The following is a 144,179-nucleotide window of genomic DNA, read 5'->3' as shown; positions in this document are numbered from 1 at the left end:
ACATTGAGGTAAAACAAATCATTCTGGTTACAGAGAAAGTGCAGTGCAGGTAGATATGTGGTGCAAGGTCTCATCGATTTAGACTGTGAGGTCAGGAGTCCACTCATCACGCTGTTCGCTTCTAACAGCAGAATGGACACCGTCCTTGAGCCCGGTGGAATGTTTCTGTTTTGTTTTATCTTCGCCCCGATGGAGCATTAGAAGTGAGAATGTTCAGTGTTGTGGGGATCTTTCATTATGTTGTTTGCCTTACTGAGGCAGTGGGAAGTGTAGACAGAGTCCATGGAGGGGAGGTTGGTTTCTATGATGTACTCAGCTGTGTCCACAGTTCTCCGCTATTTCATTCAATTAAAGGAAGAGCAGTAGCCGTATGAAGATGTGAAGTATCGGGATGGGATACTTTCTACGGTGCATTGATAAAGTGTGTAGAGTAGAAAAGGGCATATACCAAAGTTCTTATTGTTAGTTCTGGTTTGTTAAATTGCAATCTGTTATCTACTATCTATTTTCTATCATCTGAGGATCTGTGCATTGCGGGAGGATCATCAGAGATTGTCCTCGATCCCCTTATCTCATCTGGCTCCATCTGCTCATCCCCTGCCCACTTGGTTCAATCTCTGTCGAGCCTGTATCCCACCACCTGAAAGATATATATCAACCATCTTGTTCAACCTCTGTCCAGTCTGTATCCCACCACTTCAATGATACATATCAACCATCTTGTTCAACCTCTGTCCAGTCTGGATCCCACCACCTCAATGATATATATCAACCATCTTGTTCAATCTCTGTCCAGTCTGTATCCCACCACCTCAGTGATATATATCAACCATCTTGTTCAACCTCTGTCCAGTCTGAATCCCACCACCTCAATGATACATATCAACCATCTTGTTCAACCTCTGTCCAGTCTGGATCCCACCAACTCAATGATATATATCAACCATCTTGTTCAATCTCTGTTCAGTCTGTATCCCACCACCTGAAAGATATATATCAACCATCTTGTTCAACCTCTGCCCAGCCTGTATCCCACCAACTCAATGATATATATCAACCACCTTGTTCAATCTCTGTCCAGTCTGTATCCCAAAGCCGCAATGATATATTTCAGCAATCTCTCTTTCAAACCTCGTCTTCTTTGTGAAATTTTGTTTTGCATCTTTTCCAGGATATTTTTATATAGACAGGACTACTAGAGGTTTAATTGAACACAGCACGTGGCAAGGTAAAAGCAGACATTTCAATTTTAGTTTCACCGTTACAAAATGACTGCAGTATTAATCTTTGTCATTATGGAGCTCATAGCATCTGAAGTTGAGTTTGTTATTTCCTTTTTCGGTTATTTTGGGTGAGCCATTTCCTCCGTTTCCAGGGTAACAGCCTGTCAGAGCTGCAAGAAGAGTTGCACTTCTTTATCGCTCTGTGGTCACCGCCTCTCAGCGTAGAGTGGCCTAGGGAGCAAATGTAACAGAGTGATAGTGGGAGGAAAGGATGCTGTGAGCATTGACTGTATGGAATGCAATACACCAGGGGCGGAATGAACTGAGAACTAGCAAATTGTTTGGTGTGGGGTGGCATTTACAGTTTAGGGTGACCATCAGTTACTGTCTATGCATCGAATTGAAGAGGGAGAAAATACTACAGTTGCAGGAAATTTAAAGTAAAGAGGAGGAAATGCTGGAGACTCTAAGCAGATCGGCAGCATCTTGGACAGTCTCAGTTCTGGAACTGGGTCTTCTACCTTTTGTCCTTTCAGTCTGATGTACTGATTTCCCAGCATTTTCTAGTGAATGGCAGGGCACCAAATGTTGTGGAACAGAGCGATCTGGGAGTACAAGAGTACAGTCACTGAAAGTGGACGGGCAAGTATAGAGAGCGGAAAAGAAGGCTTTAATCATGCTGGCTTTCATCAGTTAGGGCATTGAGTTCTGGATTATGGGCATTATATTGTTGGTGTCGCTACACAGAGTATTATGTACAGTTGTGTTCACCCTACTGTAGTAAATATATTATCAAGCTGGAGAGGGTGCAGAAGAGATTGCTGAAGATGTTGCCTGGACTACAGGGCCGAGTCGTAGGAAACATTTGGCGGAGCTGGGTCTTTAGTCCAGATGAGAATGAGGGTGACATTGTAGGAGTCGATGAAATCAAGATGGAATATAAATAATGAGGTTGGATGTGGTATTTTCCCCAGGATTCAAGATTCAAAATTGTTTGATGTCATTCCAGTACACAAGTGTAAAAGAGAACAATATAATTCTTAATCTGGATCCAAAGCAAGACAGAAAAAAAATAATGAAAGGGACCACAATAATAACAAAACACAATACATAAAGTATGATAGCTTAAAACGATTGATTGTGCGTCCATAAAGTGACGTTAATCACTGGAGTGTCTGGACATATGAGACTGACATTGATAATTCTTCTGCATGTGCCTTGCGCGTTACACACTTGGGCGATCATGGGTCTCCAGATCCAATGACTCCTCACAGAGTCAATGATATCTCGCACACTTAGATCTGTTAGTTCTTTCACAGTGTCCATATATTTTCTTCTTTGTCTTCCTCTTCCCCGTTTCCCAGGCATACGGCCTTGCAACGTAAGGCATTCTATTTCTCCCTTTGTGATGACATGGTGCAGGAATTTAAGTTTTCTCTCATTTAATGTTCTCATTAAAGAACTTTTTGTATCTGCACGTTGGAGTACCGTCTCATTAGTTACCCTATCTCTGTATGATATTTTCAGCATTCTTCTAAAAAACACATTTCTGTTGCTTCTCAGTTTCTTTGGAGTTCAGGTGTTATAGTCCATGTTTCGGAAACATACAGCAAGATTGACCAGATGCAACATTTCAGTAGCCTAAGCCTTGTTGTCATAGAAATGTGTCTGTTGGGAAAAATGGGTTTCATTTTTTGGAAACACGAGTGAATCTGCAGATGCTGGAAATAAACAAAAACACAAAATGCTGGCAGAACTCAGCAGGTCAGACAGCATCTATGGGAGGAGGTAGTGACGACATTTCGGGCCATAGATGCTTTCTGGCCTGCTGAGTTCTGGTAGCATTTTGTGTTTTTATTCATTTTTTGGAAGTTGGTTTTGGCAATGGCAATTCTTCTTTTTATTTCTACTTTACTTCTAGCATCTTTTGATACAAAGCTACCAAGGTAATTAAAGCCGATCTTTTCTTTAATCTCTTGGTTACCAATGGACAATTGGTAGTTGGGAGTATCCTGCCCATTTTATATTTCCATATATGTGTTTTTTTTTACCGTTGATGGTTAGACCAAAATCTGCACTTGTTTGTATTGCTTTGTCTAGGAGGATTTGTAAGCATTCTGCAGCAATTGCTATTAGGGTGGTATCATCTGCATATCTTATATTGTTGATGTAAACATCTCCAATTTTTATCCCATCTAGGTCTTCTATTTCTCTGAGAATCATTTCAGCATAGATATTAAATAATTCCGGTGAGGCAACGCATCTCTAACTCCCCTTTGAATATTAGTCCAACTGCTTATATTATCAACAATTTGTACAGCCACTGTTTGATTCCAATATAAATTTTGAATAAGTTGTTGGTCCCTTCCGTCAATGTTTAGTTAAGTGAGAATTTGAAATAGTTTTTCATGTTACACTTTGTCGAATGCTTTAGTGAAATCAATAAAAAATAAAAAGACATCATTTTGACATCAATTGCCCATTCTGAAAGCGTTCGTGGTATGAAAGTTGCGTTCCTGGTTCCTCTATCCTCCTTAAGCCCATATTGCAGTTCAGAAGTTTCTGGCCTTAACTTGTTTTTAATTCGACTCAGAACAATTATCAACAAAATCTTTATTAGGTGACTCATCAGACTGATTGTTCTATAATTTTCGCAGTCAATAGTTCCAGGAATTTTAGGCAGAGTTATAAATACTGATTTCAAGAGATCGTCAGGCAATACAGCAGACTCATATATGCCATTAAGCTCTTCAAAATAAATATCTACTCCCAGATCTTCTGGGGCTTGTATCATTTCCACTGAAATCCCATCAGGTCCAGAGACTTTACCATGCTTCATGCCTTTCATTGTTTTAGTTCTTTCTTCTTTGGTAATAGGTGGGCCAGGATTAGGATGTTTATTTTATGGGGTTCCCCTCTATTATCTTCAAAAATCTGATCTATATACTGAATTCAACTCTCACATACTTTATCTGGGTCTGTTAGGATGGATCCGTCTGCTGATCCTGTGCATCCTGTAGAGGAGGTTTTCTAAATTGCTGTAACTTCCTTAATTTTCCTGTGCATTTATTTGCTGTTGTTAATATGACCTTCTACTTCATTGCATTTTTGATTCAGCCATTCTTCCTTTCCAATATTGCACAATCGTCTGGTCTGTGACGTTGATTATCTGTCTATAAAGTGACATTAGGCACAGGAGTGTATAGAACTGTCAGGGAATGTTAACCTAGTAGTGGGTGGGGTGTGGAGGGTGTAGTTACTGAGCAGAGGTGTTGATCAGGCTTACTGCCTGTGGAAAATAACCGTTTTGAGACTGCTTGTCCTGGCGTGGATGTTACAGATCCACAATTCCTTTGAGGATTGAAAGTTGCGTTCCTGGTAATACCAGATTTGTAAAGAGATTTTTGGGCTTATTGACCATTAGGAAGAAGTGACGGGATATTAACGCTAAAGTTGTAAAAGTCACAGTGATTCCAAAATATGCAGAATTGTGTGCAGCTGTTGTCCGAACTTGGAGGAAAGATATCGATGAGAGTGGAAGTGTGCAGGGAAAATTACACGGACATTGCTGGTGTTTCAGGAAATAATTATAGTGATAGTTTGAACAGGTTAGGGCTTGATTACCTGGAATACAGGGGAATGAGGGGGTATCCGAGCAGGGTTCCAACTTTTCTACGCCATTTTCCCCTACAATTAAAGAAAGGGTCCATGGGCCCGAGGTTCCAAACCCCCGCTAGAAACATAGAAATCGATGATGGTATAAAAAGGGTGAATGCAGGTATGCATTTTCCCCTCATGTTGGGTAAGATAGTGAACTTAATTGAGAACGTGACACATTTAAAGGGGTTCTGAGGGGGAAGTAAGAGATGAAGTTTCAATTGTAGTATTTGAGAGATGGCTGGGTAGTTACATGGATGAGGGAGGTTTGGAGGGCTATGGTCTAGGTGCAGGGGGCGAACATGACACGGACTGGATGGGCTAATAGTCCCGTGTCTGCGCTCTGAGGGCTCTGTGAATTTAATTTGATCGTTCGACACATATTCGACATTTGTTGCCGACAGATGGTATCCAACAATGTGTTTTTATTTTGGACCAGCGTCTGCAGTGCCGAGAGTTCTGTAGAGCCGGAACCACCATGAGATTTGCTGAATGCCCCTCGTCAGGGTAAAAACAACCAGTGGAATTTTAGGATCACCATCACAAAATGGTTGAATGTTCAGTTCATCTTTGCCGTAATGTCACACTGAGTTTGTTATTTCCCCTCTCGGTTATCTTTGCGAGCCACCTCCTCTGTCACCAGGGCAACAGCTCGCTGGAGCTGCAGAGAGTGTTGAACATGTTACTGACTCTCAGCGGAGAGACAGGGGCCTCAGCAGCCGCGGTTGATACGAGGATGCTTTGAGCTTTCACTGGGCGGGATGGATGATGTCTGTGTTGGAATGAAGAAAGAACTAATGATTGTAGAGATTGCATTTATGCAATTTTGTTCACTGTGTCAAACATCTTGCAGGCTGTCAGTGTTTTGTGCATGAAAAGAACAAAAATATCTCCTATACTTATTATTTTGAAATTTATATTTACAACATTTTGTTCCTGTTACGTAATGGGAAAGTGGCTGCTAATTGACCCGGGCTACAGCGCACTCAACAATAAAAAAAGTAATGAACAAGTGTGCTCAGAGTAACAGTGGAGACAAGTTGAAATGTATCAGCACCCTCTTCGTGACCCAATGCCCATGTTTCCCGGCTGATCCCCGTCCAGAACAAGGATCAACAGGCTCCAGTTCTGTCACGGGTTGGTGTGGGAGGGTAAGTTTTTGAATTGGGATTAGCTGAGACGCTGCCGCATATTACCGGCAGCAAAGAGCTCTGGGAGAGTTGGTGCTTCAGATACAATCTTGGGATGTGGTTTCCAGGAATATGGGACTGTCAGTGTTTGGGCTTCGGTCTACGTTGGTGCTTTTACAGAAGCGGCTGGATGTCCCTCCTTCCGCAACGAAGCAGACGTCTCCGGGGGCTGGATATTGGAAGCGGCTTCTCTCAGTGTGAAACGTGGGAACACCCACCTTGAGATGTGGAAAAGATGTGCGAGGCGGGAGTCAAAGAGAAACTCGAGATGCTGAAGATGGAACAGAACATAGAACAGTACATCACAGGAACAGGCCCTTCGGCCACAGTGGTGTGCCAGACAAGCTGAAAAGTAAATCACCCCCCGCCCCTCAAAAAATCTAATGACTCCTACCTACACAATGTCCATATCCGCTCAATCTTCCTCACACCCACGTGCCTATCTAAACATCTCTTAAAAGCCTCCGATGTATTTGCTTCCACCACCATAACAGACAGCGCATTCCAGGCATCCACACCTCTCTGAGTAAAACAACTTACCCTCACATTTCCATTGCATCTACTCCCTCACACGTTCATTGCATGTCCTCTGGTATTAGACATTTCAAAAACAGCGAAAAGATACTCCCTGCCTATTCTATCAATGTCTTTCACAATCTTATAAACCTCTATCAGATCTTCCCTCAATCCCGACCGCTTCGTGGAGAACAACCCGAGATTTTACACAGAAGAAATGGATGACGTTTGAAACCATTCTGACGAATGGTCAGGAAACCGAATCGGTAACTTTTTCCCTCTCCCCGCAGCTGCTCCTTACCTGCTGAGCGTTTCTAGTGATTCCCGTTTCTCTTTATTACATTCACCCTGGAACATTTTAAATCTCCTGCCAATGGATCAGCGCACCAGCGCTCGTTTTGTGACAGTTGATAGAAAAGCGAAGAAACCACCGCTTTTCCCAGTACATTATCCTGGTCCCAATTGTCCTGTTTTCTCCCCTGAAAATGCATTCAGTATTGTTGTTGATAACAAGGTTCAGAGAATAATCCGAGGAATGATAAGCATTATGCATGTGGAGCATTTGATGGCCCTGGGCCTGTGTTCAGTGGAGTTCAAATGGTTGGCGGGTTAAGACAGGGGTGATTATTTACACCGACTGAATGACAAGAAGTTTGGTTGCAGTGAGAATAGAGAGGGTGTCTGGATTAGACGGAGAGTCTGGGATCTGCGAATAAAGAATCTCAGAATAAAGAAGCTTCACTTTAAAACTGAGATGAGAGCAATTACTTTAGCCAAATGTTGGTTGATCTGTGGAATTTGATGCCACAGAGGGTGGTGGAGGGTGTCGTTGGGTACATTCATGTTATGGATTGCTAAATACGTTGCGTGCTATAGTAGGGAAGCAAGAATACGGTGTTGGGAAAAAATCATCCATGATTGATTATGCAGCAGACTAGAATGACCGAGTCACCTAATTCTGCCTCTATGCATAATGATTTTTTATCTTATACCATGACTGAGTGATGACTTCTTTTTATCCCATCACAGACAAAGGAAGATCTTCAGATGCTACCAAGCAACACACACAAAATGCTGGAGGAAATCAGCAGGCCAGGCAGCATCTGTGGAAGAGAGTAGAGTCGACATACAGATGCTGCCTGATCTGATGAGTTCCTGCAGCAATTTTATGTGTGTTTCTTTGTATCCCATGTCAGGTTTTGTAAAGTCGAGGGGCAGTTACAGATTTCTTCACTCGCATCATTATATATGAGTTCAAGATTAAGTTCCAATAAGCTTAATCCTCTGTTCTACTTTGTATGAGTAACATGCTTCATTATCTCTCTGGTTAAAGGTTGACCTGACCTGCGAGATTTATTGGAGGAAAAGCCCACGACTGGAAGAAAATCACAACTGAAGACGAGGGAACAGCAACAATGAACCAGCCCGAAGACGGAGAGCACCAAATGGAGAGAACCCATCTGACTTGGCGTTTCCATTGATTCAGTCAGGGGAAAGATTGGAGAGTCTTATTTACCCGAACACCGGTCCTTTTGGTATTACATTTTTGTACCAAGGAAGGTAGGAAATAGCTGGAGTGGGACTGAATCAGCCTAGGAATACCAATATGCGTCTGTCAGACCCAGCTGCACTCACTGCAGATTTGCTAATTACTCTGTGAAGCCACGCACATTCCCTCATATTGTTTGCTCATTTCAAACTCTTATCAGTTCTGCTTGTTTATTTGCTTGCCTGTGTTACATCACATTAATCTGAAAATGCGTTGAGAATTTCCTCCCTTTATAAGAGGCCAGTTTTTTTCCTGTTCTGTTGATTGCGGAAATGTGGAATTACCGTGAACTGCAGCAACATGTCATTGACTCCTCTGTCTATTGCAAGCTGCAATGATACACTTGCCCTCGAGTATATCGTCGAGCAAGCCTCTGCTAAGAGCAAACCCTCTTGAAGCCAAATGTCCCAGCACCATATTTCAGTCTTAACTAGCAAATGCCAAACAATAATTTACATTTGTATACCCTGTCGCCATCAAGTGCTTTTCTACTAATAAATTGTCAGAACGTACGAACCTGTGATTAAGCATATTTAGGTTTTATAATGAAGTTATGTTCCCATTTGGCCCTGTACCAAAGGCATGGGTTATATCTGTACTTGGGATGAATAAATGTCCCTGCAGCCAGGACTGCTGGAGCTGCCGAGGTCGGATTAAACTCAGTGGTTGCGGGTTGGGAAACAGAGCGTTTGGTCAGGTAATAGAAGAGTTGATATAAAGGTAGATGCAAAGTTCACAGAGACTGGTGGAAAGGTCGGATGTGGACAGGACATCATGTAGTCAGCTGGAAACGTGTTTAATTCCATACAATAAGTATTAAGAATAAGAGTAACTTAGAACATGGATGGTGCATATTATCACCATTACACAGACCTGACTGTTATAAGGGTAGGATTGGTGTTTGATGCTTCAGTTTTTAGTTGTTTCAGAATACATATGGAGGATTGTCTTTACTAATTAGGAATGGTATCACAGCTACATAAACAGAGAACATCAACGTAGGTGAAAGTCAGAAACGGGAAGGAGGCTATCAATCTGGGAGCATTCTGTCAGCCTTCCCGAAAGCCACTGGGATAATGAGAGCAGATAACTCGGCAGTTTTGGGAAAGGTGCAAAAGCAACAAGGTTGTTGTCATTGTTGACCTCAACGTTCCTGATGTTGATTCCATCTCCTTGTTCCAAAATGTGTCAAAGGGCCAGAATGCGTTATGTGTCCTGGATGAATTCTTGACATAGTATGTGGCTGGGCGAACTGGAGGAGCTGCCATACTCGATCTAGTATGAGACAATGATGCTGGTCAGGTGACAGATATTACGATGCGTGACACTTTTGAGATAATGACCACAACACCTCAACTTCTATCATGGTCATGGACACGGATGGTAGCGGACGATACGAGGCAGTATTTAATAGTTGCAATGGTATTCGAAGCATCTTGGGAGTGTAAATTGGGAAAAACAGTTTCAAAGGGAAATGCACAATGGAACTCTGAAGTTTGTTTCAGGAACACTTAAATGCGGTTCGGGGAAGATTTGTTACAGACACCGTGAAAGAATGTTTATATAAACGAACCGTGGTTCACAAGAGATGAGAGCATTTAAGCAAGAAGGAAGCATTATTTAGGTTTAGGAAGCAACATTCAAGCAAGGCTCTAGAGAATTATAAGGTCGCCTGGATGGAACTTAAGAAGTGATTTAGAAGTCGAAGGGAACTTGAGAAGTCCTTGGGAAGTAGGATGAAGGAAAGCCCAAGGCGTTCTACATGTGGGTGAAGAAGAGGAGGGTGAATCGATTGAGTGTAGGACTACGCAGGAGCAAAGGTGGAAACGTGCCGGAGGATACGGTGACAGGTGAGGTGCTTAACGAATGCTTTATTTTAGTGTTACCAATGAGATGGACAGTGATGGTGACGATAGCATAACATTGTCATTCTGCTAAGAAAGAGATGTTGTTCATTCTGCCAATAAACACCACGTTACTACAGGAAGTGACGGGGGTGGTTACGGGGCACTGATAATGGTCATTGCATCCTCTCTGGCCACAAGGGTAGCAACACATGATTGGAGGCTGTCAAATGTTGTTCTGTAATTCAATAAACACAATGGGCTTAATCCAGGGGATTATAGACCAGTGTGTGTTACATCGGGGGTTGGAAAACCCTTGGAACGGATACTTGAGGACAGGAATTTTGAGCATTTGGAGAAGCATAATCTTACTACGGGTTATCATTTTGGATTTTTGATGGTGAGTAGAGAAAATGGAAGGGGATGTGCCCGAGACAATTTTCCACAGTACGGACCAGTCACACACAGAATATCTACCAACATTTGTGTCGGCAGAGACTGAGTAGGAGTCACCATGGCATGGTGCATGGAAAGTTGTGTTCAACAATACTTTTTAAGGTTTTTGAAGATGATTGTCAGTGAGGATGGGCGAGTGGATGTTGTACATTTAACTTCAGTAAAGCCTTTAACAAGGTGCCTCATGACAGCTTGGTCTGGAAGACAAGGTCCCATGCGGTACAGAGAGAGAAAGTTAGATGGATTCAAAAATTGCCTTGAAATTAGTAAGCAAAGAGTGATGGATGAAGGTTTCTCCTCAGAATGGAGGCGCGTAAGTAGTGTTTTCCCGCAAAGCTACAAGTTGCAATATTTGATATTTGTTATTTGATAGCAATGAATTGAATGCAGGTGCACAAGGCTTGACTGGTAAGTTCGTGGATGACGCAAAATTAGTAGATGGTACCCACGGTGAAGAATATCGTAGCTTGTAGGGGATCTAAATGGGCAGATGAGTGGTATATAGATTGCAAAACCAACATGAGCAGCAACGGTTTCATGCAGCGGCTGGTGATTATGTGCAGGGACCTGCCAGAGGAAGTGGATGAGGCAGGCACAATTGTATAATTCCAGAAGCAGTTGGGATGTGAAGATGGAATAAAGAGGCCAGGAGGGAAATGGGCTCAACACAGGAAATTGGGACCAGCTCTGTGGGCACTGTGGTCGGCATACTTCATCAGTAGGATGAGCCAGATATCACTGGACAGACGTACAGGCATGGTGTGGGAAGTGATGTTAACAGGGAATGTTTGGTTCCTAAACGAACTGCTGCTCAGATGCAGAGGATGCAGATACTGTCACATTTGCACATTTGCACATTTGCTCTCTGACACACTGCTTGTTTTGTGTAATTCAGGGCATCACCAGCGGGTGGAGCTGTCGTGCATCGCGATCAAAGTGTAAACAAGACGACGAAAATCGACAATCATCAGTCAGAATAAGAATGGCTACAGGTATGATCACCGGGATCTTTATAATTAAACTTCTGCCCTGTTGGTGCACAGTAGTTCAGATGAAGAAACTTACACAGGCGCTAACATGGCAGAGAAGTTTTATCAAACATTGATCCCACTGGTAAAACGGCTTTGTGTTCCAGTTCCAGCGCAGGGACCTGACACCAGTAATGGTCGAATGACTCCGCTCACCAGGCCAAGCTTCACCTGAGTGAAAGGAGCTGGAGACCCTGAATCAGCAGGTTGAGAGTGAAACACATACAGGAATGAGACAGCGGTGTTGCTTGTTACGTAAAAGTCCAGGTTCAGGGTTTGTTGTACATCAGGGCCTGTTTAGAGGTGAAAGACATCTCCAATTTTCATTTATAAAATTCAGAGACAGGTGATAAGTGCATTTCCGGGATTTCAGAGATTCTGTGATAACAAAACATTTCAGGATTCGGCAGGGCAGCTATCAACACCCCTCTTGTTGACAAAGTAGATGAGGGGAATTTTCCAAACTCTGTTTTCTGTAGCCGAGCCGAGAACTTTGCCAGACTTGGAAATGGCTGAGGATCAGGAGACCCTTCATTTTAGATAGACTTGTGGTCAGCTTCGGAGCATCACTGTCTGGTTTGGAGGGGCTACTGCACAGGACCGAAAGAAGCTGCAGAAATTTGTAAATCTACTCAGCTCCATCTTGGGTACTAGCCTACAAAGTTCCCAAGACATCTTTGGGAACCAGGGTCTCAGAAAGGCAGCGTCAAATTATTAAGGACCTCCAGCACCCCAGGCATGCCCTTTCCTCACTGTTAGCGTCAGAAAGCAGATACAGAAGCCTAAAGGTACACACTCAGCGATTCAGGAACAGATTCGTCCCTTCTGCCATCTGATTCCGAAATGGACATCCCATCTTTGGACACTTGCTTACTTTTTTTTGATATAGAGTCTTTCTGTTTTTGCATGATTTTAAAGATCTACTCAATATACGCAATTGGTTTATTTGTCGTCTTCTTCTTCTTCTTCTTCTTCTTCTTCTTCTTCTTCTTCTTCTTCTTCTTCTTCTTCTTCTTCTTCTTCTTCTTCTTCTTCTTCTTCTTCTTCTTCTTCTTCTTCTTCTTCTTCTTCTTCTTCTTCTTCTTCTTCTTCTTCTTCTTCTTCTTCTTCTTCTTCTTCTTCTTCTTCTTCTTCTTCTTCTTCTTCTTCTATATTTTTTTATTTTTTTAATATTTCTTTTCCCTGCTAGATTATGTATTGCATTGAACTGCTGTTGCTAAGTTAGCAAATTTCACGTTACATGCCGGTGATAGTAAACTTGATTCTGATACTGTTTTAATACCCCAATCCATATCTGGTCTGTGACCAAATGGGGAACCTGAGGTCTCATAGTCCCTCATGAGATGATCTGCTACTTGAATTTAAATTCCAAGTATCTCTGATAGGAGACCCGGTATAACCTGTGACCAATTGTCTCTGTCTCCTGTAAGCATTGTGATTGTGCTCAGCTCTGTGATTCCAGGTGGAATAAAATAGAGATTACAGCCTTGAAACAGGTCCTTCTGCCCAAATAAATGCTGTTCTAAATGTCTCTGAGCTTGTCCGATTTCACAGCAGCTTTTCCCATGTTTCCCTTGCAGACTTATTCTATCTTTTTTCCTGCCCACATCTTTTCTCAACTTTGTAATTTTATTTGTTTTTACTACCTCATCTGGCTGCATGGGTAATTTATACCCATCACCTACCACGTGAAAAAGTGTATATACCACCTTCGGTCCATTTTAAATTTCTGCCCTCTGGTCTCAGACTCCCTTACCCTGGGAAAAACACTGTCTACACCCTGATTATTTTATGTACGTGTGTAAGGTTTCCCTTCAAGCTCCCGTGATATAACCAGACAACCATATAACAATTACAGCACGGAAACAGGCCATCTCGGCCCTTCTAGTCCGTGCCGAACGCCCACTCTCACCTAGTCCCACCGACCCATATAACCATATAACAATTACAGCACGGAAACAGGCCATCTCGGCCCTTCTAGTCCGTGCCGATCACTTACTCACACCTATCCAAACTGACCTGCACTCAGCCTATAACGCTCCATTCATTTCCTGTCCATATACCTGTCAATCTTTACTTTAAATGACAATACCGAACCTGCCTTTACCACTTCTACTGGAAGCTCAATCCACACAACTACCACTCTCTGAGTAAAGAAAATACCCCTCGTGCTACACTTAACCGTTTGACCCTTAACTCTCAAATCATGTCCTCTTGTTTGAATCTCTCCAATTCTCAATAAAAAATACTATCCACGTCAACTTGATCTATCCCCCTCATTATTCCCTATCAAGTCCCCTCTCAACCTTCTAAGCTCCAAAGAATAAAGAACTAACTTGTTCAAACTTTCCCTGTAACTTAGGAGGTGAAACCCAGGTAACATTCTAGTAAATATTCTCTGCCTCTCTATTTTGTTGACTTCTTTTCTATAATTCAGTGACCAGAACTGTACACAATACTGCAAATTTGGCCTCACCAATGACTTGAGCAATTTTACCATTACATCCCAACCCCCATACTCAATGCTCGGATTTATAAAGGCCAACATACCAAAAGCTTTCTTCACCAGCCTATCCACATGAGATTCGAAAAAAAAAATATTGAGGCTCCAGTCGGTCTTGAACTCACAAACTCGTGGTATAACAAAACCAGTGCTCTAATTCACAAAAAAAAACAAACAGCCCCATCCAGTAACGTACTTGTCAATCTCCTCCTCACTCTTTCGAGCTGAATACCATCCATCCTCTAGATTAACAATTGCAACTGTATGTAAAGCTCTCTCAGCGTGTCTTTAAGTTTAGCTACTAGAAATGCACCCAAGACTCTTCAATTGCCAATGACTTGTATAGTTGTTCCATGACGATCATCATCCAGGAGACGGGACGGGACCCAGGGGACCAGGCTTCAGGGGCTCAATGTTATGGTCAGTCTGTAACCCAGGGGAATGGACATTGTTCATCACAAGGCAATGGTCAATCTTTGACCTAGGGGACTGGACATTGTTCGTCTCAAGGCAATGGTCAGTCTGTGACCCAGGGGACTGGACATTGTTCGTCTCAAGGCAGTGGTCAGTCTGTGACCCAGGGGACAAGACAGTGTGTGACAAAGCAAACAGAGAACGTGTTACCTACAGGATCGGACCATGAGTAATGCAATGGCGTGTCTGTGTGTGACACAGGTGACTGGACAGTTTGTGATCCAAGAGATTTATGTTTATTTATGCTTGATGATCCCAGTGATAATTCCCGGTATCACCTGATGCCGTTCCATTAATAACCGTTGGTTATCAGGGCATTCAACTAATGCGTATTCCGATAACAGTATTACTGTGTCTATACACTTCTTTTTCTGGGAGTGGATGTGTCCAGACACTGGTTTGTCGTGATGGTCACCTAGCAGGAAGTGTGGTTCACATTCACCAGCACAGTCCCACTCCAAATCTAGTCAGTCAGAGTCTCGGCTTCATTGCAGACACCCATTGTGAAACCTTGTTCGAGTATAAATCACTCCGAACCTGCTATTCATCATTCACTTCCGATGGGAAATTAAAGCGGGTACGAAAAGTAGTCAAGAGGTTTTTACTAGGCAACTCACCGAGGGAAGATCATCGGGACGCGGGAAGCAAGGTACCAAAACAGGGTCAGATTGAGAGCAATGTCACAATGGAATGTGACAGCCGCAGCGGAGGAGGAGCAAAGTCAGCCCGTAGACAGTTACGTCAGAGACACCGAGCAGGACCTTGGAAATGGCACAAGCGAGGCGACTGCCTGTCAGCTCGGAAGCTCACTGAACACGGAGTTGTCAACTCCCAAACAAGAAGCGGGTGAGTGAAATATGAGGGTGATGTGTTTGCAGATTGAATCAGGAAGCAGGTAAATGTGATTCCTTGTTGGAGGGTTGTTCAGAGAGGGGAAATGTGTTGGTGTGGTGTATGTGGTGTAGTGAGGCACCCGTTACCCCACAACATGAAATGCAGCTATCTGGATAAGTGATTAGTTCCAGGATTTGAGTTATGGGAAATGTATCCGCCAGGATAGAGAGAGTATATCTCTGGGAAGCGACTATTATGGACAGTCCCAACATTTATTGCCCATCTTAAACTGAAATCAGTGAGTGGGTGGGACGGTAGGAGAGACAGGTTACTACTGAATGTGGTCTTTCTGGTAACGTCATGCCCAGCGCATTGATGGATCGGTTTTAAGGGCGATACGTGTTTTCAGCTGAAAGCAGGTCAACACTGAGATTCAAGACGTGACTGGTTTGTTGAGCAGGGCCAGAGCGGTGGAGACAAGCGATATTTGAGTTTGTGACTACATTCTCTTTTTATATTCACAGAGCCAGAGTTTACAATCTCCGACCTCCTGGCAGAGGGGGGCGAGTATCGACTGTACCAGCTGACAAAATTCTACAGGGACAGACTCAAACAAGCGATTGAAGAAAAGGTTGAAAGACTCGGTTGGATGTTGACAAAGGAGGGACATTTCAGTAGAGAAGAAAATGAGGTGAGTGTATTTAGTGTATTGTCACTGAACTGCTGGTATCAGAGGGAATAGTAATCGATATTAATCTCCTGCACATTCTAGTTCTACATGGTAATGGAAAATTTGATCTCTGACTTGTCTTCAGCAGATCTGTTTTCAGCTGCTAAGGTGGGGAGCACTGGGAACAACAGGTTCAGCGTCACATTTTCCTCTCACACCTGCTGCATTTATCAGTGTGAAATAAGAGCAGTGGCTGCATATCTGGACTGTTGAACAGACATTCAGTCTAAATTTAATATTGCATCTTATCAGGACCATTGGTCAAATTCGCCTCAGCTTATTAATCCAGGATGAATATTAAACTGTCAGATTGTAAATTGGACCAACCGGCTTCACTGTGGTACTTGAGGGAGGGAAACCTGCTAACCACAGCTGATCTGGTCTCCATCTGAGTTCCCAACGAGTGGCCGACTTGTTATAGAAATAGAAAAGTACAGCACAGAAACAGGACCTTTCGCCCATCTATTCCATGCCACACTACTGAAACTGCCTATTCCTATTGACTGCACCGTGTCCTGGCGCTCTATACCCTTATCATTCTTGTATCTATCCAGTTCTCTCTTAACCGCTTGTACCATTTGCACTGCTACCTCGTTCCACACTGTCACCACCCCCTGAGTGAAGAAGTTTCCGTTCATTTAACCTATCTATAACGCTCATAATTTAGTGAACCTCTATCAAATCGCCCTTTAATCTTCTGCGTTCCAAGGCTTAAAGCCCTAAACTGTTCAATATTTTCTTATACCTCAGATCCACCAGTCCTGGCAACATTCTTGTAGATTTGCTCTGTACTCTTCCAACATTCTTTGCATCTGTGCTCTAAGTAGATGATTGGATCTGCACACAATGCTGAAAACTAGACCTCACCAACGTTTTATACACGTTCAACATCACATCTCATCTCCTGTACTCAATACCTTCATTTCTGAAGGCTCATGTGCCAAATACTTCCTTTCCGATCTATCTACCTTTGCTGCCACTTTTAATGATTATGGACCTGCATTCCCAGATCACTTTGTTATACCACACACCTCAGTGCCCTACTGTCACTGTATAAGATCGATCCTGCTTGGTCATTCCAAAGTGCAACACGTCTCACTTGTCTGCATTATATTGCATCCGTCATTTTCCAGCCGATATCTCAGCTGGTTTAAACACCACTGCAAGCTTTGGCCGTCTTCTTCACTCTCCACCACACATTCCCACTCTTGGTACCAGCTGCAAATTTGCTGATCCAGTTAACCACATTTTCATTCAGATCGGTGATGCAGATGACAAACAACAAGGGACCCAGCACAGATCCCTGTGGCACCGCATGAGTTACAAACTCCCAGTCAGAGATTCAACAGTCTCTAACCACTTTCTGTCTTCTTCCAAATAGCCAATGTCAAATTCAAATTACCATTTTACCTTGAAACCTGAGCAACTGAACATTCTTGCCCACCCTCCTATGCAGTAGCTTGTCAAAGGTCATGCTAAATTACATGGAGACAACACCCACTTCCTTGAATCCGTGAATCCATGCACTTTCCTGGTCACTTCCTGGAAGAACTTTAAGATTGGTTAGACATGAACTACCGCACGTAAAGCTGATATCTTATTGCCCCAAAAATCAATAGGTTGTCCTAAAAGAGTATATATATCAGACAAACCTTTTGATGAACCATTTTACGTTATTAGCTAGCCTACCTTCACATTTCATATTCTGTCCACTTATGGCTTTTTTGTTGTTTTCTGCTGGTTAGTAAAAGCTTCCCAGTCCTCCAGCTTTCGACTATATTTTGCAATATTCTCTGCCCTCTCCTTTGCTTTTGTGCTGCATTGACTTCCTCGTCAGCCACGTTTGATCATCCTCCCTTTGGAATAATTTTTCATCTTTGTGATTATCTACCTCTACCGACGCCTTCCGAATCGCTACGAGAATCTTCATCTACTCCTCACCTACTTTGGTGTTTCCTCTGCTAGTGTCATCTTCCAATTTATTTTTGCCCAGACTGTAATTCCTTTATTCCACTGTAACACAGATGCATCTAAATTTACCTTCTCCCTCCCTTTCTGTTATTTTATGATCAATGCTTCTTATGGGTTTATTTACCTTAAGCTTCCTAACAAATCTGCTGCAATACACAACACCGGATCCAGATCCGCTTTTCCTATAGTGGGCTCAACCACAGGCTTCTCTCAAAAGCCATCTCATAGGCATTCTATAAATTCCCTCACTTGGGATTCAGCACCGACCTGATTTTCCAAAGCTATCTGCATATCGAAATACCCCATGACTATTTTAACACTGAGCTCTTTATTTGCCTCTTCTCTTTCCCACTGGAATTTGTAGCCCACATCCTGGTTACTGTTCCGTCAGGGTCATTTTTCCTGTGCAGTTTCTTAACATCTACATCATCCAATCCAATATCACCTCTTTAGAAGGACTTCTATTTTTCTACGAGAACGGAGTCAAGCCAACCGTTTCACCTACCCGCTTGTCCTTTTGATTAAGTATGTATCCATCTTCTTTTCGCCACAATTCAGTGATGCCTGCCATCCTCTCACTCTCCCACTCTTCCGTTCTTGTTGTCGCATCTTTTTTGATGTAATGTTGCACACTTATGTAAGTTAATCACGTTGAATATACAGCAGGGTGTCAGTAAAATCTTATACTTACAGAATATTGATGTAGAATTTCCTTCAGTTACTGTTTCTCTGTTAATGACTGAACCCAGGGAGGATGAGACAGCAGCCCAGTGACTGCATCTGTTCTGAAACTACCGGGACCATGAACAGATATTTTCCTCCACATTCCCCATGTCTGTCTGTCTGCTCCACAATATATTCATTGTTTTCTTTTATAGAAAGTCACTGAGCTGACAGAGAAGGGAAACCGGGCAGAGAGTTCCAGACTCTTCCTCAGTTTGGTGATGGGCAAAGGCTCCCGGGCCCGGAGGGCGATGTGGGAATCCTTTGTGACATGGAGGACTGAGTTACCGAAGTTGGACAGAATACTGAGGGAAGTACAGGAGCTCGGTATGTTAAAACCACGCACTGAACACAAAGGCACATTGAAATAAACAGTTTTTATTATTCTAGCTCTGTTTTCATGGACATTGTTTTGATTCAAACAGGTCCTGATCCACAAGAATACATGGACATCGGCCAAGTGTTATCTGAGTTACCCTCTCATCTGATAGGTGAGTGATGAAATGCAGAGTTCAAACCAGATCTCAAATGTTTGACTGTGAATTGCTGGAACCTGGGAATCAAAATTCACCATTAATCATTCGCTGATCTCTGGTTCGGTGTACAATTCAGAGAATATCTCGCTGCAGCCTGAATATCCTACATTGCATTTTTCTATTAATCCAGCTGTTGGGTGGGTGTGCTGAACCCTTCACTCCTGTTTCTAATGCTCAAGGAATGCCCACACACCTCAGGCGGGCTCCTGATATACTTTATCGTCCAGCTGAGGTGTCTTTTCTACATTCAGACCTTTCAGATTCCGAAGCCCCTTGCCCTTCGTAACAACAGCTACACTCAATTATGTCTGCTGATGCTCTTTACATTTTGTAATTCCCCTAATGACTTCTACAGAGTGTGTCTGCCATTTCCTTTTCACCCATTACGACATCTACAACATCATTTTTCAGCGCTCCGATATCGACCCTCTCACTGTCTTTTACTCTTTATATATCTGGGAAAGAAAAAAAATACTTTGGTATCCTCTGTTTTTTTATTGACCATACCCTTGCATTTACTGCGCATTTCATGTGTAGACCTCGGAGAATCTATATCATAGTTGCATCCGACATGACGCAGGCAATAAATTCCAGGCACCCACCACCATGTGAAAACTCGACCAATGTGCTGTAACTTTACCCAGTCTAACCCTCACCAAATGCCCTCTGGTACTAGACACCAGTCACATGTGAAAAAAAAACAACAAAATACAGGCTGTGTACCTAAACTCTCATCTCTCAAAATTGTACTCCTCAGTCAGATCTCTATTCTAACTCCAGAGTAAACAAACCAAGTTTTTCAAACCTCTACTTGTAGCACATGTCACCGAATCCAGACAACACCCTGATGAACCTGTTCAGCACCCTTTCCAATCCTTCCAAGAGCTGGACAATCAGAAGTGAATACAATACTGCAGATGCTCCCTAAAACCGTAAGATCCAGGGGCAGAATTAAGCCATTCGGTGCAGTAAATTTGCTCTTCAATTTCTCCCTACTCCATTATCCCAGTAAACATTGACACTCTTCCTAATCAGGAACATATTGACCTGCATTTTACATATACCCAATGACTTGTCTTCCTCAGCTGTCTATTGCAATGATTTCACAGATTCACTACCCGCCAGCGAAATAAATTTCTCCCAATGTGGGTCCCCGGCAGCCAGGACAGTTCACACAGTACTCAAGCATGTTAATTTTCTGTATGAGCCTCCCATGTGGGATCTTGTCAAACATCCGACTAATATTCAAGCAGAAAATATCCATGTGTAACTTCATCCATCGCCTTTGTCACCTCCTGGAGGAACTCAATCAAGTTAGCAAGAAACTACACCCCCCTTCCCCAAAGCCTCACTGCTGAACCCTAACCCACCTCAAACATTCTCTCTTTCATACTCCCATGGGGCAGAAAATATAAAAGGCTGAAGGTATGAACCGACAGCCTCAAGGACAGCTTTAATTCTGCATTTATAAGACTGTTGAATGGTCATCTACTATGTTATTATTGGCTTCTTAATAATAAATCCAATATGTATGTATGTATGCATGTATAATTGTAACATCGTTCATCTCGTCACTAATTACCACTCACATGATAACCACAATAGACATAGAGAAGTGCAGTAAGAATACAGTGTTGGTATGAACGGATTTAAGGAACAACTGCTAATAGATTATGTAATTCGATAGCAAGCCCTGGGGTAAGCAGAAATCTTTCAACATTATATTGTTTATCAAACACCGGTTGATTCTGAGACAATCCTGACGGAAGTACTCGGCCCGAAACGTCGACAGTGCCTGTTCCTGTAGATGCTGCCTGGCCTGCTGCGTTCCACCAACATTTTGTCTGTGTTGCCTGATTCTGTCCCTCGTGTGTTTAAGAGAAGTTCCTAATATATATAAAATGCAACAAATCTTTGTGAAATTTCCACAACGTCTGATGAAGCATCGGCATGAAATAATCGCCCTATTAACATCCACAGAGGAACAGCCACTGTTATAAAAATAAATGGAGGTGTATTCCAGAGCGACTTCCACAGCTCTCTGTGGTTTTGTCTAGTTGTAAACCTGCTTTCTAATTTACTGAAACGGACAAAAATCAGGTATCAAATCTGAAGAAAAAATAATAAACGAATTATACTTTGACACAGCTGTACAGGGATGATTGGAAATTAGTTGTTCTTGCATCAGTAAAGCTAAAACTATTAATTCAAATACTGGAACTAATTTCCAAAGAAACCTTATATAGTATATATAGCTATGCATGTCTGTGTGGTTCTATAAAATATTAAACTACTTGTGTAGAAATAGAAATATAAAAGAGATTAGTGAGTCACTATCGACGGGTTCAATGTCCATTCAGAGACTGGATGGCAGAGAAGTTATCCCTGAATCGTTGAGTGTGCGCCTTACTCCGATCCTGTACAGTAGTCCCCATGAACCAGACGGTGATGCAGCCAGTTACAATGCTCTGCAAGTTACACCTGTAGAAATATTCGAGTGATGTTGGAAAGTCCTGATGAAATATAGCCGCTGTTGTGCCTTCTTTTAGCTGCATCGATATATTAGGCCCAGGTTAGATACTCATAGAACATAGAACAGTACAGCACATTACAGACCCTTCGGCCCACAATGTTGTTCCGACCCTCAAACTCTGCCTCCCACATAACCCACCACATTAAATTCCTCCATATACCTGTCTAGTACTCTATTAAACTTCACCTGTGTATCTGCCTCCACCAGTGACTCAGGCCGTGCATTCCATGCACCAACCACTCACTGAGTAAAAAAACTTCCTCTAATATCCCCTTTGAACTTCCCTCCCCTTAAAGCCATGTCCTCTTGTACTGAGCAGTGGTGCCCTGGGGAAGTGGCGCTGGCTGTCCTCTCTACCTATTCGTCTTAATATCTTGTACACCTCTATCATGTCTCCTCTCATTCTCCTTCTCTCCAAAGAATAAAGCCCTAGCTCCTTTAATCTCTGATCATGATCCATACTCTCTAAACCAGGCAGTATCCTGGTGAATCTCCTCTGTACCCTTTTCAATGCTTCCATATCCTTCCTATAGTGAGGCGACCAGAAATCAGTGTGGCCTAACTGAGATCCACAATTAGCTCTAAGGTTATATTTTCATCAACGCAAGGAGGATTCAGCACTCCGGACAAGCATATGCAGTTCTGATAAAGGGTACGCATCACTGAACGGAAATAAAAGCAGAATCCATAAAAATGAAGAAATTATCATAGGAGAAGGATGTTAACCAATGGCAGAGTGTCCTGGCTTGCGTATCTAGTCATCCGGGCCGCAACGTCCATGGTCGACTCTGATAGGCGGAGGCATCATAATACAGTGCCCCACACTCCACCTGCCAGACTGATCAGTAGCAGTTGCCAAGACTTCACCACCTTCTCCACACACACGATGTACACCACTGATACGCTTATGGTCTCTGCCATTCACGGAGATTCCTTTCCATCTTTCCTCCGCTCCTCCATCACTCCATCCTCCTCCATCCATTTTCATTCTTGTCGTTCTGATGGGTTATCGATCCGGAACTTCACTGTCATTCTTCTCCAGATGCTACCCGACTTGAGTATTTCCTACATATTCTGTTCCTGTTTAGATGCAAGAGCAGTGGGCACCTCTGACGCCCCAGTGTGCAGCTTTGTCAAAATGCACAGTGTCCTGCTCTCCATATTTCCGCACCAGATCACCATTAACATCGACTGTTAATGATGCAAACAATGCTTTAAATATAGTGAAATGTTGTTGTAACATAAGTACAGTCAGGATTGAATTAGGATATCGGGGGAATGATTACCTTCACAAGTCATTAGTACCAGAATTTAAGGATTGGACATTTTCTCTCAGTTCTAGTGTCTGTGAAAATAATTTTGCTTTCTGTCCTAATTTCCATGGAAGCATTGAATTAATTCATGTAATCTCAAACACTGAATGTTGAAATGCAGTTATGATATTCTTTGTCAGTTGAACAATTTGATATATTGACAATGTTCTCTGTTCCCATGGAAGATGTTCAGCAGAAACACAAGGAGACTCTGAGGGCACAAACTGAAACACTGAGAGTGAACACGATCCTGATGAGGGAGAAGGTGAAGGTTTTCAAGCTGGTTGATCAATACGCTGAGCTCACGGTCATTTCTACTGTTCGAGATCGGACACTGGTGGAACATGAGCTGCTGGCAAGAGGCAGAGACCATGAGGAATTGAGAGAGAACCATCTCCGCCGAAAGCTGGAAAAAATCCGGACTGATCAGTTGTTCCAGAGTAGCTTTTCCCGGAGTAAATCCAAATCTGGGAGCTCGGCAGCAGTGGCTGGAGTCCCGGGGATTGGGAAAACAACAATGATACAAAAGATTGTTTATGACTGGGCCACGGGGAAAATATACCAACAGTTCCAGTTTGTATTCAGTTTCAAATTCCGGGATTTAAACACCATTAACTGCAGAATAAACCTGAAGGAACTGATTCTGGATCAGTATCCTTACTTTGGGAATATCCTGAGAGAGGTCTGGAAGAACCCAGAGGGATTGCTGTTTATATTCGACGGTTTGGATACATTCAATGACAGAATTGATTTTTCTGACAGTCGCAGAGACACAGAAACTCAGTCCACATGCACAGATCCTGAATTCAAGTGCAAGGTGTCTGACATTGTGTACAGTTTAATCCAGGGCAAGCTGCTCCCAGGGTGTTCAGTGCTGGTGACCACCCGTCCCGCTGCGTTACATTTATTGAAAAAGGCTCGGATTAGTGTCTGGGCCGAAATTCTCGGATTTGTTAGTGAGGAACGGAAGGAATATTTCATCAGGTATTTTGAAGAACATACGATGGCAGCAGCTGTTATCAAACACGTGGAAGAGAACGAGATCCTGTACACCATGAGCTACAACCCCTCCTACTGCTGGATCCTTGCTCTGGCACTGGGCCCCTTCTTCACACAAAGAGTCAGGGACCCGCAGCGAGTACCCAAGACCATCACCCAACTGTACTCCTACTATATTTACAACATCCTGAAAAACCACGGCCGTGAGATTGAGAACTCCCGCGATGTGTTTCTCAGGGTTGGTCAGATGGCCTTCAGAGGAGTGTCCGAGAAGAAGATTGTGTTTACAGATGGAGATTTGATCAAGTACAATCTGCAGTCTTCCCAGTTCCTGTCCGGGTTCCTGATGGAGCTTTTGGAGAGAGAGGATTCTGCCCGGGGCATAGTGTACACATTCCCACACCTCACCATCCAAGAGTTTGTAGCTGCAGTCGCACAATTCCTGAATCCACATCCCGGGGATATCCTGATATTCCTTACTGAAGCCCACAACACGACAGATGGGCGATTTGAAGTATTTCTCCGTTTTGTTGCTGGTCTTTCCTCCCCAATGATAGCTCGGGGCCTGGAGGAGTTTCTGGGTCCATTTACTCATGAAACAACCTGCCGGGTGATTGACTGGGTGAAGGAGGAGGTTAAACGCCAGAGTGGAAACACGAGGAGTGAATCTGGTAAAAGGAGCCTCCTGAACATATTGCACTACCTGTTTGAGTCTCAGAATCGTGGACTGGCTCAGGCCGCACTGCGATCTGTGGAAACACTTTCATTCAGTGGAATCACACTAACCCCGATTGACTGCGCGGTCCTGTCTCATGTCATCGGACTCTGTGATACAATAAAATACCTCAACCTAGAGTACTGCCACATTCAGTGTGAAGGAACCCAGCGGCTGGGACCCGGGTTGTACAAGTGCCGGGAGTTGAGGTAACTTGATTTATCTCTCACTCTGAACTGCGAAACTGTTCCATTGTGTTGTTTCAATGTAAAGTTTTTTGGGTAAAACTGTAGTAATTCAGATTGCCAAGACTTCTGACAAATGCCCAACGATGGGAGGGTTCCTTGTGAAGGGATGCTGGAGACTTCATCAGATCAGTGAACAACGGACATTAGTTTAATGGTAGTAAATCACAGGAATGGCCGTGTTTCTCCCTGCCTGTGACACGTCCATTGACAATATTCCTTCTCACTGTTACTGACACCCAGACCGACACTGACTGCAGCAGGTGGGTCAGAGATTCACACCCCCTTCCCGGTGAGGGACAAGAGACCGTCTGCAGACTGTCCCAGTGAGAAGGAAAGAAATACCATTATGAGATTGTCCTTGCCTGCCCTTCCCCGTGTGTGACTATCACCATCAGTCCACCTGTGTGACTGTGCTCACTACCAGATACCCAGACCCCACGGGCGCATCTCCTCTCCCGATTGTGGACATCAGTTCAGACCCACCCATCTCCTGCAGGATCTGTCTTCCTATCCCTTTCTCTCAGGTGGGATCACTTCCAACATCTCCCATTAATACTTACCCATTTACAAATCTTCCTCACTGTGGGAGTAAATTACTGGCATTCCGTAAATACCCTGGAGTTGGGCAGTGAGGGACATTGACAGTGACGGGAACTCCGATTAGCGATTTATTGAAGGGTTTAATGTTTCCTCAAATATCCGAGTGAGAGAAATTCCCTCAGAAACATGGCTTGAATCACTTTGATCATCAATTTGTCTGTTTCTGTTTAGACTTGGGGGGAATCAGCTGGGAGATTCAGGACTGAAACTGGTGTCTGCGGCTCTGAGGAACCCCGAGTGTAAAATACAGAAACTGCGGTAAGTACCAGACTGTGGGAGATTGTGTTTACAGTCACAGGGTGTCTGACACTGAACATTATTGTGATCAGTGAAACAAAGAAGCATAGAAAACAGACAGCGCAATACAGGCCCTTCGGCCCACAAAGCTGTGCCGAACATGTTCCTACCATAGAAATACCTAAGCATTACCCTTAGCCCTCTATTTTTCTGAGCTCCATGTAGCCATCCATGAGTCTCTTAAAGACTCTATGGTTTCCATCTCCACCAGCGATGCCGTCAGCCCATTCCACGTACTAAATAGTCTCCGTGTAAAAGAAAACTTACCCCTGACATCTCCCCTGTACCTACATCCAAGCACCTAAAAATATACCCTCTCATGCTAGCCATTTCAGCCCTGGGGAAAAGCCTCTGACTATCCACACATTCGATGCCACTGATGATCTTGTACACCTCTGTCAGGTCACTTCTCATCATCGGTTCCTCCAAGAGAAAAGGCCGAGTTCACTCAAGGTATTCTCATAAGGCATGCTCCCCAAACCAGGCAACATCCTTGTAAATCTCCTCTGCACCCTTTCTATGGTTTCCATGTCCCTCCTCTAGTGAGGCGACCAGAACTGAGCACAGCATTCCAATTGCGGTCCGAGCAAGGTCCTATATAGCAATACATTATCTCTCGGCTCTTAAACTCAATCCCACGATTAATGAAGGCCAATACACCGTATGCCTTCTTAACTACAGAGTCAATATGCGCTGCAGCTTTGGGTGTCCAATGGACTCGGACCCCAAGATCCATCTGATCCTCCACGCTGCCAAGTCTTACCATTAATACTACATTCTGCCATCACATTTAACCTACCAAAAGTAACCAACTCACATTTATCTGGGTTGAACTCCATCTGCCACTTCTCAGCCCGATTATGCATTCTATCAATGTCCCATTGTAACCTCTAACAACCTTCCACACGATCCACAACCTTTGTGGATAACCTTTGTGTCACAAGCAAACTTACTAACCCATCCCTCCACTGCCTCATCTAGGTCATTAATAATAATCACAAAGACGACGGGTCTCCCACATCTGACACTAAGCAGAGACAACTAGCCTCACACACATACTCTCTGTCTGTATTGTAAACAGATAACCTACCTCGCCTCGACCCTTTATCGCCGAAGCCCCGTTGAGCCAAAGCCTTCCTACTCTGTCTCCCGCTCCTCTGACGCTCGCTCTGTAAATCGGTCTTCCTTTTAAACTCTTCTCGCTATTCTCACTGGCCGACCTGCACAGTCGTGCTGAAGAAAAAAACATCAGTAATTGTGTTACTGATAAACAGTGGGGATTTGTACCGTCTCCTGTCTCTCTGTGTCCTTCACCCTCACTCTCTCTCATCTCCAGGCTGGACAATGTCGGTCTCACAGATTCTGGTGCCGAGGAACTCGCCTCAGCTCTCAGTACAAACCCATTACTGTCGGAGCTGGACCTGAGTTTTAATAAACTGGGAGATTCAGGAGTGAAACTGGTGTCTGTGGCTCTGAGGAATCCGGAGTGTAAAATACAGACACTGTGGTAAGTACCAGACTGTGGCAGATTGTGTTTATAGTCACTGAGTGTCTGACACTGAACATTAATGTGATCAGTAGAATCAAAGAAACATGGAAAACATACAGCACAATACAGGCCCTTCGGCCCACAAAACTGTGCCGAACATGTTCCTACCTTAGAACTACCGAAGCTTTACCTATAGCTCTCTATTTTTCTGAGCTCCATGTAGCCATCCAGGAGTCTGTTAAAGACCCTATGGTTTCTGCCTCCGCCATTCCACGCACTCGCCACTCTCTGTGTTAAAGTCTTACCCCCGACACCTCCACTGTACCTACTTAAAAATATGGTGTCTGCGGCTCTGAAGTACCGCGAGTGTAAAATACCGAAACTGGAGTAAATGCTGGACTGTGGGAGATTGTGTTTACAGTTACTGGGTGTCTGAACTGAACATTAATGTGATCAGTAATTGTGTTACTGATAAACAACGGGGATTTGTACCGTCTCCTGTCTCTCTGTGTCCTTCACCCTCACTCTCTCTCATCTCCAGGCTGACCCATGTCGGTCTCACCGATACGAGTGCCAAGGATCTCGTCTCCGCTCTCAGTACAAACCCATCACTGACGGAGCTGTACCTTAGTGATAATAAACTGGGAGATTCAGGAGTGAAACTGGTGTCTATGGCTCTGAGGAACCCGGAGTGTAAAATACAGGCTCTGCGGTAAGTACCAGACTGAGGGAGATTGCGTTTACAGTCACTGGGTGTCTGACACTGAACATTAATGTGATCAGTAATTGTGTTACTGATAAACACTGGGGATTTGTACCGTCTCCTGTCTCTCTGTGTCCTTCACCCTCACTCTCTCTCAACTCTAGTCTGGGGAGTGTCGGTCTCACAGATTCTGGTGTCGAGGATCTCGTCTCCGCTCTCAGTACAAAACCATCACTGACGTGGCTGAACTTGGGATCAAACTCGCTGACAGACCGATCTGTCCCCGCTCTCCGCCACCTCATACTGACCCTCCCGAGTCTGGAGTGGATCGGGTGAGTGTTTGTGTTAATGTTCAATGTGATAAAATATCAGCGGATCCGCGGGTTTTCTGGTGATATTTGTCTGTGAGTGTTGTTGAAACATTAACCCCGGTCCCCTGTTACTGACACTGTTGTGTAATCTGTTTATTTCACCTTTATTCCTCCATCTGTTTCAGGCTGCACTGGAATCGGTTCAGTGAGGCCGAGGGGAATAAACTGAGATCTTTGCGGGGACTCAGACCCGGACTGATAGTAGTGGATCTGTGAACATCTGGCCTTTAACCTTTATCTTACCTGGAACCCAGACCCGGACTGATGGTGGATCTGTGATCCTGTGAACATCTGAATGTGTGAACATCCCCGCTCGCGGGATGGGGACATTTTGACAGATTCCACACCCTCCATTTTAACTCCCGCCGTTACATTTAATGGCCGTGATCCAGGTGTGATTCCCAACGGTTTTAACGGAACTGGCTCCAGTCTCGCGCTGTGTGTTGTTCGTTGTGATCCTGCACTGACGTATATCTCCTCCGGTCCAGCACCAGCTTCCGCCGGATGTGCGGGTTCAAGACTCCCCCACGCGAGACCCCGGGGTATTACACAGGCAGGAAGAACCCGGGGGCGGGGCTTAGTCTGGGACACCGGTATCCCGGGGTGGGATTATCCCCGGAGAGAATCCTTTTGCTCCCTTTGCTGAGGACGGTGCATTCTGCAGCCTGGCCGATATAATGATGTTAAATGGACAAATCCCTCGGCAGTGACCCTGGATCTGCAGCGATCCCGGACACGGCCCTGAAGTGTGATTTGATAATCATCGGTTCCCCGATGCAGAGTGACGGTGAGAAACGGGACTGATTATTCAACCGGTCAATCGTTGTCGCCGGCCAGTTAATTGTGTGTGAGTGTGAGTGAGTCGGGAGCAGCTTATTTATTCCCGCACGTCAGCAGCTCACTCGTTGTTTAATTTATATTTGTCATGATGAAATCAATAAACCGCTGTAACTTTCCGTCTTGGTGTCGGACTTGAGTCACTTGAAAGGAGAAACAGTGACCTGGGGTTACAGCTGCCCCCGCACCCTGTGCACTGTAATAGTGGGTCTGAGCTCCTCAGCAGCGTATCAGAGTCTGGGTGCCCAGGATCGCATGTCCACCCTACCCCCATTGTGGCTGATTGCCCCCGCAGACAGTTAAAATCGACTGTAATGTCAGACGTGATTTCACTTGGGTCCCGAGTACGATAGGGATGGGGGAAGGCACACCGGCGTTGAGCCACATTATTCCATCATAGACTCCCGGGGTCAAACACAGAGTGAAGCTCCCTCCACACCGTCCCATCACACACTCCCGGGGTCAGACACAGTCAGATTCTCCCTCCACACCGTCCCATCACACACTCCCGGGGTCAGACACAGAGTGAATCTCCCTCCACACCGTCCCATAACACACTCCAGGGGTCAGACACAGAGTGAATCTCCCTCCACACCGTCCCATCACACACTCCCGGGGTCAGACACAGAGTGAATCTCCCTCCTCACCGTCCCATCACACACTCCCGGGGTCAGACACAGAGTGTATCTCCCTCCACACTATCCCATCACACATTCCCGGGGTCAGACACAGAGTCAATCTCCCTCCACACCGTCCCATCACACACTCCCGGGGTCAGACACAGAGTGAATCTCCCTCCACACCGTCCCATCACACACTCCCGGGGTCAGACACAGAGTGAATCTCCCTCCACACTGTCCCATCACGCACTCCCCGGGGTCAGACACAGAGTGAATCTCCCTCCACACCATCCCATGACACTCTTCTGAGGTCTGACACGGGAACAAAAAGGTCTGCAGTTCTCGAGTCAAAACAGATTACAGAGGAGACTCTCATTGTGTTCATTTTGGAACTGTAGCACAGGGAACTACACACACACACACACACACACACAGTGCACAAACCAGGAGAGGGTGGGAGGGGGCACAAACAGGCAGGGGACTACAGACGGTAATCATAACCATAGCGGTTAACAATCACATTTGACTTCTAGGTTCCAGAGGTAGACCAGAATGAAATCAAAGTTGAGGATAATTTTGCAAAGTGGGACTCCACCCCTTCCCGTCCCTCCCGTCCCTTCCCGCCCACTCACACGGACCGTGATCCCAATCAAATGTCATTCTTTCCCATTCCTTCCCACCATCCACACTCCCAATGGACCCCACCCATTTCCATTCAGTCCAACTATCCGCATTCCTAACGGGACGCACTCTGACCCATTCGCTTGCATCGTCCAAACTTCCAGTGGGCACCGCCCCTTCCCATTCGCTCCCACTATTTGCCTACCAGTGGACCCGCCCCTTCCCATTTACCCCCATCGTCTTCACCGCTTCCTATTCACTCCTGTCGTCCGATCACCCAGTGGCATCTGGCCATTCCCACCGTCTGCCTCCCAATGGAACTCCTTTCAGTTCATTTCCGACAGGAATGGGATGCTGGAAATTGTCGGGGACGCCTGAATTCTGTATTTGACAGAACTCGGAGAGGATTTAGGAAATTTGACGAGAACGCCGATGGGTTTATTAGTTACTCGGAAAGTCGAGGGTGGTGCGGATGGTGACGGCTTTGTAACACTGACGATGCTCATCTCCTGGCGGAGACGGCGGATAGGATCGGACTGAAGGACATTCGACACATCTATCTGAAGATGGCGGGGGGTGGGGTGCGTATGAGAGAGGTTTACCCTTTCCGTTTCCCCACGTCGGGAGATTCATTGCGCCCGGTTCCCTGTGTCCACGTAGCACACAGGAAGTTATACACGGCACGGTTCCCGTCCTCAAATCCCAAATTGGGAATTTTGCCAGGCAGAATTTCCGATCTCTGTCTCCGCACTGAGAGTTTTACCGCGCACCGTGTCGGGTCTCTGTATCGACACCGGGAGTATTACCGCACACGTTACCTGGTGTCTGTATCCTCCTCTCTCCACGACACTCGGAGTGATGACGCACAGGATCCGGAGATGAGGATGTCGGATGGGTCTCTATTGTTTGCGATATATTTATTATTTGTGATAAACAGTCTGCGCAATCGAGTGGAGGGTGGTCGAGAGTATCTGTCCTGCGAGGGGCTCCTGATGGAAAATGGTGACATGGGAAGGAGCGACAGAAGGATTTAGAATGGTCACTGGGGAGGGAGTGAAAGGTTGACTGAAAATGGTCTCCGCGGAGAAAGTGATGGGCTGAGTGATAATGGCCGACAGAGTGAGGCTTGTGCACTGACTGAAAATTATCACCGGGGGCGGGGAAGGTTATGTGCTGATTAACTATTGGATTCTGGATTAAAACCAGAATATAGAATTAATAACAGGGAGAGAGTGACGCGCCAATATAACATTGTCAATAGGGAGGGGGTGACGCGCGCTTTGAAAATGGTTTACATGGAGGAAGGGAGGGATGCACTGAGAGAAAATGGACGCCAGGAGGTGACAAATCCGAGGGAGTGGCGACCCGACCTGAAATAGTCTCTGATACCTTTGTTACAATGGCCGACAGGGAGAGAGTGATGGACAGACAACAGAGCAGGAGAGACGCACCGGGTAAAATGGCCGAAATGGAGTCAGTGGCATATTGAGAAGGGAGAGGGGGTAATGGGGCGATTTAAAATGACCTATTGCTCTGACATAAAATGGCCGCGGCTTCGCTTATCCTGTCTGACGGGGCAGTTTACTGTTGTGATAACTTGTTTAAATTGAACGCCGGGAAAGGAGTGGGTGAGACGGCGATTGAAAACGACCGTCAGCATCGTTAATTTTATTGATAAAAAGGAAGAGATGTGGTGACTGAATGAGACCCCGTTCGGCCGGGTCGAAACGTAACCAAGGAGGGAGCGACGCCTTGGATAAAATGAATGGCAGAGAAGGAGTGAAGGACACGTTGAATTCAAATAATCCAACCCTGCAAAATCTCATTTCAAGGCGGTAGCACCAATTTGCGGGATACTCCCGGAACTCCCGGGAGAGGTGGGATGTCTGCAATAGAGTAGCTCCTTAGCGCAAGCCAGCTAGTTTAAATAGCGTTAGCTGTGCTGATGAATGAATGACACCCGTTAAACTCACCTCAACAGTGATGTAACCCCCCATGGGCAATAGAAAATTCACTGCACTTCAGTGTAGTCTGGGGTGAAGTACGTTTTATATTTTTTTTTGGAACACTCTGCCATGGTTTCTCTTTCTCTCTCTCTCTCTCTCTCTCTCTCTCTCTCTCTCTCTCTCTCTCTCTCTCTCCCTCTCTCTCTCCTCTCTCTCCCTCTCTCTCTCTCTCTCTCTCTCTCTCTCTCTCTCTCTCTCTCTCTCTCTCTTCTCTCTCTCTCTCTCTCTCTCTCTCTCTCTCTCTCTCTCTCTCTCTCTCCCTCTCTCTCCCTCCCTCCCACCCTCCCTCCTTCCACCGTGATATTTTATATAAATTACGGGCGTCAGGGAGTCACTATCAATATACGGGAGACTCCCAGAACTTCCGAGAGAGGTGGGATCTCCGGCGCTTCACTTGAAATGGCCGCTGGAGAGGTGGGACGGCTTTGGTGGAAGTGAGCACAAGAGAGGGAGGGACGCGTTTATTTAAAATGGGCGAATCCTTGGTTAATGTGCCCGCCAGGGATGGAGTGAGACACTGACTTACAATGGCCACCGTCACATACAGAATCTATGGCGAAGGAACATGCGGTGCCCATGGATACAATCCCGGGATCGAGTGTGTTATTGATGGTAATAACAGTATTTTAATTTGTGTTTTATATAGTCTTGGGTATTGTATATATGTTTTATTTCTAATGATGTTGTCATTGAATAAACTATATATCTCAGATATTCACACATACACATATACATGTGGGTTTTGGCGAGGAGGGATGAGGGGTTTGGGAGGAAGAGGAGTGACGGGACGAGGAGTGGACTGATGAGACGGTGAGCGTGGCGAAGTCACTGACTCAATAGGGGACGGAGGCAAAGGGGCGAAAGTCCCTGACACAAACTGGTGACCGACATGGAGAAGAGAAAGACGGGGTGAGGAGGAGTGAAACGACAGGAAGGGAGAGGGAGTGATGGGACGGGGAGGGAGGGGAAGTGATTGGACGGGGAGGGAGGGAGAATAATGGGACAGGGTTGGGAGGAACAGGATGGGATGTGTGCGGGAGTGGCTTAATAGAGGAGAAAGGGTGGGTGGTGACATTTCCTTCGTAAACAAGACGGACGGCAAGAAAGGGGAAGGGTGTGCTTACACTGTGACAAAATGGCTATTAGCAGAAGGTGAAATGGAGAGTTGGAAGAGCGAGGAGGGAGAGAAAGGAGAGGAAAGATGAGGAGTTGAGATTGAATAAACAGGGAGGGGAGTGGTAGGTGAGGAAATGGGTCTGCCCCATTCTAGGAAGCTGGGAGAGCGGTTGTCAATGGTAATCATCACAAAATGGCCGCCAGCCAGGGTGAGATGTGCAGTGATAGAGGGAAGAGCGAGGGGACAGAGAGCGGAGTGTTTCAGAAGTGACGGGAGCTGAGGATGGGATAGGGCGACTCATAACATGGGAGCTGGAACTGGGGGGTTCCCACGGGGGGGGGGGGATATAACTAGCACTGTTACCCTCCTCCCCCCTTGGTCTCCAAAATCCCGCCTTGACTTTTCTCTCGGGGCCGAGTCTCAGGTCGGTCGGTCCGAATCCCTCAGGCTGTCCCGTGGAGTAGGGGGACGTGTCGTCACTCGGGCCCGTCAAAGGCAGAAGTGGGCGCCGTTTTGCCGGAGAAGACGGAGGTGAGGTCTGGCAGTGCGGGCTGGTTGGCGTGGATCACCACCATTTTCTGCAGGGTGGGGGAAAGGGAGGTGTCAGATTGAGGAGCGGAGAGGAGAAAGAGGTGAGAAGAGTAGACGAGATCCACTAACTACTCCCTCAACTTCTCTCTCCCACCCTCTGTCTCCTCTTCTCTCTCCATCTCTTTACCCCCACCTCTCTCTCTCCCAACTCTATCCTCCTCTCTCTGCACCCCTCTCCCCCACCCTTTTATTCCTTTTCTGCCTCATCTCTCTGAACAGTCTCATCCATCAGCAATAACAAGAACGATTCTCTAATTCCCTATAAATTATGAAATTAAAAGTATTATCTCGGATAAATTACCCCGTGGAAAAGACAGTGACATGCGAGTTTGCATTTGAACAATCGTTGTCAGACGAAAAATACAGATGTTGGCAACAAATTATTCTTTTTTAGGGTAGCAGTCAATCACATGTGCGGTACCGCACAGGATGGAACCCGTCTGTCACGATATAGACCGTATCGATTATGTCGATGAGATCGGGACCGGGCGTTTTATTCTTTTCTGCCGTACCCTGCGAGGTGAAATTGGGCGATGTGAGAATTATGAGGACGGGTTTTATTGTTCCCGGCGAGGTGAAATTGGGCGTTGTGGGGGAATTATGAGGACGGGTTTTATTGTTCCCGGCGAGGTGAAATTGGACGATGTGGGGAATTATGAGGACGGGTTTTATTGTTCCCGGCGAGGTGAAATTGGGCGATGTGGGGAATTATGAGGACGGGTTTTATTGTTCCCGCGAGGTGAAATTGGGCGATGTGGGGAATTATGAGGACGGGTTTTATTGTTCCCGGCGAGGTGAAATTGGGCGATGTGAGAATTATGAGGACGGGTTTTATTGTTCCCGGCGAGGTGAAATTGAGCGATGTGAGAATTATGAGGACGGGTTTTACTGTTCCCGGCGAGGTGAAATTGGGCGATGTGAGAATTATGAGGACGGGTTTTATTGTTCAGGGCGAGGTGAAATTGGGCGATGTGAGAATTATGAGGACGGGTTTTATTGTTCCCGGCGAGGTGAAATTGGGCGATGTGAGAATTATGAGGACGGGTTTTATTGTTCCCGGCGAGGTGAAATTGGGCGATGTGAGAATTATGAGGACGGGTTTTATTGTTCCCGGCGAGGTGAAATTGGGCGTTGTGGGGAATTATGAGGACGGGTTTTATTGTTCCCGGCGAGGTGAAATTGGGCGTTGTGGGGAATTATGAGGACGGGTTTTATTGTTCCCGGCGAGGTGAAATTGGGCGATGTGAGAATTATGAGGACGGGTTTTATTGTTCCCGGCGAGGTGAAATTGGGCGATGTGAGAATTATGAGGTCGGGTTTTATTGTTCCCGGCGAGGTGAAATTGGGCGATGTGAGAATTATGAGGACGGGTTTTATTGTTCCCGGCGAGGTGAAATTGGGCGATGTGAGAATTATGAGGACGGGATTTATTGTTCCCGGCGAGGTGAAATTGGACGATGTGGGGAATTATGAGGACGGGTTTTATTGTTCCCGGCGAGGTGAAATTGGGCGTTGTGGGGAATTATGAGGACGGGTTTTATTGTTCCCGGCGAGGTGAAATTGGGCGATGTGAGAATTATGAGGACGGGTTTTATTGTTCCCGGCGAGGTGAAATTGGGCGATGTGAGAATTATGAGGTCGGGTTTTATTGTTCCCGGCGAGGTGAAATTGGGCGATGTGAGAATTATGAGGACGGGTTTTATTGTTCCCGGCGAGGTGAAATTGGGCGATGTGAGAATTATGAGGACGGGTTTTATTGTTCCCGGCGAGGTGAAATTGGACGATGTGGGGAATTATGAGGACGGGTTTTATTGTTCCCGGCGAGGTGAAATTGGGCGATGTGAGAATTATGAGGACGGGTTTTATTGTTCCCGGCGAGGTGAAATTGAGCGATGTGAGAATTATGAGGACGGGTTTTACTGTTCCCGGCGAGGTGAAATTGGGCGATGTGAGAATTATGAGGACGGGTTTTATTGTTCCAGGCGAGGTGAAATTGGGCGATGTGAGAATTATGAGGACGGGTTTTATTGTTCCCGGCGAGGTGAAATTGGGCGTTGTGGGGAATTATGAGGACGGGTTTTATTGTTCCCGGCGAGGTGAAATTGGGCGATGTGAGAATTATGAGGACGGGTTTTATTGTTCCCGGCGAGGTGAAATTGGGCGATGTGAGAATTATGAGGTCGGGTTTTATTGTTCCCGGCGAGGTGAAATTGGGCGATGTGAGAATTATGAGGACGGGTTTTATTGTTCCCGGCGAGGTGAAATTGGGCGATGTGAGAATTATGAGGACGGGTTTTATTGTTCCCGGCGAGGTGAAATTGGACGATGTGGGGAATTATGAGGACGGTTGTTCCCGGCGAGGTGAAATTGGGCGATGTGGGGAATTATGAGGACGGGTTTTATTGTTCCCGGCGAGGTGAAATTGGGCGATGTGAGAATTATGAGGACGGGTTTTATTGTTCCCGGCGAGGTGAAATTGAGCGATGTGAGAATTATGAGGACGGGTTTTACTGTTCCCGGCGAGGTGAAATTGGGCGATGTGAGAATTATGAGGACGGGTTTTATTGTTCCCGGCGAGGTGAAATTGGGCGTTGTGGGGAATTATGAGGACGGGTTTTATTGTTCCCGGCGAGGTGAAATTGGGCGATGTGAGAATTATGAGGACGGGTTTTATTGTTCCCGGCGAGGTGAAATTGGGCGATGTGAGAATTATGAGGTCGGGTTTTATTGTTCCCGGCGAGGTGAAATTGGGCGATGTGAGAATTATGAGGACGGGTTTTATTGTTCCCGGCGAGGTGAAATTGGGCGATGTGAGAATTATGAGGACGGGTTTTATTGTTCCCGGCGAGGTGAAATTGGACGATGTGGGGAATTATGAGGACGGGTTTTATTGTTCCCGGCGAGGTGAAATTGGGCGATGTGGGGAATTATGAGGACGGGTTTTATTGTTCCCGGCGAGGTGAAATTGGGCGATGTGGGGAATTATGAGGACGGGTTTTATTGTTCCCGGCGAGGTGAAATTGGGCGATGTGAGAATTATGAGGACGGGTTTTATTGTTCCCGGCGAGGTGAAATTGGACGATGTGGGGAATTATGAGGACGGGTTTTATTGTTCCCGGCGAGGTGAAATTGGGCGATGTGGGGAATTATGAGGACGGGTTTTATTGTTCCCGGCGAGGTGAAATTGGGCGATGTGGGGAATTATGAGGACGGGTTTTATTGTTCCCGGCGAGGTGAAATTGGGCGATGTGAGAATTATGAGGACGGGTTTTATTGTTCCCGGCGAGGTGAAATTGAGCGATGTGAGAATTATGAGGACGGGTTTTACTGTTCCCGGCGAGGTGAAATTGGGCGATGTGAGAATTATGAGGACGGGTTTTATTGTTCCAGGCGAGGTGAAATTGGGCGATGTGAGAATTATGAGGACGGGTTTTATTGTTCCCGGCGAGGTGAAATTGGGCGTTGTGGGGAATTATGAGGACGGGTTTTATTGTTCCCGGCGAGGTGAAATTGGGCGATGTGAGAATTATGAGGACGGGTTTTATTGTTCCCGGCGAGGTGAAATTGGGCGATGTGAGAATTATGAGGTCGGGTTTTATTGTTCCCGGCGAGGTGAAATTGGGCGATGTGAGAATTATGAGGACGGGTTTTATTGTTCCCGGCGAGGTGAAATTGGGCGATGTGAGAATTATGAGGACGGGTTTTATTGTTCCCGGCGAGGTGAAATTGGACGATGTGGGGAATTATGAGGACGGGTTTTATTGTTCCCGGCGAGGTGAAATTGGGCGATGTGGGGAATTATGAGGACGGGTTTTATTGTTCCCGGCGAGGTGAAATTGGGCGATGTGAGAATTATGAGGACGGGTTTTATTGTTCCCGGCGAGGTGAAATTGAGCGATGTGAGAATTATGAGGACGGGTTTTACTGTTCCCGGCGAGGTGAAATTGGGCGATGTGAGAATTATGAGGACGGGTTTTATTGTTCCCGGCGAGGTGAAATTGGACGATGTGAGAATTATGAGGACGGGTTTTATTCTTCCCGGCGAGGTGAATTTGGGAGATGTGAGAATTATGAGGACGGGTTTTATTGTTCCCGGCGAGGTGAAATTGGGCGTTGTGGGGAATTATGAGGACGGGTTTTATTGTTCCCGGCGAGGTGAAATTGGGCGATGTGAGAATTATGAGGACGGGTTTTATTGTTCCCGGCGAGGTGAAATTGGGCGATGTGAGAATTATGAGGACGGGTTTTATTGTTCCCGGCGAGGTGAAATTGGGCGATGTGAGAATTATGAGGACGGGTTTTACTGTTCCCGGCGAGGTGAAATTGGGCGATGTGAGAATTATGAGGACGGGTTTTATTGTTCCCGGCGAGGTGAAATTGGGCGTTGTGGGGAATTATGAGGACGGGTTTTATTGTTCCCGGCGAGGTGAAATTGGGCGATGTGAGAATTATGAGGACGGGTTTTATTGTTCCCGGCGAGGTGAAATTGGGCGTTGTGGGGAATTATGAGGACGGGTTTTATTGTTCCCGGCGAGGCGAAATTGGGCGATGTGAGAATTATGAGGACGGGTTTTATTGTTCCCGGCGAGGTGAAATTGGGCGATGTGAGAATTATGAGGTCGGGTTTTATTGTTCCCGGCGAGGTGAAATTGGGCGATGTGAGAATTATGAGGACGGGTTTTATTGTTCCCGGCGAGGTGAAATTGGGCGATGTGAGAATTATGAGGACGGGTTTTATTGTTCCCGGCGAGGTGAAATTGGACGATGTGGGGAATTATGAGGACGGGTTTTATTGTTCCCGGCGAGGTGAAATTGGGCGATGTGGGGAATTATGAGGAAGGGTTTTATTGTTCCCGGCGAGCTGAAATTGGGCGATGTGGGGAATTATGAGGACGGGTTTTATTGTTCCCGGCGAGGTGAAATTGGGCGATGTGAGAATTATGAGGACGGGTTTTATTGTTCCCGGCGAGGTGAAATTGAGCGATGTGAGAATTAGGAGGACGGGTTTTACTGTTCCCGGCGAGGTGAAATTGGGCGATGTGAGAATTATGAGGACGGGTTTTATTGTTCCATTCGAGGTGAAATTGGGCGATGTGAGAATTATGAGGACGGGTTTTATTGTTCCCGGCGAGGTGAAATTGGGCGTTGTGGGGAATTATGAGGACGGGTTTTATTGTTCCCGGCGAGGTGAAATTGGGCGATGTGAGAATTATGAGGACGGGTTTTATTGTTCCCGGCGAGGTGAAATTGGGCGATGTGAGAATTATGAGGTCGGGTTTTATTGTTCCCGGCGAGGTGAAATTGGGCGATGTGAGAATTATGAGGACGGGTTTTATTGTTCCCGGCGAGGTGAAATTGGGCGATGTGAGAATTATGAGGACGGGTTTTATTGTTCCCGGCGAGGTGAAATTGAGCGATGTGAGAATTATGAGGACGGGTTTTACTGTTCCCGGCGAGGTGAAATTGCGCGATGTGGGGAATTATGAGAACGGGTTTTATTGTTCCCGGCGAGGTGAAATTGGGCGATGTGAGAATTATGAGGACGGGTTTTATTGTTCCCGGCGAGGTGAAATTGGACGATGTGAGAATTATGAGGACGGGTTTTATTGTTCCCGGCGAGGTGAAATTGGGCGATGTGAGAATTATGAGGACGGGTTTTATTCTTCCCGGCGAGGTGAATTTGGGAGATGTGAGAATTATGAGGACGGGTTTTATTGTTCCCGGCGAGGTGAAATTGCGCGATGTGGGGAATTATGAGAACGGGTTTTATTGTTCCCGGCGAGGTGAAATTGGGCGATGTGAGAATTATGAGGACGGGTTTTATTGTTCCCGGCGAGGTGAAATTGGGCGATGTGAGAATTATGAGGACTGGTTTTATTGTTCCCGGCGCGGTGAAATTGGGCGATGTGGGGAATTATGAGGGCGGGTTTTATTGTTCCCGGCGAGGTGAAATTGGGTGATGTGAGAATTATGAGGACGGGTTTTATTGTTCCTGGCGAGGTGAAATTGGGCGATGTGAGAATTATGAGGACGGGTTTTATTGTTCCCGGCGAGGTGAAATTGGGCGATGTGAGAATTATGAGGTCGGGTTTTATTGTTCCCGGCGAGGTGAAATTGGGCGATGTGAGAATTATGAGGACGGGTTTTATTGTTCCCGGCGAGGTGAAATTGGGCGATGTGAGAATTATGAGGACGGGTTTTATTGTTCCCGGCGAGGTGAAATTGGACGATGTGGGGAATTATGAGGACGGGTTTTATTGTTCCCGGCGAGGTGAAATTGGGCGATGTGGGGAATTATGAGGAAGGGTTTTATTGTTCCCGGCGAGCTGAAATTGGGCGATGTGGGGAATTATGAGGACGGGTTTTATTGTTCCCGGCGAGGTGAAATTGGGCGATGTGAGAATTATGAGGACGGGTTTTATTGTTCCCGGCGAGGTGAAATTGAGCGATGTGAGAATTAGGAGGACGGGTTTTACTGTTCCCGGCGAGGTGAAATTGGGCGATGTGAGAATTATGAGGACGGGTTTTATTGTTCCATTCGAGGTGAAATTGGGCGATGTGAGAATTATGAGGACGGGTTTTATTGTTCCCGGCGAGGTGAAATTGGGCGTTGTGGGGAATTATGAGGACGGGTTTTATTGTTCCCGGCGAGGTGAAATTGGGCGATGTGAGAATTATGAGGACGGGTTTTATTGTTCCCGGCGAGGTGAAATTGGGCGATGTGAGAATTATGAGGTCGGGTTTTATTGTTCCCGGCGAGGTGAAATTGGGCGATGTGAGAATTATGAGGACGGGTTTTATTGTTCCCGGCGAGGTGAAATTGGGCGATGTGAGAATTATGAGGACGGGTTTTATTGTTCCCGGCGAGGTGAAATTGAGCGATGTGAGAATTATGAGGACGGGTTTTACTGTTCCCGGCGAGGTGAAATTGCGCGATGTGGGGAATTATGAGAACGGGTTTTATTGTTCCCGGCGAGGTGAAATTGGGCGATGTGAGAATTAAGAGGACGGGTTTTATTGTTCCCGGCGAGGTGAAATTGGGCGATGTGAGAATTATGAGGACGGGTTTTATTGTTCCCGGCGAGGTGAAATTGGGCGATGTGAGAATTATGAGGACGGGTTTTATTCTTCCCGGCGAGGTGAATTTGGGAGATGTGAGAATTATGAGGACGGGTTTTATTGTTCCCGGCGAGGTGAAATTGCGCGATGTGGGGAATTATGAGAACGGGTTTTATTGTTCCCGGCGAGGTGAAATTGGGCGATGTGAGAATTATGAGGACGGGTTTTATTGTTCCCGGCGAGGTGAAATTGGGCGATGTGAGAATTATGAGGACTGGTTTTATTGTTCCCGGCGCGGTGAAATTGGGCGATGTGGGGAATTATGAGGACGGGTTTTATTGTTCCCGGCGAGGTGAAATTGGGTGATGTGAGAATTATGAGGACGGGTTTTATTATTCCTGGCGAGGTGAAATTGGGCGATGTGGGGAATTATGAGGACGGGTTTTATTGTTCCCGGCGAGGTGAAATTGGGCGATGTGAGAATTATGAGGACGGGTTTTATTGTTCCCGGCGAGGTGAAATTGGGCGATGTGAGAATTATGAGGTCGGGTTTTATTGTTCCTGGCGAGGTGAAATTGGACGATGTGGGGAATTATGAGGACGGGTTTTATTGTTCCCGGCGAGGTGAAATTGGGCGATGTGGGGAATTATGAGGACGGGTTTTATTGTTCCCGGCGAGGTGAAATTGGGCGATGTGAGAATTATGAGGACGGGTTTTATTGTTCCCGGCGAGGTGAAATTGAGCGATGTGAGAATTATGAGGACGGGTTTTACTGTTCCCGGCGAGGTGAAATTGGGCGATGTGAGAATTATGAGGACGGGTTTTATTGTTCCCGGCGAGGTGAAATTGGGCGATGTGAGAATTATGAGGACGGGTTTTATTGTTCCCGGTGAGGTGAAATTGGGCGATGTGAGAATTATGAGGACGGGTTTTATTGTTCCCGTTGAGGTGAAATTGGGCGATGTGGGGAATTATGAGGACGGGTTTTATTGTTCCCGGCGAGGTGAAATTGGGCGATGTGGGGAATTATGAGGACGGGTTTTATTGTTCCCGGCGAGGTGAAATTGGGCGATGTGGGGAATTATGAGGACGGGTTTTATTGTTCCCGGCGAGGTGAAATTGGGCGTTGTGGGGAATTATGAGGTCGGGTTTTATTGTTCCCGGCGAGGTGAAATTGGGCGATGTGGGGAATTATGAGAACGGGTTTTATTGTTCCCGGCGAGGTGAAATTGGGCGATGTGAGAATTATGAGGACGGGTTTTATTGTTCCCGGCGAGGTGAAATTGGGCGATGTGAGAATTATGAGGACGGGTTTTATTGTTCCCGGCGAGGTTAAATTGGGCGATGTGGGGAATTATGAGGACGGGTTTTATTGTTCCCGGCGATGTGAAATTGGGCGATGTGGGGAATTATTAAGACGGGTTTTATTGTTCCTGGCGAGGTGAAATTGGACGATGTGGGGAATTATGAGGACGGGTTTTATTGTTCCCGGCGAGGTGAAATTGGGCGAAGTGGGGAATTATGAGGACGGGTTTTATTGTTCCCGGCGAGGTGAAATTGGGCGATGTGAGAATTATGAGGACGGGTTTTATTGTTCCCGGCGAGGTGAAATTGAGCGATGTGAGAATTATGAGGACGGGTTTTACTGTTCCCGGCGAGGTGAAATTGGGCGATGTGAGAATTATGAGGACGGGTTTTATTGTTCCCGGCGAGGTGAAATTGGGCGATGTGAGAATTATGAGGACGGGTTTTATTGTTCCCGGTGAGGTGAAATTGGGCGATGTGAGAATTATGAGGACGGGTTTTATTGTTCCCGTTGAGGTGAAATTGGGCGATGTGGGGAATTATGAGGACGGGTTTTATTGTTCCCGGCGAGGTGAAATTGGGCGATGTGGGGAATTATGAGGACGGGTTTTATTGTTCCCGGCGAGGTGAAATTGGGCGATGTGGGGAATTATGAGGACGGGTTTTATTGTTCCCGGCGAGGTGAAATTGGGCGTTGTGGGGAATTATGAGGTCGGGTTTTATTGTTCCCGGCGAGGTGAAATTGGGCGATGTGGGGAATTATGAGGACGGGTTTTATTGTTCCCGGCGATGTGAAATTGGGCGATGTGGGGAATTATGAAGACGGGTTTTATTGTTCCCGGCGAGGTGAAATTGGGCGATGTGGGGAATTATGAGGACGGGTTTTATTGTTCCCGGCGAGGTGAAATTGGGCGATGTGAGAATTATGAGGACGGGTTTTATTGTTCCCGGCGAGGTGAAATTGGGCGTTGTGGGGAATTATGAGGACGGGTTTTATTGTTCCCGGTGAGGTGAAATTGGGCGATGTGGGGAATTATGAGGACGGGTTTTATTGTTCCCGGCGAGGTGAAATTGGGCGATGTGGGGAATTATGAGGACGGGTTTTATTGTTCCCGGCGAGGTGAAATTGGGCGATGTGAGAATTATGAGGACGGGTTTTATTGTTCCCGGCGAGGTGAAATTGGGCGATGTGGGGAATTATGAGGACGGGTTTTACTGTTCCCGGCGAGGTGAAATTGGGCGATGTGGGGAATTATGAGGACGGGTTTTATTGTTCCCGGCGAGGTGAAATTGGGCGATGTGAGAATTATGAGGACGGGTTTTATTGTTCCTGGCGAGTTGAAATTGGGCGATGTGAGAATTATGAGGACGGGTTTTATTGTTCCCGTGAGGTGAAATTGGGCGATGTGAGAATTATGAGGACGGGTTTTATTGTTCCCGGCGAGGTGAAATTGGGCGATGTGGGGAATTATGAGGACGGGTTTTACTGTTCCCGGCGAGGTGAAATTGGACGATGTGGGGAATTATGAGGACGGGTTTTATTGTTCCCGGCGAGGTGAAATTGGGTGATGTGAGAATTATGAGGACGGGTTTTATTGTTCCTGGCGAGGTGAAATTGGGCGATGTGGGGAATTATGCGGACGGGTTTTATTGTTCCCGGCGAGGTGAAATTGGGCGATGTGAGAATTATGAGGACGGGTTTTATTGTTCCTGGCGAGGTGAAATTGGGCGATGTGAGAATTATGAGGACGGGTTTTATTGTTCCCGGCGAGGTGAAATTGGGCGATGTGAGAATTATGAGGTCGGGTTTTATTGTTCCCGGCGAGGTGAAATTGGGCGATGTGAGAATTATGAGGACGGGTTTTATTGTTCCCGGCGAGGTGAAATTGGGCGATGTGAGAATTATGAGGACGGGTTTTATTGTTCCCGGCGAGGTGAAATTGGACGATGTGGGGAATTATGAGGACGGGTTTTATTGTTCCCGGCGAGGTGAAATTGGGCGATGTGGGGAATTATGAGGAAGGGTTTTATTGTTCCCGGCGAGCTGAAATTGGGCGATGTGGGGAATTATGAGGACGGGTTTTATTGTTCCCGGCGAGGTGAAATTGGGCGATGTGAGAATTATGAGGACGGGTTTTATTGTTCCCGGCGAGGTGAAATTGAGCGATGTGAGAATTAGGAGGACGGGTTTTACTGTTCCCGGCGAGGTGAAATTGGGCGATGTGAGAATTATGAGGACGGGTTTTATTGTTCCATTCGAGGTGAAATTGGGCGATGTGAGAATTATGAGGACGGGTTTTATTGTTCCCGGCGAGGTGAAATTGGGCGTTGTGGGGAATTATGAGGACGGGTTTTATTGTTCCCGGCGAGGTGAAATTGGGCGATGTGAGAATTATGAGGACGGGTTTTATTGTTCCCGGCGAGGTGAAATTGGGCGATGTGAGAATTATGAGGTCGGGTTTTATTGTTCCCGGCGAGGTGAAATTGGGCGATGTGAGAATTATGAGGACGGGTTTTATTGTTCCCGGCGAGGTGAAATTGGGCGATGTGAGAATTATGAGGACGGGTTTTATTGTTCCCGGCGAGGTGAAATTGAGCGATGTGAGAATTATGAGGACGGGTTTTACTGTTCCCGGCGAGGTGAAATTGCGCGATGTGGGGAATTATGAGAACGGGTTTTATTGTTCCCGGCGAGGTGAAATTGGGCGATGTGAGAATTAAGAGGACGGGTTTTATTGTTCCCGGCGAGGTGAAATTGGGCGATGTGAGAATTATGAGGACGGGTTTTATTGTTCCCGGCGAGGTGAAATTGGGCGATGTGAGAATTATGAGGACGGGTTTTATTCTTCCCGGCGAGGTGAATTTGGGAGATGTGAGAATTATGAGGACGGGTTTTATTGTTCCCGGCGAGGTGAAATTGCGCGATGTGGGGAATTATGAGAACGGGTTTTATTGTTCCCGGCGAGGTGAAATTGGGCGATGTGAGAATTATGAGGACGGGTTTTATTGTTCCCGGCGAGGTGAAATTGGGCGATGTGAGAATTATGAGGACTGGTTTTATTGTTCCCGGCGCGGTGAAATTGGGCGATGTGGGGAATTATGAGGACGGGTTTTATTGTTCCCGGCGAGGTGAAATTGGGTGATGTGAGAATTATGAGGACGGGTTTTATTATTCCTGGCGAGGTGAAATTGGGCGATGTGGGGAATTATGAGGACGGGTTTTATTGTTCCCGGCGAGGTGAAATTGGGCGATGTGAGAATTATGAGGACGGGTTTTATTGTTCCCGGCGAGGTGAAATTGGGCGATGTGAGAATTATGAGGTCGGGTTTTATTGTTCCTGGCGAGGTGAAATTGGACGATGTGGGGAATTATGAGGACGGGTTTTATTGTTCCCGGCGAGGTGAAATTGGGCGATGTGGGGAATTATGAGGACGGGTTTTATTGTTCCCGGCGAGGTGAAATTGGGCGATGTGAGAATTATGAGGACGGGTTTTATTGTTCCCGGCGAGGTGAAATTGAGCGATGTGAGAATTATGAGGACGGGTTTTACTGTTCCCGGCGAGGTGAAATTGGGCGATGTGAGAATTATGAGGACGGGTTTTATTGTTCCCGGCGAGGTGAAATTGGGCGATGTGAGAATTATGAGGACGGGTTTTATTGTTCCCGGTGAGGTGAAATTGGGCGATGTGAGAATTATGAGGACGGGTTTTATTGTTCCCGTTGAGGTGAAATTGGGCGATGTGGGGAATTATGAGGACGGGTTTTATTGTTCCCGGCGAGGTGAAATTGGGCGATGTGGGGAATTATGAGGACGGGTTTTATTGTTCCCGGCGAGGTGAAATTGGGCGATGTGGGGAATTATGAGGACGGGTTTTATTGTTCCCGGCGAGGTGAAATTGGGCGTTGTGGGGAATTATGAGGTCGGGTTTTATTGTTCCCGGCGAGGTGAAATTGGGCGATGTGGGGAATTATGAGAACGGGTTTTATTGTTCCCGGCGAGGTGAAATTGGGCGATGTGAGAATTATGAGGACGGGTTTTATTGTTCCCGGCGAGGTGAAATTGGGCGATGTGAGAATTATGAGGACGGGTTTTATTGTTCCCGGCGAGGTTAAATTGGGCGATGTGGGGAATTATGAGGACGGGTTTTATTGTTCCCGGCGATGTGAAATTGGGCGATGTGGGGAATTATTAAGACGGGTTTTATTGTTCCTGGCGAGGTGAAATTGGACGATGTGGGGAATTATGAGGACGGGTTTTATTGTTCCCGGCGAGGTGAAATTGGGCGAAGTGGGGAATTATGAGGACGGGTTTTATTGTTCCCGGCGAGGTGAAATTGGGCGATGTGAGAATTATGAGGACGGGTTTTATTGTTCCCGGCGAGGTGAAATTGAGCGATGTGAGAATTATGAGGACGGGTTTTACTGTTCCCGGCGAGGTGAAATTGGGCGATGTGAGAATTATGAGGACGGGTTTTATTGTTCCCGGCGAGGTGAAATTGGGCGATGTGAGAATTATGAGGACGGGTTTTATTGTTCCCGGTGAGGTGAAATTGGGCGATGTGAGAATTATGAGGACGGGTTTTATTGTTCCCGTTGAGGTGAAATTGGGCGATGTGGGGAATTATGAGGACGGGTTTTATTGTTCCCGGCGAGGTGAAATTGGGCGATGTGGGGAATTATGAGGACGGGTTTTATTGTTCCCGGCGAGGTGAAATTGGGCGATGTGGGGAATTATGAGGACGGGTTTTATTGTTCCCGGCGAGGTGAAATTGGGCGTTGTGGGGAATTATGAGGTCGGGTTTTATTGTTCCCGGCGAGGTGAAATTGGGCGATGTGGGGAATTATGAGAACGGGTTTTATTGTTCCCGGCGAGGTGAAATTGGGCGATGTGAGAATTATGAGGACGGGTTTTATTGTTCCCGGCGAGGTGAAATTGGGCGATGTGAGAATTATGAGGACGGGTTTTATTGTTCCCGGCGAGGTGAAATTGGGCGATGTGGGGAATTATGAGGACGGGTTTTATTGTTCCCGGCGATGTGAAATTGGGCGATGTGGGGAATTATGAAGACGGGTTTTATTGTTCCCGGCGAGGTGAAATTGGGCGATGTGGGGAATTATGAGGACGGGTTTTATTGTTCCCGGCGAGGTGAAATTGGGCGATGTGAGAATTATGAGGACGGGTTTTATTGTTCCCGGCGAGGTGAAATTGGGCGTTGTGGGGAATTATGAGGACGGGTTTTATTGTTCCCGGTGAGGTGAAATTGGGCGATGTGGGGAATTATGAGGACGGGTTTTATTGTTCCCGGCGAGGTGAAATTGGGCGATGTGGGGAATTATGAGGACGGGTTTTATTGTTCCCGGCGAGGTGAAATTGGGCGATGTGAGAATTATGAGGACGGGTTTTATTGTTCCCGGCGAGGTGAAATTGGGCGATGTGGGGAATTATGAGGACGGGTTTTACTGTTCCCGGCGAGGTGAAATTGGGCGATGTGGGGAATTATGAGGACGGGTTTTATTGTTCCCGGCGAGGTGAAATTGGGCGATGTGAGAATTATGAGGACGGGTTTTATTGTTCCTGGCGAGTTGAAATTGGGCGATGTGAGAATTATGAGGACGGGTTTTATTGTTCCCGTGAGGTGAAATTGGGCGATGTGAGAATTATGAGGACGGGTTTTATTGTTCCCGGCGAGGTGAAATTGGGCGATGTGGGGAATTATGAGGACGGGTTTTACTGTTCCCGGCGAGGTGAAATTGGACGATGTGGGGAATTATGAGGACGGGTTTTATTGTTCCCGGCGAGGTGAAATTGGGTGATGTGAGAATTATGAGGACGGGTTTTATTGTTCCTGGCGAGGTGAAATTGGGCGATGTGGGGAATTATGCGGACGGGTTTTATTGTTCCCGGCGAGGTGAAATTGGGCGATGTGAGAATTATGAGGACGGGTTTTATTGTTCCCGGCGAGGTGAAATTGGGCGATGTGAGAATTATGAGGACGGGTTTTATTGTTCCCGGCGAGGTGAAATTGGACGATGTGGGGAATTATGAGGACGGGTTTTATTGTTCCCGGCGAGGTGAAATTGGGCGATGTGGGGAATTATGAGGACGGGTTTTATTGTTCCCGGCGAGGTGAAATTGGGCGATGTGAGAATTATGAGGACGGGTTTTATTGTTCCCGGCGAGGTGAAATTGAGCGATGTGAGAATTATGAGGACGGGTTTTACTGTTCCCGGCGAGGTGAAATTGGGCGATGTGAGAATTATGAGGACGGGTTTTATTGTTCCAGGCGAGGTGAAATTGCGCGATGTGAGAATTATGAGGACGGGTTTTATTGTTCCCGTTGAGGTGAAATTGGGCGATGTGAGAATTATGAGGACGGGTTTTATTGTTCCCGGCGATGTGAAATTGGTCGATGTGAGAATTATGAGGACGGGCTGTATTTTTACTGGCGTTCCTAGCGAGGGGAATTTAGGCGATGTGGGGAATTATGAGGACAGAATTTTTTTTTGTGGCATTCCTGGCGATGTGAAATTGGGCAATGTGGAGAAGTATGAGGACGCCGGGATGATCCAGTGCCATTTAGTGAATCTCGTTGTGTGGAAAAATCTATGGCAATTTTAAAAAAAAAGTAACGTGGATAAATGTAATGTATGGCGGAAATTAAAAGCGAAGTGCTACCAAAATAGCGTTTTGAATAATATATTGGAAATTTCTCGTGTGCCAATTCTCAGGTCACCTGGAACACTGTTCACTGTTCACGTGTAAATAGGGCAACCAGTCAGATTCAGAGATGGTCAGTTGATATTCTCGGCAAGTAACATTTATCCCCCGTCAAAGTAATGTTTTCCTACTCCATATTCGTCTCGACATTATGAGACAAAAACTGTTGTATTGCATGCACCCTGTGCTCCTTGCTTAAGAAATACCGACTCGCATTTGAGGAATGTTCACCATCTTGGCTTCTGACGTGGCTGTACTGTGACGGGGATTGGATCACGTGGACTGGACGCTCCGTCACGAAGCTGCTTCATTCAAACAATGACCTGTACATTCATTCACACCGAGCAAGACGAATGATTTGCAAATATTGCAGATAATCTCTGTCTGAGATTACATGGTCGGCACAACATTGTGGGCCGAAGGGCCTGTAATGCGCTGTAGATTTCTATGATTCTATGATTGACAGTCTGGGTGCAGGGAATATGTATCCTGTACGGTGCCGTCGAGGCCTAGGAGGCAAAATTTCAGAAAAATGAATACACTGCTCACGACGGATATCAGATGAAATTCTTTACCGCTCGTGATCGGTGAATCATTGGAATCGGAGAGCCTTGAATCTGAGGTTAACAGTAACTCAACCTTACCCTTGATGGGTTGTGGAGGGCGGTTAAGTTGGGGGTGCCTGACTGCGAATCATATTTTTATAATGTCATTCCGTTCTCTTTCTCCAGTGAATTTAGTGGCAGTTGTCATCCTGTCCCGGAGAAAGGGCGGCCTCTCCTTCTGCACCACACGGTACCTGGATGCCTTGGCAGCGGCGGATCTACTGGTCATTATCACTCAGGTCGTTTTATATCAACTCCATAGGACCAAAGGTCAAAGGAGCAGAGGTCGGCCGTTCGGCCCATCGAATCAGCTTCGCCATTTCATCATGAGCTGATCCAATCTCCACTTCAGTCCCATTCCCCCGCCTTCTCACCATAACCTTCGATGCCCTGACTACACAGAACCTGTCAATCTCTGCCTTAAATACACCCAATGACCCGACCTCCACTGCCGTCCGTGGTAACGAATTCCACAGATTCACCACAGTCTGGCTAAAATAATATTTTCGCATCTCCGTTTTGAATGGGCGTCCTGCAATCCCCAAGTCATGTCCTCTCGTACTAGACTCCCCCACCATGGGAAACAACTTTGCCACATTCACTCTGTCCATACCTTTCAACATTCGAAATGTTTCTATGAGGTCCCCCCTCATTCTTCTAAACTCCAAGGAGTACAGTCCAAGAGCGGTCAAACGTTCCTCATATGTTAACCCTCTCATTTCCAGAATCATTCTAGTGAATCTTCTCTAAACCCTCTCCAACGTCAGCACATCCTTTCTTAAATAAGGAGCACAAAACTGCGCACAATACTCCAAGTGAGGTCTTACAAGTGCCTCATAGAGCTTCAATATCACATCCCTGCTCCTATACTCTATTCCTCTAGAAATGAATGCCAACATTGCATTCGCCTTCTTCTACTCCGACTCAACCTGGACTCAACTTTCCGACATTCTAATTCATTTGCCACTTCTTTGCCCATTCCCCCAGTATATCCAAGTCTCTCTGCAGACTCTTTGTTTCCACCTATTTGTGTATCATCAGCAATCTTGGCCACAAAACCATCTATTCCACAATCCAAATCGTTGATATACAACGTAAAAAGAAGCGGCTACAACACAGAAGCCTGCAGAACACCAGTGGTAACCGGCAGCCAGATTGAATGGGATACCTTTATGACCACTCTCTGTTTCCTGCCAATCAAACAGACCTCTATCCACGTATGTAACTTTCCTGTAATTCCATGGGCTTTTAAATTCCATGGGCTCTGAACTCACTTATCATTATTTTCCCGTTTGTTTCCTGAACGTCCCCTCTGTGTGTACTGTTATCCGTGTCCTGTCCCGCATTGCCGTGAACTGTTCCGTCTGGTTCACCGTCACTTTCACCTTCGATCGGTTTGTTGCCATTTGCTGTCAGAAACTGAAAACAAAGTACTGCACGGGGAGAACGGCGGCCGTGGTTCTAGCGCCATCTAGCGGTCCGTTCTGTCTGAAAAACGGCCCACTCTCCTTCACTTACAGAGAGATCATTAACAATGTACCATGGTTCTGTTAACCGAACCCAAGTTACTTCACTGAACCGGCGTGGGTGGCGTATGACTGTCTGAGATCGTTTTGACTCCGTTCCTCCCATTCGGCGTAATTCCGCTGCTCAATGCTCTGACAGTCAGGCACATTTTAGTGGCCAGTAGGGTCCGTAGGGGCTGAGGGGTCAGAGCAAGTGGGGGAAACAGCAGTGACCCGGAGATGGAGAGCCGGAAGAGGGTCTGTGGTTCTGCTCTTCACCGTCTCCGGCAGCTTCATCCTCCTGTGGCTGACGAATGTTACAGAATTTATCTACTATCACATCACCAGGATAGGAAAGCAGGAGAATGACTCGGAAATTATTTCCGCCTATGCCGGATATTTGCTACGGAATTTCAGCTGCTGCACGAACACATTCATTTACTCCGCCACTCAGTCCAGATTCCGAGAGCAGGTGAAAAGCGCGCTGAAATATCCGTTCATTTCAGTACTCCGGTTCACTAACAGAGCAACCCCCAAACGAAGCACAAACCTGCTCACCGTCAGCCTCGCTGCTCCCGACTTCTACCCAATCTTCCCTAAGGTGGCGCAGCTGGCTGAATATCGACAGACCGTACAGCTACGGTGTCCATACAGTAAGCGTTGTCACTCTCCTTCGATCGCACGTCTGGGAACGTGACGCTGTATATCAATTTCCCATCGGTGACAGGATTCTCATTCCCCAGGTCAATGTGTCCGGTGCGTGACATCATCCTGCAATCTCCGAAAACAGTGACCCTCCCCCCACACTGCCCTCTGTCGGAGACCCCGTCCTCTCAGTGACAATGGGGAGGTCCCACTTTCTCCTCAGTGCCCAGATACAGTGACTCTGCGCCCACAATTTTCAATCATTACGAAGCAAGGATACAAATTACAGCGATTCGCTGATGTCTGATGGTGGTGGCCCTGCATCCATTCATCCCGTTAGGTATGAGCAACCATCCCTTGTACCCGATGGTTGGCCATCCATCTATTGTAGGGGTGACCAGATCCCATACATCCCAGTGGCGCGGAAACTCCATATATTGTTCCCGGTGGTAGTGAAGCCTCAGCCATTGACCCGTGTGGTGTTGACCCTCCATTCATTGTTCCCAGTGGTAGTGAAACATCAGTCATTGACCCGTGTGTTGTTGAACCTCCATTCATTGTTCCCGGTGGTAGTGAAGCCTCAGCCATTGACCCGTGTGTCGTTGATTCTCTATCCAATATTCGTTGTGTGAGTGACACGCAATCTATTGATCTCGCCGGGCTGACCATCCGTCCAATTGCTCTACATCACTAATCCCGGTGGGTGTCCAGCCATCTATTGTTCCCGTTGGAAGTTCCACCTTCATCCATTTTCCTGGTGGACTGACCCTCCATACACTTTTCCCAGTAGATTTGATCCTCATTCATTTGTTCCCGGTGGAGGCGACGCTCCATCCACTGTTCCTGACGGAGGTTCATCTTCGCTTATTTTATCTGATACAATGTCTGTCGCCATGGATACGACGCCCGCAGTATCGGCCGTCGCTAACACTGAGCCTTTCCTGTTGTCCGACTCGCTGTTCCCTTAGTGCCACGGATTCGTGTATGGATAAAAGGGTATTTACAGGCCTGAACAATGACACTCAAATCGGCAAAATAGATACCTTAAACAAAAAGTACTCTATAGTCCAAAGTCTTTCTTTTTTTCTCTCTCATAGGAATTCTCTGTCATTGCTGGTCCCACTGTCCTGTTTGGTCCGTGCCGGCTCCCGTCTGCATTGTGCGCCGACTCCCCCGGCTGAACTGTTTTCTTTCACGTCAACGGATTGTTACCGCACAGATGTGGGTATTCCCCCCCACCGGTTTTCTGCCCGTCCCCATAGGTCTATCCCATCCTTCTCATTGTCCGACCAATAACCCGTTCCCCTGCGTGTGGTGCGCTGAGCCGCACAGACTGATGGGAAAGATAAAGGAATAAATGGCTGGGAATGATGACGTGTAGTGGTCCGGCTTTCGCTTGTTTGGATGGATTCGGTTTTCCACCAACACGAAGATTCAAGGGGGAGCCTGAAGAGACGGAGGATGGATTGTGCTCGTCATTTGGACGAACGGGCAGGGAGGATGTCCGCTTGATCTGCCGAGTGAGGGGAAGACTAAAGGGAAATCATGTTCAGACTTCAAACTTCAATATCAATTTCCCATCAAAGTACGTGTATATCACCGCAATATGAGTCTCCGGTTCATTATCTTCCGGTCTCTCACAGTAGATACCAATAATTATAATAGAATCAGTAAGAAATGAAAGAACTACACACACAGACGAATAAACAGCCACAGTGGCAAAGAATAGGAACGGCATCCGGAGGCAGTCTTCGGACGGTGTGTCTCTCAGCCGCATCGACTCTGAGGACAGGTGAGGAGCCGGAGCTCGGTTTCCAGCTCTGCAGTGAGGTCTGGGTTCAGGGGCATCGGGTCCGGGGAGAAGATACCCACTAGGGTAAATCCAGCCCGGCACCCCTCCACCTCCACTACCCTCCCCCAGTCCTGAAGCAAACCCAGACCCGTCTCTACCCAGATTAGGCGGTGCTCCGGTCAGCGTCTATTCTCCATGTTCGGGGTGGCTGAACATCCTGTCTGTCGGTATAAAAGGCAATACCCTTTGGCTTGAGAAATGGAGGGATGTCAATGGAGCAGACTGACACGGGCGCTGCCTGGGGATCGCCAGGGGATGTCTGGAGCTCGGGCTGGGCATGACAGTCAGCGAACCGCTAGTGATGCGATGCTGAATAGGCGGCAAGCGCTGGGAAACCTGAACTAAAAAGATCCTGTCAGGATACAAAGTGGGCCCTTGAGACCAAAGGCTGCGACTGTTGCCCGTGTTTCTCAGGAGAGCAGTCCACTCACAGCGGAAATCACCAAAGCGGTTCAGAGAAGAGAGGCCCGTGTTTCTCAGGAGAGCAGTCCACTCACAACGGAAATCACCAAGGCAGTTCAGAGAAGAGAGGCCCGTGTTTCTCAGGAGAGCAGTCCACTCACAACGGAAATCACCAAGGCAGTTCAGAGAAGAGAGGCCCGTGTTTCTCAGGAGAGCAATCCACTCACAACGGAAATCACCAAGGCAGTTCAGAGAAGAGAGGCCCGTGTTTCTCAGGAGAGCAGTCCACTCACAACGGAAATCACCAAGGCAGTTCAGAGAAGAGAGGCCCGTGTTTCTCAGGAGACCAGTCCACTCACAACGAGATCACCAAGGCGGTTCAGAGAAGAGAGGCCCGTGTTTCTCAGGAGACCAGTCCACTCACAACGGAAATCACCAAGGCAGTTCAGAGAAGAGAGGCCCGTGTTTCTCAGGAGACCAGTCCACTCACAACGGAGATCACCAAGGCAGTTCAGAGAAGAGAGGCCCGTGTTTCTCAGGAGAGCAGTCCACTCACAACTGAGATCACCAAGGCAGTTCAGAGAAGAGAGGCCCGTGTTTCTCAGGAGACCAGTCCACTCACAACGGAGATCACCCAGGCAGTTCAGAGAAGAGAGGCCCGTGTTTCTCAGGAGAGCAGTCCACTCACAACTGAGATCACCAAGGCAGTTCAGAGAAGAGAGGCCCGTGTTTCTCAGGAGAGCAGTCCACTCACAACTGAGATCACCAAGGCAGTTCAGAGAAGAGAGGCCCGTGTTTCTCAGGAGAGCAGTCCACTCACAACTGAGATCACCAAGGCAGTTCAGAGAATAGAGGCCCGTGTTTCTCAGGAGAGCAGTCCACTCACAACGGAAATCACCAAGGCAGTTCAGAGAAGAGAGGCCCGTGTTTCTCAGGAGAGCAGTCCACTCACAACGGAAATCACCAAGGCAGTTCAGAGAAGAGAGGCCCGTGTTTCTCAGGAGAGCAGTCCACTCACAACGGAAATCACCAAGGCAGTTCAGAGAAGAGAGACACACATGATATGGTCATTAAAAGTAAACACGTTTATAATGCCTGTATACTATTGAGTAATGGGACTTGAGATTCATATGACAGGAGATAGGGGCAAACTTAACATAAGAAACATGAGAAATAGGAGCAGGAGTAGGCCATCCGGCCCATTGTGCCTGTCCAGCCTTTTCAATAAGATCAAGGCTGATCTGTCCGTAAGCTCAGCTCCTTCTACCTGCTATTTCCCCAGAACCCTTAATTCCCTTACTATGTAAAAACCTATCCAGCTATCTCTTAAATATATTTCGTAAGCATATTTAGTGAGGAAGCCTCAACTGCTTTCCGGGGCAGAGAATTCCACAGATTCACCACTCTCTGGGAAAAACATCTTCTTCCCTGAATCTTGAGACAATGTCCCCGAGTTCTAGTCTCACCTACCAATGGAAACAACTTTCCTACTTCGATCTTATCAATCCCTTTCAAACTTTTGCATGTTTCTATAAGATCCCCTCCCATTCTTCGGAATTCCAGAAAGTATATTCCCAAGCGACTCAATCTCTTCTCACATGTTAACCCCTTCATCCCTGGAATAAACCTAGTGAACCTCCTCTGCATTGTCGTCAATGCCAGTATATCCTTCCTCAAGTATGGACACCAGAACTGCACACAGTACTTCAGGTGCGGCCTCACCTGTACCCTGTACAGTTGCAGCATGACCTCCCTGCTCTTGAATTTAATCTCTCTAGCAAAGAAGACCAACATTCCGTTTGCCTTCTTAATAACCTATACCTGCAAGCCAACTTTTTGCGATTCATGAACAGGAGCTCCCAAGTCCCTTTGCACAACAGTATGCTGCAATATTTCACCACTTAAATATTAATCTGCTTCTGTATTATTCCTTCAAAAGTGGATGATCTCGCAGTTATCAACATTGTATTCCATCTACCGGACATTGGCTCACTCACTTAACCTATCTTTTCGCTCTGCAGACCCTCCACGTCTCTGTACAATTTGCTTTTCCACTCAGTTTAGTATCATCGGAAATTTTTGCTACGCTACACTCAGTCCCCTCTTCCCAATCATCAATATAAATGTTACGCAGGTGAGGACCCAGACCCGACCCCTGCGGCACCCCACACACCACAGACTGCCGACCGGCGAAACACCCATTTATACCAACTCTCTGCCGCCTATCGCTTAACCGATCCACTATCCATGCCAATACACTTCCTCCGAGTCCATGCATCCGTATCTTATTCATAAGTTTCTTGTCCGGCACCTTATCGAACACCTTCTGGAAATCCAAGTATCCAGCTGTTCTCCTCTATCCACTGCACTCATTATGTCCACAGACAACTCCAGTTAGATGGTCAAACAGGACTTGCCCATTCTGAATCCATGCTGCTTCTGAATAATGGAACCACTCCTTTGCAAATGCCTCGTTATTTCTTCCATAATGACAGCTTTAAGAATTCTCCTGACATCAAATGTTAAGCTGACGGGCCTATAGACAATAGCCAATAGATGCAGGAGTAGGCCACTCGGCCCTTAGAGCCAACATCGCAATTCAATGTGATCATGGCTGATCATCCACAATCAGTACCCTGTTCCTGCCTTCTCCCCATATCCCTTGACTCCGCTATTGTTAAGAGCTCTATCTAACTCTTTCTTGAAAGCATCCAGATAATTGGCGTCTACTGCCTTCTGAGGCAGAGCAGTCCATATATCTACAACTCTCTGGGTGAAAAAGTTTTTCCTCAACTCAGTTCTAAATGGCCCTACCCCTTATTCTTAAACTGTGGCCTCTGGTTCTGGGCTCCCCCAACTTCGGGAACATGTTTCTTGCCTCTGGCTTGTCCAATCCCTTAATAATCTTATATGTTTCAATCAGATCTCCTCTCCTCCTTCTAAATTCCAGTGTATACAAGCCCAGTCGCTCCATTTTTCAACATATGACAGTCCCGCCACCCCGGGAATCAACCTCGTGAACCTGTGCTGCACTCACCCAATAGCAAGAATGTCCTTCCTCAAATTTGGAGACCAAAACTGAAGACAATACTCCAGGTGGGGTCTCACCAGGGTCCTGTACAACTGCAGAAGGACATCCTTGCTCCTATAACTCAGCTCCCCTTGTTATGAAGGCCAACATGCCATTAGCTTTCCTCACTGCCTACTGTGCCTGCATGCTTAATTTCAGTGACTGATGAGCAAGGACACCTAGATCTCGTTGCGCTTCCCCTTCTTCTAACTTGACACCATTCAGATAGTAATCTGCCTTCCTGTTCTTGCCACCAAAGTGGATAACCTCACATTTATTCGCATTAAACTGCATCTGCCATGCATCTGCCCACTCACCCAACCTATCCAAGTCTCAATTTCAAGCAGCATTCTCCTAACATTTTCTTCATACTTCACACGACCACCCAGCTGTGCGTCATCTGCAAATTTGCTAATGTTACTTTTAATCCCTTCATCTAAATCATTAATGTATATTGTAAATAGCTGCGGTCCCAGCACCGAGCCTTGCGGTACCCCACTGGCCACTGCCTGCTATTCTGAAAAGGACCCGTTAATACCTATTCTTTGTTTCCTGACTGCCAACCAATTTTCTATCCATATCAGTACCCAACCCCCGATACCATGTGCTCTAATTTTGCCCGCTGATCTCCTATGTGGGACCTGATCAAAGACTTTCTGAAAGTCCAGGTACACGACATCCACTGGCTCTCCCTTGTCTACTTTTATTGTTACATCCTCAAAAAATCCAGAAAATTAGTCAAGCATGATTTTCCTTTCGTAAAGCCACGCTGACTCGGACCGATCCTGTTACAGCCCATCTTTTGCCAACATTCTTTCTTTAAAAATGGCGAGTGTTATGTACACCTAGGGTTTATATTTTCTGTAAATAATCGCTTTAAAATGTCGGGAGAATGAGACTGACTTCTGGACACTGTTTAAGCTGTTACAAATAGAGAGAGGGAGAGAGAGTGGGAGAGGGAGAGGGAGGGAGGGGGAGGGGGAGGGGGAGGGGGAGGGGGAGGGGGAGGGGGAGGGGGAGGGGGAGGGGAGGGGGAGGGGGAGGGGGAGGGGAGGGGGAGGGGGAGGGGGAGGGGGAGAGGGAGAGGGAGAGGGAGAGGGAGAGGGAGAGGGAGAGGGAGAGGGAGAGGGAGAGGGAGAGGGAGAGGGAGAGGGAGAGGGAGAGGGAGAGGGAGAGGGAGAGGGAGAGGGAGAGGGAGAGGGAGAGGGAGAGGGAGAGGGAGAGGGAGAGGGAGAGGGAGAGAGAGAGAGAGAGAGAGAGAGAGAGAGAGAGAGACTGCTCGAGCTTTGATGCACCCACAGGAAGGTGTGTTTTTGGAGGATCGATTCGGGAAAGTCGATCAGTGGCTCTAGTCAGTGAAAAGGTGCGATCGGTGGGAATTATCTGTGTGTCCACCCTCCCCTGTTTGATAATTCCACCACTGAAGAACGGTCGTACGTGTTACGGTCACAGTCGGTGACTTCAACAGGATTCCGGAGGACAACAGGGATTTCAAAAGACAATGGGAAGATCAACGGCATCAACTCTCCTCTCACCTCTCTCAATCTCCAACGTTACTCAACTAGCTACCTCAAACTGAACTGAACTCTTTTCATCATCGTAAGACTGTATCCATTCACCCCTAGGTTTGAAAGAGCCTAGTTTTGCTCCTAATTCCACACTTATTTCCTCAGGACCCTGGTGCAACCACAAAACCTATATCACACACAACAGACAAACCAATATATTGTGCTCGAAACTGGTTAATTAAATACAAAACGCGTGTAGTAAAGCACAGCACTGGGAAACAGTAAACATTTAGTAAACAGCTCTCTGTCCAAGTGACGAGACCTCATTGATGGCGAGATATTCATTATTCTCGCAACCCGAGGGAACAAGTTATTACCCGGGCATTCCTAGTGCTGATATGCATGCACCCTCATCCTGACCGCCGTGTGTCAGAGATCATGGGATGGGTGGTAGGGATTCTCAACAATGCTTTGGCCCCTTCGTCTGCAACGTTCCTGTAAAATGCCACAAACAGGGTCGAGTGAGACCTCGATCACCCTGTCGTCGTGTTTTACTCTCCCTTGTATTGTCTTGTGGTTCGATACCTTGCAGCTTCCGTACCCTACAAAGATGGCGCCGGACATGACGCTCTCCATGGTGCTCCAGTATACGCTGCTGTGGCTTCCAGACTAGTGTGGAGGTGTTGTGGGTCCAGGTTAGATCGTTTGTTATGTGCACACCGAAGAACTTGGTCTTTATTGGTATCTACTTATAATATAGTAAGTTAAGCAAGATGTGTGTAAATATAACTCCCAAACTATTGAGATCGGCGGGGGGTGGGGAACAGAATCAAGGCTTAGAGTCCTGAGATGGTAAAGTATGAAAGCTTAGTTCATTCACGGAATAAGGGATGGGAGAGAGATATTTTTAATGCAGGGTAAATGTAGGGAGAAGGCAATTACGCCGAATTCCACAGGTTCCACGTGGTAAAACGAGATAACAGTCGCCGTAGATTTTATCTGGCATCGTTCCAAATCCATAAGAATGATCACCGGAAGTGACCTGTCACAGGGATATCATCTTCAAGTGAATCGCCACACCACATACCCAGGCTAGGGTTAACACGTAAGTGGTCTCCACAGGATACCCCAAACAAATTCCACTCCTGTGGATTATTCGAGGTGACAGGCACATATTTGCTGTGCACTGGATCGATAAGACACCCACCCTTGTGGGCACTGGAAAGTTCAAAACAGTGACCCTTAGCCTCTGGCTTCCTTGTCTCAGTCCTTTCGTTCACTGTCTTTGTCTCCTTCTGACTGTGTCTGTGTCCTCGCTTAAAACTAAACAAATTGTGAGTAATGTAAACAAGCTGCAAGTCAGCCAGTCCCGCCTCCTTGAGCTCTCTCTCTGTAAAAATCAAAAATGAGCTGAGAAAGTCAGCGGCTGACGTCATTGTTAGTCCCCACCTCACTCTGGCACTCTCTTAAAGTGACAGTCCACAACAAACAAAACCGAGGGACTCATAACACTTTCCCAAAAAAACTTTGATCTAAAAGTGCAAAATTTTAACTGCAAACTACAGTATGTAAAATAATGCACGTATGGTTATCATGTAACACATTGCAGAATCATATACAAATACCAGATTCTGCTTCACTATTAAAACTTTAAGCTCAGCATGTGGAAAAACATTCAGCAATGATATTGTCCGTGCTTTTTATATGCGTTATCACAATATCATATCCTTGCAAAATCAGACTCCAGTTTAACAATCATCTGGTTTTGTCATTTACCTTACTCAGAAACACTAACAGATTATGATCAGTATAAACTACAAGTGGTATCTGCGCAGGACAAAGACAGACATCGAAATGCTGCAAAGCCAGGATGAGTGACAACAACTCTTTCTCTATGGTGGAATAATTTCTTTGATGCTCATCGTATTTTCTCGAAAAGTAAGCTACAGGATGTTCAACATCATCATCATCTTTCTGTAATAACACTGTCCCGGCTGCTTCATCACTGGCATCCACAGCTATAGAAAATGGCTTTGTAAAGTCAGGTGCCCTGAGCACAGATTGATGACATAAAAATGGCTTTCAATCGATCAAATGCCTACTGACAAGGCTCGGTCCGAACAAACTTTTCACCCTTCTTCAGGAGATTAGTCAGAGGAAAGGCGATATCAGCAAAGTTCTTGCAGAACGTACGATAATATCCAACCATTCCCAAAAACCTTCGAAGAGCCTTCTTACCAGTCAGAATAGGAACTTGAGAAATTGTCTGGACTTTTACCCGAACAGGAGCCCACTTGCCTTGACCTACAACAACACCAAGATAGGTCACAGTGTCAAGGACATATTCACTCTTAGCTAAGTTAACTGTAAGGCTGGCCTGGGAAAGCCTGTCAAACAGCTTCTCTACTGCAGAGATATGCTCTTCCCAAGTGTCACTCCCTGTGACGAAGCCATCAATATAGGTATCTGTGTGTTCTGACCCTCGAATTACAGAATCAAACATTCCCTGGAATGTTCCTGGAGCATTTTTCCTTCCAAAAGGCAAAACATTGTATTCATTCAACCCAGATGGTGTCACAAACACAGAAATGTCTCTACCTCTGTCCGTCAATGGACACACCAATACCCTGTCAACAGATCAATCTTTGTAAGAAATTTAGCTTTTCCAACCTTATAGATGCGATCATCCACCATAGGGATAGGATAGGCATCTGTTTTTGTTACTGCATTTACCGTCCTATAAACAGTGCAAAATCTAACACTACATCAGGTTTGGGCACAATAACGCAGTGTGAGCTCCAATCTGATGCTGAAGGATTAATAATACCATTTTCCAGCATATAGTCAATTCCTTGCTCAGCCAATTTACACTTTTCTATGTTCAAGCGATATGGGTGTTGTTTAATCGGTTTGGCTTGACCAATATCTACATCAGGTACTGCGACCGTGCTTTGCTTGGGAACATCGGGAAATAAATCTTTAAACTTCAGAATTAATTCCTTCAGCTGTTGTTGTTGTTTTGGCTGCAGATGAGCCAACTTGTTATCAATGTTTTCTGGAACAACCGAGTTCATTAGTCTTACTGGGGCCATGTTTGGCTTGTGAAAAGTCTCAGACGAGTCAATGGTTTCATTCTCAGGGTTGCCAAATTCATATATTTTGACAACAACACTCACAGTTTGTGCCTGCTTGTCAAAAAAGGTTTTTTCATATTTATGTGCACCACCTGTGTTAGTTTATGTCAGTCGGGTGTTTTAATAACATAATTCACATCATTAATTTGGGAGACTATTTCATACGGTCTATTGAATTTCACCTGAAGTGGATTCGTCAAAATAAGGCAAGCACCTTATCTCCCACCCGGTATTTTCTTTCGTGAGCCCTGTTATCAAACCAACACTTCATTTTGTTTTGAGAAATCTTTTTGTCTCGCTGGACTACAGGCTTGGTGTAGTTTATTTTTGAACCTCAAAACATAGTCTAACGAGTTAACATCAATCCACTGTTCCTTTTAACAAGGTCTAAGGTCACTCTGCGACCAAATACAAGTTCAAATGGACTAAAGCCCATTGATTCCTGTACTGACTCTCTTTCTGCGGACGAACGCAAATGTATTCCTTCATCCCAGTCTGTTCCATTTTCAACAGAATATGTCTTAATCATTGTTTTGAGGGTAGAATGAAATCTTTCTAAAGCCCCTTGTGATTCTGTATGGTACGCAGATGATGCAATTTGTTTTGCTCCCAGTTCAGAAATTACCTGCTGGAATAATCCAGATGTAAAATTACATCCTTGATCAGACTGGATTTCTTTAGGCAAATCAAATAAAGTGAAAATCTTGGTAAGAGCCTTCGCCACAGTTTAAGCTTTAATATTTCGGAGAGGTATTGCCTCTGGGAATCAGGATGCAGTACACATAATAGTTAGCAGATACTGATGGCTAGCTTTAGTCCTTGGCAATGGGCCAACACAATCCACTATAACTTTGGAAAAGGGTTCAGCGAATGTAGGTACAGGCCACTGGGGTGAGCTCATTAGGTTTACCCACAACTTGATGAGTGCCTTTTGGAAACTCTTATTCAGGGTAAACATAACTTCATGAGTTAAAGCAAACTGATCTGACCTTGTGGTTAAGGTGTTGAACTAGCGAACTGGAAGTCATGATTTTGAGCCTCAGCCGAGGCAGCTTGTGTGTCCTTGAGCAAAGCACTGAACCACACACTGCTCCTGCGCAATTATAGCCCAGTGGCAATGATTGGGGGGGGGGTGGGGGGGGGGCGGGGCACCATAAATAAATAAATAATAAGCTGCTTCAGCAACTGTCAAAGCAGAATAGGGTTGCTAAGCCTTCCCCTTAATTACACTTTGTAAGAGAATTTTCTTTCTGCTTTTTTGCCTCTCCAGCCTGAAACTGCCTCTGCCTTTCCCGAGCCTCCATCTTTAATTTTTCTCACTTGTACTGGAGCTCAAGCTCATGAGGTTTACTTTCAGGAAACACCTCCAACTCCTCCACTTTAAACACACCCTCAGATACATAATGTTCAGCTATCACCCTCTGCATCTGTGCTCTCCTCATTGTCAATTTCACCTTAGCAAGTATTAACGTTTTAGCAATACTCAATAACTCAATCCTTCTGGAGTCCTCTAATGCCTGAGAGGTTCACACTTCCAGATATCTATCAACATCCATTGCTGCTGATTTTCCACACACAAATAAATCAAAAGGGATGAAATCGATAATAAATCAATCCTTAAATCTGTTCATATGCCAGATGCAGGCCCCATTTTGTTACAAACTGTAACGCTTTAGAAATGAACCAGCAGCAACAGACTACTCCCAATGGCCACACATTTTATTTCCACGTCCCATTCCCATTCTGATATGTCTAACCATGGCCTCCTCTACTGTCAAAATTAATCCAAACTCAGGTTGGAGGAACAACACATTATATACCGGCTGGGTAGCCTCCGACCTGATGGGATGACATTTACTTCTCAAACTTCCGTTAATGACCCTCTTCCCCTTCTTACCCCAACACTGACATATTTAATTGTTTGCCTGTATTCCATGTCTCTCTGGTGCTTCCCCCCCCCCCCTTTCTTTCTCCTGAGGCCTCCTGTCATATGATCCTTTCCCTTCACCAGCTCTGTATCACTTTCGCCAATCACCTTTCCTGCTCTTAGCTTCATCCCACCACCTCTGGTCTTCTCCTATCATTTCGCATTTCACCCTCCCCCCACTACTTTGAAATCTCTTAATATCTTTCCTTTCGGCTAGTCCTGACGAAGGGTCTCAGCCTGAAACGTCGACATTTCTTCTCCTTATAGATACTGCCTGGCCTGCTGTGTTCCACCAGCACATTGTGTGTGTTGTTTGAATTTCCAGCATCTGCAGATTTCCTCGTGAGTGTTATGTGTATAAATGTGTATAAATATAACACGCAAACTATTGAGCTCCGGGGAAACAAGGCTTGGAGTCTTGAGATGGTAGAGTATGAAAGTTCAGTTCAACCACAGAATAGGTGATGCGAGAGATAATTGTAATCCAGGGTAAATGTTGAGAGAAGGCAATTATGTCGTATTCCACAGGTTCCGTGGTGGTAAAACGAGACAACAGTTGCTGTAGATTTTATCTGTCATCCTTCCAAATCCACATACTAATTATCACCCGAAGTGACTTGCCATAAGGGGTATCATCTTAAAATGAACTGCCACACCACAGCCAGGCAATGGTTAACACATAAGTGGTCTCCGCAGGATACCCCACATCAGATCCACTGCTATGGATCAAATGAGGTGACAACCACACTTACGATGTATGGTGAATCGATAATTAGCCCACCCTTGTGGGCAAAGGAAAGTTCCAAACAGTCACCCTTGGGCACTAGTTCCCTGGTTTCGATTCCTCCATTTTTCCTCCTTCGTCTCCATCTGACTCTGAGTGTCTGTGTCCTCGGTTAAAACTAAACAAGCAGCACGCAATGTAAACAAGCATAACAATGGCCACTCACCACTGTGAGCTGACAAGTGTGCCAGTAGGTGGAATGACTGAGTGAATCCTTTCCCACATTCTCAGCAGGTGAATGGCCTCTCTCTAGTGTGAACTTGCTGATGTCTCTGTAGGGTGAATGACCGAGCGAATCCCTTCCCACAGATTGAGCAGGTGAATGGCTTCTCCTCAGTGTGAACTCACTGGTGTTTCTGTAGGTGGGATGACTGAGTGAATCCCTTCCCACATTCTGAGCAGGTGAATGGCTTCTCCCCAGTGTGAACTCGCTGGTGACTCTGTAGTTGGGATGACCGAGTGAATCTCTTCCCACAGTCCGAGCAGCTGAACGGCTTCTCCCCAGTGTGAACTCGCTGATGTCTCTGTAGAGTGAATGACCGAGTGAATCCCTTCCCACAGATTGAGCAGGTGAATGGCTTCTCCCCAGTGTGAACTCGCTGGTGTTTCTGTAGGTGGGATGACTGAGTGAATCCCTTCCCGCATTCTGAGCAGGTGAACGGCTTCTCCCCAGTGTGAACTCGCTGGTGACTCTGTAGTTGGGATGACCGAGAGAATCTCTTCCCACAGTCCGAGCAGCTGTACGGCTTCTCCCCAGTGTGAACTCGCTGGTGTAGCAGTAGGGTAGATGACCGAGTAAATCTCTTCCCACAGTCCGAGCAGGTGAACGGCTTCTCCCCAGTGTGAACAAGCTGTTGCCTCTGTAGGTGGGATGACCGAGTGAATCTCTTCCCACAGTCCGAGCAGGCGAACGGCTTCTCCCCAGTGTGAACTCGCTGGTGTTTCTGTAAGTTGGATGACTCAGTGAATCCCTTCCCACATTCTGAGCAGATGAATGGCTTCTCTCCAGTGTGAATTTGCTGGTGTCTCTGTAGGTGGGATGACTGAGTGAATCCCTTCCCACAGACTGAACAGGTGAACGGCTTCTCGCCAGTGTGAACTCGCTGATGTACCAGTAGGGTAGATGACAGAGTGAATCCTTTCCCACAGACTGAGCAGGTGAATGGCTTCTCCCCACTGTGAACTCGCTGATGTAGCAGTCGGGTAGATGACAGAGTGAATCCCTTACCACATTCTGAGCAGGTGAACGGCCTCTCCCCAGTGTGAACTCGCTGATGTACCAGTAGGGTAGATGACAGAGTGAATCCTTTCCCACAGACTGAGCAGGTGAACGGCCTCTCCCCAGTGTGAACTCGCTGATGTCTCTGTAGGTGGGATGACTGAGTGAATCTCTTCCCACAGACTGAGCAGGTGAATGGCTTCTCCCCAGTGTGAACTCGCTGGTGAGCCATTAGGGTGGATGACCGAGTGAATCTCTTCCCACAGTCCGAGCAGGTGAATGGCTTCTCCCCAGTGTGAACTTGCTGATGACTCTGTAGTTGGGATGACTGAGTGAATCCCTCCCCACAGACTGAGCAGGTGAACGGCTTCTCCCCAGTGTGAACTCGCTGATGTACCAGTAGGGTAGATGACTGAGTGAATCCTTTCCCACAGACTGAGCAGGTGAATGGCTTCTCCCCAGTGTGAACTGGCTGATGACTCTGTAGTTGGGATGACTGAGTGAATCCCTTCCCACAGACTGAGCAGGTGAACGGCCTCTCCCCAGTATGAACTCGCTGATGTCTCCGTAGGTTGGATGACTGAGTGAATCCCTTCCCACAGACTGAACAGGTGAATGGTTTCTCCCCAGTGTGAACTCGCTGGTGAGCCATTAGGTCAGATGACTGAGTGAAAACTTTCCCAGAAATTCAGCAGATGACCAGCCTCTGCCCAGTGTGGTGTGAACTGACTGCTGTGTCCACAGGTGGAAAGACTGACTGAACCCCTTCTCACACACAGAACAGGTGAGTGGCCTTGCCCAGTGTGAACATGCTGATGTACCTTCAATTGTGATAACTGAGTGAATCTATTCCCACTGTCTGAGCAGGAAGGGTGGTCAATTGGATCCCTGGCTCCACTTCTTAAATATCCAAAGAGAGACAACAAATCTGGCGTGCCATGTTTGAGCTTCCTGGAGACGAATTCGTTCTCAGTTTTAACCTGTAAAAAGATTTACAAAATCCATCAATGGGTGTAGGACATTTCAGATGAGATTACTTGAGCTGCCAAGGTTTGATCTGGTATCACACTGTTACAGTGAGGTTAAACCCAAGTTGGACAGAGAAATCATCTCCTGACTGGGCAGACTGCTGGTATCTGGAATGACCATCAATTCCCTGACGCTCTTCCTGTTTCTATAAGAATGGGGCATTCCTGCCGTCTCCAATCTGTGACCTGGCTCAGTCTGACTCTCTCCATTGGTATTATTCCCTGTTCCTGCTGAGCTTCATGGGTGCCTGGCTCCACAGTAACTGAAACACTCTCACGCAAGTAGTCTTCCTTGACGTGCAGCTGGGATCTTCTTTTATGTATTATTAACTTAAAGTGCCACAGTTTTAACGCCATATAAAAAATTCCTGCTGAAATGACTGGTTGGTTCGCACGACTGTCAAAAGGGGTTAGAGTGAATTTTTGTATTATTCCAGGTTCTTGTCACGATCATAGAAAATTTCAACACAGAAACAGGTCCTTTGGGCCATCTAGTTTGTGCTGAACTATTTAAACTGCTCACTCCCACACCGCTACCATCCAGGTACCTACACGAACCGCTTAAATGTTGAAATCGAGCTCTCATGCACCACTTGTGCTGGCTGCTCATTCCACACCCGGATGACCATCGGTATGAAGAAGATTCCCCTCATGTTTCCCCTAACATTTCACCTTTCACCTTTAACCCATGGCCTCTGGTTGTCGTTCCACCCAATCTTCATGGAAAAAGCCAGCTTGCATTAACACGATCTGTGCCTCTCTATCACAATCAAATCTCCCCTCAATCTTCTACATTCCAAGGAATAAAGTCATGATTTGTTCAATCTTTCCTTCTAACCCAAGTCCTCCAGACCTGGCAAAATCCTTGTGAATTTTCTCTGAACTCTCTGAACCACTTTTACATCTTACCTATAGGTTGGTGACCAAAACTGCACAGAATTCTCAAAATTAGGCCTCACCAATGTCTTCTAGAAGTCAACATAACAGCCATCTATTGTTATCAGTACTTTGGTTCATGAAGGGCAATGGGCTGAAATCATTCCTTCCATCCCTATCTACCTGTGATACCACTTTCAGTGAATTAAGGACTTGTATTCCCAGGTCCCTTTCTTCCACAACACTCCTCCGTGCCCGACCAGTCACTGTGAAAGACCTCCCTTGGTAGGTAAAACCAAAGTGTAACAACTCACACTGGTCTGCATTAAATTCCATTTTCCATTTCTCAAACCATTTTCCCAGCGGGTCCAGGTCGCACTGAAAGCGATGATAGTCTTCCTCACTGTCCACTACACCACCAGTCTTGGTGTCACCCACAAATTTGCTGATCCAGTTAACCACACCATCATCCAGATTACTGATATAGATGACAAACAACAACAGATCCAGCACTGATCCCTGTGGCACACCACCAGTCACAGGCTTCCAGTCAGAGAGGCAACCATCTTCTACCACCCTCTGTCTTCTCCCAAAGACAATGTCTCATCCAATTTACTATCTCATCTTGAATGCTGAGTGACTGAACCTTCTTGACCAACCTCCCATATGAGACTTTGTCAAGTACCTTGCTAAAGTCCATGTAGACAACATCCACTGCCTTGTCTTCATCCACTTCCCTGATAACTTCCTGGAGAGACTCTATAAGATTGGCGAGAGCCATGCTGTCTATCCTTTATCAGTCCACACCTATCCAAATACTTACAGTATATACTTGGTTCCTGCACACAGATTCCAATAACTTTCCCAGTACTAATGTCAAGCTCACCAATGTATAATTTCCTAGTTTATTTTTACAGCCTTTCTAGAACAGTGGAACAACATTGTCTGTCCTCCAATCCTCCAGTACCTCACCTGTCACTAAGGATGATTTAAATATCGGTGCTAAGGCCCCAATAATTTCTGCACTTGTCTTCTGTAGGGTCCAGTTGAACAACTTGTCAGGCCCTGGGGATTGATCCACACTAATTTGCCTCAAACCCCTCCACCTCTGTAATCTGTACAGCGTCCATGAAGTTGATGCGGCTTTGCCTCAATTCTATAGACTCTGTGTTCATCTCTTGAGCAAATACGGATGCTAGTTTATGCTATCCTTTCATATGGATTACCATTCTGATCTTCCAGAGAATTATTTTTTTCCCTTGCAATCTTTTTGCTCGTAACATATCTGCAGAATCCCTGAGGATTCTCCTTCACCTTGGCTGCTGGGGCAACCTCATGCCTTTATTTCTTTCATGAGTGTTCACTTGAATTTCCTGTATTTCATAAGTACCCCATTTGTTCCTATCTGCCTGTACCTTGTATGCACCTCCTTTTTATTGATCTGTGAGAGGAAAGCCAAAGGGGTTATAGATCTGCATGGTGAGAGGTGGGGGTAAGGACGATTAAACTAAAGTTGCAGGGGGAATGGGACCCTGAATAACAGAACAGATAGTGAAGAGGTTGTGGAGACAGATGTTGTTCAGGCCTCAGGCAAAGTCAGGAATGAAAAAGTTGAGCATGGTGCAGTGAATATGCTGAGCCCTGTATATTTCAATACAAGGAGCAGCGTAGGAAAGGTGGATGTGTTCAGGGATGGATCAACACCTGGAATCAACACTAGGATCTGGCAACTGTGGATTGGGACAGGCTGCCTTTTGGCAAAGGTGTGTTTTGTAAATGGGAGGCCTTCAAAGCGAAATTTTGAAAGTACAAAGTGGGTATGTCAGAATAAAAGGTAAAGATAGAAACTGTAGGGAAACTTGGATTGCAAGAGATATTTAGACCCTGGTAAAGCACAAAATGGAATTGCATAACAGGGATAGGCAGTCAGTTTCTTATGGAGTTTAAGAAATGCAAGAGAACACGTAAGAAATCAATCAGGATGGATAAAAATGGCATGAGGTTGCTGTCACAGAAAAGGTGAAGGATAATCCTCAGGGATTCTAGTGATAGATTAAGAGCAAAAGGATTGCAAGGCACAAAGTTGGTCCTCTGGAAGACCGGAATGGCAATCCACGTGTGGAACAAAGCAGATGGGGGAGACATTAAATATTTTTCAAACTCTATTTACTCAGGAGATGGACAAAGGGTCTATGGGAGTGTGGAAACGTGGCATTAACCACTTCAACCCTGGGGGAAAAAAACACTCCTCTGGCCACTCACACGCTCAATACCCCTCATCATTTTATACACCAAAAAATGTCTCTAAATATAAACAAGGAAATTATACATTGCACAATCTACTTTCCATGATTCAGTACATTTACACAGACAGGTGTGTAAAAAGGGCCCAACGAATATCAGGGTCAAACAGGCCCAATTCACCACAACCACAAACTGTTCCTGCTGCTACCATCCAGGAAACGGTACCACAGCAAAAGGAGCAACAGGCCCCGGGACATCATCTTCCAACAGGTTTGATGTTGTGTTTGATGTCATTAAGTACCCAGAGAGAATGGGACAAAACATGTTCTCACCGATAGAAAAGTCCAGCGCAAGAGGAGGTAGAGGATGCAACACACACAAAATACTGGAGGAGCTCAGCAGGCCAGGCAGCATCTATGGAAAAGAGTCCTAATGCCGATTTTCTCAACTGCTGATGTAAAAGATTTTGTTGTCTTTCTCCCAGTTCCTAATCCTTGCATTTAGATAGCTGGAGCTCAGCTCTGTCTGAGAGATCCATCGGTTCCCATTCCCTCAGCGGCCGGAAGCTCCCCGGGGCCCGTGTACGGATCGAGGGGCTGAGAGAGAGGGAAGAGAGCAGGACTGTCCCGGGATTGCTGGCCACGGTGTCGGAAATTCAGAGGAATTATCCCGAAGTCGGTGTTTAAGATAAAAACACGGAGAATCACTCTTACCTTCGACCGACATTTTCAAAGGCTTCTGTGTACTGTGCGCATGCGTGAAAGTCAGGGAGGCCTCAGCCTGACGCCTGCGCATTTCATCGGCACTCAAGCGCCGGCGAAATTCTTAACTCATGGCCCTATGGGTAATCACGGTGCCATTAAACATTTCTGCAAGCACCGGTTCAATGTCCATATCTCTTTTTGTTTTATCTTGGGTATAGGAAAAATCTGCAGCTGTTTTAACGCAGAAAGCGGCTCCCATAAGTAATATACTCACTATCAACGTGTCTCTAATGCCAAAGTAAAATGCAGATATAAAAACACAGGAGATTCTGCAGTTGCTGGACACACACAAAACGCTGGAGGAACTCTGCGATTCAGAGAGCAACTAAGCAGCGGAGTACACAGGCTAGGCATGCGGAAGGGGCTCTGCCTAAACGTTTTCTATTTATTCCTCTCCAAAATTTCTGCTTGATCTGTTGATTTCCACCTGTATTTTGCAGAAATTAACCACCTTTTTTTTCGATCAACCAGTTTCCAAATGCTTCCAATCTTTCACTTTTAACCACATCCTGCTGGTCTTATTCGTCCTCCTCCTCTGGACCCCATCTCTCTCTGGAGCCCCTGATTCAGGCTGGCAACTCTTTTGTTTCTGACTCTGCACCATCGAAGATTCACTCGCTTACCTCCTGTCAGATTTTAGAAGTGCATTGTGTTACAAGACCGCAGGTTCGTTTACTGTGAGTGTCGCTTTAAGTGCCTGAGAGAGGAGGGCTGTGACGTCAGACACAAGCTGCGGGAGCGGGAGAGGGAGAGGGAGACAAGCTGTTGGAACTTCAGCGTGTGACTGCTATAGGCTGCAACTCTTCCATGCCCAAAAGGTACGGTTGATCTGATCATCGGCACGCAGTGCACAACGGATGTGTGACTGTCACTTCGTATAATCCATATGTGTGGATTTGCTGGAGTACCCGTGGTATCACTTTTGTCGGCCCTTACCTGGAATCGGGGTGTTCTGTGGTAACCACTTGAAGACGATATTCCTGTGACTGTCACCTGGTGATATTTCTAAGTGGATTTCGGAACTAATCGACGGATAAGATCTTTGGCGACTGTGATTTCGTTTACCCAGCGTGGAATGTGTGTGGAATTCTTCGTAATTGCCTTCTCTCTACATTTTCGAGTGGATTTACAACTCTCTTCTCCCACTCACTTATTCCGTGGATTACTGAACTGTTCTACTTTAACATCTGAAGACTTTAAGCATTGTTTCCCGAGCTTCGTCCGGAGACCTGAACAACGTCACAACCACAGTGAACTCATCGTCTTGTTCAGCCCGGAGAAAATCATGCAGGGAATTCATGCAGGTGTATAAGATGATGAGAGGCATCGGTCGTGTGGATAGACAGAGGCTTTTTCCCAGGGCAGAAACGGGTAACACGAGGGGGAATAGGTTTAAGCTGCTTGGAAGTAGGTACAGAGGACATGTCAGAGCTAAGGTTTTAAAGCAAAGAGTGGTGTTTGTGTGGAATGCATTGCCAGCGATGGTGGTAGAAGCGGATACAATAGTCTTTTAAGAGACTCTTAGATAGGTACATGGAGTTTAGGAAAATAGGTGGCTATGCAGTAGGGTAATTCTAAGCAATTTCTAGAGTAGGTTACATGGTTGGCAGCCTGTCATCTCAGGGAGAGTGAGAGCGGAACGGCCCGGGTAGATTTTGATATACTGATATGTAACAGAAATGTGGGCAGGGACCAGATGGGCCGAGTGGCCTCCCTAGTTTGCATCGTGAGTGTGGTAGTTTCAATAACTACCTGAGTCACGGGGCTTGATACAGAACTGATTTATCTTTCACAGATCCACGATATTAAACGCCAGTTTAGTTTAAGGCTAACATCAGCACATCAGACTCCTCCAATGCTCAGTTACCAGGGTTCAGTCCTGGGTGCGATGAGCAGCCGCAAGAACTGCAGAATCTGACAGTAACAGTCCCTCATGAACCTGCAGCTGCTTTCAGTCACCGTGATGGTTAAACATTTAACACAGGACTCCGCCTCCCGCTCACTGACATGTAAGACACAGTCGATTTCTGTCCGCCATTAGTCTCTCCCTTTTCCGACTTAAACTTTGAAATTTCAACTTTATTCAGTGGGATCTGTCGAGCAACAGTTATGATTATGGCCCCGAGAGGAACAGAGGATTCAGGCGCTGTGTTATCTCCATTGGTGCGAAGCGATGTCAATTACTCGTTACACTCAATAGCACAGGCGAAACAGCCGAGAGATCGTCTCCCCCGCTTCCTCGGCGGGATAAACCTCAAAGTAAATGTCCCGCTTTTTGATTTCTTTCCGCTTCCCTCCGAGGGAAGTTGGGGACGCTTCTGAAGCGTCCCCTGCGGCCTGAGTCTGATGTATCGCCGAGAGGTAGGAGGAGAACACTTGGCGAATCGGCTTGTTGCTGACTCCCCGGGGACGGAGGGTATCAACCCAGTAGGGGAAGGAAGGGGGTGCATTTTATTGGAAAGATGGAATGGTGGCGAACAGAGGGATTCACCACATTGGGGGTCAAACCGGCAGTCTATTGACCTATAGGTGGGGACAATGGTCCGAGCAAAGAGGGGGGCGAATGGACCAGTCCAAGGACATTGAATGACAGGACGGTTTGGAGGGGCCGAGTGGCCTTCGTCTGTTCCGGTAGTCGGGCTGTTTAAAGACCCTTCCTGGGCCTGTAAGATGTCCCAGTGGGTGTTGTAGGGACCAATACTTGGAACCCAGTTGTTCACAAACTGTGTCCACTATTTGGCTAAGAGACCAAATACAACATTTCCAAATGAGTTATTGACACAAAATGCATGTTCATAGAAACCGGACAGCACAATTCAGGCACTTCAGCCCACAATTCTGTGCCGAACATGCCCTTAACTTAGAAATTACCTAGGGTTACCCATAGCCCTCTAGTTTTCTAAGCTCCATGTACCTGTCCAGGAGTCTCTTAAAACACCCTATCGGTTCCGCCTCCAACGCCTCCCCCGGCTGCCCATTCCACACACTCATCACTCTCTGTGTAAAAACAACTTTCCCTCTCATGTTAGCCATTTCAGCGCTGGGAAAAAGCCTCTGACTATCCACACGATCAATTCCTCTCATCACCTTATACACCTCTATCAGGTCACCTCTCGTCCTCCATCGTTCCAAAGAAAAAAGGCCGAATTCACTCAACCTATTCTCATAAGGCACGTTCCCCAATCCAGGCAACATCCTTGTAAATCTCCTCTGCACCCTTTCAATGGTTTCCACATCTTTCCTGTATTGAGGCAACCAGAAATGAGCACAGTACTCCAAGTGGACTCTAACCAGGGTCCTATATAGCTGCAACATTACCTCTCGGCTCTTAAACTCAATCGTACGGTTGATGAAAGCCAATGCACCTTATGCCTTTTTAACCACACAGTCAACCTGCATAACATCATTGAGTGTCCTATGGACTCGGACCCCAAGAACCCTCTGATCCTCACACTGCCAAGAGTCTTACCATTAATACTATATTCTGCCATCATATTTGACCTAACAAAATGAATCACCTCACACTTATCAGTGTTGAACTCCGTTTGCCACTTCTCAGTCCAGTTTTGCATCTTATCAATGACCTGCTGTAACCCCTGACAGCCCTTCACACTATCAACAACACCCCCAACCTTTGTGTCATCAGCAAACTTACTATCCCATCCCTCCACTTCCTCATCCAGGTCATTCATAAAAATCATGAAGAGTAGAGGTCCCAGAACAGATCCCGGAGGCACACCAGACAGACAGACAGATATACTTTATTGTTACCGAGGGAAATTGGGTTTTGTTACAGTCACACCAACCAAGAATAGTGTAGAAATGTAGCAATATAAAACCATAATTAAACAATAATAAGTAAATTATTCCAAGTGGAAATAAGTCCAGGGCCAGCCTATTGGCTCAGGGTGTCCGACACTCCGAGGGAGGAGTTGTAAAGTTTGATGGCCACAAGTAGGAATGACTTCCTTTGACGCTCAGTGTTTCATCTCGGTGGAATGAGTCTCTGGCCAAATGTACTTCTGTGCCAAACCAGTACCTTATGGAGTGGATGGGAGTCATCCACTAGTCCACTAGTAATAGACCACTAGTCACAGACCTCCATGCAGAATATGACACGACTACAACTACACTTTGTCCTCTGCGGCAAGCCAGTTCTGGATCCATTGCTTCCTTACTTTCTCAATCGGCCTTCCTTGTTAAAGCTCATCTGAAAATCCAAGCAAACAACATCCACTGCCTCTGCTTTATCTATCTTGCCTGTTATTTCCTCAAAATATTCCAAGTGATTTGTTACACACGATTCCCTGCAAAGGAATTCTGCTGACTTTGTCCAACTTCATCATGCCTCCCCAATTACAGTACCCAAAACACTCACCCTTAATACACCCGAACATATTCCTGACCTCTGAGATCAGACTAACTGTCCTATAATTTCACTGGACAACAATTCTTTTTTTTCAAAAGTGTTGCTTCCTCAGAATTTTTTTTGTTTATGATAAACTGCTTGAAGATTAACACAAATGTAATTTAAGACTACTTGTATCACGCAGGAATTTAGAAAAATGACAAATTAACTTTTATTGAACATATTGTCTTTAATTGCATCATGGTGCTGATGCTTTGCAATAGTGCAACCAAGATATAAATATTTTGTTAATGATTTTCAATCGTACTCAGTGTCTGAGGCTTCTCGCTTAAGTGTCCAACACTAATTTGCTGCATTGCTGGATTCAGTTGCCCTGGTATGTTTTCTCCATGACCACAATGTCCTGCTGAAACCTTTCACCATGCTCGTCACTAACAGCACCAAGATTTGCAGGGAAGAAGTCCAAATGTGAATGCAGAAAATGAATCTTTAGTGACATGTTGCATTTTATGGTTGTATATGCATGGTTTCAACCAGCTGCATGAAGTTTGGTGCTCTGCTGATGCCGAGAAAAATTTCAGCAGCTTCCTTGAATGCCTTCCTTGCCATTTTTTCTGGTCCCACCAGAACTTCTTCAAATTGCCTATCAGTGATGATCTGTTTGATTTGTGGACCAACAAAAATGCTTACTCTGGGAAGCATCCGTCTCAAATATCAAAATCCTTCACAGAAATGTTTGTGCCTGGTGATAGCAAATTCCATCCTTACAGTCCTGAACCCAATAATTATTACTAAAACCTGTCCTGCCAAGCAGCAGCGGCGCCGTGTAAGCATGCCCAAGCTGCCTGAACAAGATAGGAAACTTTTCAGCTTACATTGCAGGCAATATTTTAATTGACCTGAATTATGAATTGAAATAATACGAGTGATTTCAAAAATTGCTGCATCACAGGGAAATTTCATGGTGGTTTTCATGATCAGTAGTCCAAAATTCATCAGATACACCTAAAGGTTTTCAGGAAGCAAAACCTTTGTTGTCCAGTGTTTTCTTTCTTCTGCCTCCCTCTTTTCTTAAAAAGTGGTGTGACATTTGCAACTTTCTAGTCCGCCTGAACCATTCCAACATCTAGTGATTTGTGATAGATCATTACTCATCACTTGAAGAGAAAACCAAGGGGGAACTTCTTCATTCAGAGGCGGGGAGAGTGTGCACCGAGCTGCCAGAGCAAGTGACAGGGACGATTTCATTCTTCAAGAGAAGGTTGCTTACGTCCATGGATGAGAAGGATATGGAGGCTATGGTCTAGGTGGAAGTTTTTGGAACTCAGCAGATTAATGTTTTGGCATGGACTAGATTGGCCGAAAGGGGTTTGCCTGTGTTATAATGTTCTATGACTCTAATGCCTTCACTGTCTCTTCATCTACCTCTTTCTGAACCCTGGGGTGCACACCTTCTGGTCCAGCAGACTTATCTACCTTCAGGCCTTTGTGTCCGATTGCAAGAGAGGGAATGCTTACGAAATGGCTTTTTAGAGCAGCTGATGGTTGAGCCTACTCAGGTAACTGCTACCTTAGTTTTGGTGTTGTGTATTAACCCAGAACTTATTAGGGAGGTTAATGTAAAGGAACAGTTAGAAGGCAGTGATCATAATTTGATTGAATTCCCACTGCAACTTGTGAGGGAGAAGCATAGGGCACATGCGGAGTATGGCAATGGAATAAAGGGAATTACAGAGGCATGAGAGAGGTGATTCCCCAGGTGGCTGACATCTCTAAGAATAGTCCATAACGTACAGGATAGATATGTCCGGCAGACGTATTTCTCAAACAGTGGGGCTGGACTACCACGGCTGACAAAGGAAGTTAAGGACTGTATAAAAGCCAAGGAAAGTGTATATAAGTTAGCAAAAGTGAGTAGGAAGTTAGAAGATTGGGTTTCTTTTAAAATCCAACAACGGGCAACTAAAAACAAAACAAATTATAGTCCAGTTAGCCTAACCTTAGTGCCTGGAAAAGCATTTGAGTTTAATATAACAGATGAGGTTTTGGGGTACTAGGAGACTAAAAATAAATCAAAGCCAGCATAGGGAAATCTTGCCTGATAAATCTGTTAGAGTTCTTCGAGGAAGTCATAAGCAGGATGGACAAACGAGAGGCAGTGGATATCATTTACTTGGACTTTCAGAAGGCTTCTGATAAGGTGTCACCATGAGACTGCTCGACAGGATAAATGTCAGAAGTAATACTGGCATGGATAGAGGAATGGCTGACAGCCAAGAGGCAGCGAGTGGGAATAAAAGTGGCCTTTTCTGGTTGTCCGGCAGTGATTTGTGGTCTACAGGGGTGAGTATTTGGTCCACTACTTTTCACATTGTTTGTCATTGAGTTGGATAATGGAACTGATGGCTTTGAGGCAAGGTTTGTGGATGATACAAAGGTAGCTGGAGGTGTTGGTAGTGCTGAGGAAGCAATGCAATTGCAGCAGGACACCGACAAATTTCAACAACGGGCAAAAACGTGGCAAATGGAATACAATACTGGAAAATGTCCGATAAAGCATTTTGGCAAAAGGAACAATAGTGAACTATTATCTGATTGGGGAGAAGGTTCAAACAACAGAAGCACAGAAGGAAATATGAATCCTTGGGCAAGACTCCCAGAAGGTTAATTTACAGGTTGAGTCTGTGGTAAAGAAGGCAAATGCAATGCTGGCATTTATTTAAAGTGAAGTAGAATCTATAAGCAAGGAGATAATGCTAATATTTTATAAGACACTACTTAGGCCACACTTAGTGTATTTGGGATGCATATCTCAGAAAAGGTGTGTTGTCATTGGAGAGAATCCAGAGGGTGTTCAAGAAGACGATTCCGGTAATAAAGGGGTTAAGATATGAGAAGCGTTTTCCAGCCTTGGGCTCGTACTCCTGCACTGACCAATGTTTAATAAATGTGTGTGGGGGGGGGTGTAAAATCTCACTGAACCCTACCGAATGTGGAGAGGTTTAAATAGTGTGGATGAGGAGAGGACTTTCCGCATGGTGGGGGTAGCCATAACAGAGGGCACAGCCTGCAAACTGAGGAGCAACCTTTCAGAGTAGTTAAGGAGGATTTTATTTAGTCAGAGAGCAGTGAATCTGTGGAATTCTCTGACACAGACGGCGGTGGGGGCCAAGTCTGTGGGTACATCTTAGGCAGAAGCTAATATTTTGCTGATCAGTCAGCGCATTGCAGGATATGCCGAGGAGGCAGGTGCGCGGGGTTGAGTGAGAACCGGGATCAGCCATGATAGAACGGCAGAGCAGGCTTGATGGGGCTGAATGGCCTAATTCTGCTCCTATGTCTTATTGTCTTGTACTGCAGGTGTCTTACACAGTGAATATTGACACAAAATAACTATTACATTCAGCCGCTACTTCTTTACTCTATTACTAACTCACCAGCATCATCTTCCAGCGGTACAATATCAACTCTTGCCTCTCCTTTACTCTTTATGTATGTGAACAACTTTTGATACTTGATATTATTGGCTCACTTACCTTAATTTTTCATCTTTTCTCTCCAGTGTTTTTTCTTTTTGAGTTGTCTCCTGTTGGTTATGTAATTACTTTCCAATCCTCTCACTTTCCACTGTTTTCTTGCTATATTATATGACCCGGCTTTTGCTCTTATCAAAAACAGGAGAGAATCTGTGGCTGCTGGAAGTCCAAGCAACACATACACAAACTGCTGGAGGAACCTAGAAGGCCATTAATAATATTACCGGATAAACAAGCAGGAACAACTCCCTCAATAGAAAAAAACCGTTCCCAACACACGTTCCTCAACCAGTGGAGCACCTCACCACAGGCATTGTTTGTGTCATCAGTCAGACGAACAAAAGACTTTCTCCATCAATCAGCTTCCAAATGTTGCTACTCTGTCATTCGTTGCCACGCCCTGCTGCTCGTTCCCTTTTCCTCATCGTACTTTCTTACCCCGACCATCGTCCAGAGCCCCAAACTCTGCCCCTGTGCCGACCTGCCTCTGGTTTCTGACCCTGATCCGTTGAACATCCAACAAATGCTTTCCCATTCTGCTTTCAGTCTTTAGAGGGCAGTGGTGCTTTCAACAACCCTTCAGAAGCAGGGGAAATGACCCATCATGTGGAAATGAGTCGTGGTTAAGGAGGGTAACTGAGTGAAGAACTTCTCAGACAGAACTGCAGTCAGCTCGACTTCTTCAATCTGCAGAGAATTCAAGAGAAACCTCTTCACCCACAGAGTAGTGACTATTTGGAACACATCACCACAGGGAGAGTGACAGGTGAACAACAGGGGAGCATTTAAAAGGACTGACCTGGAACAGAATCACTGGCAGTGTCCAGCTGGCCCGAGTTGACTTTCCACTGTACACAAGGTGTGTTATAAATTCTCTAAGTACCAGAGACAGAGTTTAAAATAGAACTGATTTACTTGACTCAGATTCAGAGTATTAAACTCCAGTCCCATTAAAGGTGAATATGCAGCAGAAGAAACTCCTCCCATGCCCAGTGACCAGGGTGCAGAACTGGGAGTGGTGAGCAGCAGCAATAATTGCAGAGTTCAGCACCGACAGTCACTCCCGAAATTGCATTCAGCAACGGCGATGGACAAATATCCAGCATGCAGCTCATTGAAACTTTCTCCCCTGTGTGAAACCTGCAGTGTATCACAAGGTTTGATTACTGAGTGAATCTTTCCCCACATTCACAGCAGCTGAACAGTCACTCCCCTGTGTGAACTGAATGACACACATTTGGTGGAGATAGCTGAGAGAATCTCTTCTCAAAGTCTGAGCAGGTGAACGGCCTCTACCCAGTGTGAACTCGCTGGTGTCTCAGTAGATGAGATAACTGAGTGAATCCCTTCCCACATTCACCGCAGGTGAACGGCCTCTCCCCAGTGTGAACTGACTGATGTGTTAGTAGTTTGGATGACTGAGTGAATCCCTTCCCACATTCACCGCAGGTGAACGGCCTCTTCCCAGTGTGAACTGACTGATGAGTTAGTAGTTTGGATGACTGAGTGAATCCCTTCCCACATTCACTGCAGGTGAACGACCTCTCCCCAGTGTGAACTGACTGGTGTCTCTGTAGGGTGGATGACTGAGTGAATCTCTTCCCACAGTTTGTGCAAGTGAACGGCCTCTCCCCAGTGTGAAATCGTTGGTGTGCCAGCATATCAGATGACTGAGTGAATCCCTTCCAACAGATTGAGCAGGTGAACGGCTTCTCCCCAATGTGAACTTGCTGATGTACCAGTAGGCGGGATGACAGTGTGAATCCCTTCCCACAGTCTGAGCAGGTGAACAGCTTCTCCCCAGTGTGAACTCGCTGATGTACCAGCAGCGTGGATGACAGAGTGAATCCTTTCCCACAGACTGAGCAGGTGAATGGCCGCTCCCTGGTGTGAACTCGCTGGTGAGCCATTAGGTCAGATGACCGAGTGAATCCATTCCCGACGTCGGACAAGGTGAACGGCCTCTCCCCTGTGTAAAATGACAGATGTGCCAGTTGGTCAGATGACCGAGTGAATCCCTCCCCACAGTCTGAGCAGGAAGGATGGTTGATTGAATTCCCGTAGACAAATTCCTTGTGGTTTTCAACCTGTAAAAAGATTTAAAAATCCATCAGTGGTTGAAGGACAACATTTGAGATCAGATCACCTGAGCTTCCAAGGTGTGATCTGACATCACACTGTCACAGTGAACTTCAACCCAAGTTGGACAGAGAAATCACCTTCTAACTGGGCACAGTGCTGGTATCTGGAATAATAGGTTTAGGCCGAGCCAGCATGGATTTACCAAGGGCAAATCATGCTTGACTAATCTGTTGGAGTTTTTTGAGGGTGTAACAAGGATGTTAGACGATGGTAAGCCAGTGGATGTTGTATACCTAGATTTTCCGAAGGCATTCGATAAGGTGCCACATCGGAGATTGGTGAGTAAAATCAGAGCTCATGGCATTGAGGGCAGGGTTTCAACATGGATAGAAAACTGGTTGGCAGATAGAAAGCAAAGGGTAGCAGTGAATGGGTGTTTCTCGGACTGGCTGGAGGTGACTAGTGGGGTACCACAGGGCTCTGTATTGGGACCACAGCTCTTTATGATTTATGTCAACGATTTAGAAGAGGGCATTGAAAACTATATCAGCAAGTTTGCTGACGATACTAAACTGGGTGGCAGTGTGACATGCAAAGAGGACGTTAGGAGAATACAGGGAGACTTGGATAGGCTGGGTGAGTGGGCAGATACTTGGCAGATGTCATTCAATGTGAATAAATGTGAAGTTATCCACTTTGGAAGCAGGAACAAGAGGGCAGAGTATTGTCTGAACGGTGTAGAGTTAGGTAAGGGAGAAATGCAAAGAGACCTAGGAGTCCTAGTTCATCAGTCAATGAAGGTGAATGAGCAAGTGCAACAGGCAGTGAAGAGGGCAAATGGAATGTTGGCCTTTGTTACAAGGGGAATTGAGTACAAGAGCAAGGATGTCCTTTTGCATTTGTACAGGGCCCTGGTGAGACCACACCTGGAATATTGTGTACAGTTTTGGTCTCCAGGTTTAAGGAAGGACATTCTGGCAATTGAGGAAGTGCTGCGTTGATTCCTGGGATGTCAGGGCTGTATACGCAGAGGGGTTGGAGAGATTGGGCTTGTACACACTGGAATTGAGGAGATTGAGAGGGGATCCGATTGAAACGTTTAAGATAATTAAAGGATTTGATAGGATTGAGGCAGGAAATATGTTTCAGATGTTGGGAGAGTCCAGTACCAGAGGGCATGGATTGAGAATAAGAGGTCAGTTATTTAAAACAGAGTTGAGGAAGAGCTTCTTCTCCCAGAGAGTTGTGGAGGTGTGGAATGCACTGCCTCGGAAGACGGTGGAGGCCAATTCTCTGGATGCTTTCAAGAAGGAGCTAGATAGATATCTGATGGATAGGGGAATCAAGTGATATGGGGACAAGGCAGGGACTGGGTACTGATAGTGAATGATCAGCCATGATCTCAGAATGGCGGTGCAGACTCGAGGGGCCGAATGGTCTACTTCTGCATCTATTGTCTATTGATACGTTGGTTCAAGAAGGCCAATATGTCAAAATCTTTCTTTCTTTCCCTATCGAACTGTGACACCACTTACAGTGAATTACTGACCTGTATTCCCAGATTCCTTTCTACTACAGCACTCCTCTGTGCCCGACCAGTCACTATTTAAGACCTAGTTCCTACCAAAATGCAACACCCCGCACTTGTCTCCATTAAATTCCATTTTGCATTTCTTAACCCATTTTTCTAGCTGATCCAGATCGTACTGCAAGCTATGACAGTCCTCCTCGCTGTTCATTACACCCCAATTTTGATGTCATCCAAAAATTTGCTGATCCAGCTAACCACGTTATCATCCAGACTACTGATATAGATGATAAACAACAACAGATCCAGCATTGATCCCTGTGGCCACCACTAGTCACAGGTTCCAGTCAGAGAGGCAACCATCTGCTACCACACTCTGGCTTCTCCCAAAGACAGTGTCTCATCCAATTTACTGTCTCATCTAGAATGCTGAGTGACTGAACCTTCTTGACCAACCTCCCATATGAGACTTTGTCAAGTGCCTTGCTAAAGTCCATGTACACAACATCCACTGCCTTGTCTTCATCCACTTCCCTGATAACTTCCTCGAGAGACTCTATAACATTGGTTAGACATGACCTACCATGCACAAAGCCATGCTGTCTCTCCTTAATCAGTCCACATCTATCCAAATAATTATATATCCGGTTCCTGCTCATATGATCCAATAACTTTCCCACTACTGATGTCAATCTCACAAACATATAATTCCCTAGTTTATTTTTTGAGCCTTTCTTACACAGCGGAACAACACTGGCTGTCCTCCAGTCCTTCACTAAGGGTGATTTAAATATCTGTGCTTGGGCCCCGAAAATTTCTGTACTTCTCCTCCTCAGGGTCCAAGCCCCGTCAGGCCCTGGGGATTGATCCACACTAATTTGCCTGAACACAGCAAAAGCCTCCACCTCTGTAATCTGTACAGGGTCCCTGAAGTTGATGCTGCTTTGCCTCACTTCTACAGACTCTGTGTCCATCTCCTGAGTAAATACAGATAAATCATAAAGAGCACCAAATTTCTTGGTGTTCACCTGATGGAGAATCTCACCTGGTCTATCAACACCAGCTCCATAGCAAAGAATGCCCAGCAGCATCTCTACTTTTTGCGTTGGCTCAGGAAAGTCCATCCCCCCCGCCTCCCCCCCCCCCACCCCACCATCCTCATCACATTCTACAGGGGTTGTATTGAGAGCATCCGGAGCAGCTGTATAACTGGCTAGTTCGGAAACTGCACCATCTCGGATCGCAAGATCCTGCAGCGGATAGTGAGGTCAGCTGAGAAGATCATTGGGGTCTCTCTTCCCGCCATCACGGACATTTACACTACACGCTGCATCTGAAAAGGAAACAGCATTATGAAGGACCCCACACACCCCTCATACAAACTCTTCTCCCTCCTGCCGTCTGGGAAAAGGCTCCAAAGCATTTGGGCTCTCACGACCAGACTATGTAACTGTTTTTTCCCCCAAGCTATCAGACTCCTCAATAACCGAAGCCTGGACTGACACCTTGCCCTACTGTCCTGTTTATTATTTATTGTAATGCCGGTACTGTTTTGTGCAATTTGTGCAGTCCAGTGTAAGTCTGTAGTCTAGTGTAGCTTTCTCTGTGTTTTTTTATTACGTAGTTCAGTCTAGTTTTTTGTTCTGTGTCATGTAAACCATGGTCCTGAAAAACATTGTCTCATTTTTACTGTGCACTGTACCAGCAGTCATGGTCAAAATGACAATAAAATTTGACTTGACTTGACCTTTATAATAATAATAATAATAATAGAAATAATCTCCCCATCTATTTCATCTCCTCATATGGATTACCATTCTGATCTTGCAGAGGATTCATTTTTTCCCTTGCAATCTTTTTACTCTTAACGTATCTGCAGAATCCCTGAGGATTCTCCTTCACCTTGTCTGCTGGAGCAACCTCATGCCTTCTTTTATTTCTTTCATAAGTGTTCACTTGAATTTCCTGTATTTCATAAGTACCCCATTTGTTCCTATCTGCCTGTACCTGGTATGCACCTCCTTTTTATTGATCTGGCAGAGGAAAGCCAAAGGGGTGATAGAGCTGCATGGTGGGAGGTGGGGGTAAGGAGGGTTAAACTAAAGTTGCAGGGGGAATGGGAGCCTGAATAACAGAACAGATTGTGGTGGGGTTGTGGAGACAGATGTTGTTCAGTCCTCCGACAAAGTCAGGAATGAAAACGTTGAGCATGGTGCAGTGAATATGCTGAACCCTGTATATTGCAATACAAGGAGCAGCGTAGGAAAGGTGGATGAGTTCAGGGCATGGACCAGGAATTAAGATATAGGATCTGGCAACTGTGGACTGGGACAGGCTGCTTTATGGCAAAGGTGTGTTTGGTAAATGGGAAGCCTTCAAAGCGAAATTTTGAAAGTACAAAGTGGGTATGTGTGTGTCAGAATAAAAGGTAAAGACAGAAACTCTAGGGATTTCTAGTGATAGATTAAGAGCAAAAGGATTGCAAGGCACAAAGTTGGTCCTCTGGAAGACCGGAATGCCAATCCACGAGTGGAAACAAAGCAGATGGGGGAGATCTTAAATATTTTTCCATCTCTGTTTACTCAGGAGATGGACAAAGGGTCTATGGGAGTGTGGAAAAGCGGCATTTAAATCGTGGATCCTGTACAGTTTAAAGCGGAAGATATTTCACTGTTCAAAATAGAAGAGAGAAATCTACAGCATATTCCAGGCCATTCAGCCTCAAATGTTGTGCTGAGCATGTGACCTACTCTAGTAACTGCCTAGAATTTCCCTCGTACACAGCCCGCTGTTTTTCTATGCTCCATGTACCTGTCTAAGAGGCTGTTAAAAGACCCCATTGTATCTGCCCGGACCACTGCTGCTGGCAGTGCATTCCATGCACGCACCACTCTCTGTGTAAAAATCTTACCCCTGACATCCCATCGGATCTATTTCTAAGCACCTTAAAACTATGCCCCCTCGTGTTAACCATTTCAACCCTGGGTAAAAAACCTCTGGTCACCCACACGCTCAATACCCCTCATCAGTTTATACACCTAAAAATGTCTCTAAATATAAACAAGGAAATTATACATGGCACAATCTACTTTCCATGATTCAGTACATTTACACAGACAGGTGTGTAAAAAGGGCCCAACGAATATCAGGGACAAACAGGCCCAATTCACCACAACCACAAACTGTTCCTGCTGCCACCATCCAGGAAACGGTACCACAGCAAAAGGAGCAACAGGCTCTGGGACATCATCATCCACCAGGCCATCAGACTGATTAATTCATGCTGATACAATTGCATTTCGATGTTATATTGACCGTCCTATGTGCAAACTATCTATATAAATAGATTGCACATTTAGATGGAGATGTAAGGTAAATCTTTCTACTCCTCATGTTTATGAAGTACGTATTTAATAAAGTCAATTCAATTCACCCTCTCCACTATCTGTTCTGTCATTCTGGCTCCCCTTCCCCCTACAAATTATTTTAACCACATCACTCCCTCCCCTGCTCACTACCACTAGCAAGCCTTACCACTAGGATATTCATCCCCTCTTGTTCTGTTCCTCTAACTGACAAATCCCCTATAACCCTTTTGACTTTCCTCTGCCAGGTAATTCCCCCCAACAGCTTCTAAAGTGGTCCACCTGTTGTTGTGGGGGATGGCCACTAGAGTACTCTGCGATGCCTATTTAACCTCATTCCCCTTCCTGATTCTCACACAGTTTCCTGTGTCCTGCACCTTGGGAGTAACTCACCTCTCTTCGTGTCATTTCTATCACCTCCTCCAACTGATGGATGATCTGGAATTCACCCATTTCAAATTGCAGCTCATTGAAGTGCAGGGTTACAAACTACAGCTGGATGCAAATCTTGTAGGTGAGGGCATCAGGGACACTGGAGGTCTCCCCTCCTTTCCTCCAATACCCCTCTAATTTGTAATAATTTCCCCTCTAATTTGTAATAACCAGTGTGCACATTAATCTTTTACTGTGCATTTTTTACCCAGTGACAATATGTGCACAGTGAATTTTATATAGAGAGGTACTCATTTTCACAGCTAGCCAATCACGGTCAATAGGAACTTTGATCTCCTCTGGGTTTGATCGAGTTCATCTGCACTCTCACACGACCTATGTAGCAGGCCTGTAACCGGAAATGGAGGATTTTCTCACCAAAGCTTTCGCACATTGTCCATATGTGCTTTCCTTGCTAAATTACGCTTTAAAAAGTCAGATTTCCAAATATCACTCTACTTCTTCCCACTTGCAAATTCTCTAGCAAGTTTTGCATCACCAAAATGCAAACAGGCATCACTAGTTTCTGTATTCGACATAAATATTCCCCCTGAATCCGCCCCCAATGACTGACGGTGGTGAACTCAGTGAATGAAATCCCAATGAATATGAAGGGAAGGGCAGTAGTCTGTCTCCCTGGAGTCTGGCACATTTGTGATGTGAAAGCTACTTGTTGCCCAGGGCAAAGGTGTTTGATGTCATTACGTACCCAGAGAGAATGGGACAAAATATGTTTTCACCGGTAGAGTAGTCCAGAGCAAGAAGAGGTAGCGGAAGCAACACACACAAAATACTGGAGGAGCTCAGCAGGCCAGGCAGCATCTATGGAAAAGAGTACTAATGCCGATTTTCTCAACTGGTGATGTAAAAGATTTTGTTCCCTTTCTCCGAGTTCCCAATCCTTGCGTTTAGATAGCTGGAGCTCAGCTCTGTCTGAGAGATCCATCGGTTCCCATTCCCTCAGCAGCCGGAAGCTCCCCGGGGTCCGTGTACGGATTGTGGGGCTGAGAGAGAGGGAAGAGGGCATGACTGTCCCGGGGTTGCTGGTCACGGTGTCCGAAATTCAGAGGAATTATCCCGAAGTCGGTGTTTAAGATAAAAACTCGGAGAATCACTCTTACCTGGAACCGACATTTTCAAAGGCTTCGGTGTACTGCGCGCATGCGTGAAACTCAGGGACGGCCTCAGCCTGACGCCTGCGCATTTCATCGGCGCTTAAAGATTTCTGTAAGCACCGGTTCAATGTCCATATCTCATTTTTTTTTATCTTGGGTATAGAAAAAATCTGCAGCTGTTTTAACGCAGAAAGCGGCTCCCATAACCAATATACACAATATCAACGTGTATCTAATGCCAAAGTAAAATGCAGATATAAAACACAGGAGTTTCTGCAGTTGCTGGAAATACAGAGACGCATACACACAAAACAATTCAGAGAGCAACTAAGCAGCGGAGTACACAGGCTAGGCATGCGGAAGGGGCTCTGCCTAAACGTTTTCTATTTATTCCTCTCCAAAATTTCTGCCAGATCTGTTGATTTCCACCTGTGTTTTGCAGAAATTAACCCCCTTTTTTTTCGATCAACCAGTTTCCAAATGCTTCTAATCTTTCACTTTTAACCACATCCTGCTGGTCTTATTCGTCCTCCTCCTCTGGACCCCATTTCTCCCTGGAGCCCCTGATTCAGGCTGGCAACTCTTTTGTTTCTGACTCTGCACCATCGAAGATTCACTCGCTAGTCTGCTGTCAGACTTTAGAGGTGCATTGTGTTACGAGACCGCAGGTTCGTTTACTGTGAGTGTCGCTTTAAGTGCCTGAGTGAGGCGGGGCTGTGACGTCAGACACAAGCTGCGGCAGCCTGAGGGAGCGGGAGAGGGAGAGGGAGACAAGCTGTTGGAACTTCAGCGTGTGACTGCTATAGGCTGCAACTCTTCCATGCCCAAAAGGTACGGTTGATCTGATCATCGGCACGCAGTGCACAACGGATGTGTGACTGTCACTTCGTATCATCCATATGTGTGGATTTGCTGGAGTATCCTGTGGTTTTACTTTTGTTGGCCCTTACCTGGAATCGGGGTGTTCTGTGGTAATCACTTGAAGACGATATTCCTGTGACTGTCACCTGGTGATATTTCTAAGTGGATTTCGGAGCTAATCGACGGATAAGATCTTTGGCGACTGTTATTTCGTTTACCCAGCGTGGAATGTGTGTGGAATTCTTCGTAATTGCCTTCTCTCTACATTTTCGAGTGGATTTACAAATCTCTCCCCTCACTCACTTATTCCGTAGATTACTGAATTTTTCTAATTTACCATCTGAAGACTTTAAGCATTGTTTCCCAAGCTTGACAGTTTGGGAGCTATATATCCGCATTACACTGTTAAATTCTGTTTATTTCCTTTAATCTTTTATATTTGGAGTAGATACTGTTAGGTACCCCGTGACGGGTCAAAGAACCAGCAGAAATAGAAAACACCATGGAGTCTGGTATTGCTGTAAACTAATGCTGTTTATTAGTAACTACGCGATACAGCAATATAAATGCAGATATATCAACCAGGTTAGCAATGATTATGTGTGTGTGTGTGTGTGTGTGTGTGTGTGTGTGTGTGTGTGTGTGTGTGTGTGTGTGTGTGTGTGTGTGTGTGTGTGTGTGTGTGTGTGTGTGTGTGTGGAAATAGGAAAGCCAAGCTTCTTCACGCCTCGGGGTGAATGGATACCGTCTGACGGTGATGAGTGAAGTTCGGTTCAGTTCGTGGGATTGAGTCGAGCAGTGATGGAGAGAGAGAAGGAGAGGTTTGTGTCTTCAGGTAAGCTGACGCCGTCGATAGCCCCGTCGTCCTCCGAAATCCTTTGGAAGTCACCGACTGTGACACTACAAACGGGACCGTTCTTCAGTGGTGGAGTTATTAACCCAGGCGAGGGATGGACACACGAATAACTCCCCACCGGTCACAGCCTTTTCACACTGCGAGAGCCACTGATCGATGCTCCGGATCGATCTTCCAAAGCCCAACTTTTTCTGTGGACACAACAAAGCTCATTCAGTGTCCAAAACCATGTGTCTGGAGGTCTATCAGCGGACCTCCTACTTATCTCACCGTGCTGAGCCCCAGCTGTCCATCAAACAGTTCCTCCCTTCTCTCTCTGTAAGAACACAGAAGCTGACAGTGTCCTTGTAAAAGTGTAAACAAGCTTGCAGAGAAACCATAACACCATCTCCGAGCAGTCAGTCTGTCTGTCTGTCTGTCTCTCTCTCTCTCTCTCTCTCTCTCTCTCTCTCGTGTTGAACATCTCCCTCTCTCTTTTCAAAAACACACTTCATAGGGGTAATTCAGGACCCCGTCACAATACTAATAAAGATAGTGGTTTTAACATCGAAACCAGACTCCGTTGGTGATCTGTTGCTGCTGGTATGTAACAATTACAACAACCCAGCTGTCTGAGGCACAGTCATTTAAAATTGGTGAAAATGACACAAAACGTTGAAAAGAGCGGGGAAGAAGGAGTTTAACCAACTTCGTCCGGAGCCCTGAACAACGTCACAACCACAGTGAGCTCATCGTCTTGTTCAGCCCGGAGAAAATCATGCAGGGAATTCATGCAGGTGTATAAGATGATGAGAGGCATTGGTCGTGTGGATAGTCAGAGGCTTTTTCCCAGGGCAGAAACGGCTAACACGAGGAGGAATAGGTTTAATCTGCTTGGAAGTAGGGACAGGGGAGATGACAGAGCCAAGTTTTTTAAACAAAGGATGGTGTGTGAGTGAAATGCACTGCCAGCGATGGTGGTAGAGGCGAATACAATAGGGTCTTTTAAGATACTCTTAGATAGGTACATGGAGCTTATGAAAATAGGTGGCTATGCGGTAGGGTAATTCTAGACAGTTTCTAGAGTAAGTTACATGGCCGGTACAACATTGTGGGACAAAGTATCGGTAATATGTTGTAGTTTTCTGTGATTCTATTACATTCAAGGGAAATCTCCTATCCCACGGACTGGTGACTAGTTGCAACCTGTCATCTCAGTGAGGGTGAGAGGGGAACGTCAGGGATAGATTTTCATATACTGATATGGAACAGAAACATGGGCAGGGACCAGCTGGGCTGAGTGGCCCCTCAAGAGAGACACGGGATTTGATACAGACTGAATTGTCTTTCACAGATCCACAATATTAAACACCAGACTAGTTTAAGTCTAACATCAGCAGAACGGACTCCTCCAATGCTCAGTGACCAGGGTTCAGTCCTGGGTGCGATGAGCAGCCGCAAGAACTGCAGAATCTGACAGTAACAGTCCCTCATGAACCTGCAGCTGCCTTCAGTCACCGTGATGGTGAAACATTTAACACGGAGCTGATTTGAACTTCCTTCCTGATGTGAAGTTGCTGGTGCTACAGCAGCTGGGATGATTGAGTAAAACTCTTTGCTCACTCCGGACAGAAATGTGGCCTCTATTTATTGTGAACTCACCGGAGCATCACAAGGTGGGTGAACTGAATGAGTCTCTTCACACACACGGAGCAGGTGAACGGCCGCTTCCCAGAGCGAAGCTGTTGGTGTATCTGCGATGGCCGAATGAATCCCTTCCAAAATGAGAGCCAGAATGACGTCACAGTGCTATCAACGTCATGGCGATGTATCCAATCAGATGACGGGCATGGACAATGTTTGGGCTCTCCTTGCAGCAAGAGGGAGCGTTGTCTTCTCCGCCATCTCCGCCTCCACATTCAAGGATCGGCGGCATTCAAGCGCTGGTGAACTGACAGATACAGCGGAACTATCGAGCTGTTGTGTTTGTGATTCCCATACACAAATCCTTTGTCTTTTCTAAACTGTTAAAAGTTTACAAACCACGTCAGAGGGTGCAGGACAACATTTCCACTCAGATTATTTACTTTCCATGGTGCCTTCTGAGAAAAACACTGTCACAACTCAAAACAACTTGGGGGGACAAGACTTCATCTTCTAACTGGCCACAGTTCCGGCATCAGGCAGAACATCAAACTCTCCGCTTCCCTCTCTATATCAAAATGGATCATTCCTCCCCTTCATCGGTCTGTGACTTGGCTCAGTCTGTCTGTCTCCTTCGCGTTCTGAGCATGCGCCACACACCCACTGAGATCACATTTTATTTACACGGCTGTGACTAGAGACTTTCTGATTATTATGTCCCTCCCGGCATTTGACGGTGGTAAACTCAGAGTCAGCAATGGTATTGACCCTCAGGAGTAGGTGATTCGGCTTTTTCGTTGGAGATCGATAAACTGCCGGTACTGTGGCTGGATGAGTGGGTCGTTTTCAGACTGGAAGGAGGTAGCGTTTGGAGTACCCCAGAGATCAGTCCCTGACCACAGCTGTTCACAGTATAATGTCCTGGCGGAGGCAGCGAGATGTGGGATGTCCCAGTCTGCTGGTGACGCAGAAAGAGTGGAGTTGGGGGAGGGGAGGCTATTCACATGCAATTTCGTAGCTTTGCAATCAGTACATAGTGCACTGTGGGGCTGCAGTGGCGGGTTCCAATCTGCTAATTAGATTTGCTGACCACACTGCATTGATCGGCCGAATCCCAAATAATAACGAGGCAGTGTATAGAGAAGAAGTCATCACCCCGACAGAGTGGGGTCAAGAAAACAATCTCTCCCTCATTGTAACAAAAACACAGGTGCTGGTTGTGGATTACAGGAGGAATGGAGACAGGGACCAAATTCAACATTTCCAAGTCTGTTATTGACACAAAATGCACATTTTATTATTGATCATGACGCAATGTATTTTATATATTGTTGATGACATAAAACATATTTATAGATTGTTACTGACAGAGAATCGTATAACTCGTGTTCCGTGTGTTATCTGAATGTACTTGCCTGTGATGCTGCCACAAGTCAGTGTCTCTCTGTACCTGTACCTTCCCGTACGTGTGCACTTGGCAATAAATTCAACAGGACCTGAGAAGTCTCAGTGAGATTTGATTAATGATGATCATCTTGGCCGCTCGGTAGGACGAATGTATGAGACAGTACACTGTTAAATGCAAAACCCTGTACAGTGTTGATGATCAGAGGGATCTTAGACTCCAAGTTCATCGCTCCCTGAAAGAGACTGCACAGATTGATCGGGTGGTTAAGAAGGCAAATGACATGGTTGTCTTTATTAGTTGAAGCATTGAGCTCAAAAGTCAGGAAGTTGTGTTGCGGCTGTTACGAGCCTGCGGTCGTACTGTGACTGTTTCTTTAAGAGCGCCGGCGTGAGGAGGCGGGGCTATGACGTCAGTCACAGGCTGACAGCGCTGACTGTGGATTGAACCATAAGAGAGAGAGAGAGCGATCTGCAGACAGGCAGTCGGCCAGTCTAAAGAGAGAGAGAGAGACTGGAAAAGCTGATCGCTTCAGTTAGTCGCAGCTGAGGCTTGGAACTCTCCTCTGCCCACAAGAGTGGGTTGATCATCGGTACACGGAACCACAACGAATGTGTGTGGCTGTCACTTCGTATAATCCATAGGAGTGGGTTTTGGAATATCTTGTGTTAACCCTTGCCTGGGTATGTTGTGTGGTAACCCCTGGAAGACGGTATTCCTGTGACAGGTCATTTTCGCCGATAACTCGTATGTGGACGGATTCAACGGATAAGAACTTCGTCGACGGTTATTTTGAAGTAACGGCCTTTTCTCTACGTTTCACCATGGATTACAAATATCTCTCCCCCATCATTTATTCCGTGGATTACTGAACTTTCCTACTTTTCCATCTCAAGACTCTGAGCTTTGTTCCCTCAGGCTCGATAGTCTGGGAGTTATATTTACACATCTATAACACTGCTAACTTTTCTTTATTTCGTTAAATTACTATGTTATAAGTAGATACTAATAAAGAGAATGGGTTTAACATCAAAACCAGACTCCAGTGTGAACTCTGTTGCTGGTGGTTCGTTTCTACAACGTCACAGTTCGTAACACAGTTTTATAAAACTAGTTAGACCACATCTGGAGTGTTTCATACAGTTCTGGTCGCCCCCATTCTCGGAAGGATGTCGGGGCTTTGGAGAGGGCGCAGAAGAGGTTTACCAGGACACTTTTGTAAATGGTTCTATTACCGGTATCTATAACTTGTTGATTGATTCTAGACAAGACTTCTTTGATAAAATAAAAAGAGCTTGGGAGGATGACCTAAATTGTCAGATTTCTGATGATAGATGGAATCGAATTCTTAAACGGGTTAATAAATCATCTTTCTGTGCTCGTCATTCTCTTCTACAAGTTAGTGTGGTTCATAGAGCTTACGATTCTGAACAGAAGCTCTCCAGTTTTTACCCGAATGTTTCTCCACTTTCTAATAAATGCAACACGGCTGATGCCTCTTTAATTTATATGATTTGGTTTGGAAAGTTTTGGTGGGAAGTATTCCATACCTTTTCACAACTTTTTTGGGTCCAATTTGACCCAAATCCCCCTTACTGCCTTGCTTGGTATACCTATCTTTTTAACTAAAATTTTTTTCGATCAAATTGACTCTCTTATTTCTTCCTTTATTTGGAACAATAAGAGACCACGAATTAATAAGTATAATTTACAAAGATCTGCAAAAGATGGTGAACTTGCACTTCCTAATTTAAGACTGTATTATTGGGCTGTGAATATTAGACAATTATGATTTTGGTTATATTGGCTTGATATTAAAACAAAAATCATTATGAGTTGATTTGGAATTAAAAGCTGTTAAACTATTTCATTTAACTTCAATATTAGCAGCTCCATTACCTTTACAGCTCTCCAAAATTCCAAATTTGAATCGTTACCCGGTTATTAAACTATTCTTATCGATTTGGGTTCAGTTTCGTTATTTTTTTAAATTTGAAACAATTTAGTTGTCTAGTTTTTTATATCGAAACTTTTCATTTAAACCTTCAACAACTGACCCCATTTTTCTCCTATGGAACAATAAAGGGATCCATTCTTTTACAGATTTATTTTGTGATGGTCGATTGATGACCTTTGAAGGGCTAATTGACAAAATTTCTCTCGCTCATACACATTTTTTGGAATATGTTCAGTTTCGACATTTTTTACAACAATGCTTACCTAAGTTTCCATATTTACAAGAATCTGATTTGTTAGATAACATTTTGAAATTGAATCCCTTAGAGAAAGTTTCCATTGGCAGAATGTATAACTTATTTTTATTACAAATGAGAACATATCACTAAAGATTAAACAATATTGGGAGAGAGAGCTTAATATGACCTTTGTTAATGAAGATTGGCTTCGAGTTTTGAAAAACGGAAATTGTTCTTCTATATGTGCCAACCATTGTTTAATTCAATTTAAAATTGTTCACCGTTATTATTTAACAAAGGAGAGACTATCTAAAATATTTCCTCGTATAGACAAATGCTGTGATATATATAAAACTGAAGTAGCTACTTTGTCACATATGTTCTGGCATGTTCATCATTAAAATCGTTTTGGAAATCTTTATTTCCAACAAGATCTAAAGCTCTGAAAATGAATTTACGACCTAATAGGTTGACTGTTCTATTTGGTATAGTTCCACATCATATTCAGGGTATTTCATCTCCAGATCAACATGTAATTGCATTTGTTACACTATTGACAAGAAGGGCTATTTTATTAAAACACAAAGATACTTCTTCCCTTGAATTAATTGAATGGTTTTCTCAAGGAATCTTATGTCTTATTTTGAAAAAAATTAGGAGAACTTTTGATCCTCGATTCGATTTTGAGAGAAGATGGGGTTCTTTGCCAAATATTATCATTTAATTTGAACTATGCTATATGGTTTCCTTCCACTTTTATTTTTTTTTATAAATATGAAATGGCGGTTGATGATTCTATTTTTATATTTAGATGATGGTTAAACGTTTTGCTCCAGGGGGTTGATTCCTAATGGGTTTTTCCCCTTTTTTGTTGTTAGTGGGTTCCCCCCTAGTTAGATGGGGTTCTTTATTTCCTTCCTTTTCCTATATATATTTTCCATTTTTATATTTTGCGATTAGTTTTTTTCTTCAGCTTTATTAATTTTATACATATTAATCTATTGAAGTCTTGTTTCATTCTATAGCTGGAGAAGATTATGTACTAGTTAAAAAGATTCTAAAAATGAAAAATGTAAATGACAAAACAACAATGTAACAAAGCATTATGGCTGCAGAGATAGTGCAGTGCAGATAGACATATGGTGCAGGGTCACGTCGAGTTACATTCTGAGGCCGAGTCCATTTTATCATTCATTTGGCTTATAACCACAGACAGGAAGCCGTCCTTGAGCCGGGTGGTTCGCGCTTTAAGGCTTTTGTATCTCTTCCCCGATGCGGGAGCGGGTTTGCAGCGAGAATGTCCAGGTTGTGAGGGTCTTTGAGTACATGGCCTGCTTTTTCGAGGGAGGGGAATGAATGTAGGAAGAGACCACGAAGTGGAGGCTTGTTTCTCTGATGTTCTCTGCAGTTCCTTGCAGTCATGGGCAGAGCAGTAGCCGTACGAAGGCGTGAAGTATCGACATGGAGCTCAGAGACCTCGGCCTTCTCCCTGCCTTGTGTAGCTGGATCCTGGACTTCCTCGGACAGATCGCCGGCATGTGCTAAGTGTGGGCTCGCTCACCTCTCTCTCTCTCTCTCTCTCTCTCTCTCTCTCTCTCTCTCTCTCTCTCTCTCTCTCTCTCTCTCTCTCTCTCTCTCTCTCTCTCTCTCTCTCTCTCTCTCTCTGACCCTCAGCACACATACCCCACAGGGTTGTCTTCTTGCCCCCTCCTTTTCTCTGTGCACCCATGAGTTGTGTCGCCACCCACAGCTCCAATCTGCTAACTAAATTTGCTGACGGCACTACACTGACTGGCCTAATCTCAAATAATAATGAGGCAGCCGACAGAGAAGAAGTCATCACCCCGACACAGTGGTGTCAAGAAAACAATCTCTCCCTCATTGTGACAAAAACAAAGGAGCTGGTTGTGGATTAGAGGAGGGATGGAGACAGGGACCAAATTCAAACTTTGCAAGTCTGTTATTGACACAAAATGCAGATTTTAATATTGATCATGACACAATATATTTTATACATTGTTAATAACATAAAAGATATTTACAGATTGTTACTGACAAAGAATCGTATCATTTGTGTTCCGTGTGTTATCTGAATGTACTTGCCTGTGATGCTGCCACAAGTCAGTGTTTCTCTGTACCTGTACCTTCCCGTATTTTTGCACTTGGCAATAAATTCAACAGGACCTGAGAAATCTCAGTGAGATTTGATTAGTGATGATCATCTTGGCAGCTCGGTAGGTCGAATGTATGAGACAGTACACTGTTAAATGCAAAACCCTGAACAGTGTTGATGATCAGAGGGATCTTAGACTCCAAGTTCATCGCTCCCTGAAAGAGACAGCACAGATTGATCGGGTGGTTAAGAAGGTAAATGGCGTGGTTGTCTTTATTAGTTGAAGCATTGAGTTGAAAAGTCGGGAAGTTGTGTTGCGGCTGTTCCGAGCCTGCGGTCGTACTGTGACTGTTTCTTTAAGAGCGCCGGCGTGAGGAGGCGGGACTATGACGTCAGTCACAGGCTGACAGCGCTGACTGTGGGCTGAACCATAGAGAGAGAGAGAGAGAGCGATCTGCAGACAGGCAGTCGGCCAGTCTAAAGAGAGAGAGAGAGAGACTGGAAAAGCTGATCGCTTCAGTTAGTCGCAGCTGAGGCTTTGAACTGTCCTTTGCCCGCAAGAGTGGGTTGATCATCGGTACACGGAACCACAACGATTGTGTGTGGCTGTCACTTCGTATAATCCACAGGAGTGGGGTTTGGCATATCTTGTGTTAACCTTTGCCTGGGTATGTTGTGTGGTAACCCCTGGAAGACGGTATTCCTGTGACAGGTCACTTTCGCTGATGACTCGTATGTGGACGGATTCAGCGGATAAGAACGTCGTCGATGGTTATTTTGAAGTAACGGCCTTTTCTCTACGTTTCACCCTGGATTACAAATATCTCTGTCCCATCATTTATTCCGTGGATTACTGAACTTTCCTACTTTACCATCTCAAGACTCTAAGCATTGTTCCATCAGCCTCGATATTCTGGGAATTACATTTACACATATATACACATAACACTGTCAACTTTCTTTTATTTCATTAAGTTACTATATACTAATAAAGAGAATGGTTTTAACATCAAAACCAGACTCCGGTGTGAACTCTATTGCTGCTGGTTCGTTTCTAAAACGTTACAGTTCGTAACACATTTTGATAAAACTAGTTAGACCACATCTGGAGTGTTTCATACAGTTCTGGTCACCCCCATTCTCGGAAGGATGTCGGGGCTTTGGACAGGGCGCAGAAGAGGTTTACCAGGGCACTGCCTGGATTAGAGGGCATGAGCTATAACGAGAGGCTGGATAAACTTGTGTTGTTTTCTCCAGAGCGGCGCAGGGGTGAGACTGGATGGACGTTTATAAGATTACGAGAGGAATAGATAGAGTGGACAGACGATATATTTTTCCTGGGGGTTGAAATGTCTAATACATTTAAGGTGAGTGGAGATGTGAGCGGCAAGTTTGCTTCTTTCCACAGACTAATGAGTAGCTGGAGTCTCTGACTGGGGGGGGGGGGGGGGGGGAGGTGTCGCCAATCCCGACACGTGATCCCGTTTGCCCCTCCCATTTAACCGCAGATGGGCAGCATCTGCGCGTCTGTTTCCGAGGCCCCGCCTCCCGATGATGTAACAATCTCTTCGCGCATGTTCACAGTCTCCGGGTGGACGGTGTTATCCTCTCCACTCAGAGCTGAAGTGGGTCGGCTGTGTGTTCGCGAAAGACTTTCGTCTCTTCCGTCGGGATCACTGTCTGCGGGCCGAAGATATCACTTTCCCATCGGTGTGTATTGAGACCGATCCCGAGCGGGGAGATCCGATGTTGGCCGTGAGCCCCGAACTGAGGGCCAGGAATTCATTTGTTTCCCAACTAACTGGGCTCGTCAGAAATGTTGCGACTTCACTTAATCTGCATTGAACGATCCAAACCAGGAGCCCAGGCTGTCTGTTTCCGCAGAATTGAAATGGAAGTCCGGCCGACAGGTCACGTGAGGCTGTGTGCCGCAGATTCGCCCCGCCCTCCGCTTTGTGATGCCAGATCACGTGGTGTGATTTTGGCCACTGAGTCCCATTAACGTCCCCGAACTCGTCTCGCTTCCTGAAGCTCCTCGCGTTTGTCCTGGAGCTTTATGGCTGTTGTGTCTTCTCCCGGACTGGGGTGGGTGAGAAAGGAGAACGTCCCAGGTTGTGGGGATCTTTGATTTTACTGCCTGCTTTACCGAGGGACTGGGAAGTCCAGGGGGAGAATGGTTCGAGCCTCAGCTCCACGCAGCAGAGCAGAGCCACACGTTACTCCTGCAAGCCCAGCGACGGCGGTCGGTCCAGTATAGACAAGACAAGATCTGTAATACAAATTTCCTGAAATGGTCCTGTTTTAATCTGGAAATGGGGTGATAGTATAACAGTAAAGGAAGCACAACTTGCTGGAACCAATTTGTCTTTTATCCCTGGAAATGTGGCCAATGCAGTTGTTGCTAATGAGGTTCACATGAATAATCTCTTGATCGGTGTTACGTGTGAGGAGCATTTGATGGTTCTTGACCTGTGCTCGATGGAGTTCAGAGGGACGGTGGGGGTGGTGGAGGGGTGTATGGCTAAGTAAACCTACCGAATGCTGAAAAGCCTGGATACAGTGGGCATGGAGAGGATGTTTCCATCAGACAGGGAGTCTGTGATCTGACAGCACAGTCTCAGAATAAAGATGCTTCCCTTTAAAACTGAGATAAGAATTTTTTTTTTACTAAAAGATGTCTGATATGTGGAATTTGTTTGAGGCTGTCATTTGTGTATATTTGTGACAGATTAATATACTGATGATTGCTGAGTAGCTTCAGGGTTACAAGAGGAAGGCAGGAATATGGTGCTGGAATAAAAATCAGCCCTGGTTGAGTGGTGGGACAGACCAGATGGATCGAATCACCTGATTCTGTTCCTGTGTCGTATGTCTTACCGTGACTGGATGATGGATCCTTCTAATCCCATATCGTCTGTGTCATGCGAGGGACAATAAAAGATTGTTCACTGAGATCATTATATTTTCCTTCAATGTTTAAATTTCAGTGAGTTTTGTTCCTAGTAACATTAAGCAGATATGTTTGGTCCTCCTTTTCATTGTTAATGTGCTTCATTATCTTTCATGTTAAAGTTAGACCTGCAGTGAGAGATTTATTGGAAGAAAAACCACGACTGAAGACATGGGAACAGCAACAAGTGAACCAGCCCGAGAACTGAGAGCATAAACTGTAGAGAACCCATCTGACTCAGGGTTTCCATTGATTCAGTCAGGAGAAAGTCTGGTGAGTCTCATTTACTCAAACACTGGTCCTTTAGGCATTACATGCCTGTGCAAAGGAAGGTACAAAATAGTTGGGAGTGAGACAGAATGTGCCCAGACGAACCAGTTATGCCAGTACCAGTCAGACCCAGTTGTGAAGAAGCCCCCCCCCCCACCTCCAATATTCCCTTTAAACTTTTTGCCCTTCACCCTTAACCCATGTCCTCTGGGTTTTCTTCTCCCCTAGCCTCAGTGGAAAAAGCCTGCTTGCATTCACTCTATCTATACCCATCCTAATTTTATACACCTCTATCAAATCACCCCTCATTCTCCTATGCTGCAGGGAATAAAGTCCTAACCTATTCAACCTTTCTCTGTAACTCAGTTTCTCAAGTCCCAGCAACATCCTTGTCTCTGCACTCTTTCGACCTTATTAATATTCTTCCTGTAATTCGGTGACCAAAACTGCACACAATACTCCAAATTCCCCCTCACTAATGCAATATACAACCTCACCATTACATTCCAACTCATATACTCAGAACTTTGATTTATAAAGGCCAAAGTACCAAAAGCTCTCTTTACTACCCTATCTACATGTGATGCCACTTTTAGGGAATTTTGTATCAGTATTCCTACATCCCTCTGTTCTAGTGCACCCCTTAGTGCCCTACCATTTACCTTGTATGTTCTACCTTGGTTTGACCTTCCGAAGTGCAATACTTCACACTTGTCTGTATTAAACTCCATCTACCATTTTTCCAGCTGGTTCAGATCCCTCTGCAAGCTTTGAAAACCTTCCTCACTGTGCACTACACCTCCAATCTTTGTATCATCAAGAAATTTGCTGACCCTATTTACCAGATTATTATCCAGATCATTGATACAGATGACAAATAACATTGGACCCAGCACTGATCCCTGTGGCACACCACCAGTCACAGTCCTCCACTCAAAGTAGCAATCCTCCACTACCACTCTCTGACTTCTCCCTTTCTCAGTTCCCATTCAAATTTACTACCTCACCATGTATACCTAGTGAATGAATCTTCGTAACTAACCTCCCATGTGGGACCTTGTCAAAGGCCTTACTGAAGTCCATACAGACAACATCCACTGCCTTGCCTTCATCCACTTTCCTTGTAACCGCCTCGAAAATCTCTGATATATTTGTTAAACATGACCTACCGTGCACAAAGCCGTGTTGACTCTCCCTAATACGTCCCTGTCTATCTAAATAATTGTCGATCCTATCTCTTAGTACTCCTTCCAATAATTTACCCATGACCGACATCAAACTTACCAGCCTATAATTTCCCAGATTACTTTTAGAGCATGCTTTAAACAATAGAACAACATGAGCTATCCTCCAAATCTCTGGCACCTAACCCGTAGATAATGACATTTAAATATATCTGCCAGGGCCCCTGCAATTTCAACATTAGTCTCCTTCAGGGTCCCAAGGAATAACCTGTCAGGTCCTGGAGATTTATCTACTCGCCTCAAGGTAGCAAGCACCTCTTCCTCATCTATCTGTATAGGTTCCATGACCTCAATACTTGTTTGCCTTATTTCCATTGACTCCATGCCAGTTTCCTTAGTAAATTCAGACACACAAAAAAAAAACATTTAACATCTCCCCAATTTCTTTTGGTTCCATACATAGCCGACCACTCTGATCTTCAAGAAGACCAATTTGATTCCTTAACTATCCTTTTGCTATTACTAAACCTGTGGAAGCTCTTACTGTCCTTCACCTTGAATGCCAACGCTACCTCATGTCTTCTTTCAGCCCTCCTGATTTCTTCCTGAAGTATTTTTTTGCACTTCCTATACTACTCAAGTACCTTGTTTGCTCCCTGTTTCTTACACATGTCATGCATCTCTCTCTTCTTTATCAGAGTTCCAATATCCATCGAGAACCAAGGTTCCTTATTCTTATTCACTTTGGCTTTAATCCTGAGACTTTGTTCCCAGGGTGTCCTCATGGGCCGTCCAGAAATGATTTCAGCTGGTGACAACCCTGTTTTCCTCTGTGGGGTAACCCTCATGTGGATTCGGGCTAATGGTCGGACCTTCAACCAAGTGAGTCCAGTCTCCACTGTTAGTCTGGCCAGTTTACTCTTCAGAGTGCCATTGGCTCTTTCCACTCTGCCAGCGGCCCGTGGGTGGTGTACACAGTGGAATTGTTGCTTGATAGCTAGTTTGTTACATACCCATTTGTTTACTTTCACCACAAAGTGTGGGCCATTGTCAGAGCTCAGCATCTCTGGCAGGCCGTAGTGGGAATTATTTCCCGTAGTCATGTACGTGAATATGTGTGTTCCGTGTCATCGAACCCAGACAGAGTGATTGTAGCGTATGATAGCTGGAATCCCTTTTCCAATACTATTTCCTGATCGAGAGTGGTTGTGATTGCCCCCACATCAGCCATAAACAGAAATGAAATTCCAGCAACTTGCAATATTACATTGGGCTCTTCCTCAGGGGTGGAACTCACAGTAGGAGGCATCCTTGCTTGTCAATTTCTAAACGGGTTGTTGTCCCCACCTGTCCGTTGGTAGGTTTTTGTTCCCATTTCTGATCCCCAGATGTCGCCCACTCACATCCTCCTTTCCACTGAACATAGTCACCTTTAATATTAGTTCCCTTCAGGGTTGATCAGGATTCGAAAGTCGGGTCAGAATGATATGTCAAAGCTCATCACATTCGATTTCGGTCTTTGTCAGGCCAATCCATATTATTTGTTTTAATCATGTTGGCTAACTCAGTTGGTAAGCATTGGAGCAGTAGGGTATTGAACTGGGGGGACAGATTCCAATCATTAAATGTTTGGTCTCCTGTGCAGGTGCCGTAGCAGGCCACAAATCACTCCCAATAGTCTGGTCCTGATTCCCCAGGCTTAGGTTTGCATTCAAGTACTTTAGTGATGTTTACAGGTTGTTGGAGAGCCCTTTCCAAGGCTTGAAAAATCTGGCCTGTCTGTTCATTCTCATTATGTTTTCCCACCTGTAACTCCTGATAGCTTTGGTATCTCAAATCTGCCTTCCATTTTCACCCCTCGTCATGCAGCAGAGACCAAATAAATCTTGTGGAGTCGCAGTAAACATTTTTGTACTGCGGACGCACTGAGCAAACTGTGCTGGGTTTTCTCTTCTGTCTGGGGCCTGATTCATGATCATTATCATTTCTTGAGGCTTCCAGGGTGCATACACAGGAATCACTGAGGGCTCTCCCTCCTCCTGCTCGTGGATTGGGCAGCATTCGGGTGGGTAATTGTCTTTGTGGAGCCATTAACTCTGTGGTTTTATTGGATTCTTCCCTCCCTGTCTCGAAATAATCCTCAGTATTCCCATTCGGGATCTGAGAATAAAGAGAACCTCCCTTCCCTGTTTCCCGAGCAGTCACCATTGGGGTTTTGGGGCAATGGGTGCACTTGGCCCCTGGCAAGGTAGGAGAGGTACGGGTGGTGCCCACTCCTCATCATGGTCACTGTCCTCAAACAGGGTTGGTATGACAGACATGGGTTTGTGATCCCTTGTTTCCCTATCAGTATGTAATGAAACCCAATTTCCTTTGGGATCAATAAAGTATATCTGTCTGTCTGTCTGATGTTCCTGCCCTTCTCTCCTATCTAGGCCGGCCTTGGTTTGCTTACTTTGTTTTTCCTGCTCTCGTTTTCGGCATCCATGCACCCATTCACACTTCACTTTTAGCATCACCCAACCTTTGCAGGTCATACCTCTATCCCATTGTCACATGCATTCTTACTCCAACTTGCTAATAACATACTGTTCCACTGCACATCTGCTTTTCCTTCCATTCCCTTTACCACAATTTCCACTTCATTCCACAGTTCATTTTCCATATCAAATTTACTGCTTGTTCTCATGAGGTAATATCCCAGGTTCCCCCCCAGTGGCCACATATTGTTCCCCAATTTCTTATTCAGCGCTGCACTCAACATTTGAAAATCGTTTTCCTTGTCTGGAAAACTCTAAATCGACTGCAATTGACCCATGTTCTCTTTGTCATTTACTCGGCACAAAGCCTCCTGCTCAATTATCAATCGGGTAACTTTACCCGGCTGGCACATCCTGCGCAATTGATTAATTTACATGGCAGATCTGCCTCCTGCCACGAGGGACTGTACCTGTGAAGGAACTAACGGACAGCGACAAAAATTAAAATAACTATTGGGCACCCGGTCAGTCTCTGCAGTCCCCAGAGTGGTCCAGCCATTTGCTCAGCCCGTCTGCTTGGCACTCCCTGTATTGGGATCCTGTTCATGATGACAAATGTTAAAAGTTGAATCCAAATAATACACAGAAGCCCAGTTTCCTATCATCACCACAGTTTATTGTGCATTCTCCTGCAGGAGTTTGAGACCCAGTTGTCAAAGGGAAGGCATGCAAGCACTGCCACTATCTTAGCAAGTGGACTGACTTGTTATTGACTCAGGTTACAGCTGTATACTTGTACATAGCAAGCCCATACATTACTTTTGCAAGATGTTATTTGAACTGGTACACCCAACAAGTCTGTTGGTGCAAAATGTAATTATTAGAATTGAGAGTTTGCTAAATCAAGGTTTTAGTTACAGGTGGATGTACTGTCCAGTCCTTGTCAGTTATTCCCTTTGCAAGGCCCTGGCTTAATTTCAAACAGAAGTTCATTCCTGTCCTATCACTGAGTCCTCCTCCATTTACTCAAACAAGAGAACAATCGTTATCAGCTAAGGTATAATGTATAATGTTATCAGCTAATGAGAGTACAATGTATAATGTTATCAGTTCTCAGTGTGTCTCTCTGCAAGCTGCAGAGAACTGGTATTGAGCCTGTCTTAGCTAAATGCTGAAGACTGAGTTCACTTCAGTTCAAAATTCCTATTCAGTACCAATTATTCTTTTAGTCAGAGATTACATAGGTTCAAAATGATTTTTTTTAATATATCCTCAATTCCTCTGATGGGTTCAGGGGAAATATTTATGTCCAATATAGAAACTGGTGTTACCTGTGTGTGTTGTGGCGATGCAAAAGTTGCTGGAGAATTTGCAAGTGGGAAGAAGTGGAGTGATATTTGCAAATCTGACTTTTTAAAGCATAGTTTAGTAAGCAAACCACATATGGACAATGTGCAAAAGTTTTGGTGAGAAAATCCTTCATTACCTGTTACAGGTCTGCTACATAGGTTGTGTGAACGTGCAGATGAACTCAATCACGTATAATGTGATATGTCCTTATTTATGTTAAGACCCTTTTTTAGGTGTATAAGATGATGAGGGGCATTGATTGTGTGCATAGCCAGAGGATATTTTCCCAGAGCTGAAATGGCTAACACAAGGGAGCAGAGTTTTAAGATGCTTGGAAATCGATGCTGAGGGGATGTCAGGGTAAGTTTTTTTTACACAGAGAGTGGTGGGTGCATGGAATGCGCTGCTGGCTTTTTGTGTGTGAGTATTTCAGTTGCTGTGGGGCCAGGCACCCATGCAGCTCAGTAAACAGGGAAAAATATCAATGGAGAGAGTCAAACTGAGTCAGGTCACAGATTGGAGATGGCAGAAATGCCCCATTCTTAGAGACACAGGAAGAACATCTGAGAGTTTAGTGGTCATTCCAGATACCAGCTCTCTGCCCAGTTAGAAGATGATTTCTCTCTCCAACTCGGGTTGAACTTCACTGTAAGAGTGTGTTGCCAGATCACACCATGACAACTCAAATGATCTCATCTGAAATGTTGTCCTACACCCATTGATGGATTTTGTATATCTTTTTACAGGTTAAAAATGACAAAGAATTAATCTATGGGAATCTCGAGCACCACACACCAGTTTTGCTGTCTCTATCCAGATATTTAAGAAGTGGAACAAAGGATTTCCTCGATCATCCTTCCTGCTCAGACTGTGGGGAGGGATTCACTCAATCATCTGACTGACTGGCACGCCTGACATTTTAAACAAGGGAGGAAACCCATTCATCTGAAGGGACATCACCAAGTTGACACTCTGACGAGGCCATTCACCTACTCTGTGAGTGAGAAGGGATTCAGTCGGTCTTCCCACCTGTGGACACACCAGTCAGTTCACACTGGGCAGAGGCTGGTCATCTGCTGTATTTGTGGGGAAGGATTCACTCGGTCATCTGACCTCATGGCTCACCAGCGAGTTCACACTCGGGAGCGGCTGTTCACCTGCTCAGACTGTGGAAAGGGATTCACTCGGTCATCCGACCTACTGGGACATAAGTTTGTTCACACTGGGGAGAGGCCGTTCCTCTGCTCATTCTGCGGGAAGGGATTCATTTCATCATCCAACCTGAAGGTACATGAGCGAGTTCACACTGGGGAGAAGCCATACACCTGCTCAGACTGTGGGAAGAGATTCACTTGCTCATCGGAACTGAAGGTACATCAGCGAATTCACACTGGGGAGCGGCCGTTCACCTGCTCAGACTGTGGGAAGGGATTCACTCAGTCATATCAGCTGAAGGTACATCAGAGAGTTCACACTGGAGAGAGGCCATTCACCTGCTCAGACTGTGGGAAGGGCTTCACTCGGTCAATCGACCTCCTGGGACACAAGTTGGTTCACACTCAGGAGAGGCCGTTCATCTGCACAGACTGTGGGAAGGGATTCACTGCGTCATCGCAACTACAGAGACACCAGCGAGTTCACACCGGGGAGAGGCCATTCACCTGCTCAGAATGTGGGAAGGGATTCAGTCGATCATGTCAACTACAGACACACCGGCAAGTTCACACTGGCGAGAGGCCGTTCATCTGCTCGGAATGTTCAAAGGGATTCACTCAGGCATCTCACCTACTGAGACACCAGCGAGTTCACACTGGAGAGAGGCCATTCACCTGCTCAGACTGTGGGAAGGGATTCATTTGCTCATCCCAACTGAAGGGACATCAGCGAGTTCACACTGGAGAGAACCCATTCACCTGCTCAGACTGTGGAAAGGGATTCACTTGCTTATCCCAAATGAAGGTACATCAGCGAGTTCACACTGGAGAGAGGCCGTTCACCTGCTCAGACTGTGGAAAGGGATTCACTCGGTCATCCCATCTGAAGGAACATCAGCGAATTCACATTCGGGACAGGCCATTCACCTGCTCAGACTGTGGGAAGGGATTCACTCAGTCACACGAATTACTGGTACACAAGTCAGTTCATACTGGGGAGTGGCCATTCACCTGCTCAGACTGTGGGAAGGGATTCACTCTGTCACACGCACTACTGGTACACCAGTCAGTTCACACTGAGGAGAGGCCGTTCAACTGCTCAGTCTGTGGGAAGGGATTCACTTGCTCATCCCAAATGAAGGTACATCAGCGAGTTCACACTGGAGAGAGGCCGTTCATCTGCTCAGTCTGTGGGAAAGGATGCACTAGTTCATCCCAACTGAAGGTACATCAACGAATTCACACTGGGGAGAAACCGTTTACCTGCTCAGACTGTGGGAAGGGATTCACTTGTTCATCCCAACTGAAGGTACATCAGCGAATTCACACTGGGGAGAAGCCATTTACCTGCTCAGACTGTGGGAAGGGATTCACTAGTTCATCCCAACTGAAGGTACATCAGCGAATTCACACTGGGGAGAAGCCATTTACCTGCTCAGACTGTGGGAAGGGATTCACTTGTTCACCCCAACTGAAGGTACATCAGCGAATTCACACTGGGGAGAAGCCGTTTACCTGCTCAGACTGTGGGAAGCGATTCACTCAGTCATTTCAACTACAGAGACACCAGCGAGTTCATACTGATTAGAGGCTGATCAACTGATCAGACTTTGGGAAAAGTTTCTCTCGGCCAAATCAACCAAATTGTGCATCATTGAGTTCATACTAGGAAGAGGCAGTTCACCTGCTGTGAATGTGGAAAGGGATTCATTCACTTATCTATCCTTATGACACACTACCTGGTTCACAATGGGAAGAGGCGAATCAGCTGCTGTGAACGTGGAAAGGGATTCATTCACTTATCTATCCTTATGACACACTACCTGGTTCACAATGGGAAGAGGCGAGTCAGCTGCTGTGAACATGGAAAAGGAGTCATTCATCTAACCTGATGTAAATCTCGCTTCGGCTAGCAGCTTAATATATGGGGGTGATAGCCACTCAGCCCGGTCAAACATAAGAAATCTCGTTTGGGTGGATGCTGTGTGGTGTGTCCCATGTTATAACTAAGTACCCTGAAATAACAAATGATACACAGTATGTGATTTAATGATTGATCTTTATAATTCATTCTTTGACTATAGGGTTAGTAAAAAAATCAAAAGACAAAAGGGCCCCCACTCTCCGTTCACATCTTCTCATCTCTCCCCAGCAAAAAACACAATAATCTCTCTTCCAGACTCACAAGAAAAAAAAAATTCTGCCATCAGAAAGCCTTGCACTCCAAAACCCAGTTATCACTAGTCATAACCTAAATATTGCTGCTACAGAGAAACCATTACATCAGCAGTGAAACCTTACAGCGTGTTACACTTGTGACAGACTAACGGGTTCACACTGGGGAGAAAGTTTCAATAAGCTTCATGCTGGATATTTGTCCATCACCATTGCTGAATGCTATTTTGAGAGTGACTGTAAGTGCTGAACTCTGCGATTATTGCTGCTGCTCACCACACCCAGTTCTGCACCCTGGTCACTGGGCATGGGAGGAGATTCTCCTGCTGCGCATTCAACTTTACTGGGACAGGAGTTTAATATTCTGCATCTGAGACAAATAAATCTGTTCCATTTTAAACCCTGTCCTTGGTACTTACTGAATTTACATTACACCTATTGTACAGTAGAGAGTCACCACAGGCTGGCTGAACCCTGCCAGTGATTCTGTTCCAGGACAGTCCTCTTAAATCTTCCCCTGTTGTTCACCTCTTCCTCTGTCTGTAGTGATGGGTTCCAAACAGTCACCAATCTGTTTGTGAAGAGGTTTCCCTTGAATTCTCTGCAGACTGAAGAAGTTAAGCTGACTGCAGTTCTGTCTGAGATGTTCTTTACCCCTGAAATCTCTGGACTGAGGAAGAATTAATTTTGGAGTTACCCTCCTTACTCATGGCTCATTACCACATTATTGGTCATTTTCTCTGGTGTTAGAAAACACCACTGTCTTCCAAAGACTGAAAGCAGAATGGTAAACCATTAGCAGGACGTTCAATGGAGCAGGGTCAGAAACCAGAGACAAATCTGCACAGGGCAGAGTTTGGGGCTCTGGAAGATGGTTGGGGTAAGAACATATGATGAGGAGAAGGGAATCAGCAGTGGGGTATGGCAACAAATGACAGAGTAGCAACATTTGGAAGCAGATTGATGGAGAAAATCTTTTGGTGGTTTGACTGATAACAAACTATATCCGTGTGACATCTATGTGTTTGGAATGGTTTCATATATTGAGGGTGTTGTTCCTGCTTGTTTATCCTGTAATATTATGTCTGGATAGTTATTATAGATTGTCCTATCTGTAACAATGTATTGATTATCATATCATTTGTAAGATTTTGACTGTAAAACTGGATCAGGCTTGAACTTACAGGCTTGTCTGAAGTGATGGAGGGCAATCATGAGTCAGTATTTTAAAGCAAGAATTTGGTGAATGATATTTTATCTTTATAAGTAATCAGTTTGAGTTAAATTCCTGCTGGATCCTGGAATGTGTTGGATTGTGTCTGGTTTCTCTTGGCATTTCCAGCACTTACTGCCTTAAATACAAACAATATTGTATGTATTTTTGATTTTATTTTCCCCTTTTGTTAACCAGCTTGTCTTGTATTCCTGCAAGGAACCCCTCTGTTTCTGGTAAGAGGAGTCCAACTGTCAGTCAGGTGCTCGATGCTTCCTTGTCAACATCTCATCTGCTGAGATTGTTGAGATGCCATACTCATACCACCTGCTAATGATTTCTTCCAGAGTGATGATTTATTTTTCTGAGTTGGCCTCTCAGTTAATTTTTCTGATCTGTATTCCGTATCACAACTGTATATACACACATGGAGTGCTGAATCCAGTTCATTTTTCTTGAAAATATAGAAGTTTTATCTGACTGTTGTGTGATCTTTCCTCGTGTGTTATTCCTGTTCCTCCTTCTGTCCAGGGTCCTGTTAATCTAAGTGAGTTTCAGTGTAAATACTCTTTTCTAAAGCTTTCTAAAGTTCTTATTTACCTTTTGTAAGTTTTACTGATTGAAATGGGACCAATATATTTTTCTTATTAATAAGTCAATGCCAGTATTGAAGAAAGTGTTTATTGCCTTTATTGTATTTGTTAACTAGTGAGCTCTGTTTAACAGGACTTTTTAAGCCGTGAACTAAATTTTTTCAAAGGTTTTCCCTATTTCGCACTACTTTCTATTTCTTTGCTTGTTGATATTCCAGATTTGTGGGTATCAAGAGTCCCGGTGAAGGGTCTTGGCCCGAAATGTTGATTCCCATCCATAGATGCTGCCTGACATGCTGAGCTCCTCCAGCACTTTGTGTGTAGTTCTCTAGATTTCTAGCATCTGCAGGTCCTCTTGTTTCTCAGTTACTTGTATATTTATTGAAAGAACAAGACAAAAACAAGCTGGTAGTGGGGTGGTGTGGCTCTGAAATATGAGATAAAATCATTAGAAAGAGGTGGCAAAGGGTTGGAAGTTGTAGAATTGAGGAACAGCAAATGTTAAAAAAAAATCCCTAATGGGAATTTTACAGAGACCTTCAAACAGTAGTAAGAATGAGGTCCTGAAATTACAATGGGAGATAGAAAATGCGTGCCAAAGGGCAATGTTACAATTGTCATAGGGGATTGTCATGCAGGTGATTAGGAAAATCGGGATGGTGTTGGTTTGAAGAGGAGGAAATCCTAGAATGCCTACAAGATGCTTTTTAGAGCAGCTCGTGGTTGAGCCCAGTTGGGGATCAGCTATTCAGGATTGGGTGTTGTAATGAACCGGAATTAATTAGGTCACTGAATTTCAAAGAACTTTCAGGGGTAAATGATCTTAATGTGATCAAATTCACCCCAACATTAGAGAAGGAGAAGTTAAAGTCAAATGTGGAATAAAAAGAATTAGAGAGGCATGAGAGAAAAATTGATCAAAATTGATTTAAAAAGATCACGAGCAGGGAAGAAAACAGAGCAGCAATGGCTGGAATTTTTGGAAGCAATTCGGAAGGCACAGGATATACCCATGCAAAAGTTTGGGCAACCCTAGTCAAAATTTCTGTTAATGTAAATAGCTAAGCAAGTAAAAGATGACCTGATTACAAAAGGCATAAAGTTAAAGATGACACATTTCTTTAATATTTTAAGCAAGATTACATTTTATTTCCATCTTGTGGTGAACTACATATACCTGTCTGGACACCACCCCCCCACCCCCGCCCCCCGCTGACTGTTCCTGTGGCTCCTCCCACAGACCCCGGTATAAAGGCGATTGAGGCCTGAGCCCTGGTCTCACTCTCCAGGATGTAACATGGTGGTCAATTGCTGCTTGTTCTTTCTTCCAGTCAATAAACGCCGATATCTCGACTCACGGCTCAGAGAGTTATTGATGGTGCATCACATCTTTTACAGTTTCATAACAGCAAAAAAAGATAAGGGCCAGAAGCAGAAGTTTGGGCACCCTGCATGGTCAGTGTTTAGTAACACCCCCTTTGGCAAGTATCACAGCTTGTAAACGCTTTCTGTAGCCAGTCAAGAGTCTTTCAGTTCTTATTTGAGTAAATTTCTGGGTTCAGACATTAGTAGCAATGTACTAAATGTGGAAATTACAAATCACAATATTATTAGAATCACAGAGCCAAGCGGCACTGAAACTTCCAGTCAATGCCGACCCGTTTTTGTTGTTACTGCCTGGTTCCAGCTACCTGCACCAAAGCCTCCATACACCTCCCATCCACGTCCTCACCCAACTTCCTCTAGAGTCTAAATCAAACCCACACCCTCCACTTCCACTGGCAGCTCAGTCCACACTCTCACCAACCTCTGAGTGAAGAATTCCCCTTCAGGTTCCCCAAAATAATTCACTTTCACCCTGACTGTATGTCCAATGTCAGGGTGAGTGGGAGGATGGGGCAGAGAGGGAAGACAGGTAAGTGGGTGGTCGAGTGCGGAGAGGGAAACACAGCAGAGAATTTATACTTAATATCTTCCAGAAAAAGTAATTGTTTGAACTTGTTGCAAACCTGCTATCCGTACCTTGTACATTCTTAACCAGATTATTGATCCAGGTGGCAAGTAGCAATGGTTGATGTTCAAAGTAAATGTTATTATCAGAGTACATATCTGTCACCACATGCAACCCTGAGATTGTTTTTCCTACAGGAACACTTAGCAAATTTATAGAATAGTAAAAAGGATCAATGAAAGTTCAAGTGAAGCATCGAATTCAACTGTGCAAATGCAAATATCATTAAATATCAATGAATAATGAGAGCAATGGGGTGTAACCCTGGGGAACCTTACTGGGCCCGGGCCTCAAGTCCAATAAACAGCCTCCCACCATCACTCTCTGCTTCCTACCATCAAGACAACTGTGCATCCAGTTAGCCAGCTCTCCCTGGATCGCATGTGGTCTGACTTTCCACAGCAACTTACCATGTGAACGTTATCAAAGGCCTCACTGATGCCCATATCAGCCCCGATCCTGGGGCAGAGGTGTCACAGATCAGAGGGCACAGATTTAAGCATAGGAGGAAGAGGTTTAGAGGGATCTGAGGAGGAGATTTCTCACTCAGAGGGTAGCTGAAATCTGGAACACACTGCCCGAGGTGGTGGTGGAGGCAGGTCCCTTCACAACATTTACGAACAGGATGAGCATTGAAACTGCCGAGATACAGTCAGCTGTGAACCGAGTGCTGATAAATGGGACCAGTGTAGACAGTGAGTGGATGGTCAGAACAGGTATGGCCGGCCAAAGGCCTGTTTCCGTGCTGTGTGACCCGCCACTCCGGACATGGTAAATTAACGATGGTGGCACCTCAAGGCATTGATTTCAAAACTCCACACCCCTCTCCAACCTGAAATAAACCAGACTGAACCCCTTTGTCACCACTGTGAGTATCGGTTTCTGTCAAGGTAATATACCAATTGATCACTTTTGCTGAACAACTGGCAATTGGTGAAGTTCCTGTGTCTTCTTCCGTTAATGTTGCTGCCTTACAGCAAAACTAACCCTCTCACTGTGTCAGAATCAGTGATTAAATCAGACCCCAAACACTGTGCTTTCATTCCTGCATGTTATAAACTGGGACCATCTCACTGAGGGTCTGATGGAGACATGTGATCACATCTCCCCTGCCTCTGACATTTCAAATACCCTCAGAATGGTTTTCTGATTCAGTCTGAAGGTTATGGTCCATTCAGCTCATCGTCAGACCTGACAAACCGTGTCTTCCCACAGCTGGTTCCACCTGTTGGTGTGTCCTCTTTCCTCCACCTCCAGGGAAGCTGCATCTCCACACAAACTCCTCACTTGAGACAACTGTCTGTACCCGTGACACAGGAAATCACATCACTGTCACTCTCCTGATACCGTGTCTGACCTGCTCACCTCCGGGTATCCTCCCTCACCAAGCTCCTTCCTCAGTCACTATCTGTGAGATTATATAAAAACACAATTACTGTAAAACGATCTATCAGACAGCTCCTGTACCCCTCCACCCCGGACGATGGTTTGCTGATTAAAACTCTCTCTCCTCAGCCCCTTCCCTATTCCCTTTCCCTTTGCAAACTCCAGATACGCCAGCTGATCCGAATCCACTGTGAGGACATTTATATCTCACAGGAGGATGTAGAAACCCTAATTGTTCTCTGATACAGAGGTCACTGACACCCCACCGCCATCCCAGTTTGCACCAACAGCCCATGACGATGACAGCTCTTCCAGACACTGGGGCTTTGTAACAAACACAATGTTAGCAGCAAAATTAGACAGTAATTCATTTGCAGAGAGAATTGCTGCTTCCTAAAAGGACACGCGAGCGTCCGACACAACGGAGCAGATCCTCCCCTGTTTACAACTTTATTTGACCCGGTCACGGAAATTCCGATCATCCCACTTTCTTACAACAGCAACTCCTCCGAATACGGTCCCCCAGAAAGTCACTCCTCTCACCCCACACCCACAGTCCACCCATAACCTCGACCCACACACACACAGACAGATACCTTTCACCCCATATCCCTCCTCACCTGGGAACCACAACTAACTGATCCCACAGCCCGGGCTCGGGCGCAAAGCAAAAACCGGGGCTGCGGGACCGGAGAGCCCGGAGCCTCCAGCCGTCCGGCAGAGCTCGTTCCCGACACTTTTCATAGAAACATAGAAAACCTGCAGCACGATACAGGCCCTTCGGCCCACAAAGTTGTTCTTCCACGGCAGCCCCCGATTTCCACAAACCCAAGATCAGTACCATCTTCACGGAATCCTGAACAGAAGAACCGCCGGCGACAGCTACGGTCGGCCCTGCGCCTGCGTTTAGCAGGAGGTTCTGGGCTGCACCAGCCGTGGCCAGATGTCCCTATAGGGGGACCAGTGGACGGAGGCGGGAGGGACAACGGAGAGGTAAATCACAAACAAGACAAAGTCTACAGATGCTGGAAATTCAGAGCAACACAAACAAAATGCTGGCGGAACTCAGCAGGCCGGGCAGCATCTATCGAAAAGAATCAACAGTCGACGTTTCCAGTTGAACCCTCCTTCAGCACTGAGATGGGATGGGAGAAATATCTGAATAAAATCGGGGCGGGCGAGGAAATGTCTCGCTGGAAGGTGACAGGTGAAACCAGGTAGGTGGGAATGCTCAAGAGCAGAAAAAAATAGAGTCTAATAGGAGAGGAGAGTGGAGAATAGGAGAAAGGGATGGAGCAGTGGATCCAGAGAGAAGTGATAAGCAGGTGAGAGGACGTGAAAAGTCAGAGAGGGAGGGAGGGGTGTGAGGGAAATTTGTTCACCGGAAGGAGAAATCGATATTTATGCTATCAGGTTGTGTGTGTGTGTGTGGGGGGGGGGGGGGGGGGGTGCCCAGACGGAATATAAGTTGCTGATCCTGGACACTCAGGGTGGACTCGTCTTGGCACAAGATGGGCTGACACGTCGGAACGAGAATGGGAATCGGAATTGAAATGTTTGGACACCGGAAGTCCCGCTCGGAGCGGATAGTTCAAAGGTTAATTTATTAGCAAAGCAGGTCTCCATAAACAACTCTGAGTTTTTTTTCTCCAGAGAAGCACGAAACAAAGAAAGAGCATGAAAGTCGTTCAGAGAGAAAAAAAAAATCAAATCCCACCCCACCCCCTGCATAAAAAAGAACGACTTCCCGATCATCAACCCCCAAATCCACCCCTCCGGCACAAAAGGGAACAATAATATCGACCCCCGGTAAAAAAAAACACTCCTACCCAGCACAACTGCGGAGGAGCCGGTGTCACCAGTGTCGAGGCGGCCGCATCGGGAGCAGCGGACACAACAGGCGACCCCGGAAGATTCACAGGTGAAGTGTCGCCTCACCTGGAAGGATGTTTGGACAACGGAGAGAGTTCGGACGTCCGGCCCTTACACTGCGACACCCTGAACTCCACATCAAATCCGTCCAAACGAATCTGGGTGAACTTTAATGACGTATAAATATAATTCCTCTCAGCGATCAGCTGTCTGAGTGATCCCCTGACATGAGAGGAAGGGGTATCTATGGTCCACACTGTCAGGGTGTTGAGTTTACCAGGAGACAAAGACTGCAGGGACGAAAGGTTTTCTGTTGGCTAATACACTGTGTGTGGACCCCGCTGGCAATTCTGGTGTTGTGACCCGAATCGAGACAAACACCACGCTGCCCACTCCACCAACAACACGGCACAGCCGGACACATAACAGGGGACTTTACATCCCACAACACTGGATTCAGTGATGAAACCCGTCATTAATGTTGTTGTCCCACCGAAAAGACCATTAAGGTGCTTTTGAAAGCCAGCGCTCTCCCACAGGTGACGTCACACAGCTCCTCCTCCCACGCGCCTGACGTCACACATGGGCTCCCCACACCGGGATCTGCCCTCACGTGCGCGGTGTCTTACGTCACCCACGCGCTGCTGTGCTCGAGCTTTATCGGTTTAACGGCTGGGCTAATAATCACGTGACCAGCCACTCCACCACCGCTGTCAACAGAGGATTCAGGCGCTGCGCTATTCCCATTGGTGCGAAGCGATGTCAATCACAGGTTACAACCAGTCCAGGAGGCGGACAGGCCGAGTGGGCGTTACCCCGCTGAGTTCGTCTCCCGCTCGAGCGCCGACCGCCTCCTCAGAGCGGAGAAAACCCCAAAGTAAATGTCCGCTTTCTGATTTATTTCCATTTCCCTCCGAGGGAAGTTGGGGCGTTTGTGAAGCGTCTCCAGCGGCCGGAGTCTGATGTATCGCTGAGAGGTAGGAGGAGACCGCTCGGCCCGTCGGTTTGATGCCGGTTCCCCGGGGAGGATTTTATTGACAGGATGAAGATGGTGAGAGAGGGGGCGGACAGGATGTTTGTCCCGGTGGGGACAGGAGGGGCTCATCTGTGGAAATATCTGAGCCCACGGTGGTGTCGAGCAGAGAGATTCACCACATTGGGGGCAAACACCGGCAGACTGTTGCCCTGCAAGCGGGGCTAATGGTCCGGGCAAAGTGACAATTATTTGGGTTTTGTTGAGATTGTACCTGGAATATGGTGTAAAATCCCGCTCCCCATACTAACACGGGTTATACAGGCCAAAGAACAAACTGCCGGAGGAACTCAGTGGGTCGGGCAGCATCTGTGGAGGGAAATGGACCGTCAACATTTCAGGCCGTGACCCTCCCTCTGGACTGAGAGTGGACGGGAAATAGTCAGAGAAAAGAGGTGAGGGGTGGGGATGGGGCAAGAGCTGGGGAGTGAGAGGTGGATCCAGGTGAGGGGGGAGGTGGGAAGGTGGAAATAGTGACAGGGGTGGGAGGTGAGTGGTTGGGGCAACACGGGGCTGCAGAAGATGGAAATTAATTCCACAGAGGATTAACAAAGAGGTTATAGAGTATTTGTTAGAGAGAGTGCAATGAAGATTCACCAGACTGATCCCTGGGGTGGTGGGGTCATCATATGTAGAAAGATCAAATGTGATAACCCTTTCATTTAGAGAATCGAGGACTGAGAGGTGAACACACTGAAATGCACAACATCATTACCGGTTGAACCAGGGATCTCAGTCTCTGAAACAGGGATAGACTGTGCGGGACTGAGATGAGGGGAAATGTCCCCATTCCGAGGGTGGTGAATGTTTATAAAACCGCTCCACAGAGGGCGGTGAAGACTCAGTGATCATCCGCACGTAAAACAGAGGCCGGCAGATGTGTGGAGACCGAAGGGATCGAGGAAATGAGGACTGGGCAGAAACATGTGGCTGAGATGGGAGAGCAGACGCCATATGTTATGAGGGGCTGAATTGCCTCCTGCTGTTTCTCACTTGATGTTTCAGTGTTCCTGTCCAGCAAGGCTCTGGAGGAATGTGAATAGAAATTAGTGTTTATAAACACTGAACTGATTTAAATGAAACGTGAACATTTCCTTTTTGCGTCTGAATTATGTTTTGGACCTGGATGGGAATGAGCCGCTGACTCTGTGACCTGGAGGTGGAGGGAAAAGGATCGGGGAAGATATGGTGTGGAAAAATAATCATGTATCTGGGGTGAATATGGAATAATGTGGGGAATGCGGTGGATGGGTCGGGCAGCATGTGAGGGGCGAGGAGCAGAGTCACCAGTTCAGAAGGGAGTCCCTCCACCCGTCACCTGATCCCGGTTCCTGTTCACGTTTTTCTGCAGATCTGCAGCACCTGCGGGTCACTGTTCTATGTGTACGTGTAGCTTCATCTTTCCCCTTTCAGACAAGGCAGTGAGATCCGGCTCTGTCACGTCCTCTCGTTGTGGGTGGACAATGTTTTTTTTCTCTGCAATAGTTTCTGCATGTTTCATTCCACTGTTTTGAGGTGCTGAAGTGCTGCCAATGTTTCTGGGTGTCTGACCCGTTTATGTGAGAATTTAGCCATTTGTATTTATCTGAGCTGCTCACAAATGTGTAAAGTTTAGTTCAGCTTCACATCAGAATTTCCAAAGCAACACCCAGTCAGTCAAATTGCTCCACACAATTAAAATAGCTTATTACTTTTTTCTCTATTTTTGTACTATATATATGTATATTCTTATTTTAAATCACAATTTTTCAAAACTATTGTTATCAATTAGGTTCTGCTGCTACCGCAGGGACAAATTTCATGACACATGCCGGTGCTATTAAACCTGATTCTGATATTGATATGGGAGACCAACCACCGGTTACCTGATCCCAGTTACCGCAGATCGTAAAGTGAGATTGAAGTATTTTCCATATATTTGCTTTCCACAGAAATGACAACAGTTCAGTTTCCTTCTGTGGTTCCAGAGCAGAAGCTCAGTCTGTCTAATATTTCCACACAATTAAAATGGGAAATTTGTTTATTATCATCATGTACTGAGCTACAGTGAAAATCTTGCCTGATGTACCATCCAGACAGATGGATACATTTCAACAGTACATTGAGCTGATATACATCAAAATAATCACTGTAACAAAGCATTATGGCTGCAGAGAAAGTGCGGTGCAGATAGACATATGGTGAAGGGTCACGTCCAGTTACATTGTGAGGTTGAGTCCATTTTATCATTCATTTGGCTTATAACTGCAGACAGGAAGCCGTCCTTCAGCCTGGTGTTACGCACTTTAAGGCTTTTGTATCTCTTCCCAATGGGATAGCAGGTTTGCAGCAAGAATGTCTGTGGTTGTGAGGATCTTTGAGTCCGTGGCCTGTTTTTCCGAGGCAGGGGAAGTATAGGAAGAGTCCATGGAGGGGAGGCTTGTTTCTCTGATGTTCTCTGCAGTTCCTTGCAGTCATGGGCAGAGCAGTAGCTAGACGAAGGCGTGAAGTATCGACAAGGAGATCAGAGACCTCGGCCTTCACCCTGCCTTGTGTAGCTGGATCCTGGACTTCCTGTCAGATTACCGGCAGGTGGTAAGAGTAGGCTCCATCTCCTCTGTCTCTCTGACCCTCAGCACACATACCCCACAGGGCTGTCTCTTTGGCGCCCTCCTTTACTCTCTGTGCACCCATGACTTGTGTTGCCACCCACAGCTCCAATCTGCTATTTAAATTTGCTGACAGCACTACATTGATTGGCCTAATCTGAAATACTGTTAACAATCAATCAAATGCCTTCTGACAAGGCTCGGTTCAAACAAACTTTTCACCCTTCTTCAGGAGATTGGTCAGAGGAAGAGCGATAGCAGCAAAGTTCTTACGATAATATCCATCCATTCCCAGAAACCTTCTAACAGCCTTCTTTGCAGTCAGAATAGGAACTTGAGAAATTGCCTGGACTTTTGCCCGAACAGGAGCCAACTTGCTTTGACGTACAACATAGCCAAGACAGGTCACACTGGCATTGCCAAATTCACTCTTAGCCAAGTTAACTGTAAGGTTGTCCTAGGAAAGCCTGTCAAATAGCTTTTCTACTGCAGAGATATGCTCTTCCCAAGTGTCACTCCCTGTAACTAAGTCATCAATATAGGTATCTGTGTGTTCTCACCCTCGAATTACAAAATCAATCATTCTCTGGGATGCTCCTGGAGCATTTTTCCTTCCAAAAGGCAAAACATTGTATTCATACAACCCAGATGCTGTCACAAACACAGAAATCTCTCTACCTCTGTCCGTCAATGGAACACACCAATACCCTTTCAACAGATCAATCTTTGTAAGATATTAGCCATTCCAACCTTATCGATGCAATCATCCACCCTAGGGATAGGATAGGCATCAGTTTTTGTTACTGCATTTACCTTTCTACAATCAGTGCAAAATCTAACACTACCATCATGTTTGGGCACAATAATGCAGAGTGACTCCAATCTCCTTTTGAAGGCCTAATAATACCATTCTCCAGCATATACTCAATTCCCTGGTCAGCCAATTTACACTTTTCGACGTTCATGCGAAGTGGGTGTTGTTTAATCGGTTTGGCTTGACCAACATCTACATCATGTACTGCGACCGTGGTTTGCTTGGGAACATCGGGAAATAAATCTTTGTACTTCAGAATTAATTCCTTCAGCTGTTGTTGTTGCTTTGGCTGCAGATGAGCCAACTCGTTATCAATGTTTTCTAGAACAACCGAGTTCATTAGCCTAACTGGGACCATGTTTGGCTTGTGAAAAGTCTCAGACGAGTCAATTGTTTCATTCTCAGGGTTACCAGATTCATTTGTTTTGACAACAATACTCACAGATGGTGCCTGCTTGTCAAAAAAGGCTTTATCATATTTATGTGCACCACCTGTGTTAGTTTACGTCAGTCGGGTGTTTTAATAACAGAATTCACATTATTAATTTGAGAGACTATCTCATACGGTCTATTGAATTTCGCCTGAAGTGGATTCGTCAACATAAGGCAAGCACCTTATCTCCCACCTGGTATTTTCTTTCGCGAGCCCTGTTATCAAACCAACACTTCATTTTGTTTTGAGAAATCTTTAAGTTTTGTCTCGCTAGACTACAGGCTTGGTGTAGTTTATTTTTGAACTTCAAAACATAGTCTAACGAGTTAACATGTACATCCCCATCAATCCACGGTTCCTTTTAACAAGGTCAAAGGTCACTCTGCGACCAAATACAAGTTCAAATGGAGTAAAGCCCAGTGATTCCTGTACTGACTCTCTTTCTGTGGACAAAATCAAATGTATTCCTTCATCTGGACAAAAGCAAAAGTATCCCTTCATCCCAGTCTTTTCCATTTTCAACACAATATGTCTTAATCATTGTTTTGAGGGTAGAATGAAATCTTTCTAAAGCCCCTTCTGGTTCCGGATGGTATGCAAATGATGCAATCTGTTTTGCTCCCAATTCATAAACTACCTGCTTGAATAATGCAGATATACAAATACATCCTTGATCAGACTGTATTTCTTTAGACAAATCGAATAAAGTGAAAATCTTGGTAAGAGCCTTCACCACAGTTTTAGCTTTAATATTTCTGAGAGGCATTGCCTCTGGGAATCTGGATGTAGTACACATAATAGTTAGCAGATACTGATGGCCAGCTTTAGACTTTGGCAATGGGCCAACACAATCCACTATAACTTTGGAAAAGGGTTCACCGAATGCAGGTACAGGCCACTGGGGTGAGCTCATTAGGTTTACCCACAACTTGACAAGTGCCTTTTGGAAACTCTTATTCAGGGTAAACATAACTTCATGAATTAAAGCAAACTGATCTGCTAATCCAGCAGATTCCTGCGGAGTGGCAGCATCATTTCCATCTAAATACGTCTTTATGTCATCAGGGACGCACCTTTGGAATTCTTCAATTAAAACCAAATCTCTCAAGCTGTTAAAATCATCATTTACATGTTCAGATGTGCACCAGTGGTCAATAGACACAAATTTCTCATAAGCAAATTCCGTATATCTGGTTCACAGATTTCTTCAAATTTCTAAACTTTTGCCTGTCTGCTTCTGGGACCAACTCGTAAGCTTTGAGCACAGCCTGTTTCACTACGTCATAATATGTGGTCATAATGCGTGGCCATGTGGTTAAGGTGTTGAACTAGTGATCTGAAGGTCATGAGTTCGAGCCTCAGCCGAGGCAGCTTGTGTGTCCTTGAGCAAAACACTGAACCACACACAGCTCCTGCACATTTATAGCCCAGTGGCGATGATTGGGGCAGCATAAATAAGTAAATAATAAGCTGCTTCAGCAACTGTCAAAGCAGAATAGGGTTGCTAAGCCTTCCCCTTAAGTACACTTTGTAAGAGAATTTTCTGTCTGCTTTTCTGCCTCTTTAGCCTGAAACTGCATCTGCCTTTCCGGAGCCTCCATCTTTAATATTTCTAACTTCTATTGGAGCTCAAGCTCACGAGGTTTACATTCAGGAAACACCTCCAACTCCTTCACTTTAAACACATCCTCAGATACATAATGCTCAGCTATTATCTTCTGCATCTGTGCCCTCCTCATTGTCAATTTCACCTTAGCAAGTATTAACGTTCTAGCAATACTCAACAACTCAATCCTTCTGGTGTCCTCTAATGCCTGAGAGGTTCACACTTCCAGATATCTATCAACATCCATTGCTGCTTGTTTTCCACACACAAGTAAATCAAAAGGGATTTCCCCAATGAAATTGATAATTAATCAATCCTTAAATTTGTCATATCCCAGACACAGCCCCATTTTGTTACAAACCATAATGCTTTAGAAATGAACCAACAGCAAAAGACTACTCCCAGTGGCCACACATTTTAATTCCACATCCCATTCCCATGCTGATATGTCTATCCATGGCCTCCTCTATTGTCAAAATGAATCCAAACTCAGGTTGGAGGAACAACACCTTATATACCGGCAGAGTAGCCTCCAACATGATGGCATGAACACTGACTTCTCTAACTTCTGTTAATGCCCGTCCTCCCCTTCTTACCCCATCCCTGACATATTTAGTTGTTTACCTGTTCTCCCCCTCACTCTGGTACTTACACCCCCACCCTTTTCTTTCTCCCAAGGCCTCCCTTCCCATGATCCTTTCCCTTCACCAGCTCTGTATCACTTTCGCCAATCACCTTTCCAGCTCTCAGCTTCACCCCCACCCCCTCAGGTCTTCTCCTATCATTTGCATTTCACCCTCCCCTCATTACTTTCAAATCTCTTACTATATTTCAGTTAGTACTGTCGAAGGGTCTCGGCCCACAACGTCGACAGTGCTTCTCCCTTCTCCCTGCCTGGCCTGCTGTGTTCTATCAGCATTTTTTTTGTGTTTGTATTTCCAGCATCTGCAGATTTCCTCATGAGTGTTATGTGTATGTATGTGTGTAAATATAACTCCCAAACTTCTGAGCTCAGGGGAAACAAGGCTTGGAGTCTGGAGATGTTAAAGTATTAAAGTTCAATTAATTCACAGAATAGGTGATGTGAGAGAGATATTTTTGTAATCCAGGGTAAATGTTGAGAGAAGGCAATTATGTTGTATTCCACAGGTTCCCTGGTGGTAAAAAGAGAGAACAGTCGCTCTAGATTTTATCCATCATCTTTACAAATGTACATACGAATTATCACCTAAAGTGAATTGTCATAAGTGGTATCATCAAATGAATGACCACGCCACAGCCAGGCAAGGCTTAACACATAAGTCGTCTCCACAGGATATCCCAAATCAGATCCACTCCTGTGGATCAAATGAGGTGACAACCACACATTCGATGTACGGTGAATCGATAATTAGCCCACCCTTGTGAGCGAAGGAAAGTTCCAAACAGTGATCCTTGGCTACTAGTTCCCTGGTTTTGATCCTTCCATTTTTCCTCCTTTGTCTCCGTCTGACTCTGAGTGTCTGTGTCCTCAGTTAAAACTAAACAGGCTGCGAGCGATGTAAACAAGCTGCAAGTCAGACTGATTCACTTTCTTAATTTCTCTCTCTCTCTCTCTTAAAATGACAGTCTACAGCAAACAAAACCAAAGGATTCATAACAATGGCCTCTCCTTACTGTGAACTGACTGGTGTGCCAAGAGGTGGGATGACTGAGTGAATCCTTTCCCATATTCTGAGCCTCTCTCTAGTGTGAACTCGCTGATGACTCTGTAGGGTGGATGACTGAGTGAATCTCTTCCGACAGAATAAGCAGGTGAACGGCTTCTCCCCAGTGTGAAGTCGCTGGTGTCTCTGCAGGGTGGAAGAGTCAGTGAATCCTTTCCCACACACTGAGCAGGTGAACGGCATCTCCCCAGTGTGAACTCGCTGGTGTCTCCGTAGGTTGGATGACCGAGTGAATCGCTTCCCACATTCTGAGCAGGTGAACGGCTTCTCCCCAGTGTGAACTCGCTGGTGTCTCCGTAGGGTGGAAGAGTCAGTGAATCTCTTCCCACAGACTGAGCAGGTGAACAGCTTCTCCCCAGTGTGAATTCGCTGATGTACCAGTAGGATGGATGACACAGTGAATCCTTTCCCACAGACTGAGCAGGTGAATGGCTTCACCTCAGTGTGAACTCGCTGGTGTCTCTGTAGGTTGGATGACTGAGTGAATCCTTTCCCACAGACTGAGCAGGTGAATGGCTTCAACTCAGTGTGAACTCGCTGGTGTCTCTGTAGGTTGGATGACAGAGTGAATCCTTTCCCACAGACTGAGCAGGTGAAAGGCTTCTCCCCAGTGTGAACTCGCTGGTGACTCTGTAGGGTGGATGACAGAGTGAATCCTTTCCCACAGACTGAGCAGGTGAATGGCTTCACCTCAGTGTGAACTCGCTGGTGTCTCTGTAGGGTGGATGACAGAGTGAATCCTTTCCCACAGACTGAGCAGGTGAATGGCTTCTCCCCAGTGTGAACTCGCTGGTGACTCTGTAGGTTGGATAACTGAGTAAATCTCTTCTCACGGACTGAGCAGGTGAAAGGCTTCTCCCCAGTGTGAACTCGCTGGTGTCCCTGTAGGCGGGATAACTGAGTAAATCTCTTCTCACAGACTGAGCAGGTGAACGGCTTCTCCTCAGTGTGAATTTGCTGATGTACCAGTAGGTGGGATGACAGTGTGAATCCCTTTCCACAGTCTGAGCAGGTGAACGGCTTCTCCCCAGTGTGAACTCCCTGATGTCTCAGTAGGTGGGATGACAGTGTGAATCCCTTTCCACAGTCTGAGCAGGTGAACAGCTTCTCCCCAGTGTGAAATCGCTGATGTACCAGTAGGGTGGATGACAGAGTGAATCCTTTCCCACAGACTGAGCAGGTGAACGGCCGCTCCCCAGTGTGAACTCGCTGGTGAGCCATTAGGTCAGATGACAGAGTGAATCCTTACCCAGAAGTTCAGCAGAAGACCAGCCTCTGCCCGGTGTGGTGTGAACTGATTGGTGTGTCCACAGGTGGGATGACCGACTGAACCCCTTCTCACACACAGAACAGGTGAATGGCCTTGTCCAGTGTGAACTTGCTGATGTACCTTTAGTTGAGATGACCGAGTGAATCCATTCCCACTGTCTGGGCAGGTGAATGTCCTTTTTCCTGTGTAAAATGATGGGCATGCCAGTTGGTCAAAATCACCGAGTGAATTCCTCCCGACAGTCTGAGCAGGAAGGGTGGACAATTGGATCCCTTGCTCCACTTCTTAAGTATCTAGGCAGAGACAACAAAACTGGCGTGTCGTTTTTGAGCTTCCTGGAGATGAATTCCTTCTCATTTTTAACCTGTAAAAAAATTTACAAAATCCATCAATGGGTTTAGGACAACATTTCAGATGAGATTACTTGAGTTGCCAAGGTTTGATCTGGTATCACACGGTTACAGTGAGGTTCACCCTAAGTTGGACAGAGAAATCATCTCCTGACTGGGTAGAGTGCTGGAACCTGGAATGACCATCAATTCCCTGATACTCTTCCTGTCTCAATAACAATGGAGCATTTCTGTCATCTCCAATCTGTGACCTGGCTCATTTTGACTCCCTCCATTGGTATTATTCCTGGCTCCTGCTGAGCGGCACGTGTTCCTTGTCCCACAGTGACTGAAACACTCTCATGCAAATTGTCTTTCTTGACATGCAGCTGGGATCTTCTCTTGTGTATTATTAACAAAATGCCACAATTTTAACGCCATTTAAAAAATTCCTGCTGAAATGACTGGTTGGCCGCACATCTGTTAAAAGGACTTAGAGTGAATTTTTGTATTATTTCAGGTTCTTGTCGCAATCATAGAAAATTTCAACACAGAAACAGGCCCTTTGGGCCATCTAGTTTGTGCTGAACTATTTAAACAGCCCACTCCCACACCCCTACCATCCAGGTATCTACACAAACCTCTTAAACGTTAAAATCGAGCTCGCATGCACCACTTGTGCTGGCTGCTCATTCCACAGCCGGATGACCCTCTATGTGAAGAAGTTCCTCTCATGCTCCCCTTAACATTTCACCTTTCACCCATAACCCATGGCCTCTGGTTGTAGTCCCACCCAATCTCAGTGGAGAAAGCCAGCTTGCATTAACACTATGTGTGCCTCTCTATCACAATCAAATCTCCCCTCAATCTTCTACATTCCCAAGAATAATGCCCTGATTTGTTCAATCTTTCCTTATAATCCAAGTCCTCCAGACATGGCAACATCCTTGTGTATTTTCTCTGAAATCTCTGAACTTCTTTTACATCTTTCCTGTAGGTAGGTGACCAAAACTGCACATAATACTCCAAATAAGGCCTCACCAATGTCTTCTACAAGTCAACATAACATCCATCTATTGTTGTCACTACTGTGGTTCATGAAGGGCAATGGGCTAAAATATTTCCTTCCATTCCTATCTAACTGTGATACCACTTTCAGTGAATTAAGGACTTGTATTCCCAGGTCCCTTTCTTCTACAACACTCCTCCGTGCCCGATCAGTCACTGTGAAAGACCTCCCTTGGTAGGTCAGACCAAAGTGCCATGACTCACACTGGTCTGCATTAAATTCCATTTTCCATTTCTCAAACCATTTTCCCACCTGGCCCAGATCACACTGCAAGCCATGAAAGTCTTCTTGCAGCTGCTAAACCCCCAGTCTTGTTGTCATCCACAAATTTTCTGATCCAGTTAACCACACTATCATCCAGATTACAGATATAGATGACAAACAACAACAGATCCAGCACTGATCCCTTTGGCACACAACTAATCACAGGATTACAGTTATAGAGGCAACCATCTGCTACTACACTGTGGCTTCTCCCAAAGACAGTGTCTCATCCAATCTACTGTCTCATCTAGAATGCTGAGTGACTGAACCTTCTTGACCAACCTCCCATATGAGACTTTATCAAGTGCCTTGCTAAAGTCCATGTAGACAACATCTACTGCCTTGCCTTCATCCACTTCCCTGATAACTTCCTCGAGAGACTCTGAAAGATTGGCTAGAGCCATACTGTCTATCCTTTATCAGTCCACATCTATCCAAATACTTACAGTATATACTTGGTTCCTGCACCCACATTCCAATAACTTTCCCAGTTCTGATGTCAAGCTCACCAACGGATAACTTCCTAGTTTATTTTACAGCCTTTCTTGAACAGCAGAACAACATTGTCTGTCCTCCAATCCTCCAGTACCTCACCTGTCACTAAGGATGATTTAAATATCTGTGCTTGGACCCCAATAATTTCTGCACTTGTCTTCCGCAGGGTCCAAGTGAACAACTTGTCAGGCCTGGGGATTGATCCACACTAATTTGCCTCAAGACAGCAAACCCCTCCACCTCTGTAATCTGTACAGGGTCCATGAAGTTAATGCGGCTTTGCCTCACTTCTATAGACTCTGTGTTCATCTCTTGAGTAAATACGGATGCAAAAAAAATCTCCCCAAGTCTAGGCTATCCTTCATGTGGATTACCATTTTGATCTTCCAGAGGATTAATTTTTTTTCCCTTGCAATCTTTTTTGCTCTTAACATATCTGCAGAATCCCTGAGGATTCTCCTTCACCTTGTCTGCTGGGGCAACCTCATGCCTTCTTTTATTTCTTTCATAAGTGTTCACTTGAATTTCCTGTATTTCATAAGTACCCCATTTGCTCCTATCTGCCTGTACCTGGTATGCACCTCCTTTTTATTGATCTGGGAGAGGAAAGCCAAAGGGGTGATAGATCTGCATGGTGGGAGGTGGGGGTGAGGAGGGTTAAACTAAAGTTGCAGGGGGAATGGGAGCCTGAATAACAGAACAGATAGTGGAGGGGTTGTGGAGAAAGATGTTGTTCAGGCCTCAGACAAAGTCAGGAATGAAAAAGTTGAGTGTGGTGCAGTGAATATGCTGAGCCCTGTATATTTCAATACAAGGAGCAGCGTAGAAAAGGTGGATGTGTTCAGGGCATGGATCAACACCTGGAATCAACACAAGGATCTGGCAACTGTGGACTGGGACAGGCTGCTTTATGGCAAAGGTGTGCTTGGTAAATGGGAGACCTTCAAAGCAAAATTCTTAAAGTAGAAAGCGGGTATGTCAGAATCAAAGGTAAAGATAGAAACTGTAGGGAAACTTGGATTGCAAGAGATATTCAGATCCTGGTAAAGCACAAAATGGAATTACATAACAGGGATAGGCAGTCAGTTTCTTATGGAGTATAAGAAATGCAAGAGAACACATAAGAGATAAATCAGGATGGCTAAAAGATGGCATGAGGTTTCTGTCACAGAAAAGGTGAAGGATAATCCTCAGGGATTCTAGTGATAGATCAAGAGCAAAAGGATTGCAAGGCAAAAAGTCGGTCCTCTGGAAGACCGGAATGGCAATTCACGTGTGGAAACAAAGCAGATGTGGGAGATCTTAAATATATTTCAAACTCAATTTACTCAGGAGATGGACAAAGGGTCTGTGGGAGTGTGGAAAAGCGGCATTAACCATTTCAATCCTGGGTAAAAAACACTCCTCTGGCCACTCACAAGCGCAATACCCCTCATCATTTTATACACCAAAAAATGTCTCTAAATATAAACAAGGAAATTATACATTGCACAATATACTTTCCATGATTCAGTACATTTACACAGACAGGTGTGCAAAAAAGGCCCAACAAATATCAGGGACAAACAGGCCCAATTCACCACAAACACGAACTGTTCCTGCTGCTATCATCCAGGAAATGGTATCACAGCAAAAGGACCAACAGGCTCCGGGACATCATCTTCCGCCAGGCCATCAGACTGATTAATTCATGCTGATACAATTGCATTTCGATGTTATATTGACTGTCCTATGTGCAAACTATCTATGTAAATTACACGTTGCACATTTAGATGGAGATGTAAGGTAAATATTTCTACTCCTCATGTTTATGAAGTATGTATCTAATAAAGTCAATTCAATTCACCCTCTCCACTATCTGTTCTGTCACTCTGGCTCCCATTCCCCCTACAACTTATTTTAACCACATCACCCCCTCCCCTGCTCACTACCACTAGTAAGCCTTACCACTAGGTTATTCACTCCCTCTTGTTCTGTTCCTCTAACTGACAAATCCCCTATCAGCCCTTTGACTTTCCTCTGCCAGGTAATTCCACCTGTTGTTGTGGGGGATGGCCACTAGAGTACTCTGCGATGCCTATTTAACTTCATTCCCCTTCCTGATACTCATCCAGTTTCCTGTGTCCTGCACCTTGGGAGTAACTCACCTCTCTTCATGTCATATCTATCACCCCCTCCAACTGCTGGATAATCTGGAATTCACCCATTTCAAGTTGCAGCTCATTGAAGTGCAGGGTTACAAGCTGTACATCTTGTAGGTGAGGGCATCAGGGACACTGGAGGTCTCCCCTCCTTCCCTCCAGTACCCCTCTAATTTGTAATAATCTCCCCTCTGATTTGTAATAATCAGTGTGCAGATAAATCTTGCACTGTGTATTTTTTACCCAGTGACAAGATGTGCACAGTGAATTTTATATAGAGAGGTATTCATTTTCACAGCTGGCAAATCACTGTCAATAGGAACTTTGATCTCCTCTGGGTTTGATCGAGTTCATCTGCACTCTCACACGACCGATATAGCAGGCCTGGAACAGGAAATGGAGGATTTTCTCACCAAAGCTTTTGCACATTGTCTATATGTGGTTTGCTTGCTAAATTATGCTTTAAAAAGTCAGATTTCCAAATATCACTCCACTTCTTCCCACTTGCAAATTCTCCACCAACTTTTGCATCACCAAAATGCAAACAGGCATCACTAGTTTCTGTATTCTACATAAATATTCCCCCTGAACCCTCCCCCAATGACTGACGGTGGTGAACTCAGTGAATGCAATCCCAATGAATATGAAGAGAAGGGCAGTAGTCTGTCTCACTGGAGTCTGGCACATTTGTGATGTGAAAGCTACTTGTTGTCCAGGGCAAAGTTGTTTGATATCATTACGTACCCAGAGAGAATGGTACAAAACATGTTCTCACCGGTAGAAAAGTCCAGAACAAGAGGAGGTAGAGGAAGCAACACACACAAAATACTGGAGGAGCTCAGCAGGCCAGGAAGCATCTACGGAAAAGTGTGCTAATGCCGATTTTCTCAACTGGAGATGTAAAAGATTTTGTTCCCTTTCTCCGAGTTCCTAATCCTTGCATTTAGATAGCTGGAGCTCAGCTCTGTCTGAGAGATCCATCGGTTCCCATTCCTTCAGCAGGCGGAAGCTCCCCGGGGCCCGTGTACGGATCGTGGGGCTGAGAGAGAGGGAAGAGAACAGGACTGTCCCGGGATTGCGGATCACGGTGTCCGGATTTCACAAGAATCGTCCTGAAGTCGCTGTTCAAGATAAAAAGACGGAGAATCGCTCTTACCTGCAACCGACATTTTCAAAGCTTCAGAGTACAGTGCGCATGCGTGAAACTCATGGTCGTCCTCAGCCTAACGCCTGCGCATTTCATCGGCGCTTCAGCGCCGGTGAAATTCTTAACGCATGGCCCTATGGGTAGACACGGTGCCATTAAACATTTCTGCAAGCACCGGTTCAATGGCCATACCTCATTTTTTTTATATCGTGGGTATCGAAAAAATCTGCAGCTGTTTTAACGCAGAGAGCGGCTCCCATAAACAATATACTCAATATCAACGTGTATCTAATGCCAATGTAAAATGCAGATATAAAACATAGGAGATTCTGCAGTTGCTGGAAATACTGAGACGCACACACACGAAACGCTGCAGGAACTCTGAATTCAGACAGCAACTAAGCAGCGGAGTACACAGGCTAGGCATGCGGAAGGGGCTCTGCCAAAACGTTTTCTATGTATTCCTCTCCAAAATTTCTGCCTGATCTGTTGATTTCCACCTGTGTTTTGCTGAAATTAACCACCTTTTTTTTCGATCAACCAGTTTCCAAATGCTTCTAATCTTTCACTTTTAACCACATCCTGCTGGTCTTATTCGTCTTCCTCCTCTGGACACCATCTCTCTCTGGAGCCCGTGACTCAATCTGGCAAATCTTCGGTTTCTGACTCTACACCATCGAAAATTCACTCGCGAGTCTGCTGTCAGACTTTAGAGGTGCATTGCTTTGCGAGACCACAGGTTCGTTTACTGTGAGTGTCGCTTTAAGTGCCAGAGTGAGGCGGGGCTGTGACGTCAGACACAAGCTGCGGGAGCGGGAGAGGGAGAGGGAGACAAGCTGTTGGAACTTCAGCGTGTGACTGCTATAGGCTACAACTCTTCCATGCCCAAAAGGTTGGGTTGATCTGATCATCGGCACGCAGTGCACAACGGATGTGTGACTGTCACTTCGTATAATCCATATGTGTGGATTTGCTGGAGTATCCGGTGGTATCACTTTTGTTGGCCCTTACGTGGAATCAGGGTGTTCTGTGGTAACCACTTGAAGTCGATATTCCTGTCACTGTCACCTGGTGATATTTCTAAGTGGAATTCGGAACTAATCGACGGATAAGATCTTCGGCGACAGTTATTTCGTTCACCCAGCGTGGAATGTGTGTGGAATTCTTCGTAATTGCCTTGTCTCTACATTTTCCTGTGGATTTATAAATCTCTCCTCTCACTCACTTATTCCTTGGATTACTGAACTTTTCCACGTTACCATCTGAAGACTTTAAGCATTGTTTCCCAAGCTTGATAGTTTAGGAGCTATATATACGCATAACACTGTTAATTGCTGTTTATTTTGTTTAATCTTTTAGATTTGGAGCAGATACTAATGAAGAGAGTGGTTTTAACATCGAAACCAGACTCCATTAGTGATCTATTGCTTCTGGTACGTAACAATTGCAACAACCCAGCTGTCTGAGGCACAGTCCTTTAAAATTGGTGAAAATGACCCAAAACATTGAAAAGAGCAGGGAAGAAGGAATTTAACCAACTTCGTCCGGAGCCCTGAACAACGTCACAACCACAGTGAGCTCATCGTCTTGTTCAGCCCGGAGAAAATCATGCAGGAAATTCATGCAGGTGTATAAGATGATGAGAGGCATTGGTCGTGTGGATAGTCAGAGGCTTTTTCCCAGGGCTGAAACGGCTAACACGAGGGGGCATAGGTTTAAGCTGCCTGGAAGTGGGTACAGAGGAGATATCAGAGAAAAGTTTTTTAAACAAAGAGTGGTGTGTGTGTGGAATGCACTGTGTAGAGGCGGATACAATAGGATCTTTTAAGAGACTCTTGAATAGGTACATGGAGCTCAGGAAAATGGGTGGCTATGCGGTAGGGTAATTCTAAACAGACCTAGAGTAAGATATATGGTCGGTACAACGTTCTGGGCCAAAGCATCGGTAATATGTTGTAGATTTCTGTGATTCTATGAAATTCAAGGGAAATCTCCTATCCGACGGAGTGGTGACTAGTTGCAGGGAGGGTGAGAGGGGAACGACAGGGATAGATTTTCATATACTGATATGAAACAGAAACATGGGCAGGGAACAGATGGGCCGAGTGGCCACTCAAGTGAGACAGGGGATTTGATACAGACTGATTTATGTTTCACAGATCCACAATATTAAGCACCAGTCCGGTCTAAGGCTAACATCAGCAGAACAGACTCCTCCAATGCTCAGTGACCAGGGTTCAGTCCTGGGTGCGATGAGCAGCCACAAGAACTGCAGAATCTGACAGTAACAGTCCCTCATGGACCTGCAGCTGCCTTCAGTCACCGAGATGGTTAAACATTTAACACGGAGCTGATTTGAACTTCCTCCCTGATGTGAAGTTGCTGGTGTTGCAGCATCTGGGATGATTGAGTAAAACTCTTTGCTCACTCCGGACAGAAAAGTGGCCTCTATTTATTGTGAACTCACCGGAGCATCACAAGGTGGGTTAACTGAATGAGCCTCTTCGCACACACGGAGCAGGTGAACGGCCGCTTCCCAGTGCGAAGCTGTAGGTCACGGTCTTCGGTCTCGGCCCGAAATGTTCATTGTTCGTTCCCACGGACGCTGCCCAGCCTGCTGAGTTCCTCCAGCATTTTGTACCTGTTGCTTTGCCCACAGCATCTGCAGTGCACTTTGTGTTCAAGCTCTGGTGAACTGACAGATAGAGCGGAACTAACGTGCTGTTGTGTTTGTGATTCCCACACACAAATCCTTTGACTTTTGTACACTGTTAAAGGTTTACAAAGCACGTCAATGGGCGAAGGACAACACTTCAACTGAAATTATTTTAGTCTCCATGGTGCCTTCTGATAAAAACACTGTCACAGTTCAAAACAAATTGGAGGAACAAAAATTTATCTTCGAACTGGCTGCAGTTCCGGCATCAGGCACAACATCAAACTCTCCGCTTCCCTCTCTGTGTCAAAATGGATCACTCCTCCCCTTCATCAGTCTGTGACTTGGCTCAGTCTGTCTGTCTCCTTCGTAATCTGCGCATGCGCCACACACCTACTGAGATCACATTTTATTTACACGGCTGTGACTAGAGACTTTCTGTTTATTATGTCCCTCCCAGCATTTGACGGTGTTAAACGCAGAGTCAGCAATGGTATTGACCCTCAGGAGTAGGTGATTAGGCTTTTTCGTTGGGGATCGATAAACTGCCGGTAGTGCGTGGCTGGATGAGTGGGTCGTTTTCAGACTGGAAGGAGGTAGCGTTTGGAGTACCCCAGAGAGCAGTCCCTGACCACAGTTGTTCACAGTTTAATGTCCTGGCGGAGGCAGCGAGATGTGAGATGTCCCAGTCTGCTGGTGACGCAGAAAGAGTGGAGTTGGGGGAGGGGAGGCTATTCACATGCAATTTCGTATCTTTGCAATCAGTACATAGTGCACTGTGGGGCTGCAGTGGCGGGTTCCAATCTGCTAATTAAATTTGCTGACGGCACTCCTTTGATCGGCCGAATCACAAATAATAACGAGGCAGCCGACAGAGAAGAAGTCATCACCCGGACACAGGGGTGTCAAGAAAACAACCTCTCCCTCATTGTGACAAAAACAAAGGAGCTAGTTGTGGATTACAGGAGGAATGGAGACAGGGACCAAATTCAACATTTCCAAGTCTGTTATTGACACAAATGCACATTTTAATAGTGATCATGACGCAATGTATTTTATATATTGTTAATGACATAAAACATATTTATAGATTGTTACTGACAGAGAATCGTATAATTTGTGTTCCGTGTGTTATCTGAATGTACTTTCCTGTGATGCTGCCACAAGTCAGTGTTTCTCTCTACCTGTACCTTCTCGTACTTGTGCACTTGGCAATAAATTCAACAGGACCTGAAAAATCTCAGTGAGATTTGATTAGTGATGATCATCTTGGCAGCTCGGTAGGTCGAATGTATGCGACAGTACACTGTTAAGTGCAAAACCCTGAACAGTGTTGATGATCAGAGGGATCTTAGACTCCAAGTTCATCGCTCCCTGAAAGAGACTGCACAGATTGATCGGGTGGTTAAGAAGGCAAATGGCGTGGTTGTCTTTATTAGTTGAATCATTGAGTTCAAAAGTCGGGAAGTTGTGTTGCGGCTGTTACGAGCCTGCGGTCGTACTGTGACTGTTTCTTTAAGAGCGCCGGGGTGAGGAGGCGGGACTATGACGTCAGTCACAGGCTGACAGCGCTGACTGTGGACTGAATAGTAAGAGAGAGAGAGAGCGATTTGCAGACAGGCAGTCGGCCAGTCTAAAGAGAGAGAGAGACTGGAAAAGCTGATTGCTTCAGTTAGTCGCAGCTGAGGCTTGGAACTCTCCTATGCCCACAAGAGTGGGTTGATCATCGGTACACGGAACCACAACGAATGTGTGTGGCTGTCACATCGTATAATCCATAGGAGTGGAGTTTGGAATATCTTGTGTTAACCCTTGCCTGGGAATGTTGTGTGGTAACCCCTGGAAGATGGTATTCCTGTGGCAGGTCACTTTCGCTGATAACTCGTATGTGGACGGATTCAACGGATAAGAACTTCGTCGACGGTTATTTTGAAGTAACCGCCTTTTCTCTACATTTCACTCCGGATCACAAATATCTCTCTCCCATCATTTATTCCGTGGATTTCTGAACTTTCCTTCTTTACCATCTCAAGACTCTAAGCTTTGTTTCCTCAGGCTCGATAGTCTGGGGAATTATATTTACACATATATCCACTTAACACTGTTAACTTTCGTTAAGTTACTATGTTATAAGTAAATACTAATAAACAGAGTGTTTTAACCATCAAAAGCAGACTCCAGTGTGAAATCTGTTGCTGCTGGTTCGTTTCTAAAACGTCACAGTTCGTAACACAGCTTTATAAAACTAGTTAGACCACATCTGGAGTGTTTCATATAGTTCTGGTCGCCCCCATTCTCGGAAGGATGTCGGGGCTTTGGAGAGGGCGGGGAAGAGTTTTACCAGGACCCTGCCTGGATTAGAGGGCATGAGCTATAACGAGAGATTGGACGAACACAAAGTACACTGCTGATGCTGTGGTCAAATCAACACGTACACACACTCTGGAGGAACTCAGCACTGACGAAGGGTCTCGGCCCGAAACGTTGAAATTCTCGGCGGTTATTTTGATGTAACGGCCTTTACGTTTCACCCTGGATCACAAATATCTCTCTCCCATCATTTATTCCGTGGATTACTGAACTTTACTCCTTCACCATCTCAAGACTCTGAGCTTTGCTCTCTCAGGCTCGATAGTCTGGGAGTTATATTTACACATATATACACATAACACTTTCCTTTATTTCGTTAACTTACTGTGTTATATGTAGATACTAATAATTAGAGTGGTTTTAACATCAAAACCAGACTCCAGTGTGAACTCTATTGCTGCTGGTTCGTTTCTAAAACGTTACAGTTCGTAACACAGTTTTATAAAACTAGTTAGACCACATCTGGAGTGTTTCATACAGTTCTGGTCGCCCCCATTCTCGGAAGGATGTCGGGGCTTTGGACAGGGCGCAGAAGAGGTTTACCAGGACACTGCCTGGATTAGAGGGCATGAGCTATAACGAGAGGCTGGACAAACTTGTGCTGTTTTCTCCGGAGCGGCGCAGGCTGGGGTGAGACTGGATGGACGTTTATAAGATTACGAGAGGAATAGATAGAGTGGACAGACGATATATTTTTCCTGGGGGTTGAAATGTCTAATACATTTAAGTTGGAAGCAGTTGTGAGCAGCAATTTTGCTTCTTTCCACAGAGTAGTGGTTAGCTGGTTCACTGTCTGGGGATGGGAGACCAAACCGGTCACGTGATCCCATTTCCTGTTCACGTTTTTCTGCAGATCTGCAGCACCTGCGGGTCACTGCTCTACGTGTACGTGTAGCTTCACCTTTCCCCGTTCAGACAAGGCAGTGAGATCCGGATCTGTCACGTCCTCTCGTTGTGGTGGACAATATATTTTTTTTGCAATATTTTCAGCATGTTTCATTTCATTGTTTTCATCTGCTGAAGTGCAGCCGATGTTTCTGGGTGTCCAACCCGTTTATGTGAGAATTTAGCCTTTTCTATTTCTCTGAGATTCTTATAAATGTGTACAGTTCAGTTGAGCTTGACTCCACTACTTCCAAAGCAACAACCCAGTCAGTCAAATAGTCGACATAAGTAAAATAGTTTATTAAATTTAAAAAATATTTTTGTACTATTTATATAATTTAACTACTTAAAATGTACACTCTTATTTTAAGTCACAATTGTTAAGATCTATTGTTATGAATTAGGTTCTACTGCTGCCGCAGGGACAACGAATTTCATGACACATGCCGGTGCTATTAAACCTGATTCTGATATTGATATGGGAGACCCACCACCAGTCACCTGATCCCAGTTACCGCAGATCGTAATGTGAGATTGAAGCCTTTTCCATTTATTTGCTTTCCTCAGAAATGACAACAGTTCAGTTTCCTTCTGAGGTTCCAGAGCAGAAGCTCTGTCTGTCTAATATTTCCACGTAATTGAAATGGGAAATTTGTTTATTTTCATAACGTTCTGAGCTACATTGAAAATCTTGCCTGACGTACCATCCACACAGATTGATACATTTCAACAGTACATTGAGCTGACATACGACAGAACAATAACTGTAACAAAGCATTATGGCTGCAGAGAAAGTGCAGTGCAGATAGACATATGGTGCAGGGTCATGTCGAATTACATTGTGAGGCCGAGACCATTTTATCATTCATTTGGCTTATAGACACAGACAGGAAGTCGCCCTTGAGCTTATCATTACTAAGAACTGCAGGTCTTCTTTTTTGCTCACTTTCTCGTGGCACTAGACAGGGATGTCCATTAAGCCCTTTATTTGTTAAACTTGTATTGGAGTCTTTAGCTATAACACTACGTGAAGTTAAAAATATTCTCCATATCTCTATGAATGGAACCATACATAAGATTTCTCTCTATGCAGATGATCTTTTTGTTTTTTTTATTTCAGATCTTGAGGAATCAATTCCTAATCTTTTGAAAACACTTAAAGATATCGCTAAATTTTCAGGATATAAACTTAACTTGAATAAAAGAGAATTGTTTCCATTAAATGTCCCTGTTAGTATATATAATGATATTCCTTTTAGAATTGTTAATACATTTATATACTTAGGTATCATAATTACAAAAAAAATGTAAAGATCTCTATAAAGCAAATATAGTTCATTTAATGGACGCCAGGAAATAACTATTTTCTAGATGCTATCCACTTACTTTTTCTTTAATAGGTCATGTTCGTGCTGTGAAAATGATGATTTTACCTAGATTTTTATATATTTTCCAAAATATACCTATCATTTTAAATAAAACATTTTTCGATCAAATTGACTCTCTTATTTCTTCCTTTATTTGGAACAATAAGAGACCAAGATTTAATAAGTATCACTTAGAAAAATCTTTAAAAAATGGTGAACTTGCACTTCCTAATTTAAGACTGTATTATTGGGCTGTGAAAATTAGACAATTATGTTTTTGGTTATATTGGCTTGATAAGAAACAAAAATCATTATGGGTTGATTTGGAATTAAAAGCTGTTAAACAATTTTATTTAACTTCAATTGTAGGAGCTCCATTACCTTTACAGCGCTCTAAAATCCATCTTTACCCGTTTAATAAACAATCCCTACGGATTTGGGTTCAGATCCGTAAATTTTTAAAATTTTAAACAACTTAAGTTGTCTAGTTTTTTTCATCAAAACTTTTCATTTAAACCTTCAACAACTGACTCTATCTTTCTCCTATGGAAAAATAAAGGGATCTACTTTTTTACAGATTTATTTTGTAATGGTCGATTGATGACCTTTGAAGAGTTAATTAACAAATTTTCTCTCGCTCATACACATTTTTTGCAATATGTTCAGGTGAAACATTTTTTACAACAATATATACCTAAGTTTCCATATTTACAAGTATCTGATTTGTTGGAAACCATTTTGAAATAGATTCCCCTAGTGTAAGTTTCCAGTAGCAGAATTTATAATTTATTTTTGTTACAAAAAGAGAACCTAACACAAAAGATTAAACAAGATTGGGAGAGAGAACTTAATATGACCTTTGTTAATGAGAGTTTGGCTTCGAGTTTCGAAAAAAACGTAAATTCTTCTTATGTGCCAACCATTGTTTATTTCAATTTAAAATTGTTCACCGTTATTATTTAATAAAGGAGAGACTATCTAAAATATTTCCTAGTACAGCCAAATGCTGTGATAGATGTAAAACTGAAGTAGCTACTTAGTCACATATGTTCAGTTCATGTTTTTCATTAAAATTGTTTTGGAAATCTTTATTTTCTGCAATTTCTAAAGTTCTGAAAATTAACTTACAACCTAATAGATTGACTGTTCTACTTGGAATGGCTCCACATGATATTCAGGGTATTTCATCTTCAGATCAACATGTAATTGCATTTGTTACACAACTGACAAGAAGTGCTATTTTATTAAAATGGAAAGATATTTCTTCCCCTACATTAATTGAATGGTTTTCTCAAGGAATGTGATGTCTCAGTTTGGAAAAAAATTAGAAGTAGAACTTTTGATCCTCGATTCGATTTAGAGTGAAGATGGGGTTCTTTTGCCAAATATTATCATTTAATTTGTATTATGCTATATGGTTGATTCCTAATGGTCTTTTCCCCTTTTGTTGTAGTTAGTGGTTTTTTTTCCTAATTAGATGGGGTTCTTCTTTTCCTTTTTTTTCCATTTTTACATTTTACGATCAGATTTTTCAGCTTTATTAATTGTATACATATTAATCTATTGGTTTTGTATCATTTTATAGCAATAGAAGATTATGTACAAATAAGAACGATTCTAAAAATGAAAAATGAAAATGATAAAACAATAACTGTAACAAAGCATTATGGCTGTAGAGAAAGTGCAGTGCAGATAGACATATGGTGCAGGGTCACGTCGAGTTACATTGTGAGGCCGAGTCCATTTTATCATTCATTTGGCCTCTAGCCACAGACAGGAAACCGTCCTTGAGCCGGGTGTTACGCGCTTTAAGGCTTTTCTAACTCTTCCCCGATGGGAGAGCGTGTTTGCAGCGAGAATGTCCAAGTTGTGAGGATCTTTGAGTACATGGCCTGCTTTTCCGAGGCAGGGGAAGTGAAGGAAGAGTCCATGGAGGGGAGGCTTGTTTCTCTGATGTTCTTTGAAGTTCCTTGCAGTCATGGGCAGAGCAGTAGCCATACGAAGGCGTGGTATCGACAAGAAGCTCAGAGACCTCGGCCTTCACCCTGCCTTGTGTAGCTGGATCCTGGACTTCCTGTCAGATCGGTGGCAGGTGGTAAGAGTGGGCTCCCTCACATCTGTCTGGCTGACCCTGAGGACACATACCCCACAGGGTTGTCTCTTTAGACCCCTCCTTTACTGTCTGTATTCCCATGACGTGTCGCAACCCACAGTTCCAAACTGCTAATTAAATTTACTGACGACATGACACTGACTGGCCTAATCTCAAATAATAACGAGGCAGCCGACAGAGAAGAAGTCATCACCCCGACACAGTGGTGTCAAGAAAACAACCTCTCCCTCATTGTGACAAAAACAAAAACACAGGAGCTGGTTGTGGATTACAGGAGGAATGGAGACAGGGACCAAATTCAACATTTCCAAGTCTATTATTGACACAAAATGCACATTTTAATATTGATCATGACACAATGTATTTTATATATTATTGTTAATGGCATAAAAGATACTTACAGATTGTTACTGACAGAGAATCGTATAACTTGTGTTCCGTGTGTTATCTGAATGTACTTGCCTGTGATGCTGCCGTAAGTCAATGTTTCTCTGTACCTGTACCTTCCCGTAATTGTGCACTTGGCAATAAATTCAACAGGACCTGAGAAATCTCAGTGAGATTTGATTAGTGATGATCATCTTGGCAGCTCGGTAGGTCGAATGTATGAGACACTACACTGTTAAATGTAAAACCCTGAACAGTGGTGATGATCAGAGGGATCTCAGACTCCAAGGAGGCGGGGCGATGACGTCAGTCACAGGCTGACAGCGCTGACTGTGGACTGAACCAGAAGAGAGAGAGAGAGCGATCTGCAGACAGGCAGTCGGCCAGTCTAAAGAGAGAGAGAGAGACTGGAAAAGCTGATCGCTTCAGTTAGTCGCAGCTGAGGCTTGGAACTCTCCTGTGCCCACAAGAGTGGGTTGATCATCGGTACACGGAAACACAACGATTGTGTGTGGCTGTCACTTCGTATAATCCATAGGAGTGCGGTTTGGAATATCTTGTGTTAACCTTTGCCGGAGTATGTTGTGTGGTAACCCCTGGAAGACGGTATTCCTGTGAGAGGTCACTTCCGCTGATAACTCGTATGTGGACGGATTCAGCGGATTGTTACATACTCATGACACATGACAGTGGTGCCCTTGTCATGTGACTGGGGTTGAAGCTGTACTGGACTTGAGGTGATGGTCTTGTGATGGTGGAATGACGTCATTTTCCCTCCAGTAGAGATCATGTGACGGGTTTTTTTTACAGGTTATAAAAGGTAGACCCCACCCTGTGAGGAGGGGCAGTTCGTGGCTGGATTTGCCAGGTTGACTTCATGCCACTGCGTGTTTGAAGTGATGACGCAATTTAGTTGAAGGATGAAGTTTTTATTTAATGCCTAAAGTTTAAAAGGTTAATGCCAACAGGTTCTTTATGATTCTGTTAGTTTGAGAATTAAAGGAGAGTGAAGATTCAAGGTTGGAAGTTAAAGATCGAGGAGAATCGCTTTCTACGGTGAAACGGGGGCGACCTTTGTTTGATCCTTATTTGGAAGGATTTCGTTGACTATCTTCGTGTTATCCCTAGGTTTACCTAGAAAGGATTGAAGGTAGTGGAGAAGGAAAGGTCAGTGCCTTTAAGCCGTTCTGTTTCGTAAATTCTTCGTGGGAATTTCGACGTCGGGGATCGAAGCAAGCGACGTGAAAGAGAACTTAAATCGTCCTGTAAAGTCTCTCCTTTTAAATGGACTGTGAGCATATCGAACTTTTGGCAATATCACTTTAAAGAACTGTTTTGGCAATATCACTTTAAGAACTGTTTTGGAATATCACTTTAAAGAACTATTTTGGAATATCACTTTACGAACTGTTTGAACAGCCGCTCAGCAGCTGTTTCCGGTTACGGTAGTGTTTGTTTACTTTTGGGGGGGTTTGTTTTCTGTGTTTAATAAACGTGTTGTTTGTTATAAGAAACCCTTACCGAACTCATATATTTATTGTTGCCTGAATACGTAACATTAAATATGGGGGCTACGTCGGGATTGAATTTTTTGAGTTTACATGCTTGCTAACTTTTAAATCGGTGTTTTGGAAACGGGGATTACTCGGTTCTTTTGTTTGGCTTGTGGTATTCGGCAGCAATGAATATTGATGAGTTTCTGGCTTCGCCAGCTGCGGAGGTGTTGGCGAAGGCGAAAAAAACTGAGGTGTTTGAGCTAGCTAGTAGATTGCAACTTAAAGGTATTTTGCAGACTACTTCTAAGGCTGTAATACAGAGGAAAATCGCGTCACACTATGTGGATTCGGGTGTTTTTGATGAATCGATTTTAGAGTCGTTTCAAATAAGTAAACTGGAGATGCTGTTGCAAATCGAACAAATGAAATTGGAACAAAGTAAAGCTGATTTGGAGAGGTGTAAATTGGAGATGGAACAAAAGAAGAGAGAATTTGCATATGCAATGGAGGAATTAAAGACTGGAAATCAGTCTTCTGGTTCTAAAAAAACGTTTGTTGCTAGTCAAGAAATTAAATTGGTCCTGTAGCGCCTCATTTCCTAGCGTATCCGAACCGACTCACAATTAGATAGCCTACGGGGGTTTGCGAGCACAGAGCTTTGGAGCCTCTTCGCCATGGGGGGCCGGTTGACAGAGGCTTAAAAGTGAGGCTGAAGTTTTCGAATAAAGTTTTTCCTTCGACTGCAGTTACCGACTCCGTGTCGTAATTTTAGCGCTGCGTGTAGCACCGCTACAATTGGTGACCCCGACGGTCCAAACGATTTTTGGACCAGAAATGACCGACGCCGCCTCTGTTCATGCGGTTTCGTTGAACCTGCCGGGTTTCTGGACACAGCGCCCGGACCTATGGTTCCAGCAAGCCGAAGCCCAATTCCACGTTCGCCGGATCACCTCAGAAGACACCCGCTACTACTACGTGGTGGGCTCCCTCGACCAGGTCACAGCTGCCCAGGTCGCGGAGTTCGTACAGTCGCCCCCGGCAGACGGCAAGTACACGGAATTCAAAGCCCTGCTCCTCAGGACTTTCGGACTCTCACGGCGCGAGCGGGCTGCCCGTTTACTGCACCTGGATGGCTTGGGCGACAGACCTCCATCGGCTTTAATGAATGAGATGTTGTCTCTGGCCGAGGGACACACAGGCCTCATGTTTGAGCAGGCATTCCTGGAGCAGCTGCCCGAGGACATACGCCTGCTGCTGTCCGACGCGGATTTCAGTGACCCCCGGAAGGTGGCAGCCCGGGCGGACTTGCTGTGGAACGCCAAAAAGGTGAGCGGGGCGTCCATCGCACAGATCTCCCAGCCACGCTCCCAGCAGCAAACCAGTCCAGGCCCGGCCGCAGAGCCCACTAACCCCCGGCCCAATGAACACTGGTGCTTCTACCACCAGCGGTGGGGCGCAGAAGCCCGCCGTTGCCGCCCGCCCTGCAAGTTCCCGGGAAACGCCAGGGCCAGCCGCCGCTGATGGCTACGGCGGCTGGCCATCGGGATAGCCTCCTGTATGTGTGGGATAGAAGGTCGGGACGCCGGTTTTTGGTCGATACTGGGGCTGAGATCAGCGTTTTACCTCCGACGAGTTACGACACCCGCAGCAGGGCACCGGGTCCCCCCCTGAGGGCCGTGAATGGCAGCACAGTAAGGACCTATGGCACCCGTCAGGTGCAGCTACTGTTCGGCCCCAGCCAGTTCACGTGGGACTTCACACTGGCCGCCGTAGCCCAACCGCTTCTGGGTGCGGATTTTTTGCGAGCTCACAGCCTGCTGGTTGACCTGCCCAGGAAGAGACTGGTACACGCCGAGACCTTTCAGACGTTCTCCCTGGGCGCGGCCCAGTTGCCAGCCCCTCACCTCGGCTCCATCACGCTGTCCGACAACGACTTCACCAGGGTCCTGGCGGAGTTCCCATCGGTTCTGGCACCGCAGTTCACAGCAGCCATGCCCAGGCACGGCGTACAGCACCACATCCCGACACAGGGACCACCCCTCCATGCCCGTGCTCGGCGGCTTCCCCCGGACAAGCTCCGACTGGCGAAGGAGGAGTTCCAGAGAATGGAGGAATTGGGGATCATCCGGCGGTCCGACAGCCCCTGGGCTTCCCCCCTGCACATGGTGCCCAAAGCGACTGGGGGCTGGAGACCGTGCGGCGACTACCGCAGGCTGAACGAGGCTACCACACCGGACCGCTACCCTGTGCCGCACATTCAGGACTTTGCGGCAAACCTGCACGGCGCCCGGATCTTCTCCAAGGTCGACCTTGTCCGAGGGTACCATCAAATCCCGATGCATCCTGACGACGTCCCCAAAACGGCTCTCATCACCCCGTTTGGCCTCTTCGAGTTCCTCCGCATGCCGTTCGGCCTGAAGAATGCCGCCCAGACGTTCCAGCGGTTAATGGACGCGGTGGGACGGGACCTGGACTTCGCGTTCATCTATTTGGATGACATCCTCATAGCCAGCGGCAGTCGTCAGGAGCATCTGTCCCACCTCCGTCAACTCTGCGCCCGACTGAGTGAGTACGGTCTTACAATCAACCCTGCCAAATGCCAGTTCGGACTTGATACCATTGATTTCCTGGGCCACAGGATTACTAAAGACGGGGCAACCCCTCTGCCCGCTAAGGTAGATGCGGTCCGCCACTTCCCCCGACCCACCACGATCAAAGGCCTTCAGGAATTCGTAGGTATGGTCAATTTCTACCGCCGCTTCCTCCCTTCAGCTGCCCGGATCATGCGCCCCCTGTTCGCCCTGATGTCGGGTCCGAGCAAGGACATTACCTGGGACGAGGAGTCCGCCGCCGCTTTCGTTCAAACGAAGGAAGCTTTGGCTGACGCCGCAATGCTAGTACATCCCAGAATGGACACCCCTACCGCCCTCACAGTGGACGCATCAAACACG

General features: G+C 45.5%; 2 protein-coding genes and 1 pseudogene across 9 annotated transcripts in view; 2 read left to right on the top strand and 1 right to left on the bottom strand.

Moving 5' to 3' along the window:
* The window catches only part of LOC132388337 (NACHT, LRR and PYD domains-containing protein 3-like), a 44,421-nt gene extending 14,963 nt beyond the window's left edge, over nucleotides 1–29,458 (top strand). For 2 of the 7 annotated variants that reach the window (XM_059960671.1, XM_059960675.1), the window contains exons 3-13: nucleotides 7,920–8,146; nucleotides 11,331–11,427; nucleotides 15,799–15,965; nucleotides 18,854–19,025; nucleotides 19,124–19,189; nucleotides 23,266–25,003; nucleotides 25,814–25,900; nucleotides 27,276–27,446; nucleotides 27,970–28,140; nucleotides 28,296–28,463; nucleotides 28,628–29,458. In XM_059960671.1, the coding sequence (XP_059816654.1) occupies nucleotides 11,418–11,427; nucleotides 15,799–15,965; nucleotides 18,854–19,025; nucleotides 19,124–19,189; nucleotides 23,266–25,003; nucleotides 25,814–25,900; nucleotides 27,276–27,446; nucleotides 27,970–28,140; nucleotides 28,296–28,463; nucleotides 28,628–28,718 (2,841 nt within the window). In that variant the 5' untranslated portion in view covers nucleotides 7,920–8,146; nucleotides 11,331–11,417 and the 3' untranslated portion in view covers nucleotides 28,719–29,458. Of the gene's footprint in view, nucleotides 1–1,171; nucleotides 1,229–7,919; nucleotides 8,147–9,709; nucleotides 9,986–10,806; nucleotides 11,428–14,452; nucleotides 15,287–15,798; nucleotides 15,966–18,853; nucleotides 19,026–19,123; nucleotides 19,190–23,265; nucleotides 25,004–25,813; nucleotides 25,901–27,275; nucleotides 27,447–27,969; nucleotides 28,141–28,295; nucleotides 28,464–28,627 lie in introns of those variants that run through there. The other 5 variants (XM_059960672.1, XM_059960673.1, XM_059960676.1 and 2 more) reach the window with 5 other exon arrangements.
* A 33,866-nt stretch (nucleotides 29,459–63,324) lies between these two features.
* On the bottom strand, nucleotides 63,325–125,092 carry LOC132388341 (zinc finger protein 585A-like; annotated as a pseudogene).
* Nucleotides 97,999–109,677, top strand: LOC132388338 (zinc finger protein 420-like). Of its 2 annotated transcripts, none has more exons than XM_059960677.1 (3): nucleotides 97,999–98,131; nucleotides 99,494–99,644; nucleotides 105,402–109,677. In XM_059960677.1, exon 3 carries the CDS (start codon nucleotides 105,772–105,774, stop codon nucleotides 107,395–107,397), a length of 1,626 nt encoding a protein of 541 aa, XP_059816660.1. In that variant the 5' UTR covers nucleotides 97,999–98,131; nucleotides 99,494–99,644; nucleotides 105,402–105,771; the 3' UTR covers nucleotides 107,398–109,677. The 2 variants fall into 2 exon arrangements, with proteins under 2 accessions (XP_059816660.1, XP_059816661.1); XM_059960678.1 differs by having other exon boundaries at nucleotides 98,001–98,131; nucleotides 99,498–99,644.
* Nucleotides 125,093–144,179: the final 19,087 nt, after the last annotated feature.

The sequence above is a fragment of the Hypanus sabinus genome, unplaced genomic scaffold, assembly GCF_030144855.1.
Source record: "Hypanus sabinus isolate sHypSab1 unplaced genomic scaffold, sHypSab1.hap1 scaffold_301, whole genome shotgun sequence".
NCBI lineage: Eukaryota > Metazoa > Chordata > Chondrichthyes > Myliobatiformes > Dasyatidae > Hypanus > Hypanus sabinus.
This window is presented reverse-complemented; position numbering and strand designations above follow the sequence as displayed.

What these genes read in the sequence shown, in the direction of transcription:
- LOC132388338 (XM_059960677.1), top strand. Translation starts at nt 105,772, where the DNA reads ATGGCTCACCAGCGAGTTCACACTCGGGAGCGGCTGTTCACCTGCTCA.